The sequence below is a fragment of the Halichoeres trimaculatus genome, unplaced genomic scaffold (genome assembly GCF_033239565.1).
Source record: "Halichoeres trimaculatus isolate MK-OKI-2021-1 unplaced genomic scaffold, fHalTri1.1 fHalTri1_scaffold_13, whole genome shotgun sequence".
Classification (NCBI taxonomy): domain Eukaryota; kingdom Metazoa; phylum Chordata; class Actinopteri; order Labriformes; family Labridae; genus Halichoeres; species Halichoeres trimaculatus.
Window position 1 is genome coordinate 24,111,399 of NW_027437191.1, and position 123,961 is coordinate 24,235,359.

General features: G+C 40.2%; 7 protein-coding genes and 1 pseudogene across 17 annotated transcripts; 3 read left to right on the plus strand and 5 right to left on the minus strand.

The window, feature by feature from the left end:
* The first annotated feature begins 16,158 nt into the window (after nucleotides 1-16,158).
* On the plus strand, nucleotides 16,159-18,440 carry LOC141801931 (kelch repeat and BTB domain-containing protein 11-like). The gene has a single exon (XM_074685272.1). The coding sequence runs from the start codon at nucleotides 16,624-16,626 to the stop codon at nucleotides 17,824-17,826; it is 1,203 nt and encodes a 400-aa protein (XP_074541373.1). The 5' UTR covers nucleotides 16,159-16,623; the 3' UTR covers nucleotides 17,827-18,440.
* Nucleotides 18,441-28,180: 9,740 nt separating this feature from the next.
* On the minus strand, nucleotides 28,181-29,313 carry LOC141802062 (C-C chemokine receptor type 6-like; annotated as a pseudogene).
* Nucleotides 29,314-36,171: 6,858 nt separating this feature from the next.
* On the minus strand, nucleotides 36,172-41,157 carry LOC141801999 (C-C chemokine receptor type 6-like). Its single transcript, XM_074685382.1, has 2 exons — nucleotides 41,082-41,157; nucleotides 36,172-37,334 (listed from the first exon to the last, which is right to left on the minus strand). The coding sequence occupies exon 2, from the start codon at nucleotides 37,332-37,334 to the stop codon at nucleotides 36,180-36,182; it is 1,155 nt and encodes a 384-aa protein (XP_074541483.1). The 5' UTR covers nucleotides 41,082-41,157; the 3' UTR covers nucleotides 36,172-36,179.
* Nucleotides 41,158-44,306: 3,149 nt separating this feature from the next.
* Nucleotides 44,307-58,634, minus strand: cep43 (centrosomal protein 43). Of its 7 annotated transcripts, none has more exons than XM_074685610.1 (21): nucleotides 58,457-58,634; nucleotides 57,660-57,713; nucleotides 57,522-57,576; nucleotides 56,982-57,070; nucleotides 56,412-56,531; nucleotides 55,540-55,566; nucleotides 54,398-54,454; nucleotides 53,849-53,919; nucleotides 53,305-53,366; nucleotides 52,979-53,040; nucleotides 52,787-52,864; nucleotides 52,220-52,273; nucleotides 50,542-50,714; nucleotides 50,229-50,279; nucleotides 48,250-48,324; nucleotides 47,078-47,155; nucleotides 45,741-45,850; nucleotides 45,551-45,625; nucleotides 45,009-45,042; nucleotides 44,552-44,639; nucleotides 44,307-44,469 (listed from the first exon to the last, which is right to left on the minus strand). In XM_074685610.1, the coding sequence occupies exons 1-21, from the start codon at nucleotides 58,631-58,633 to the stop codon at nucleotides 44,389-44,391; spliced, it is 1,671 nt and encodes a 556-aa protein (XP_074541711.1). In that variant the 5' UTR covers nucleotide 58,634; the 3' UTR covers nucleotides 44,307-44,388. The 7 variants fall into 7 exon arrangements, with proteins under 7 accessions (XP_074541711.1, XP_074541710.1, XP_074541713.1 ...); XM_074685609.1 differs by having other exon boundaries at nucleotides 53,849-53,922; XM_074685612.1 differs by lacking the exon at nucleotides 52,220-52,273 and having other exon boundaries at nucleotides 53,849-53,922.
* Nucleotides 58,635-59,440: 806 nt separating this feature from the next.
* On the plus strand, nucleotides 59,441-71,414 carry mboat2b (membrane bound O-acyltransferase domain containing 2b). The gene is made up of 13 exons (XM_074685953.1): nucleotides 59,441-59,709; nucleotides 64,200-64,345; nucleotides 64,450-64,527; nucleotides 66,556-66,651; nucleotides 66,753-66,808; nucleotides 66,890-66,944; nucleotides 67,060-67,240; nucleotides 67,525-67,717; nucleotides 67,812-67,915; nucleotides 68,300-68,364; nucleotides 69,413-69,545; nucleotides 69,703-69,854; nucleotides 70,246-71,414. Exons 1-13 carry the CDS (start codon nucleotides 59,620-59,622, stop codon nucleotides 70,421-70,423), a joined length of 1,527 nt encoding a protein of 508 aa, XP_074542054.1. The 5' UTR covers nucleotides 59,441-59,619; the 3' UTR covers nucleotides 70,424-71,414.
* Nucleotides 71,415-72,519: 1,105 nt separating this feature from the next.
* Nucleotides 72,520-90,349, plus strand: kidins220b (kinase D-interacting substrate 220b). 5 transcript variants are annotated; one of them, XM_074685523.1, is made up of 30 exons: nucleotides 72,520-72,700; nucleotides 74,409-74,567; nucleotides 74,666-74,764; nucleotides 74,890-74,988; nucleotides 75,182-75,280; nucleotides 75,431-75,532; nucleotides 75,900-75,998; nucleotides 76,177-76,374; nucleotides 76,473-76,571; nucleotides 76,814-76,912; nucleotides 77,013-77,111; nucleotides 77,274-77,451; nucleotides 77,565-77,729; nucleotides 77,818-77,997; nucleotides 78,107-78,272; nucleotides 78,358-78,509; nucleotides 78,591-78,880; nucleotides 78,958-79,098; nucleotides 79,196-79,433; nucleotides 79,537-79,625; nucleotides 80,095-80,239; nucleotides 80,722-80,884; nucleotides 80,993-81,171; nucleotides 81,259-81,494; nucleotides 82,170-82,286; nucleotides 84,692-84,721; nucleotides 85,295-85,432; nucleotides 85,515-85,613; nucleotides 85,833-86,063; nucleotides 87,306-90,349. In XM_074685523.1, the coding sequence occupies exons 2-30, from the start codon at nucleotides 74,436-74,438 to the stop codon at nucleotides 88,515-88,517; spliced, it is 5,274 nt and encodes a 1,757-aa protein (XP_074541624.1). In that variant the 5' UTR covers nucleotides 72,520-72,700; nucleotides 74,409-74,435; the 3' UTR covers nucleotides 88,518-90,349. The 5 variants fall into 5 exon arrangements, with proteins under 5 accessions (XP_074541624.1, XP_074541625.1, XP_074541626.1 ...); XM_074685524.1 differs by having other exon boundaries at nucleotides 74,412-74,567; XM_074685525.1 differs by lacking the exon at nucleotides 84,692-84,721.
* Nucleotides 90,350-90,716: 367 nt separating this feature from the next.
* Nucleotides 90,717-93,191, minus strand: id2b (inhibitor of DNA binding 2b). Its single transcript, XM_074685540.1, has 3 exons — nucleotides 92,637-93,191; nucleotides 91,740-91,786; nucleotides 90,717-91,537 (listed from the first exon to the last, which is right to left on the minus strand). Exons 1-2 carry the CDS (start codon nucleotides 93,054-93,056, stop codon nucleotides 91,754-91,756), a joined length of 453 nt encoding a protein of 150 aa, XP_074541641.1. The 5' UTR covers nucleotides 93,057-93,191; the 3' UTR covers nucleotides 90,717-91,537; nucleotides 91,740-91,753.
* Nucleotides 93,192-116,748: 23,557 nt separating this feature from the next.
* Nucleotides 116,749-118,539, minus strand: LOC141802213 (transcription factor Sox-11-A-like). Its single transcript, XM_074685723.1, has one exon. The coding sequence runs from the start codon at nucleotides 118,417-118,419 to the stop codon at nucleotides 117,256-117,258; it is 1,164 nt and encodes a 387-aa protein (XP_074541824.1). The 5' UTR covers nucleotides 118,420-118,539; the 3' UTR covers nucleotides 116,749-117,255.
* Nucleotides 118,540-123,961: the final 5,422 nt, after the last annotated feature.

Here is a 123,961-nt window from a genome sequence, read left to right on the forward strand (position 1 = left end):
GTCGGTAAATGCCAGGCCAGTGGATGCAGAGAAACGAGTGTGTCAGCGGCATTAATCCACTCAGAACAGGCACACACACACACATACACGCACTGAAGATAAAATGTCTCAACAAAAAACGTACAGAGAATCCGTCAGGGGGGAAATAACGCTGGGTATCAGGACCAGAAGGAGACAGCGGTGATGGACAGAGTCTTAACATTTCAAACTATCTAAGGATCATCAGAGTTCACACCAACAGTGGACTTCACTGAAACCAGAGTCTAGCACTGTGTGTGAGCTTCAAATACTCATGTTTAAATATTACCTTTAAGTAACACCAGAAGGAACAAGTTTTCTGAAGTTTTGGCATTTTTTGTCCGTTTTTTTATTTCCACATCAAGTTTTGAGTTTTGTTTGTTCTTTTTCGAGCTGATTCTTTTTTTAAAATGGGTGAACAGCACTGCTACATCATGATACAAAGTATGTCTGAAATGAGATGGTGTGTTACCGCTCAGTAGGATAGGATATAATATGATGTGTCATGCTATGTAACCATGGGATATGACATAACATAATACAGCGTATCATAAGACTAGATAAGATAAGACATTTGTTTTTGTCCCTCAAAGGGGAGATTTACGGGTTCAGAGTATAGCCAAAAATATAATAAGGATTTATCAGATAAAATGATAACCTAGTGTAACCTGGACAAAAATGTGTTTGCTTAAAGGTAGGGTATGCAGGAATTTTCATTCCTTGTTATGGTGCGGCCACACCCAACGTGAATTTGCGGCGCGAATACATACAAAGTCAATGCAAAGACGTGTTTAGCCGCCGATTCGCCTCGGGCGGCGCGATTCGCGCGTTTGGCGCGGCACGTTTGGAGTGTTCACGCGTTTGGGCGGTAGACGCAAATTCGCTCGAGTTCAAAATATTCCCCCACGACGTCATTGTTTTGATGACGTTGGGGGGCAACTGCCGCCTGCTCCGGCTCCAACTCCGCTGGAGGATGGAGGAGAAAACAATCTGTGTGGTGTGTCATCATCCAGGGTTATACGATTCGACGTGTGTACTCTACAGAGACCGGAAAAACAGGAGCAGGCTTGGTTGAAAGTCTCTGAGGAGACAGGTTTTGAATGTAAGTTCTGAAAACATTCGTTCCCAGCTGGATCTGCCTGCAAGGGCTATCACTGAGTCCGACTGTGTTTTCCTCAGCGGAGTTTTGAGCCTGATAGAGAGGAGGAAAGAGTGGGGCAGGGGCAGAGCCAGGGAAAAGATGGAAGTTCTCTGTGCTCCTCTCGTTCCTCCACCCCTTCATTATCCCCAGGGAGAACTCCAGGAACATGGGTCGGGGGTTCGGGTGGTCGGGGGTACGGGGGGTCGGAGGTTCGGGGGATCAGGGATGAGATCGCAGGGAACAGCCAAGGCTGGTGGATTACCAGGGAGAGGCAGCAGGCATTGATTGTGATCTCCAAAGCTTTCACACACTCTCCTGTCATGCTTTGGAAACCACAGTTCATTGTTTTTCAGCTGCTCTTTCGGACTTTCGGTCTTTAAATGAACGAGCTCTCTACTCAGCATGCGCAGTACCGCGCGTTGGCGTGTTTGCGCCTCAGCTTGTCAAAAAAGTCCAGCGGCGAGACTCGGGCGTTCACGCGGCGCGTGACAGGCCATTCGCGCGAGTAAATCCGCGTGTTCGCGTTTGGTGTGGCTGCGGCACTAGGGGCCCTTTGCATGGCAACGGTTTTAGGATGAAAATGCAAAAGCATTGTTGCGTTTCATCCTTGTGTTTACATGGAAAAAGTGTTTTAGCCAACCTCAAAAGCAAACTTTGGAAAAACACCTCCAAAGTGGGATTTTTCTGAAACTCTGCCGACACCGTTGCCGTGTAGACAGTAAGCCGGCATTTTCAGTGGAAACTGAATCTGCTGAATCTGCAGACTATCTTTTAACAAAATGTGCATCTCATGCTCCACTTCTGCACTCAGCATTCGCCAGTACACCAGATTATCGGTTCAACTCTACGTCAGTGGAGATCTACCAAAAGCGGCTTCTGGACAAGACAGTTATAGCACCAACTACAGGCCTGGCCTGCTTATTGCAGTGTTTTCAGTCCATTAGCGTTTCCGTGTAAATGCAGATTTTTTCACTGTGTTTTAGCGTGAAACATCGTGTAAATGGAGCCTAAGTAAACACAACATTCAAACTAAGCTCCTCCTCCTTGGATTAGTGCCAGCAGCAGTGCACACCAATTGCCTCTGACTGTGACTACATGAACACTTTCACTAGCCTAGCAACCCCTGTGTGTATATGTGTGTGTGTGTGTGTGTATATGTGTGTGTGTGTGTGTTTATGTGTGTGTTTATGTGTGTGTGTGTGTTTACATGTGTGTGTGTGTGTGTTTACATGTGTGTGTACTTGCACATGTATATGTGGAAAGTTCAGCACCTCAGTAGCTCAGTTCTGCTGTCAGAGTTTGAGTTCTCCTTATGACCTTTGACCTCCTGTCTTTGACCCACAGAGGGACAACCGTGTGGAACCGACTCGCATCACTGAGGAGGAAGCAGCAGGGGGTCACTATAGTAACTGTTGCTATGAAGGATGAATAAAGACAGAGGAGGATGCTATGGATCAACACACCTGTCAACTCAAGGTCTGTGTGTGTGTGTGTGTGTGTGTGTGTGTGTGTGTGTGTGTGTGTGTGTGTGTGTGTGTGTGTGTGTGTGTGTGTGTGTTGTTAAAAGCCAAATATGTTGACATGTATAAAGATGTTTTCTTGGCAAAATTTCAAAGAAATTGAATTAGTGCAAATTTTATTGTTATATGGAGGATTTAAAAAACAGTCAAAGCATTTTAACCTTTCTCAGAGAGTGTTTTCAGACTCGGGTAAAAGACATTTGAATCACGTCTTGGTGAATAAATGTCTAAAGTTCAAGGAGATGTTGACTCAGAAAACAAACAACCTTCATGTTTCTTTAAATCTCTAATCAGCGTTTTGATGATTAATCGATCTTGACTCTAAGGTCTGTCTTGTCTTCACACAAACGCTAAATGAATCGTTCTGATTTCAGGAGTTTCAGATGAACTGGCTTCACCTCGCCTCATTAGAGAGTCAATTATCTGTCTGTCAGAAGGAGGAGGAGGAACTATCTGTCCTCCTCTTCTTCTCTCTGTTTCTGACAGATAATAATTAGTGTTTGTCAGCCGTCTGCTCTGAACTGTATCTGTCTGTTTCCGTCTGTTTAAGTCTGTTTTGGTCTGTTTCAGTCCGTCAGCACTGGGAGAAACAATCAGACGTCTTAATTTTTCACCCTGAAGTTGTTTTCCTCTCTTTATTTGAAGAGCGGCATGAGAGAGCAGAGAGTTATTCTCAAATCTGTATTTCTTCGAAAGTTTCAGACCCCGGTGGACAATGTTAGAGTAAATCTTTAACCTTCCATCTCAGCTTTAATTCTCTCTCAGTTTCTCTCTTTATATTTCTTTTTTTCATTTGTTCTCTCTCTTACTTTACTTAATCTTTCTTTCTCCATTTATTTTGTGTCTTTTTTTCCCTCTATTTAGTTTTTCTCCTCAGATTTTTCTCCCTCTTTTCTTTTTTCCTTTTCTCTATCACTCTTTTCTTCTCTTTTTCTTTTGTTTTCTTTTCTTCTCTTTTTCTTTTGCTTTCTATTATTTCTTTTTCTTTTTTTCTCTTTCTTTCAGCTATTTCTCTGTCTCTCCCTTGGGAGAGACTCTTGACTCCTTGACTCCCTCTTTTCCCCCCGCTTTCTGTCTTTTTCTCTTCTCCTCCCCTCTTTCTCTCATTTTCATCCTTTTTTCTTGTTTTTCTCTCTTTCTTATTTCTCTTTTTTTCTTTATCTTTTTTCTCCATCTTTCTCTTTCTCTTCCTCAATTCTATTTTTTTCTGTCTTGCTCTCTCTCCCTCTTTATGTTCATAACTCAGCTGCCCGTCTTCTTACCCATTCCGGCTCCCGTGATCACATCACTCCTGTTTTTCACAACCTCCACTGGCTCCCTGTTCCCTACCGCATTGTCCTCCTACTGACATTCAAAGCCCTCCATAACCTTGCCCCATACTATCTTACGAACCTGCTTCACCCCGATAACCCACCCTGCAGTTTTCGCTCTTCTGATTGTAACCTACATTCCCTCCTGCATAGGACCGAGCTCCAACCTGGGGTGACAGAGCTGTCACCATTTCTACCCCTTGTCTCTGGAACTCCTTACCCAAACACATCAATGACTGCTCTGACCTTACTACATTTATATCTCAGCTCAAAACCTATATTTTAGAATTTCTTTTAACTGTTGATGCACAGATAATTGTGATAGTATGTTTTGTTTTTAATGTTTTTTTTTATGTTTGTTTCGCATTCTGTGAAGTGTCTTTGAGTACTTTGAAAAGGGCTGAAAAGGGCTATACAAAATGATTGCTCTCTTTCTATTCCTTTTATCTTATACCTCTTTCCTTCCCTCCATCTCTGACTTTTCAGCTCCCTTTCCCTCTTTATTTCCTTAATGTCATGCTACAAATCTGGTTTATTAAAACATTTGTTTTTGTTTGATTTCAGACAGTTTTTTTTGTCTCAGTGAAAAAGAATCGATTAAACGTCCACAAACTCAGAAAACATCGGGGACAAATGAAAAGAGGGTTTAGCTGGAAGAAGAAGAAGATGAAGGAGTGTGTTCAGCCATGGGGCTGTGGGTGAAACGGTTCAGTGTGAGGTTACAGATCAGTGAACTCTAACTGAACCGAGCCGTCACCTCTTTAAATAAACTTCTGATCAAACACAAAGTGAGCTGCTGTCAGACTCAAACACAGAAACTCCTCCACAGGAAGTGACTCTGATCCCGCTTTGGGGTCGGAGTTTGAGCCTGAGCTGAAAGAAATTACATCCAATGAGGATTAAACACAATCTGAGTTCATGACTCTTTAAAAACACTTTATTATAACATTTTTTTCTGATTTAAACATCTCCAAACATTTCTCTTAAAAATGTAATAAAACCCCCTGAAAAGTGTGTCGTAGTTTATCCCCACAGCCCCCTCACTCTCTGCACAGTGTCTGTGGAGTGTCTGTGGATGTTCGCTCTCTGTCTTATTAATCATTATAAATAATGAATGAAGTGTGTGAAAGTCTCTGCAGGCTTTAAACACAGACGACCTGCAGGGAGCGATCACACAAACAAACATCGATAAAGCTGAATAATTCAGAGAGGCGCAGCTGATCCAGTCTGGACGGGACTTTTCCTGTTCTCACGCTGTGGGAACAATTATTCTCTGTTATCACACAGCAGAGGGGTGAAATCTGAAGACCTGCTGACACAGAGTACATATGAACCTCCTAACATATGAATTAATTACTTATTATAAAAGAAAGAACTTTTTTTCACTGGCAAAAAGGCTGTCATAGGATTATTTCTTAATTTTAGTCATTTGCATGGTCAAACGCAATTATCACAGTTAAAAGTGCAATCCCATTATAATTGCACTTTTATGTTTAAGACTCAGGTTTTTGTGTTCTAAATAGAGAAGTAAAGCAATTCTTATGAAAGTCTTGATTTAATTTCATTCACAGGTGGACATGTGAATTGCCAATGTGTTGCTCTTGTTGCTTTTGTGATGCGGTTGCTGCACCTGCATGCTTAGCTCAAAGCTGGTATCCCAGAGCAAAACTCTTTAAAAATAACAATTATTTTCATCACAAATTTAAATTTAACTATTGATTTTGCTCCTTTTTTTTTTTCCAGTGAAATGCTTGGCTCAAAGGTGCAGTGGTGCTATTTTGCACCATGGCGGACGCAGGAAAACACTGTGGCAGCTCAACTGCAGAAGGCAGAAGTTGTACAAAATAGCTTGCAATTAGAAAAAATGTTATATTTATAATTATGATATCCTTATTTATAACTTGATAATCATGCAAAAAAGTTTGCTATGTGTTTCGGGAAATAATAAACAATTTAAAAAAGGCAGATTAATAAATATCAATGGAGCGAATAATAAAACAAATAATACAATTTTTATCTGTTTTGGGAATGTATGAGCACCAGCCCAATTAAATAAAGGAAATAAGCGTCAGAAAAGAGGTTTGAAGTGTACTAAACATATTTGTTAAAGCTCAGAGGAACACAGGAGGAGATTCAGCGGGAGTGTAAACAAATAAATGTTTGTTTGGAGGAAACATGAATTTATTTATGAGTTTAAACGAGTGGAGAGTCTCAGCAGCAGATTTTCCTCTGATCTGACTGATGGAAACACGACCGTAAATCACCAAGACATCTGAAGACTGATTCAACGCCTCTCCTAATGGGCAGAGACTGTTAACGTCTGATACAGAGTGAATGAATGAACGTGAACCTGAGTGACTCAGGGTTAATAACCTGAGGATGTTTAGCTGCAGCTGCTTTAAAACACACCTGCTCTGCATGTAGGAGGCTTCTTTATGAAGTTATCACCGCAGCTCGGCTGACGGCGGGAAGAAAGCGAGAAAAAACCGCGGCATCTTCATCCTTCTGATGTGAGGCGGTGAAGAGTGAAGAGAAAGCAGAGGAAGTCTACGGGGGACAGTCGAGAGAGATCAGAGAAGAAGAGGAAGAGGAGGATGAGGAGGCTGCCAATCAGCCACCTGCAGAGAGACAAACTCCAGAGATGTTGAAGAGCAAGAAGAAAAGTAGTTTTACACAAACGTGAAGATTTAGAGCTGTTAGCCTACCTGAACTTTGGGATGTGGATTGGTCTGAAAAAACTGCTCCCCCTGGTGACTGGCTGCAGTATAGAGGGATTATCAGTCTACGTCATCATAAAGACGCGCACGCATTTAGCTCCATTCTTTCAGGCGAGTTAGCATTCTTAAAACTCTATATTCAGACTGTTAGAAGCATAGTAATGTACGGTTTTTCTGTGGGCAGCTGTCAAGAACAATACTACACAATAGAGGCAACTTCTGTCAAGTTTCGACCGTTACAGCGCAACTGGTGTTTCGGCGTTAATAGCGACCATGCTAACTGGTGACTTTCAGCCAACGGCAGCCGTGATTAACGGCCGAGATTCACCAGTTAACAGGGTCACACTTTACACTGATACACCAGCAACGTCTGCGTGTGTGTGTAATTAAATGTGTATTCTTTATTCAATCTCAGTTAACCAAGTTTGACTGCAAACAAGCAATAATAACTGCTGATACTCAAAATACAGATTTGACTTTGCTTATTTAATGAAAAAGTTGGTTTGGGGCTGAGGTTCTGACCAAACATGGACTCTATATGGACAGTTAATAATGAGTGAACCTATAAATTATGATTAACAGAAACGGATTAGGTCAAAAGGTCAAATAGGGGAAAAAAATACAATCATCAGACATAAAAGAGATTTGCCTCTCCAAAGAAATAAGATATTACTTACATCACCCGGCTCCATTTTGATTCTCTTCTACGCAGAATCTAGCCGCACAATGGCGGTGCCTGTGGCTGGGGTATTTCGGCCTCAAACATACAGTTATGAATGGCTGCATCATGCTGCCATTCTATATACAATCTATGGTATCCACCAATCAGGTGCATGCATGCAAAACAGTCTATTTGGAGAGCAACAGGAAGAGTTGTAAAACTCTGAAATCAAGGACAGAACTCTGTTCTTGATGTCAATTCTCAGATGAACAAACAATGTAAAGACAAACATAGGAGATCTTAATCACAAGAAAATGAGTTTTTATTTCAGATTCATACATTAAAGAAGACCACGCATACCCTTTTACAACCTTTATCATCGCAAAAATGTGCCTGCATTTGCACACAGAAGTGGCGTTTGGCTCCAATTAGCATTCTTTAACCTCTTAATGCAAACTTTAAGCAACATAAAAATGTCTGGTTGTTCCCTGGTCAGTTCAGTGTTGCCAACTTAGCAACTTAGTGGCTATATTTAGTGACTTCTCAGATCCCTCTAAAAACTAAAAAAAAAAAAAGACCAGCGACAAATCTAGCAACTTTTCTGGAGTTTGGAGACTGATGTGAAAACTTGTATTGATCTTCAGCAACCGCTGCTTCTCAAAGAGCAGCAGGTGCTGCTGGGGGCCACTCCCCTAACTTGAACACTCACAGACGGAGAAGCACTCCTCACTTCCAGATGCAGCCAGAGCAGGTGGCTGCATGCATACAAATTGCAAATGCTTGTCTCTTTAAGTCAACTTTTGCCAGTCCCAAACCAAGGTTGAAACCCAGGTTCCTCCTAAGGGAGTAAGGCTGATATTGTGACATAAAAACAAGAATCCACAGAAGAAAGTTCATTGATAGTTATTAACATATTTACGTTGTTTTACACACTTTCTGTATCTCCCATGACTGTACAGTCTGTGGCCACGATATTATTCCTCTCTCCCACAGCGTCCTTGACAAGTGCATGTATATGGTCTATAATGCAAATTGTCACGTCATTTAGCCCCTTTTGCGACTGCTCGGACAATAGCGACTTTCTTTATTGAGTAGATAGCAACACTGCCAGCACTGATTTCTCATTAAGCTGGGTGTTGTTTATCATCCTTCAAAGAGATGTTATTAAGGTAAAAAGTTTTTTTTTTGTGTGTGTGTGTGTGTGGTTTACCTCCTCGTGTAGCTTGTTTACAAACAATGAAGGAGTTTATTAGACAGCCCCCTGCTGGACATTAGAGAGGCTGCAGGAAATGTTGTACTGAAATGTAGTAAATCATTTAGTTTTCAACCTTTTTCTGCTCTCTGATAGGTGAGTTCTACACACACACACACACACACACACACACACACACACACACACACACACACACACACACACACAAACACACACACACACACACACACACACACACACACACACACACACACACAAACACACACACACACACACACACCTCCTTCAAAGGATAATTGACTGTGGCCTCTCCCTCACTCCCCTTTGTAATATCAGACACCTCCTTCCGCCTGAGGAGCTGAGAGAGGCTGTTTGTGTGTGTATGAGAGGGAGGTGTGTGTGTGTGTGTGTGTGTGTGTGTGTGTGTGTGTGTGTGTGTGTGTGTGTGTGTGTGTGTTTGGTTTGTGTGTGTATAAAAATGATTTCCCAGGTTTGCAGATAAAAAAACAAAGAAACTCAAAGAAAAATGACTCTTTTATGCTGTTAGGGAAAAAAAAACTGAACCTCCTCTTCTTGCTGCATTAAGAGGCGAACTGAGCATGCTCAGTAGGAGTGCTGCTACACTGGGACTGTTTGTGATCATTTCATGCAACAGTCGTTTGTTTATCAGAAAACAAGACAGATGCTTTATTACAGCAGAAAAAGAATTTGTTTAAAGCTGAAGGGAATGAAAATAAACTAGAAATCAAAACTCTAAAAGTCCTCAAAGTTTTTTAATCACAGTTGGGGTTTTTTTGTTTTTCGTTTTTTAATCAGGACCTCTGATGTAAAGCTCTTCACTGGAGAAGGAGAGAGGCTTTGCAGACGTGTGCAGAACAGGAATCGTTGATCACATGCACCCTGGAGGCCTCAAACATACGACAAAGTCACCTTCCTCTGTGTGTGTGTGTGTGTGTGTGTGTGTGTGTGTGTGTGTGTGTGTGTGTGTGTGTGTGTGTGTGTGTGTGTGTTCATTAAAATGAGCCTCTCAGGTGAAACAGGTACCTGGATGCATATTACACTCTCCGTCTGGTGATGTGCAGCCAGATGTGTCACAGATGCAGCCTCTGTGTTGTTTGCAGCTGAGATTCAAAATGTGTGCTTTTGTCATTAAATCTTCTTCAAAGCTTTTTTTATAAATTCTTACATCTTTCTTGTGTTTTAAAGTGATTTTTAAACTGATGTTTCTCTTTGTCATTGCAGAGGCGGCGCTCACCTCCCAGGCTGCATCTCTGTGTTCGAATAAATTAAATGAAGCCATTGCTGATCTCTCATTATGAAATCCAATTTAAAACAGCCTTCGTCTCACTAATGGACTTTAATGGACTCGTCATCATCCATTTAGAGCTCACACACACACACACACACACACACACACACACACACACACACACACACACACACACACACACACATTTAACACAGCACACACCTCCTTCATGTCCACAGCCCTAACAAGCTGCTCTGTATCATTAACGTCATTTTACATGTCGGACGAGCCTCAGTGTGACATACTGATGACCTTTGACCTCTGAGAGCTGCTTTCTCATAACCATCAGACCTCCAACAAGAAAAAATACAGAAAAAGAAGATCACAAAGATAAGAAAAGATCACAGTGGGGTTTCTATTCCTGAAATCTGAAAATATGATAAAATGAAAGTCACATTTCAGAGATGTTTATTAGGACAACAAATCTGTCATAGCATTCACCATGGGTCCACAAAGCCTGTTTCTACTATAGCCTGTATAATACATTAACATAGTTTTGTGACATCACCCATTTGTTTCTGATGCAGAGTTTTAAAGTCGAGCTTGGTGTCATATTGGAAAAGCTGACTCATTTCTACTTTCGCTCGATCTAGAACAATGGGGAGATGAGGTGAGCCTGTGGTCTCTTTGCAGACAGCTTGCATGACTTGCCCTTATATGGGCAAAACTTGTAATTTTACCCTAACCCAACTTTAAAAATAATGAGTTGTGAAGAAAAAATCCCCCATGTGTACTGAGCGCTGATAGAGAAATGACCTATTTAGACTAAAACCATTTTTTGAATCATGCTTTTCTGAATGGGCGTATGTGGCTTCAAGTACTTTACACATAGCCTGAGATGCAGCCCTTTAAAAGTTGTATTTTCTGCAATTTGCAATATCTTCAGGATCACCTGCCAATCAACATTTATTGACAGCAGGAAAGAAAGTGCAAGGACCTAGTTTCCTGTAACCAAACACTGCACAAGTATAAAGCAGATAATGACAACCACTTTGGCCTACAGTGAAAGAATTATAGAATTATAATCTGGGTTATAGATCACAGCTACTGAGGACTGCAAAAAAGAATACACTTAATTGCAAAAGCTCAGTCCTATCTGTTTCACTTTATAGCAGCTGAGAGGAGTGTTTGGTTTGTGTCCTTACGTTTGTTATTAGTATTACTTAAACTGTGAGGAGGATCTGTTCAAGTTAGACTGCAGCGCCACCCTTTGGCCGGGAGTCTCACGCACACTGTCATGAAGATGTGACTCTTACCAAGGCGTGTGTTTGTTTTGGAATTGAACTTTGAACTTTTCTTTGTTCAAGTTTTACCAGATACAACGCCACGAGGTAAGGTATATATCAACAGTTACGTAGAGCTACGGTTTGAAACATGACAACAAGCAAACTTTGTCACTTTGTAGCGTAGTTTAGGAGCCGGCTATATTTAGCTGTACTCACAGCCTGGTGCTCTGAGACGTGACTGTAACATATAACATTAGTGAATCATGGTTATGTCCTACCAGTGCTCTTCTACCAACTCCAACCTCACTGAGCAGAGCTAGCATAATCTGGCTCTTCATTTTATTGATAGACTCTTAAGTTTGAACAGACCACTGCAGAAAAGCTGCTGCATGTGGGTAAGGATGATCATCACAAAGAGTTTAACCTGTGTTTGAGGCTTTAGCTTGTGTTTTAGCCTTTAGCTTATATTTTAGCAATTCGCTCATGTTTTAGCCTTAAGGTTGTGTTTTAGCCTTAAGCTTGTATTTTAGCATTCCGCTCATGTTTAAGTCTTAAGGTTGTATTTAAGCCTTTAGCTTATATTTTAGCATTTTGCCAGTGTTTAAGCCTTAAGGTTGTTATAGCCTTTAGCTTATATTTTAGCATTCTGCCAATGTTTAAGCCTTAAGGTTATGTTTTAGCCTTTAGCTAATATTTTAGCATTCTGCCAATGTTTAAGCCTTAAGGCTATGTTATAGCCTTTAGCTTATATTTGAGCATTTCTCTCATGTTTAAGCCTTAAGGTTATGTTTAAGCTATTAGCTTATATTTAAGCATTTTGCCCATGTTTAAGCCTTGAGGTTGTGTTTTAGCATTTAGCTTATATTTAAGCATTTTGCCCATGTTTAAGCCTTGAGGTTGTGTTTTAGCATTTAGCTTATATTTAAGCATTTTGCCCATGTTTAAGCCTTAAGGTTGTGTTCTAGCCTTTAGCTTATATTTTAGCATTCTGCCAATGTTTAAGCCTTAAGGTTGTGTTTAAGCGTTTTTCTTTTTGACAGTAAGGCTCCAGTCTCCACCATTACAACAAAATTAATCACAGAAATCGTTTTCAGCTGAGAAAAACAGATCTCTCTTCTCACTGCCAAACTTCATCAGCTGGCGTGGTGTTGTCATGGAGACTTCACTGTGCTGAAAATCAATCTGGTCCAACTCGATCTGATCATGAAGCTAAGACGTACCATGTAGGAATAACCTTTATTGTTGCAGATGATCTTATTTTAAAGTATGGATTTCGATCTGGCATATATATCTAGAAGAGAGACATTTTCAAGATCATTTTGAACTTCTTGACAGTCCCCTTAAAAACACCATGTAACAACATTAGATAAAACACCAGTACTTACTCTGTATTGCTGCTCATAGTTGATAAAAACCATTCATCCCTCTGCTCTTTGCTTCCTGCTGATCAGCTGATGATCTGTCTGCTCTGCTTCCTGTTCCTTCGCCCAGATGAGTCACTGACATCAGACCCTCGTTAATATTCATGGCAGAGTTTAATTCATTGAACAATCAGCTGATTTCAACCTACAGGGTCATCACCTGCCTGTCACGATCAGTTAGAGTGGATCACGTTAATGAAGGAGGACGGTATTAAAGAGAGTTCACAGTCAGAGTCAGCCCTGGAATGACTCTTTCATCATCGTTAAATCAGAGGACAGTCTGTTTTACATTCCCACTGAACGTCTTTCTGATGTGAACACATGTTAATCTCTGCTGCTGCTGGATCAGTTTTCACATTATTCTCACATTACAATAAATAAAGCTGTCAGGATAACAGAGCTGTCTGCTGAGGGTTCATCTTTCACCTCCTGACTCTGAACCACAGCAGCTGTTTGTTTTCCTTGTTTGTCAGATCTGACGTGAAGGCCTGATGTGATAAATTCCCTCTCTGTGGTTGAATACAAAGATATTTAACTGTAGTTGTTAATACCAGCTCTTTAGTATGTAGAGTCTCTGAGGCCCTGTCAGATCCTTGAATCTTTTCATTATCTGTTTCTGAAATCAATAAAGAAAAGCTGTTGCAGTAAACCCAGTGTAATGTTGTCATTATCCAGAAATCAATATGTATCACGTTACGTGTTGTACCGTCATGGTGTTTTCTCCTCCTGCTGTCTCAAACAGACGTGTCTCTGTAAACACTGTCTGTTTCTGCTCATTTTATCTGACACTAACCTGACAGCTGCAGATGAAGGCGTTAAAATCACCATCTGTCTAAAAGATGATGGTCTCACTTTTGTAGAGACGTCAGGATTTATTTCTGTTTCATTAAAAACTTCTCACACTATCAGCAGTGTGTCAGCAGCTCTTGATGAATAAAATGAAATGTTTTTCCAGATTAAAGTGAATAAAGTGCTTTACTATCACACTGCAGGTCTCACAGGGTTTGATGGTTTCCACTGCAGCAGCTCTGCATCGCCCTCTGCTGGATACTGAAAGTTATCACAGCTTCAGGAAAGGGCCTTTAATGAAGAGAGTATTTAAAGTACTCACACCTCATCAAAATTTTGAGATCAGTTGAAAATTTCACAGTTTTACATTTTGCACTGTTGGATCTTAAAATGTTTCTACGTAGAGTTTCAAAATGCTGAAAGAAGAAATGGGAGTGTGACAAAAAAAAAATAAAATAAAAAAAATGAGCAAGCAATTTATTGTTGCAGATAAACATTATTCCCCTGAAGGAAGTCCTTTGTCAGGCGGCCGTTGTGATCTGTCATCTGATTGGGCTGCAGTCACATCCTCCGGCTCAGTCCTGGTAAAAAAAAATGTTGGTCTACCATTAAGTTTTTGTTACATAACCCTCCGGATTTTTTAAGCAATTAAAAATGACTCTGTCTTACTGTGTCCAACCTCTGTAGCGATGACACATTGTGAGAGTCCTTGCTTATGCAGCTCAAAAAACTGACAGCGTTCAAAGAAGAAAGCTTTTTAGCCTTTGCCATGAGGAGGTAACGACAGAATGAATACCTGACAGAAAATCACATTGAATTAGCATTATTGTTCAGATTTTATCTTTTGAACGCTGTGCTCTATCACTTTTGATCAGAGGATGAACAGACTGTTTACCTTTTACTGTTTATAGCAATAAACGTTTCTCAGATGACTTTTGTATCACTTCCATTTTTTTTTTTTTTTTGCATTTCACAATAATGTACCCTTCTGTGCTGTTACTTTCTGACAGTTTAAGGCAGCTAAATTCATTCATTCATTTAAAAAAAATCTGCAGTTTGAAGGAAATTTGATGATGTGAACATTGGTTCATTGTTCCCTCTTCTGAATTTGATGAAAGATTTAAGTCGAATTGGGATTTTTCTGGAAAAGGAAAGTTGCACTTTATTGATTCAACCACTAGATGGAGCCTTTTGTCAGGAAATCAGGTTTTCCTTTCTGCTCTTTTCTTTTTTCTTTTTTTTTTTTTTTGATGTCATTATTTTAGTATTTTGTCCCTAAACATCAAAGTATAAAATGTCACGTTTTTACTCGCATATATTCAACACCTCGAGTTTCTTCTGGACCAACTTGATTTTTTTCCCATTGTATTTTCACACTTTTCATTCATTTAATACATTGTGCTTGTTTTCTGCTTTGATTTTGGTAACTTTTTTTTTTAATCAGATTTATAAACATCATGTTTGACGCTGACAGTACCCACAAGTAAAACTTCTAATGATATCCCATGACTCCCCCCTTTTTTATTTTCAACAACTTCTGTGCAAAATTTTCTGAGTTTATGTTGTTGTGGTTATGAATAAATGGAAATGAAACATGAATATTTTGAGTATCTCAAAGTGTTCTTCAGGCTGAGTCATGTGTTCCCTGGATTTCACATTGTTCCATTCAATTAACAGTCTCTAAAGAGGTGATCTAGGATGGTATTTAGCAAGCAAGCTAACTTTGCACCGTGAACAGTGTGTTAAAGCTCAGTCATGACAACAACCTGTGGATCCTCTCATAACATCAAAATAACACAACTTTTTCACGACTGTCAGCTGACTCATGTTCAAAAGTAGGAGTGTAATCAGGGGACAAGTGGATGTCATTGAAGAAGAAATCACATTATAATGCCCTATGAGATGTTTGCCCACCACATAAAGCTTGCCAAGGAGCTCTATTTGTACCACATCCTAAACCAATAAAAAAGTTTGGCCATGTAAGGAGAAAGATACACAGAACACCTAGGTGTTTGTTATATTTGTGATAAATCAATACATTTAATGGCTCAGTTCTACATGATTATGATTATGATAAACAACAATTCCTTTTTCATATTTATGTTTCCACCAAAAAGAAAGTCAAATATTTTTTCCTCAGAATTCAAAGAGTCAAGCTTTGGATTTTCAAAAATTTTCAGGAGGATCTCTTTGTGTACAAGGGGCTTGTTAAAGTATTCCATTTATGTGACCTTCAGGTTTTCTCCTGACAGTTTTACCTACCTAGGCTACATTTTTTATCACCCCACCTGAAACATGATCTGGGTTTGTTGTGCATCTAATTCAAGACAACAAAGAAGTACGGGGACATAAAACTTTGATTAGTCTCCAAGTTGCAGTCAGAGTCAGATAATCTCAACTTTAATTCAACAGCTTGAGAACACTCCTGTTCAAGGAATCCATGAAAAACCACAAAAACGTGATAACACTGTAGGCTCTGTCTGTGTCATGGTGTCACTTGGATCAGGAATGTACTGGAAAACATGACAGGCTAAATTTATACAGACTTAAATAAGCCTGAAAGCTTGAGAGAATGTCTTATAAAATGCTTACAAAGTCTGCCCCACGGCTGATTAAAATATTCTGAATAAAAATTAAACAACTTAAAGCCTTAATGTTTGAGTGATGATGTTTAAACGATCTATCAAGTTATTATGAATTATGTGAAATAAAATCTCTCTGATGGAGTTTTTCCACTCAGCTCAGGGCACTAACACTGTGATATAACTGATTTTCCTGAACTAAAAGAAGTATTTGTGATGTGCAGTGTTGCTGTGAACACAGGGCTCTCTGTGTGTAATGCACGTGCACTTTATTGCATCCTGCAGCAGCACAAAGGGGTTCTGCAGAGAACCATCCCTGTGGTTCTGCACAGACTCATTGTTCCTCAGAGTCTGAGGGGCGTCAACCCGAGAACACAGAGCCCAGTGTGCAGCCAGAGTCCGCCTTTGTGTCCGCAGACAGCTCCGCGCTCTGCTGCGGGGAGACGCACGAAACCTCCCCTGACAGCAGACGAGGGGCACAGGCTTCATCAGCCGCCGCGCCCCGCTGGAGGAGCGGAGGATGGAGGATCAGGAGGACTCGTTTGTCCAAGGAGAACCGGATCTGGTTCACGTGTGAGAAGGAGGAAGAAAACTTGAAGCAACAGAGAGAATAAAGAAGAGGAGGAGTGAGAGGGGCGTTTATTGTGAGGAGCAAAGAGAAGTCTGGACCTCCTGACGCATTCCTCTCTGACAGGACCCGGATCGATCTGATCCACATGAACCCGGAACACATGGAAGCAAGTGAGGGAAAGGAGTCAGAGAAATCCTCCGGGAATGGGGGCTCACACCCCGGCTCAGGAGCTGCAGACATGCCGCCAGAGATCAGCGCGGAAAACTGCTTCGAGCTGCTGACAAAAGCGAAGAGGAGCGGCACGGAGGGCGAACAGGAGCGGATCTACCGCTTCATGAGCGACCACTACCTGACGGTGCTGCGGACCCCCGGGCTGTTTGGCCGGCTCACCGCGGGGGAGAGGGAGCGCATCCTGGCCCGCAGGATGGAGGGGGAGAAGGTGCTGGCGGTGGCGGAGACCTATGAGGTTCTAGACCGCGGGGGGAGCCGGGAGAACAGTCGGCCTCAGAGCCCCCTGCTCGGCCCGGAGGACTCCAGCGTCCGGAGGGTGTTCTGCCTACACCCGGAGAGCCAGAAGTGGGAGGTGCTGACCATGCTCCCAGAGGAGGTCCCGGCTAAAGGCTCCGGGATGTGCACCTTGTACAACTACGTGTTCGTGGCTGGGGGGATGAGGACGCACGCGGACGGTCGCTCCAAAGCGTCAGATAAGGTGTTCTGCTTCAACCCGCTGACCGGTCTCTGGAGCCCGGTCCGGCCCCTTAGACAGCCCCGCTGCCAGCTCAAGCTGGTCTCCATGGACGGCTTCCTGTACGCCATCGGAGGGGAGTGCCTGTTCACGGTGGAGCGCTACGACCCGCGCGCGGACAGGTGGACTCAAGTGGCCCCTCTGCCCAAAGGATCCTTCGCGGTGGCGCACGAGGCCACATCCTGCGGCGGGGAGCTCTTCGTATCCGGGGGCTCTCTCTTCTACCGCCTGCTGCGCTACGACTCCCGCCGGGACGAGTGGGAGGAGTGCCCCTTCAACGAGAGCCGGCGGCGCTCCACGGACATGGTGGCGCACCGCAGCCGCGTGTTCCGCTTTGACGTGGATCGAGAGCGCGCGGGGGTGAGCGTGTACAAGTACAACACGGTGGTGAAGGTGTGGCACGGCGGCGCGTTCTTCCCTCTGCACAACCCGCAGCCGTTCCGGTGCGCGGTGCTCGGGGACCGGGTCTACTGCGTGAACCGGAGCCAGACTCTGCAGTTTGAGGTGCGCGAGGAGGAGGAGGGATACCTTCCGGAAGTGCTGCCCTCACCTGCAGAGGCCAGGGGGGCTCTTGTGCCATTTATCCTCTCTCTGAACAAATGATCCAGCTGGGATTCACCTGAACTCACCTTCCTATTCCTCACCTGTGCCTTCCTCTCTCTGGCTCTCTATCTCTCACCTGTTGCTGTTTTAAACCTCTCCATCTGCAGGGTGAAGGTTGCCGGTTGGATTCTGGACATCAGGATGATGAATGTTTGTGTTTGATGCAGTTTGCAGCTGAAAGTCTGATTCATGTGTCTGTTCTGCACAGTCCTGGACTTTATGATGGGGTGCGTTTGTTTGCAGCCGGGTGGGGTTAACACACACTGAGTCATTGTTGGGCTCACATTTACAGGCTCTTGTCTTCAACCCCACCCACCAAACCTTCATTAACAGGCGAAACAAACACACTCAGAGCATGAGCTCACCCTGCAGAGGGTCAAAGGTCATGCAGTTATCAATATCCTACATATTATTTATTGTATTTATACTAATAATCATAATAAACCCAAACTATAACTCAGTACAATGATATAATCTCTAAAATGTGATGTTTTAAACCAAAGTCAGACTCAGATGTTGGCGTCTTGCTCTTAAAGGGTTAATCCATGTAATGTTTCTGATATTTAACAGCCTGGTTCGTGGTTGTCACGTGACTGTGAATGTTTTTCTACCAATCTGCCTCATTAAAGTCAGAGTGAGTGAATGGTGCTTGTTTCTTTCTTACCAAACTTAAATGTAGAAAAAAAGGGAATTTTCCACTCACAGGATCACATTTCTCCTCTCTGGCTAAGTGTTTCAAAGTTCACACAAACAAACCCTCCACATTGTGTGTGTGCGTGTGTGTGTGTCTCTGCAGAGCCGAGGAGAAAACTGCAACACTTTGTATCAGCTTGCTGAGTCTGCAGCTTCACACGGACACACACTCCCTCATTACAGAGCAGAGAGGGTCCCAAAACACATCACACACACTCACTGAGTCCTGCTGAGTCCATCTGTTCAGTCTGAAGGTCGAACTGTGTCATCTTCATCTCATGTCATTGTCTCCACAAACAGTATTTTTATTATTTTACAGCTAAACTGAAGCACTTTGAGTTTTTTTTTTGTCTTTATGTTTTGTTTGTTTTACATATTTTGACCTTTTTTGCACTCCATACTTAAGCTGCTACAGTGTCTTCCTGCTTCCCGCTGCTTCATGACGTAAAATAACACCAATGGTCTCCAAAATTGCACGTCACTTTAAAAAATGAAGCAGCTCAGTTCACAAATCAGAATTAACACAGACTTTATGTCAAACAGAATTGAAATATCACTGAAGTATTTTGAATTTGAGATACAACCCCTTAGCTAAGGCCTAAACAACAAGTATATGGATATTTTTTTGATCGGATATCTTTGTCCTCGTTTTAAAAAAAATCTCCCTCCACACCACAGAAATATCTCTGTCCATACGAAGAGGCCAAACTGAAAAAGATCGCCTCTGAAGCCTGCAATGCCATGCCTGGCCGATAAGTGGCAGGTTAGCAAAATGTGAAAACCATAGAAGAAGAACGTTAAAAGCATGCCCTGTCAAACAGTGACTTGTTGCTAGGCGCTTGACATCATCGCGTCAACACCAGCTCGGTTTAACACCGCTACACGGATCCACTCAACCGGATATTTTTTCATTTCTTCAATTTTTTATGCGTTTTTAAAAATCCCCGTTTATTTGGGTGAAATCGCCGTGTTCGTGTGGTTGAGAGGCCCAATCGGAGAGAAAAATGTGCGTTTAGGAATATGTCCATATACATGTGGTTCAGGCCTAAGCTAAGCATACAGGTGCAGCTAATCCGATTGATGTTAGTAGCCAATCACTTCTTGAAAGCCAGAGGTTACATGTTACAGACATGTATCAGAGCACCAGGCTGTGAGAGACACTGAGCAGTCTGCTCACCTTCTGGAGATGAACTTACAAACTGAGTTTACAAAGTTTGATTATCACCTTTCAAACTACAGCTCTCTGCAACTACAAAGTAGTACATTACCATTGCTTTGCATCCTGTGTTGCCAAGCTAACCAATGAATTTAGTCAGGGGCGTATTTAGTCATTTGGGGGCCCAAGGCAAACCCAGTCATTGGTGTCCTCCATGTCCTTCCTGGCCTTCCCTGGGTCCACTGTCTCTTTCTGAGAATCAAGACATGCGACAGTGCTAATCTTGTACACGGTAACTTAACGCAACTAAATGCATGTTCTGTACTTTAGTTTGATTAAGAAAAAAAGTGAATACATAATTTAGTCCACTTTGTCCTGGATTTGAAATCTTTCATGGTCAATTGACAGCTTATTTGTCCCACAGTGGGGAATTTTCAGAGTAACAGTAACAAACAAGAAAGTATGTAGTGAAAGCAATAGGTAAATATTGAAAAAAAATAATTTAGTAAAGAAAAAATATGTAAATATCAAGCACAACATAAAGCTGGAAAAAATCTACTGAAAGAGGTGATGTTTACGGTTACCATACTTTTTGGTACTATTATTTTAAAGTTGATGTATTTTTATTTGACCCCCTGTCCAGTGACTTATGTATCCAAAAAAGAGATTTTGTACAATAATGTTGATCACCAACTCAAAAAGTTTGATTTTGAGAAAATTATCCTTTTTCCTGGGCTAGATAAAGTCCTTTAAATCATAAAAGTTGTATATGTTTATCTCAGATCTCGAAGCAACATTGTTTTTATTTACGACTCGGTTGAAAATAAGAAAAAAATAGGAAAAAAAGTGTTTTTTACCACTTTCTTCCTGAATCAAATTTTCAGATGCGTTGTAACATGGAATAGCCATCATTAAAGATTAAGCCTTTTGATGTATTTTGAAGCATGTGAAGTAAGATTTAGAAAGGAGAAATGCTTTAAACTGAAAAGAACTTCATAAATCAGTTTTTAAGAGATGCTTTTGGGAGATGCTGCCTGTGTTTGCCTAATTGTAGCTACGCCCCTGAATTTAGTGACTTTTTGGACCTTTTTAAAAAAAAAAAACAACAAAAAAAAACATTTCTGGTGGCTTCTCTGGTGTTATTGCAGACTTTTGAAGAGTCTTTCGCGGCTTCACAATGACCAATGATACTTGAGTGGGCCCCTCCCCATTCCAGAAGCACTTGCAGGGCCTGATCAACTAAAGCCCTTGACTCAAACAAGTGGTCTGGTATGGACCAGTACATTTTGGTACAGATCGAATCGGTACTTCCTTATACTGTTTGCATTTCCACAGCCAACCATGTCCCTTTTTGGTTGGCTGCGGTGTAATCTAGATGCGTAATACTGTGACGCCATAGCAGTACTGCACAATGTGTACCCCGCAAACAAACCCAATGAGAAGAAAAACCCAACACAGTAAACAAAGAGCAACAATGGAAGACATTTAGCAATTTGCCTTCTTTGTGTTTGGCATGTGGCTCTTTGTTACAAAGCGCAATCAAGCTTTGTTTCAAATAAACAGACTGCAGTGTTTCTAGCGCCACCTTCTGAAGTTGGAGCGGTATGTCTGGCACCCCAACAGAAGGGTACCAAAAAGTGGGACGGTACAGGTCAGTGGTTTGGGGACCTGTCTCAGTTTAAGTCAAACAAAACACCACAAAATGTGTACCGTACCAAGAAGAATTGAGGTGGAAATTAACCTTGGAAAAACAAGGCTTAAGATCCCAAATAATGAGCTGTGCAAACTGAACAAAAAACTTGTGTTATTAGTGGGCCTGCTGCTGGTGACCCACTATGACTGCATGGGTTGTTAATAACAGGTGTAAAAAAGATTTAAATGAGGATTTAATGTGTGATAACGGCTGTCACCATTGAGGGTTTGGGAAAACCAAAAATTGAAGTTTGAAGCCATGGGGTTGGAGGACTTGGTGAAGAAATGTGAATTGGGAGTCCATTGGTGAAAAGGTAACTGCTGTGAGCAAAGCTAGAGGATCTGCATGTCATCCACAATGACAAAAGTTCAGTGTTGTTGTTTCTGTACATGGGGTGCATAATAAAACGAAAAACCCAAACATCAGCCCAGCAATGTCAGAAATATTTCACATTTTCAGAAATCTCTGTCAAACAACTCTCTTTTGGATCCAGATGTATTTTTATGAGGTTAAGGGACAATAGTTCTGGTAAAAACCACTAAGGGATAATCATGACAAAAGAAAGTAATGGTTGTTGGCAGGAAACAGGACGTGAGCCGAGAACTCTGGCGTTGCACTGACCTCCCTCTCTCTGTTACATCACCTGACCTGCTGTTTAGCGCTGAGTCATAACCTCTGATCAAACCCAGATGTTGTGTTTGCTGAAACAGCTGATGGGTTTTATTCCCCGGGGGAGCTCATCAAGAGGAAATATCTGACCATGATTCAGCTGACTTTAAGAGTTCTGGTCTAAAAAGCTCTGTCCTGAAGTGTAACCTCACCCTGCTGCTCAACGCTCAAGCTGCTCCATCCATTTCCAGACGACCATAATGTGTTTCTGTGGTTTAATTCGATTCTGCAGGAACAGGATGTGAGGGAGGACAGACCGCTGAGGCAGAGGGAGAGATTTGTGCTGAAACACTCGCAGGAACAGAGATGGTTTATTGAACTAAAGCTTTGATTTATTAAAAATGTCCCAGGACAGCTCGTGGAGAGGGTGACGTACCTCAGAGAGGAATGAGACCCTGATCTGAGTCAGTAAACACAGCTAAGTAGAGAAAAAAAGAGGGACTTACTGAGATAAAAGTTCAGACAATATCTGGATCAGATTCCTGGTATGAGGTCCAAAAGCTAAAATAAGCTCAGGTGTGTTCAGGATCTGCGTTTGCTGTTGGATAAAAAGGAGGAGTTTGGGGACTCAATATGAGGTGGGGAATCTGGAAACAATAATAAGCTCTGAGTGTAAGGAGTCTTAGAGACAGATCCAGAATAAGAAACGAGGTGTTATGCAAGAAATGTTTTGCTACAGAAATAAATGCTGAAGTTTTGAAACCAAAAGAATGTGACTAAGAAACCAAAAGCAGGCTGGGAAACTTTAGGTAGAGTATAAGATAAGATTTAGGGCCAGAAATGGCTTAAATCAGTTCTTAAACTCAATTTAGTATAATTCACCAACCTCAGTTTATCAATGATGCATTTTAACAAATATTAAAATTATATTTCATTTTTTTCACAAGTGTATACTTAAGAATGGATACTCAAACTGGGCTTATGTTTACTGTGATTGGGGCTGATTCTTCCTAGCAAATTAGGTTGCAAAATTTCAGGAAATTTCAAAGTTTAGAGATTTTCAGAAATGAATGGGAATTTCTATGAGCTGCATTTACCCAATAAGCTACATGTACACATATCAAAATAGATAGTAAACAATTTAGCTTGTTAAAAGCTGACCTGCATGCTAACATGTCTACTGCAATATTTTGAAATCACATCATAAATTGATTTCTAATTGATTTTTCCCAAGGGGCAACATCTGGTTAGTAAAAATGAAGCCTATGCAGAAGTGCTAAAAGTCGCTATTCGTTGAGAAACCGCTTGAGGCTTGCTGCAGAAAAACCTGAAGTTACATACACACCCAGCCATAAAAACAGGCTTTTATGGCATTAAAAAGCATATCTACAGCCTGGTTCAAAAAACTTCTTGGGTCTAAAACGCTGATTTCACTATCAGCACACACGGTGAGTGAATTTTTTTCTATCTCTGTGGTTTAGAAGTTTTTAGGATCGTTTGATTTTCCAATCAGAGGCACAGCTCAAGTCATGTGACCGCTGGGCAACCTGTAGCTGCTAAAACAAAAACTCACAGCCGGCGTCATGGCGAATTTGGCTGCGTCCATGGATTTGTTTCATGTCACGGTTTCAGAAACAAATGCTTCATACATGTTTTTTCATACAGTCTAGGTTTTTTCATTCACTGAGACAAGGAACTTTTGTCACTGGCTGGATCACTTTGCAGCAGGAACATACTGAAGTATTCAGTTCAGTCCTTTGTTCAATCTTCAAATACAAAAGTGGGCTGAGAACGCCCAACATGGCCCCTGAATCAATTGGGCCGTGAAAATTTTTAGGATTTAAAAGTGGGCCCTGAGTTAGAAAAGGTTGGGAACCACTGACTTCCTTTTCCTTCAGCACCTCCTCCAAAAAGTCCCATCAAAATTGCCAAATTTTTAGATTGGCTTCACTTTAGGCAGTACTTTCTACTCATCAAGAACCTGGACTTCATCGTCTACAATGGCTCCCAAAACGGTTTCTTTCACATAACAACGACAAAAGAAAAACATGAATGCCACAAACTTCCTGCAAAATTACAAAAAAAAATGACCCACTCTTTTGCTACCATATCCACAAATAATAAGTGATTCTAACCATACAGATGATCTCCTGGATATTTGAACACTTTAATGTTCACAGAGGAGAAAGAGACTCAATGGGAAGCTGAAAAAGGTGAAGAAACCTGGAGAGATCCCAAGTTACCAGGTGGTGCCAGGAGCCAATGACGTCTTGGTTTTTAAGAGTGAATCTTGGAGAATGATGCCAATGTAAAGCTAAAGTTTTAAATCAAATGAGTACTGAGGTAAGAGTTTCTTAACAAGAGCTGAGTGAAGAGGCAAATGGAAACTGTCAGATGGAGTCTTCAGACATAGTTTTAGTCGCTGTCTGGGTGTGGGCACACAATAAGGTACTTATAAAAAAACAGTCCGATGTCCAATCCGAGGTTCCTTTTGAGTTAATTTTGTTTTCAGGTACATCAAACTGATGTCAAGGGTTGGTATTCCCAGTCCACAGACCCCTGCTTCACTTGCCTGTTCACCTAAAGTTCCCCTTGTGGTGAGTGTACAGGAGACAAAAACAAAAATCAACACCAACATAGCTCCTACACTGTATCTTAGCTTGCGTGCTGTTTCTTACAACAGTTTCTCATTGCAGCTGACTTCAAACACACAGAAATGTCCCTTAAAGTCTGACGGAGCAACAGTTTCAGGGACGCCCAGTATCAGAGAGCTGCTGCAGTGTTTCAGCTCTAATGAGATCTGAGAGATGAATCATGATCTGAAAGCTTTACGCTGAATGAGCTTATTCATATTTTATCTACAATCTGACAGAGTGGAAGTGGGAGCCAACAACCCCCTGCAAACACACACACACACTGACATAATAACCCACAGTTTGAGGGAGCTGTCTCCCTTCAGGCTGGACTCCATATGCGTCTGATTTATTATGTTTGCTCAATCTCTGAAGTAGAGGAGCTCTACTATGAGTTAGCCCGTACTCTGTGAATCAAAGTGGAAAAATTAATCAAATAAAGAAAACAACAGAATCCCTCTGCAGGTTTTATAAATCAACACAGTCTCTTTAGTAGCTGCTGCTGCTGCTGACACGTTGACAAACTGTTTCCTTCCTCTTTGAGTTGCAGTAACAAACCGCCGTAGTATGTTGTACTAAACTCATCTACAGAATCTTTGAACCTCAAACTGTGAAACTCTCTCCTTTAAAGTTTGCTGTTAGTCCCTTTGACACCTACCCTTATGATACACCTCATCCCCGACGGTCTGGTCTGCATAGGTCATGTGGAAGTGTGTATGATAAAGTCAGTCTGTTTTATAAAATGGATAAAAACTTCTGACTGGAGCTCTAAAATGTTAAGAAAGCTGAAACAGGCCATGGTTTTGATGCCTATCAATGCAGTTATTCTACCCAGCTTTAGTAAGGATGAGGTAAATTGGCTGGGCTTTAACTTCTTTGTGGACAGGCACAGTGAGCCCACCAGTCAAATCAGCCATTCACTTATATGGGCAAAACTTGTTTAACAACTTTACATTTTTTTAACCAGACTGTAAATATGTTAATTTTTTTCCTGTAAACTGGTGTGAGGTTTGTAGTGCTTCCATGGCCAGCCTCTAGTGGACACTTTAGGAATTGCATTTTTTTTTTCTTTTTTTGGGGTAATTTTTAAAGTTTATTTCATCCAAAAAAAAAGTCCTTTTGGTAGCACTTTACCCAGCCAGTTTATTGTTATTATAACATAATGACAACAACGCCTTTCAGACTGTCCAACTGGCTGTTTGCTGAAGAGATCAGCTTTTTTGAATGAGTGCGTGTGTGTTTTCTGGTGCTTCTGCAGCTAGCCTCTAGTGGTTACTTGAGGAATTGCAGCTTCTAACACTTCTGCAATGACGTCTAGTTTTAGGTTTCTTGGTTGTAACTTAAACTGTCACTACTTTGGACTTTCATCTGATGTTTATAGTAGACAAATTAAGCAACATTAAAGATACAATCATGAAATTTAAGTTTTTTTTTTTGTTTGTTTGTTTTGCTGTTTCTTCTTTTGTTGCTGAACTCCTCCAACTATAAACTAAGGGTTCACAAAGCTTTCAGCCCATAACTCGTAAAATAGTGATGCCCCAGACGGACAAAGTCCTACTGTGGGAAAACACTCAAGTTTCTTTGTTCTTCAGCTGATTTGTATAAAATTTGACCTCCTTTGTTCACTTATTGCTTTGTTTCCTATATCAGTCTGCTTCCACTAATATCCTAGTCACCTCGGGTGTCTTCAACAAAGGAATGTGGAAAACAGATCAAATCTTTTCTGTTTTCATGGTTTTATATCAAATTCAACCCATTTTGTTTAGAATTTTTTGATTATAGATAAAATATGCCATTGTAAATAGTTTTCAATTTTGGAAGACTTTTCCTGACCATCTTCGTGGCCAAAGATGGTTACCGTCAATCCTGGTTATTGAGCCAGCCCAAGGATTTTATTGAACTGAAGTACCATTTCTTACAAGAAATTCTCAATCAGTGTTTGGATTTACGAGGGTTTTCAGAGGGCTGGCCAATCAGATGAATCAAGACCACCTCTTGATCCGACCCGGATGTTCTTTCAAGCAGATCTGGGGAAATAAAGTCACACCTCAGGAAAACCTGACAGGGACTGACAGGAAATCAAAACTTCAACATCACACTCACACTCAGAGTGTTTTTTCTCACAGAGTTTGGAAACAGCTGAAGAAATCAACGGCATAGAGACCACTCCAAGGTCAAGGGTGTTGGACCTGATGATAGCAAGGAGCTGAAAAGCTGATGACAGCTCTGAGCTTCAGATTGTAGGGAATTATTTGCATAGCCGTTAATTGAAGTATTTTGCTCACCTTTATATGAAAATATGGATGGATGAGAGTGGGGATTAAAATCAGTGAAGATCTGAAGCCCCATCTGGTGTCCAGAGAAAGAAATGCAGTGAAAATGAAGTTAAAGCCAAGGTTAAATTACAGGATTTCATATATGAAGGAGCAGGAGCAGGAAATCTGGTCCTCACAGCCTGAACGTTTCAAAGAGACAGAGTTTAAGTAATGAGAGGAGGTTACAGAGAGTTTAATCTGAGGTTTAAAATATGACTTTAATCCAAAACTGATCCGCACAGACCTTCAGCTCTGAGCACATAGAAGAAACACACTCTCAGCAGGCTTAAAATGTCAGTTATAATCCTTAAAAACCCTCAGATTCAGAAAAACCTACAGAAGCCCATTTGTGCCAGATTTATCAAAACAACTCAGGAGAGAGAACTGGCTTCATAGAGCGGGGAACAAAGAAGAAGAAATCTTAAATCTTGATTCATACTTACATAATTAAAAAAAATGTAAATTAAGACTCACCATCTCATACTTTTCACTTTTTATCTCATGAGTATCCCATCTTTTCTTGTATTTTCAATTTGAATCTTGTAATTTTTACTGTAGCGCTTAAAAATTTGGAATTTTATTGCAAATGTTCAAATTCATCTCATAATTTTTTTTTTCAAAATAATTATGACGGACTTTCTCTGAATAATTTTTTTAACTCACAGTTTTAAAGTCTTATCTCTGAATATTGATTTTTTTTTTTTTTTTTTTTAGAACTTGAATAACAGTTTGATATCTTATTTTGTATATTTGATTTTTTTTTTTTGAAAGTTTCACTTTTTTTTTAAAACCATGACTGACTTTCTCTTAAAATTGGACTTTTTAAATGTAATTTATTCAATATTGACCTTCTGTCTCAATATTTTGATTTTTATCTCAAACTAAAAAAAAATAAAATAAACCGTATCTATTTTAATTATTCAGTTTTAAAACTTTCAACGTCTTCTCACAATTTTAAGATTGTGATAATAATTTGACGTTTTATCTCATTAGTTGAACTTTTAGTTGAACAATTAATACTTTGATTTTATTTAAATCTGCCATCTATTCTCTCATAATGTTGACTTACTTTATCATACAATATCTTTTTCCTCACAATTTTGAACTTTACTCTCATAGTCTCAGCAGTGAATTCTCAATTTTTACCTTTTCTCTCCAGATTTTGAAATTCTTTTCTCTTTAGTAAGAATCACTCTCCATTGTACCAAAAAACAGAATATAGTTGCACAGTTACACTGTTGAACCAGCAGCCATCTCACATGGTGAAAGACGACCTGTTTTGGCAGGACCCCTCCACTGAGCGCCGAGTGGATACAAACATTTCTGTGTTAGTCCTGGAGAAGCGACGCGCAGCAACGTTCCTCCTCTGAGACACCACAGGTCTTGGAAGATCTTCCTGAAATGGTTCCTGAACTTCACCCCCACAAAGGCATAGAGGACCGGGTTCAGGCAGCAGTGCAGGTAGGCGATGGTCTGCGTCACTGTCATGGCTGTCTGCAGGGCCTTGACGCTCTCACAAGACATTTCATCATACATGGTGATGGTGTCGTACAGCAGGGTGATGTTGTACGGCAGGTGGCAGGTGATGAATACCGCCACAACAACAAGCACCACCCGCACTGCTTTGTGCCGCTGGAAGTTTTTGGCTTTGCGGAGGGTGACGATGACAGCGGAGTAGCAGAAGACCATAATGAGCAGCGGCAGGAAGAAGCCCACAGCCAGCTGGGAGCTGGGAATCACAATCCGAGTGCTACGAGCCATTGTGCTGTCTGTAAACTTCAACTCGCAGACGTACTCAGGAGGCTCCTCGTCTGGGATGTAGTCGTCCTCTGTGATGAAGATAGTAAAATTGTTCTGCCCCGGCTCGTACCAGTTGTAGAACATGAAGGTAGGGATGGACAGTAGGACGGCTGCAACCCAGACAGCGGTGCAGATAATGGAGCTGTACTGCAGCGAGCGCAGTCTGAGGCTGCGGCGAGCCTGGACGATGGCAATGTAGCGGTCTGTGCTGATACAGGCGAGCAGCAGCATGCCGCTGTACAGGTTGATGCTGTAGGAGCCACGCAGCAGCTTGCAGGCCACCGGCCCCATGGACCATGACGACATCTCGTTGTACACAATGAGAGGCAGCGACAGAACAAAGAGAAGGTCTGCGATGGCGACGTTCAACAGGTAGACGTCCGTCATGGACTTGGTCCTCTTGTAACAGGCATAGGTGAGGATCACGAGGCTGTTCCCCACAAAACCCAGGATGCAGATAATGATGTGGATGTACGGGCCAACCACCTGCTCAACGCTGTGGTTCTTCATAGGACAGATTTCATTTTCATAGTTGTCATCATAGTAAAGGTCTGATGAGTTATCAAACATTTCCTCTAGGTAGTCCATCATCTAAAAGAAAAACAGAATATGGACAAAAATTAACCAAAAGTAACATCATTTTAATGCCAGGACTTTTCTGTTTTTAGAGAAATCAACCAAGCAGCCAAAAACCCCAGCCTTAAAGAAACCTTAAAATTAATTATTTGTTATCTTTAGTCAATAATTGCTCAGGCTTTTGTTTTGAAGGATTCATTGGAGAAATTATTCTGGCAAACATTTATGTCTTCCTTTTTGCTGTTTAAAATTTTCTTAGAATTGTTTTTTAGGTAAAGGTGCAAAGCATACAAAGGGTCATGTAAACAAATAAAAATTGAGTGAGAAAAGTAAGATTAAAATATTAGGATAATGAAATGTAAAAGACCCATGTAGAAAGGAGCTGTGCAAAAGAGACAAAACTAGGAAACAAAATACAGAAATGAAAAGAAAAAAAACAGTCAAAACAGAAGCATCAGCAGGCTTCTAAGTAAATTGGTGACACTTTTACAAATATAAGAGTTAATGTGGTCTAAGATGTGGTTTTAGAAGACTATTGCACAGTCTGAGGGGACTTAAAGGGGATTTGTTGGATGCTGTCAGCTATTTCTCCAAAGGGGCTTCCAGATTCTCAGGAAGGTGTTTTCTCTGTTAGCTACTTTGAGTCCTAATCTTTCCAAGTGTAAAATATTTTCCAGTTCTTCGAGCCATTGTTGAAATTATGGACTCACTTCTGACTTTCAAATTTTTGAGATAAGGTGTTGAGCTAACAATGAGCATAGGGAGATAGCTGGGCTCAACTACTCATCAAATAGTTTCATTAAATGCTTTTGATATGTAATCTAACACATGGGTCCAGAGGAAGGCTGTAAAACCCAATAACAAATCCATCGGGACCAGCAGTCATTTGGAAATAGGGATTAGGCTGTTGTAGTTTAATTTAAAGTGATCTCAGCATCTCATTCTTTAACTGCGTCAGGTGAACGTTTCTGTTAAATCTTATAAGTTACTTCCTTGTGTCTTCCTATTGTGCGACGTCAGTCACACAACCAGTTTTGGCACTTTCACACGACAAACCTGTGCTTCGGTGCGTTTGTCTTTTTAGGTCATGTGTTTAGTTTTCAAGTTCTGTTGATTTTCAAGATAAATGACACAGAGATTACCTCATCTGCTGTCTTGCAAGAGAGCAAGAGACAAGAGACGGACACAGATTCATCTGATACAACTTTAAAAAGTTGAATCTGTGCATTTTTTAAGTCAATTTCAGTCATTGGTCACTTTAAAATAAGAAATAATAAAAGTGCAGAATAGTTTAGAAAAAATTCTATGTAAAGACAAAAAATTGAAAGTTACATAAGAAAGAGAAAAAAGAAAATTGCATTGATTATTGCACTGACTGTTGCATAAAACAAATTTTTAAACCGTTAGCAATCTGATTGCATAAAACTGTAGTAAAGGTGAAAGTAACACACACAAGACCAAAACGGCCACGGTAATAACAATATTACACCAATTAATGCAACAATTATTACACAACAAGAACAAGTTGTTGATGGGTAAACAAAACCCCAAAAAGTTTGGTGCATAAATCCGACTTTTTATCCAAATTCAACTCTTCATGAATAAAACTCTTAAACTGAAGAATGAGGAAGAAGAACTAAAACAAAAAGTAAGAAGTAGTTCAGCCAGGATAAGAAGATTTTTTTTTGAAAAGGAAAAAGAACTTGAGGGTAAAAGCTGAATAAAAAGATCAAAACTCACAGGTTTGTTTGTGTGTGGTGCTGCTGGTCTCTTGTTCAGGTGAGAGTGTGTTGGCTACCGACATCCAACACATGATAAAAACACTGTGGGAAGAAAGAGGAACAAGTTCTTTCACTTTCTCACCAACTCATCCCTCAAAATTCCATTTGATGATATCTAAAGGATTATTATGTGTAAATTCAATGTTTTGTCCATGTCTACCCATGTCAACTCCATGTTTTTAGTTTTTAAAGCCTTAATGAAAGAAAGAGTTTAGAGTTTTGACACTTAAACAACTTGAAATTGTTGTGTCTTTAAACAGGATCATAAAAAGAAGAATGTATGCACTCTTGGCTAGACTTTGGATCATTAAGTGTTTAAATATGTCATCCAATGTATTTATATCCCCCTATATAAAGGGCTAATATGCTTTTCTAGATGAAACATTAACACTGAGACACGATAAGAATCCCCCCCCCACTCTACCTACCTAACACAACCCAGTATTAGAGACAGAGGCCCTGTTTACATGATAATGTTTCACCCTAAATGCAAATGAAAGTGAAAGTTACACGAAACGCAGAGGAACTAAAAACACTGTAGTAAGCATGCCAGACCTGTACTTGGCACTATGAATGTCTTGTCCAGAAGAGGCTTTTGGTAAATCTCCACCAAAGTACAGTTGGGCCGATCATCTAGCATATTGGGGAAATGCAGAAGAGGAGCAAGAGATGCACATTTGGTTGAAAGACAGTCAGCAGAATTGAGTAGATAAAAAGCTCTAGAGGCTGTTTTCAAAAGTTTCCATTTTAAGTTGGCTAGAATGCTGTTTTTGTTTAAACGAGAGACTGAAACGCAACAATGCGTTTGTGCTTTATCCTAAAACCATTGTCGTGTGAACAGCCATAGAGTGTAGAGAGTCATAGTTCAAGTTGAGCTTTCATCAGTCTGTTGTAGGGTTAGTGGCATCCCTCAGGGCTCATTTCTGGGGACACTTCTGCTTACATTGAAGATCAAAGTTTGCAAACAATACTGTTATTTATACAAATGTGAAACCCAAACAACAGATAGCATGGAAGCTAGCAGCACTACTAGGACCTACTAGGACTAATTTTGTTATATAGATAAAAACAATCACAGTTTTGTTATTGTAGGCAAAGATCATGTTACGACGATGTGATAATAAGGAAGTTAGAGGTTGGTATAGAAGTTAATTTTTCTTGACACTGACTCTCAAACAGCTCTGGTTGTAAACAAGTCTCTTCATGGCTTAGCGCCAAAACAGGTGCCAGTTTTTAGAAAAATAGAGAGGGCAACCGGTTGGCTAAGAGATATCATGGTGGCAGTGGGTTTGTTGTTTGTGTTCAGTCACACAGAGATGTTGTTGATCATACTTGGTTGGTCTGTTGACATTTGGCCAACTGTATTTCATGCACCATTTCCATTATTCCCTTTTCAGGAATGTATGTGAAAGTGTTTCACAAGTTTAAAGTTTACAACAAGTCTGTAAAATTTTTAATTTATTGGCTGAATAGTGCAAATGTTGCCTGCTTGAGATGCAGTTTTGTTCCTTTAACTGAACCTTGCATCTAAAAAGTACCAAATATTGAAAAACAACAACATAGTTTTGTTGTTTAGGCTTACATATATACCTACTTATTTATTCAGTTATCTATCAAAATACATTTCAACTAAAAAAAAGACTTCTTGTGTCAAAAATAGATCTGGAATGTGGTAAATGTGGTGAATTGTGATTAACTGCTCCAAGTAATTAGATTTTTGTTTTTTCAAATTGAGTCCCACTACTTAATTTAACATGGATTTATCCTGGCATAAATTAGGCTGTCAAAGTATTAAACTTCACGAGCTTAGAAAAATAGGAAGGAATGAAAAATACCCCATCACAATATTTCTTGCTGGGGTATAGTGCTTCAATGCTTGACATGTAGCAAACACCATAATTTTTTTGTCTTGAAAAAATAATAATTTTTATTGAACGAGAAACACACACACTTAAAATTATCCCCTAAGTAAGTTAAAAAATCATTAAAAAACAAACAAAAAGAATTCTCCGGAAAGAAGAAACAAAACAAAACAAAACAAAAAAATGTTTTTAGGTTTTTATGCAAATATCTTATAAAAGTTTTGTCTAACCTTCTCATTTCCGACCCAAAACACAAATCAGTTCAAATTTCTTTGAATATTTAGTTTGATGTTCAAGAAAATGAAGAGACAGAGGACAAAAAAAGAGAAGAAGCTCATACTTACTCAAACATACTCATACAGTCGCTGAGCCTACCTGCCAAGCAGTCAGTCAGAGCCAGTGGACTTACCCCTTGTTTTCAACATCCCTGTTAACAGAATTTATCCGTGGCAGCCAGGAGATGAAAGTGGAGCAGTTTTAAAGCCTGCAAGGGTTTGAACTTCCTTGGACTTTAACACAACTACTTTACGCCAGTTTCTCTGTACAGCAGAATTACTTTCATACTGGCCCAGATTGATGACACTAGTGACACTATTAGTGCGTCCCAAATCGCATACTTCCATACTCAAATACTCAAAATTTTGAGTATACTGCGTCGAAATGAAAAACAGTATGCATAGTATGCGAGAAATGAGTATGCAAAAGTACCAGGATGATGTACTCAAATCGTCCCGGATTTTGAGTATGCAGCTGTGGACACTTAACGCACTTATTTCCTCCTCTGGCAGCAATGTATAAATGTAAGTTATTGATATTGTTTTTTACACGTGTTGTTTCCACCAAGCACCATGCTGTTGACGTTGTGTATGTGGTGTAAATTGTTTTTGTTTGTTTTGTTCCGCGAATGATGGGCTATGCCAGTGTTTCTCAAATCTGGTCCTGGGGACCCCCTGCCCTGCATGTTTTAGATGTTACCCCACTCCAGCACACCTGATTCAAATGAATGGCTCGTTATCAGGCTCGAGCAGAGCTTGATGACGAGCTGGTCACAATTAAATGTAGAAGAACAGTTTGACATCATGTCGTCATTCCCGGTAAGTACGGCGCTGGGCAGTATGTGATTTGGGACAGCACTACACCCTCAAAATTTGCGCACTAAGCCAGTGAGTATGTAGTATGCTTAGTACACTCAATTTGAAAATTTTGAGTACACAGTATGGAAGTATGCGATTTGGGACACACTATATGATAATGCAATCCTTCCTTCAGAAGCACAGACCCCATGTTTCTGCATCAGGCCATTTAATTCTGCTGTGAAGTTGCACAGTTTAACATTAAACTAAAGGGAAACTGACTCACTCAAGGGGATAGCCTCTAGTGGATGTTTGAGGAACTGCACTTTTTTAAATTATTATTATTCTTAGTCTTTGTTTTCAACACCAGTTGTTATTTGATTTAAACATTTGATGAACAGCATAAGAATTGATCAATACCAAGGCTCCTTTAATTTGAAAATCTGCAGGAAATGAAGTCTAGTTTGCATATGTGCTGAAAATTACAAAGCAAAAATGTAAATGTATCTTCACATGTTGATGGTGAAAAATGAAAAATGTTCGTTGAGGAAAGTCATTAAGTTTTAATCTGCAGATTAATGCAAACATTTTTAAAAAATTTAAATGCATGGTTTATGGTGTTTACAGCTACATTTAAAGAAGTGAAGTCCTCATTCTGGTTTCCCCTTTTCATGTCATATTGGTATTTGTGAGAGTCTGATCTTCATATATTTGTTACCCAGACTTTTATTCATCTTATGTTACACCCTGAAATGCAACAAAACATCAAAACGTGTCATGAAACCACCTCACAGCTTCTTTAGAGAGATTTTCATAATTTTGATGGTAACTTAGTTCTCAAAATAATGACATGAAAACTCATAATGATAATCATAATAATATGATTTTTTCACAAAAGTTTGACTACTTCATCTCGAAATTATGACTGATTTTCTCCTACATTAACTTTTTAACTTACAGTTTTGACTTATCTTCAAATATTGAAGATTTTCTCTTGTTTCATACTGTAATAGTTAGGTTGATTCAACATTTTCTCTCAAAATTTTGAGTATTTTTCTCAAAATTATTACTTAATTTCTCATAAATGGGCTTCTTGATTTTTAATTTTGACAATTTGTCTTACAAATGGAACTTTTTATCTTGTACTCGAAATTCTTTACACATATTCATGTTCTTTAATCTTATAACTTTTATCATTTATTCAACTTTAATTAATATTTTGTATTCTATTAACTGATCTCACAATTTTAGGGTTGTGTTAATAATTTCACCTTTTATCTCATTACTTTTTTTTTTTTTACATTATAGTTTTATTATAATTATTATTATTTTCCAAAGAAAAACAACAAATAAAAATTCTCTCATGATTTTATATCATACACTAACTTTTTACCTAATACTTTTGACCTTTATCTCAAAATCTCAGCAGTGAAATCTCAATTTTCACTTTTTCTCTCCAAATTTGTAACTGCTGTCTTATAATTTAGATATTTTACAGTCAAATAATTTGACTGTTTGATCATATTTTTTTCCTCCAAATTTCACAATTCCTTTTTCAGTTGTTTTTTATCTTTTTCTTTTGAGAACATGGCAGAGATGGGCTACCGTACAAACCGCTCTCCATTGAACCAATAAATCATGAGAAGCAAAAATTTGCACAGTTACACAGTTAAACCAGCAGGGGGCTCTAAAGTCAGTTTGTTGAACAGCGGGTGTTTGATCTCCAGCCTGGGGCTCAGAGCTATGCAGTGAAGCAAAGTTCGGAGAAGGTTTTTCTAAAACATATATATATATATATATATATATATATATATATATATATATATATATATATATATATAGAGAGAGAGAGAGAGAGAGAGAGAGAGAGAGAGACAGAGAGAGAGAGAGAGAGAGAGAGAGAGAGCTGTGACCCTGTCAGCCACAGACTGCTATTCTCCTCTCAGGTTGTTTCATTTCAACCATTTTTTAAACCATGAACAGGAAGCTCTGCAGTATTTCAAAACAGAAACAGAAAGAACAGATGTAGCAAATTTTTATAATCTCTTCTTTGAGTTTTCAGATTGCCTTAAGGTTCCTGAGATTTATGTTTGGATGTCCTGCAAGTTTCAAGCTCAGCATTGATCTGAAGTCCTGAGCACATGACCTGCTGATTGTGGACCTCACATGGTGAAAGATGAGCCGTTTTCACTGGATCCATCCACCGAGCGCCGAGTGGATACAAACATTTCTGAAGTGGTCCTGGAGAAGCGGCGCGGTGCGATGTACCTCTTCCCGAGACACCACAGGTCTTGGAAGATCTTCCTGAAATGGTTCCTGAACTTCACCCCCACAAAGGCGTAGAGGACCGGGTTCAGGCAGCAGTGCAGGTAGGCGATGGTCTGCGTCACCGTCATGGCTGTCTGCAAGGCGTTGACGCTCTCACAAGACCTTTCATCATACATGGTGATGGTGTCGTACAGCAGGGTGATGTTGTACGGCAGGTGGCAGGTGATGAATACCGCCACAACAACAAGCACCACCCGCACTGCTTTGTGCCGCTGGAAGTTTTTGGCTTTGAGGAGGGTGACAATGACAGCGGAGTAGCAGAAGACCATGATGAGCAGCGGCAGGAAGAAGCCCACAGCCAGCTGGGAGCTGGGAATGACAATCCGAGTCTCATGGACTGTTGTGCTGTCCGTAAACTTCAACTCGCAGACGTACTCAGGAGGCTCCTCTTCTGGGATGTAGTCGTCCTCTGTGATGAAGATAGTAAAATTGTTCTGCCCCGGCTCGTACCAGTTGTAGAACATGAAGGTAGGGATGGACAGTAGGAAGGCTGCAACCCAGACAGCGGTACAGATAATGTAGCTGTACTGCAGCGAGCGCAGTCTGAAGCTGCGGCGAGCCTGGACGATGGCAATGTAGCGGTCTGTGCTGATGCAGGCGAGCAGCAGCATGCCGCTGTACAGGTTGACGCTGTAGGAGCCGCGCAGCAGCTTGCAGGCCACCGGCCCCATGGACCATGACGACATCTCGTTGTACACAATGAGAGGCAGCGACAGAACAAAGAGAAGGTCTGCGATGGCGACATTCAACAGGTAGACGTCCGTCATGGACTTGGTCCTCTTGTAACAGGCATAGGTGAGGATCACGAGGCTGTTCCCCAAGAAACCCAGGACGCAGATAATGGAGTGGATGTACGGGCCAACCACCTGCTCAACGCTGTGGTTCTTCATAGGACAGAGTCCATCGTCAGTGTTGTTATAGTCATAATATGAAAAGCTATCCAGTGTCCCCTCATTGGCGTCAAACGTTTCCTCTGGGAGCTCCATCATCTAAACAATGACAGAAAAGGGACAAAATGAAACGTCAGTTCAATGCCAGGGTTGAATTTTTCAGACATCAACCAAAGAACCAAAAATAATAATAATGACGTCATGATTGTTGTTTTTCCCTTTAACTCCACCAGTCTAACACAATCCAGTATTAGTGACAGAGAGTTAAAGTTCAAGTTGAGCTTTCATCAGCCTAGGTTAAAGACGTCCCTCAGGGCTCATTTATGGAGCCATTTCTGTTTATCCTTTCCACAAATTATATAATTTCATTGCAGACGATGTTATTTATACAAATGCAAAACCCAAAGAACAAACAGCATGTAAGCTATTGGAATTGGCAGGACTTCTTTTGTTTTTCAGTTATAAACAATCACAGTTTGGTTATTTTGGGCAAAAAGCCTGATTTGAGGTATGTGACAATCAAGAAGTTAGAGTTAGAGGAGTAAAAATAAAAAATATTGATACGGCTCATAGTAACTGTATTTTAGTTCATCTTTCAGCAAACTCCATTTTTTGTTTAAGCTATTCTAGATGGCAGAAATGGCACTTAATATTTACAAAATATTTTATCCACTATTTTTACGGTTTTTCAAGTTCAAAGTTCACAAAAAAGTCCTTTAAGACTTGATTTTCTTCGTTGAGCCATGCCAACACTGCCTGTTTGAAATGTTGTAGAAATGTGCTTGAAATGTTCCTTTAACTGAACCTCACATGAAAAATTGCAGAATGTTGAAAAGAAGCATGATTTTGTTGTTCAGCTTAAATGCCGATTGATTGATTCAGTCATTGAATTAAAAAAAAGGCTTCTCATAAAAATACTGATATGTGATTAAAATGCAATTAATTGTGATTAAATCTGATTAATTTATTCCAAAACGTCCAATCACTTAAATTAATTTTTAAATCAAGCTAAATCAAACACATGAATGTAATTTAGTTTTATTTTGTTGTCCATATTTTGTCCCTTTAATCAGAGGACAGAATAGTGGATAGAGCAGGAAACAGGGTGAGAGTGTGGCTGGAAAGTGGCCACAGAATGGATTTAAACCACCTGCTCAAGGGCTAACCTCGTGAGGACGCTCTTAGGGAAGTCATGAGATTTAATCTGCAGATTAACACAAACATTAGATTATTAAAAATATATAAAGGAGCAGGTTTTATGGTTTTTGCAGCTATATTGGAAGATCTAAAGTGAAGTCTTTATTCTCATTTCCTTTTTTTGTGTCATATTGGCGTTTGTGGGAGTCTCATCGTCATCAATTTGAAAACAGGACTGAAAATACTACTCAATTTTACTCATTTTATGCCACAAATTTTCTCTACGTCACACCCTGGATTAAAACAAAACATGCCATGAAACCACATCACACCTTCTTTGTGGAGATTTTACTGGCAATTACACTTTAAAACCGAGAGTCTGCATTCAGAAACCTTGTTGAAAGCCTCCAGAGGAAGACAGGAGTGACTGTTTGTTCCTCAGTGTGATGCTAAAACCATGAAATTAATTTACATGAGGTGATATTCTGATGACATGAAACAAGAGAAGAAGAAATGTCAAAGACTTTGATTAACCATGAGACAAAAGAAGGTACAGAGTTTGTTCTGCTAGTGAGACGGGGTTGAAACTGTTCCACTTGTGGTTGATGAAGGTGGTGAAAATGAGAATGTGTTTGTTCCCAGGTGTGCAAACACTGAGAGGAAGCCTGCAGAAAAAAAGAGGTCAGTTCAGCCTGAAAATACTGAGTGACCCAGATGAGATGTAATGTGCGGTTTCAGAGGTTTGCATTCACATCATCCTCTGCAGATCCACCAGACAGTCGTGCCCTGTTAAGTGGTTCTGCTGGAAGAGATCACGACAATCAATCGAGCTGATCTTTATAGGGTAAAATCATCACAGAAGTTATCTGAGGACACTTTAGAGAAAAACAAAACCTGATGGATTTATGTTTTGAAACAAGATGTGTACGCAAAAAGAGAAGAAGTCAAAAATAATGCAACAGTGGAAATAAATCTGTAAAGAGATATCTGCATTAAGAGATGCACTAATCTTCTACTAGCTCTGTCAGGGTGAGGGGCATGAAAACATGAAGTCACACATTCACCGCTCTGTTGTTGACATTTAAACCTCAGAGAGGAAACAGATCAGTGTTTTTTGCTCACCTGCAGTAAAAAAAATCTGATCTTAAAGAAGAAACAAAAGATTTTTATAAAAGCTGAAAGTTCCTCAAACACGACGAGTTCCTGCTCTGAACTTCTGCTTGTCAGTCGTGATGCAAAAGCAGCTCAATTTGTCCTCTCTGACTTCCCATATTTTGAATGTCACCTGAAGTTAAAGATGGCGGAAGTGCTCAGCTTCATCAATGTTTGTGATGGCGAAAATATTAGACACAAATGGACGAGAAGGATTGAGAGATAATTTTGTCGTGTTTTGGTTGGAATGGATGTTGATTGAGTTTAAAACGCTGTTGAGAGAATTTCACCACCACAGTGATGGGGGAACGTAAAAGACTCTGAACACGAGTCTCCGGATGAGGTGGACTTGTTAAACCTGCTGTGTCACCTCAAAGATGTTAACTCATTTAACAGGACTTCCTTGTTAGAGCCCTTTAATACCAACACGTCGAGTCATGTTTTACAACTGAAAGAGCCTCTACAGGAGCCTGTAAGGGACAACTTATGTTTGTTTTTTCTTTTATTTTTTCTGTTTGTTTCTTTTTGATGCTATTTCACAAGAAACAGATCCATTTGATCCAGAATTTATTTTTTACAACATAAAAAAAAAAAAAAATCCCCCCCCCCGGTACTGACAGATCAGTTCAATTATAGCGAAACAAAAAAGTGTGGCACTTTGATTTAAACATCTGAAAAAGAGTAGGATGATGTGTGAAATGAAGAAATCCCCTCTGAGTCATTTAAAAAAACTTAAGCATTAATACTTTATCTTCATTTAAATGATTATTGATCAGTCTTTTATTTTGGAGGGTTTCACTGAAGATGTGTCAGGAAAACATTTTTAAAATTCTCTTATAACTCTTTTGACTTTTTACCCCATTTTTTTAAACATTTGTTGGGTCTTTTTTTGGCACTTCTACAACACAATTTCATGCTTCAGCGTGCTTATCTTTCTAAGTCATCTGTTTTATCTTTACTTCCTGTTGATTTTTAAGATAACACGACTCAAAACATTACCTCATCTGTCAGCGTGTTACAGTCTGAGAAAAGGTACAGAAACAGATTCATCTAACACGACTTAAAAAAGTTAACTGTGTACACAAATATATTTGACTTTTTATAGAAAATGGAAATAAAAAGTGCAGAATAGTTAAGAACAAGCTTTACAAAAGCACCTAAAAATTGAAAGTTACATATGAAAGAGCAAAAGGTGCGAGGATGTTGCATCAATAATTGCACCAATTGTTGCAGAGTAGGGACAACTTTTTGTCCCATAAACAATCAGATTACACGGTACTGTCATAAAGGTGAATAACATATATACACACAAAGGTGCGATTATAATGAGGGTATTGCACCAATTATTACACAGTAGAACCAAGTTGTTGACGGGTAAACAAAAACTAAACAGTCTGGTGCATAAATCAAACTTTCTATCCAAATTCAACTTGTTACAAATACAACCTCAGAGCGACGATGGAGGAACAAGGAGACATAAAAAGTAACAAATAGCTTAACAAGAAAAAAATGTTTTTGTTGAAAAAGAGAAAGTTGAATGAAAAGATCAAAACTCACAGGTCTGTTTTTGTGTGTCGTGCTGCCGGTCGCTTGTTCAGGTGATGGTGGTGATACAGCTGCCGCCCGACATTCAACAACACTGAAAACACTGAAAGAGGAACGTATGTGTGTGTGTGTGTGTGTGTGTGTGTGTGTGTGTGTGTGTGTGTGTGTGTGTAAGTGTGTGTATGCGTGTGTGTGTGAGCAAGAGGAAGAGAGAGAGGAGGCCCCCTTCAAGACCTTCTTTCACTTTCTCGGTGACTCATCTCCTTGCAATCCCATTTAATGATGTCTAAAGGATCATTACGTGTAAACCCAGTCTACACATTTATTTAGTTTTAACGCCTTAAAGAAAAAGGGGGGTTTGGTGTTTCTGCAATGGAACAACCTGAACTCGATGAGTCTTAAAACAGAATCATAAAAAGAAGACCGTGTGCTCTCTAGTCTGGACTTCAGAGAAACAAGTGTTTACATACGTCACCCTATGATTTATTCCCCTTTGTTAACAGTCAGTTTCAGATTAAATATTAACGCTGAGACACAATAACAAAAGCTGAATTTAGTGAAGCTTTTGTGTGACTTACTGTTTACAGTGAAACTGAGACTCGCCACAAACAGATGAACACGAAAACAAATGAAGGAGAAAGAGCCATCTCTCTCCTCTCCAGACTGAGCAGCATCTCAAGAAGTGAATTCAACTTCTCTTTTTGTTCTGGTTGTAAACTGGACAGTAAACAGAGAATCATGCAAGAAAAGGAAGCCCTGCCTGGAAGCTGTTGGAGGCTAACCGCCGGTCACATGGAAAAGCTTGAGTAACTAGGTTTACATGTCTGGTAGACCACTAAAGAGGGGGGTGTTGGCCAATAGTTGAACTTTTACTCTCCTTTTTGTTGAACTAAATGTAAAGTAAGCCAGACTGAGGCCCCAGTGTAACTTACTATCTGCAATAAAACAGATTTACTACAAACAGATGAACAGGCCCCACTCTGCTCGATATTACAGAAATTTCATTTGTGGGATGAAATTGACTAAAGGTTGACTTCCTTTATGGAGTTTCTGTTTTGTTTCACATTCAATCAGACGTCACACTTTACAACTACTTTCGTCACATGGTCTAAAAGCACACCTGCAATTGCAGCTTTTCACCACAGGGGCCGCCAAAGTCAGTAATGTCTTCATGTTGACAAACCTCTACAGCCACACAATGGTTTGTCAAGCTACAAAAGGAGTTTAACCACCAAAAAATATATTTCTTACCTTAACAACATCACTTTGATGGACGGTAAAAGACTCCCAGGTCAAGAGGAATCAGTGAGAGAATAGAAGACATCAGCAAGTGGACAGATATTCAGAGGATAGACGTTTTTGGAGGATAAATCCAGCAGAGAGGGGTTTGACACTAATTGTTCATGTTTTCAGGAACTTTTCAAAGAAAACATGAATTACAGTGGGAAAATAGGTATTGAACACGTCAACTTTTTTCTCACTCAAATAATCAACACATGAAAAGAAATCACAACGTTCAGGTCTATAAATAATGATTATGTGGAATTAAGTACAATAACACAGGAAAAAAAGTATCGAACACGCTGAGACTCATCTAATAATAGTGGAGAAGCCTTTGTTTGTAATGACAGCTTCCAGATGCTTCTTGTATGTTTTAACTAATCGCCCACACTGCTCAGGTGTGATTTGGGCCCATTCCTCTGCACAAATTGTCTTTAAATCTTGAATATTCTTTGGTGCCCTCTGGTGAACCCTTTTCTTTAGTTCGTTCCACAAATGTTCAATTGGATTTAAGTCAGGTGATTGACAAGGCCATTCTTACAGAATGATTTTCTTTTTTTGAAACCATTTGAGAGTCAACTTTGCTGTGTGCTTTAGATCGTTGTCCTGCTGGAAGGACCAGCCACATCTCATCTTCATCATCCTGGTGGATGGCAGCAGATTCATATCAAGAATTTCCTGATACATGGTTCCATTCATTGCTCCATCAGTTATATGAAGTTTGCCAATACCATGAGATGAGAAACAACCCCATGCCATGATGCTTCCGTCTCCAAACTTCCCTGTTGGTTTAGTGTTTTTGGGTGATGCGCAGTGCCATTTCTTCTCCAAACATGATATGTAGCATGACAGGTGAAAAGTTCAATTTTGGTCTCATCTGACCAGACAACATTCTCCCAGTATTCTACACGCTTGTCATGATGCTGTTTAGAAAACTTTAAACAAGCTTCAACATGCCTTTTCTTGAGGAATGGAGTCTTGCGGGCTGAGCGTCCATAGAGGCCATGGCAGTGGAGTGCATTGCCTATTGTTTTCTCTGTAACAATTGTACCTGCTGCCTCCAAGTCTTTCTGGAGCACTTTCAGGGTGGTCCTTGACTCATTGAGTACTCTTCTGGCTATCTTTCTGCCTCCCTGGTCAGAAATCTTGCAAGGAGTTTCTGTGCGTGGCCTGTTGATGGTAAGGTGATGCTTCTTCCACTTGCAAATAATGGCCCCAACGGTGCTGACTGGAATATTCAGGTGCTTCGATATAAGTCTGTAACCAGTTCCATTCTGATGCTGAGCAACAATCAGGTTGTGAATGTCTTCAGAGAGCTCTTTGCCTTTACCCATCATGAAGTGTGTCGTATTTAACTGCTTGGTGAAAAAAACACTTTTTTTTTATAGGACCATCAATTTGCTCTAGCCCAGCTGATGTTGGTTTGCACCAATTGGAAGTTAAAGTAATAATTACTGACAGATTTTAGGTGGTTTGGTGCATTTCCTTGCCAAAGTATACAGCCTTTCAATGGTGTGTTTAATACTTTTTTCCTGTGTTATAATACTTAATTCCACATAATCATTATTTATGGACTTGAATGTTGTGGTTTCTTTTCATGTGTGGATTATTTGAGTTAATACCAATGTCTGGTATAAATTTTGTTTGAATTGCAGCTTTGGAAATAAATGTAATGAGCAAGAAGTTGATGCGTTCAATACTTATTTTCCCCACTGTTTATCTGGGTATCTCCCACATTTGTCACCTGATCTGCCTTTTTTAGGACCAAAACATTTGATGCTTTGTATGTAGATTTGACCAAAGTATTTCTTCAAATATTACCATGAGGCTTTGTTCAGGTGTTTCGGTGGGACAGATTAAAACTCCACGGAGAGAGAAATCTTACAGAAGACAATACAAATGGTGAAAAAACTCAGCATCAAACGTCTCTTAAAACAAACAGTTTTATTTATTGCTCATTGAAACTGTACAGACTTAAATATCAGCGATACAAAGAGGTGCATGATGGGAAAGAACAGCGTATTGGATGTCGGGAGGGTCAGGCCACCTCCTCCATGTAGTCAGCGCCATGACTCTGACTGAGCTGAGAGACGCTCAGATCCTGTGTGGTTTCATCAAACTGCAGAAGAAAGAGAAAGTGAAAGGGTTAATGTTTGGATTTAAAGGGGCGGTACACGCAGGTGGACCAGGTGGGGGATCACCTTGTCGCTGTTGTCCGGTCCCTCAATGGAAACTTCCTCAATTTCCTCGCCGATACTGAGCTCGCTCTTGGAGAGATCAGAGCGATGACTGAAGAAAACAGAAAAACAGAGAGGGAGTTAAACCAAACTGCTGCTCAAGATTTACAACTCTAAAAATCCCACTTTGGAGCGAATTTTTACTCAATATCTTTGAGGATAATACTTTAAAAATCACACAATTTAGTGAGGGTTGAAAAACATCATTTAGTTTGTTTTAGTTTGATTTTTGTGGGTAAATTTCCAGTTTTTGGGTTGATGGTAAAGATGTTACACACCACCCTCAATATAAGACACACGTATCTTCTCCAGAGTACTTCACCGAAACTTAAAGCAGACTAAGTCAGAGAAACTCTGCATGAAGACATATTTCATACTAAGAACATTTCAAAAAAAAGGTAGAGCATATCTTCAGTCCCACCTGTTAAAGTCATCATCATATTCGACGTCATCATCTGCGAAACAAAAGAGTCAGAGTTTGAGAAATCCTTATGATCACTAGACAAGCTAACAGATGAACACATTACTCCTAAACAGAGATCAGATTATCTACACATTGCAGATGACACTCTTGTATGTCTCAGAAGCAAAAACTTTGAATTTAAAACATTTAACATGGATGTTACCAGCTCCTTCTGCTGCTTTAAGTTCTTTGAAACTAAACCACAAACCTGAGAAAACAACATATTTTTAGGACAATGGTGCAGAAACTAGTGAGTTAGCTGTGGCGACTGTAAGCAATGGTGCCCCCCTTGAGAAAGTAGCAGGGACACAGCTGAATTTTTTATTTATTTTAATTGTGATTTTAATGCAGTGTGTTTTTTATTCTCTGTAAAGTGTCATTGGGTGTTAAAAAGGCGCTTTTAAATAAAATGTATTATTATTATTATTATTATTAATTACTGTAACCCCTCATCCTTTAAGAAAAAAAATCTCAAAAAGTGAACAATGATTAAAAGTTACCTAAATGCAGAGATCCAGTTTTATCGTTCAGGGCCTTCGAGTCTCGGAATCCTCGGTCTCTGGAGTTTGATGCTCCTGCAGGAAAACGAGACACAAATCCTTTGAGTGGAAAAAATGATGAAACTGTAACTCTCGCTGTGAGATGAAGAATGTTTTAGACGTGTATGGCCCCTTCTCTGGTCAAACTCACCATTCTTGCTATGGCTCTGCTCTGACACACTGCTCCCTCCTCCCCCTGGCCTTGAGGCCTCTGACAGGGACCCTACTGGACTCTCTCTGGCCCCGGACGTATCTGGCTTCCTGGAATAGAAACCTCACAGAGTAAGCTGAGGAAGACGACTAAACAGCCATGCACATATTCTCTGTCATGGACATGTATTATCAAATATCTGCAGGTTTGCTGCACGGGGCTGCTAACTAAGATCTGGAGGTACAGTTTTTCATCAGTACACTGCAAAAAACTCGAATTCAAGAAAGTGTTTTGTCTTGTTTTGAGTTGTAGTTGTCATTTAGGACCTGTAGCTTCATTTGGCTCAGCTTCAGGTTTGAAGTGTAAATGTATGAGGCCTTTGTATGTATTTAAAGTATCCATCTGCTGTTGAGAAAATCCAACTAGGCTGGTCAAAAACTAATCGGAACAGTATGAAACTTTTAGAAACTTGACGACAGTTGTACATAGAAACTTGAAGTAGGATAAAAACAATGAGAATGACTAAAATGGCTACAGTGATGGTAGCGATAGTAGCTCAGTTCATAGGGACTTGGCTTTGATTCTGGAGGGATGCTGGTTCAAGACCTGGTGGAATTTTTTTTTTTTTTTTGGGGGGGGTATACAGAGGCACTGTAAACAGACATTCAGTAAACACTGGGAAAAAAAGACATAGTCTGAAGGAACAGTCTGCACCTCCAAAAATGACTGTGAAAGGATGCCCTTTGCTCAGTAGGAACATAAGCCATGTCACCTGAAATTCAAGAAAAATGTTTTATTTCAAGATCAAAAGAAAGAAATGGCGATTGAGTTGCTGGAAAATTGTAAAAAAAGACGTTTTAATTCAACCCTTTTTCTAACGCTTGGATCACTCATTTTGGAGATGTAATATCTCAAATGAAACATTGTTCTGCACTTTTCAGGAAAACGTGGCACTTATTAAGTCTAATAAGATATTTTTAATAGAAATAAGACAGAAAAACCTGCTTAAATTTGAGTTTTTGCAGTGTATGAAAAGAAATCTGCAGGAAGCTCCTGTTTGGAGTCCATCTGTGGATGTTCACTTTGTAAAAGCAGGGTGAAAATGTGTAAATTTGTTCAGAAAATCAAAGCTAAACTTAAGCTGGGTGTTATGTCTCTGTGTCTATGTCTTACAGAGTGATAACTAAAGACAGGAGACTAAATATGGACTGAAATTCTGCTGCATTAGCACCCAATGCACCATAAATATCACCTTCCTGTTTCTAAAAATGTTGTTGACATAGAGACTGATTCAACAGATGAGAGGTGGAGAAGGGAAACGTGCACCTAAGGCTCACCTGAGCTCAGAGGTCTGACTGTGTTCAGAGGGAGGATCGTCTCGCTTGCCCTCTGAGTCAGCAGCCAGGACAGACAGACTGACACCACAGAGGGGAAGAAAGAGAGGACAAGAGAGAGACACAAGAAGGTGAAAGGCGGTCTCCTCAGAACTTTGGCATCCTCACACTCCAACAAACACCCTGACCTCGTTAAGAAGCCCTCACTTTTTCTCTTTCCAGCCTGGAGGTCTGGATCCAGATCGCACAGAGCGAGCGGCCGAGCAGAAAACTAAGCTCAGGGTTCATGTGACATTCAGGACAGCTCAGACGTTTAGTTTCCCTCCCTGAAAGCCGCAGCCGAGAAAGTCCTGGGCCTCTCGCTGACTGCTCGGTTCATCCTCAGAGATCGTTAAAGTTTGATGAAGTGAAATCTGACTCACACATACACACACACACACTCTAACACACACTGACACGGACACTGGTTTTCTCCCACGATTACACACATCTCACTACATCAAACACAGTCTCCATCACACCGGGTCACGTCAGGTGAGGGATAACAACCATAAAACATCAAATACGACTCTAACTCTGCTTCCTCCTGAGCCGTGTCAGTGTGAATGAACCTTAAAGGACATATACACTACTCTACTCAAGCATGCTGGGAAATCAAAAAGCAGCCACAACACACATGTTCAAACATGCTTATCTCTGCTCTGAACTGAAGCAGAAGTCACCGTTATCATGAAAACCAAAAAAACATCCTGATGACTCAAAACGTGCTGCAGGGAAACGTGCATGAACGTGACATTAAACAGAGGACAGAGGAAACTGAAGAGCTAAAAATATAAGTTTGATTAGGACAGCTGTGATTCATCTGTGAAGTTTAATCTAGGTCTGACCTGAGGGGAAACACTGCACTCTTTCCCTCAGGCTGCGTCTGGTCTACTTTTCCCCCTTTAAGAAACCGACTAATTAAAGGAAACTACTCTGGAGCTAAAAATAGAAACTACTCACACCACCACACAGGGATACAGAAGCTTACGGTGGCAAAAAACAGCAGATTCTTCCTTTATTGTCAAACCTGCACTGATATGGTTTAACACAACACTTTAATTTAAAGATCCTTCGTTAAATAACTGCGTTGTGCTCAGATGGGAGGCGGACACATGGAGAGCGTGCACACTCACTCGCTGAGGCTTCTGCCTCGCCTCATGGGGGACACGACGGGCCCAGAGAGACACTCCTCCCTCAGAGGGGCCACACTGCAGGGTGAGGAAGGGGGGAGTCACAGGTGAGGAGGACAGGTGAAGACGGGAGGGCAGGTTGCAGGGAGGCAGGAAAGGACACAATACAGATACAAGGACATCAGAAAGGCAGTGAAATCAGAGGACAGGTAAAGCGTGCTCAGAGGGACTCACAGGATGCACCAAACTTTTATTTAATAACCTCATACTTCCTGTTTCAGCAGGAAGTGGCCATATTTGGTGAGAGCATTACATTCGGTTTGGGACAGATTATTTGTCAGATTTATACTCTGAGTGTGTTCAGTGCATCCTGAGTGTTGCTGCAACTCAATGATAACAGGAGCAGAAAGAAACAAAGAGGAGGGGGAGAAGAGGAAGAATAAAGGAACAAGGATTCATTTCAGCAGAGCTCTAAGCATAAAAATTTGAATCATTTTTGAGGGAAGATGCTTGTTTGGCATCTCTAACTGTAAAACCAGGGAAGGTAGTGCTGCACAGTAAGACTTAAACAGAGAATTTGAGCTTGAAAATGTAATGTTGTGGGGAAAAGTTGCAACATTATGAGAATTAAGTCATCAGGTGACAAGAATAGCGCTGTGAGGTCATTAGGATAATGTAGTTTTTTAATAAAGTTGAAATGTTTTGAGAATAACATTGCAAGGTCACGAGGAAAAAGTCCTAATGTTACAATTACAAAGTTATACATTACAGTTACTGTAATGTAACAATGTTTTCACTGTTGTCATGGGAAAAAAAATTATTTTACAAGGAAGAGCTTTTAAAGTTACGAGAATAAAGTCCTGAGTTGTGAAAAATGAAATTGTTGTTACCACAATGTTACAATGTTTTCAGCGCTAAGTTATTTAAAGTTGCATTGCCACAAAAGTAAGTCGTAATGTTACGAGAAAGTGCTTTTAATAAAGTCATAAGATGTAAGAAAAAAAGTTGTAAAATAAGCTTTAAGTAGAAAAAGTTGCCAAATTTACAGTAATGTTACAATGTTTGTTGTGTTTCATTAATTTAATTTGTATGGTCAAGAAAAAAAAAAGTTGTCATAAAACGAGAAAGAGTTTTTATTGTTACAGGAATAATGTTGCAAGTTTTTAGAAAAGAGTTACAGGAATAAAGTTGTAATGCTATGAGGAAAAGTTGTAATAACTCACACAAAAAAGTTGTGATGCTATGAGTCTAAAGTTTTAAAGCTATAAAAAACAACCCAAAAGAAATTGCAGTAATGTCGAAAAAATCAAAGAAAATTTAAGTTGTATGGCTATGAGAAAGAAGTTATGTTGTTACAGTGAAAAGTCAAAAAAGTACGATAAAAACATGAGGTCAGAAGAAAAGTTGCAATGTTAGAATCATAAAGTCGTAATGCAGAAAGCAAAAGTTTTAGTATTTCAACCACACAGTCACAAAATTTAAATTGAAATGTTGCGTTAATAATGTTACAATAGTTTGGAGAAATAATTGTAATGTTAGAAGAAAAAAATCTGATGTTCGTTGGTCCGTAATTTAACTAACAGAGTCAGCGCTATAGCTGCTCTTGGTTAAGTTTGTCTTTCAATCTTTCCACACGCGTAACTTTAAATATGGAATACCACTGAAGCTACATTTATTTGTCAGTATTTACCACCAACTATATTGTATTTTAGTCAATGCAAGTCTTAAATGCAAGGACAACATTTACAACTCCAGTTTTGATTTGGTGTGTGAATCTGCAAACTGGCTGAGTCTTTCCAGGAACTATAACTTGATCCAGAGCTCAGGGTACATGTGTACCTCATGTTCTGGATGTTTATCACAGACACCTCGGTCTAAGATGAGTCCAACTCTATCAAATATAATCCTAAAGACTTCATTCAAATCTTCTCAGTGTTGACTTTTATCTCTGAATTGTGTGAGCCACACAGTTTGATACTCACTCTCTCTGACTGTTTGTCCTCTCTGATGAATCCTTCTCTCCAAACGGAGAGCTAGGATAGATGAAGCGGCAGAGGGAAATAGAAGAAAGACACGACATCTAAAGCTGCAGTTTGTTTGCATATTCAAAAACACAAAAGGCTGCAGGGGAAAAAAAGTTCTGTACTCATGAGAGCTGATCTTTGGTTTCCTGTTTGCTGAGTCTCTTATCTTTATGAGACACTTTGAAGTCAGCCATCGTTTTTCAGGTAAACAGGCTGAAATGACTGTGACATGAGCAGAGATGGATCAAAAATATGTGAAAGGTGTCCTCACCAGCCGTAGGTCTTCTGTGGTTTAGGCAGCGGGTCGTCGAAGAAGGAATCCCCCTCATCAGGATCGTCCTCCACCTCTAAGTCCAGGTCCAGGTGGTCCCTCTGCCGGCCAAAGGAAGAGGCTTTGTTGTCTGACGTCTCTCGAGGTTTAAAGTCTCCTTTGGCCTCTGAGTCCTGAGCAACGGCACAAAACAGGACAAAAAATGCTTCAGAAATGGGTCAAGCACTGGGTGACTGCAGTGACGTGTTGGGCCAAAGATCAGGAGGCAGAATGTCTGATCCAAGCTGTTTTTTTTAAAAGGCAAGAGTTTGGATTTGAAAAGACACAATGATGTATTTACTTCCATTATGTTCAGATAACTTGAGTAAAAGCAGAGCAGCAACTGAAGCAGCAACTTAAAAGAGGTTCAAAGTTAAAAAGCAGCTTTTTATTTACATTTAACAACTGATTGAAATGGCTTCTTCATTTTAAACACATTTAAAGGTAGGGTCTGCGGGATTTACCAAAAATAAAATGTCAACTTTTTCAGTAATGATCCTACTTAATCACTTCTGAGCCTCTATATGTGTGTCAGTGTCTGTGTCTGCCTCAACCACCTCCAGTGACTGGATGTTGACATTTTGATTGTGGATGTTTCTGGACAGAAAGTAGGCATGGCTACCACAGCCAATTACAGCGCCACTAGTGTGTGAGTGACTTAGCATGTTGATTAGCAAGTGGAAGAAGAAGCGGCTCAGATCGTGAATGTAGTACGCAGCAAAAAAAAAAAACAACTTAAGTGAAACAAAAACCCGGCTCAACTTTCACTCGCTTCCAGGAACTTGGAAAGCAGCCTGGGATGAAGAGTGGCGCAAGTTAGCTTTCTGCCAACTGGGTATGTGTCAAATACTTGTGACTAGCTTATGATAACATGCCAAATCTGGTGCACAGCTCTCAAGTCTCTCCCATATACAAACATGATGCTACAGGAGGTTGCTGGGCTAGTGAGTGCGTTTACATAGTCATGATTAGAGACAGTGGGTGTGTGCTGGCGCTGGCACTGAGCCAAGGAGGAGGAGCCCATTTTGAATGTTGTGCTTACTAACAACTAAAAAAAAATCCTGCATACCCTACCTTTCAAGCTAACTTTGTTATCATAAATCTTGGAATGTAACCTCCACGCTGAAAATCTACAAACATACAGAAATATTTTAAGCAGCGAGGTGAAAAATAATAGATGCCATTTTCAACCAGCAGAGGGCGCTTTCTGTTGTTGAACTCTTTTCTAAATGTGCTTTAAAATCCAAAAGAAGACATTTTAATCAGTTTTAAGCTGCTGTGGAGCTGATGTTGAGGTTTTAAAACTGTGGTCCAACAACAAACAAGTGATATCAGGATGATGACAATAAAAACTACTTACAGTCTAATGTTGATGCTAAAAGTACAGAAACTCGAACATGAAAACACAGTTTGATGGATGTTAGTTTGATGATTTAGAGGATGGGTAAAGTCTCATCACTCAGCAGGTGATGTGTTCCGCTCTTTATTTCATCTTTCTTCAGGAATGATAAATATCATCATGATAGAGCGTGAAAATGAAACATGTGGATGTCAGAGTTAGTAAGCAGGGGTGTTGTTTATTATGACATCAGTGTGTGTTAGCATGAAGCTAAAGTTGAGCTGCTCCTCATGTTGTTACCTTGGCCGCTGTCTGACTCTGGCCTCTGTGAGTCTGGCCTTTAAATCTGGGGATCTGTGCACGACAGGGACACGGATCAGCTGCTGCTCACCCGAGTCTGACATCACCTTCACCTGAATGTAACCACCCAACAACCTCAAACTCACCAACACCTGATGAATTTAATTTAGTTTTAATCTCGTAACAAAATCAAGATTCTGGTTAAAGCTGGGAAAACTGCAGTTCCTTACGTGACCACCAGAGGCTGTCCCCAAAAGTAAGTCAGTACCCATAGAGCCCCATGTTAAAAACTTCACAACAGAATTAACATGTTTACAACCTGGTTTTGACAACACATGATTGGTGTGAATGTGAATAAACAAACAAACAAGATTACTGTCCCAAAAATGTCAATTAAGGATGTTTATCCTGATCAAATTATTCTGTATATATATATTTATGAGCCTGTGTTCTCAAATATTTATTTGATGGTTGAAAAAAAATTTAAAGAGGTCAAAGATGACACCCTTTTATTACAGAAAGCAGCAGCAGCCAACATGAGACACCACCAGGTGAAAGAAGACGTACCTTACTAACAGATGGAGAGCTGATTTTATCCTCAGGTACGAGGTTCTGTGGCTGACTGACATCAGAGGCCTGAACAACCTGGACATAGTCGACAAAGTTAGACATCAAGGATAAACACTGAGAATGCTAACACTTAGATTTATAGATGGTGAGACCAAAGAGGTTAAAAAAACAAGAGCCAGTGGATCTCACCACACTTCTGCACTGAGCGAAGAGACGTCTGTAACAGTCCAGGAAGAACTGGAAGTCTATCACTGTGAGGAAACACATTTAGTTTAGAGTGTGATGTAAAAATGAAGCTGTATAGAAATGTCAGTATGTTTTTGGTTTGTTTCTTTAGGTTTTAGTGGTGGAGACATTTCTTAAAACTTCTAACTTTGAGGTCCAAAGATGTAAAAAATTGTTCCCAGGTTTGAAAACTCCAGAACTAAGCTCCAAGATGCGTCAGAGCCAGATCTGATTAGTCAGCTGTACCCCATTAAAAACACATTTCTCAAGTGTTCGCAGTAAACTCTCACCTCTGGAGAAGCTTTTGTCAGCTGCCTTCAGCTCATCAGTGATAAACCTCTCCAACATGTTCCTGCAAGAAATTCAGTTTCTGTTTCAGCTTCACACTGCTGAAAGAATATGGAGTAATATTTGCTGACACAACAGTAAAAAACAGAAACTGTGAAATATGAGAAGTGTTCCGGTTTCTGTTTGTAAACTGAGTAATATCAACCATTCAGGTACATGCATGACAAAGAGTGTGGAATTCTACAATTTTGAGATTAAGAACGATGTTTGTTTCATCAAACTGAAGAGACGTTAACCAGAAAAAAATTAGTTTGTGTTTGAACTTTATACTGCTGGAGGAATGTCCTGAAATTTAAGTCAAACTACCTCATTTTTGATACTATACTAGAATTCTTGAGTAAATCTATGAGTCTGAATTTCTGTAATGGAAAATGAATGAATGAAATTACAGTACTAAAGGTTGAGAGAGGTCTTCTTCTCACTAAATCTTCTGCCAATGAAATACTTTCTGTTTTTTGGCTGAATAAAATCCTGGTTCAGACATACTTGCTCAAACTGGGGAACAAATCCGTGAAAACATTCTTCAGATCTTCTCTTAAAACCGAGCCACTCGCATCCTGCCGGGAAAAAAAACAACAATTAAACAAGTTAACCTCTAGATTGTAGGCTGTGATTGGCTGCAGAATGATGACATCATACAAAGGTGAAAAAGGGCAGGTTTCATGTTTCTCAGAAGTTGGAGCTGGTAATGACGCCACATATGGAAAACTGCATCCCAAGTATGAATATGAAAGCTATTTACCAAAAAGCTCTTTTTGTTGTTAGCATTGTTGGCTTATATCTGGCCATATCTGGACACACCAGATTTATTTTTTTTAAAAACAATATAAGCAACTCTGTACAGATGAAACCTATCAGTGTGATCAATTTTGACACTAAACAAGACTGAATTCAGAATAAGCATGGTTAAAGTGCAGCTATTTCAATGCTGGTACAGGCAAGAAAAAATGGCTAACAATTTGCAAAACCAATTTGGAGGGACAGCTTCAAATTCCCAACTTCAAGACATCAAACGGAACAAGTCATAACACTCACTTTGTCGTAGGTGTCAAACTTCTTGCGAGCGTGTGCAATCTGTTTCTGAGTTAGTTCCTGTGAGACAGAGAGGAGAGGAAAACTCATGTCAGCAGAAAACCAGTGTTGAATTATTGCTTTATTTATTTCACATGTTGGTTTTGATGGAGGTTAAAAGATAAAAAAAGCAAAAGGAAGAAAGCAAAAGGCACAAGCAGGGTATGAAATCAACACCCACCAGGCAACAAATTGGGACAGATTTTCTGCTTGGCGGGTTGATCTCAGAGAGCTTTGTGCCACATGATGCCATATGGTGGGGAGAGGTTTATTTATTGTGTTTATTTGTATTTGTTTAACCCAAAAAACTTGTCAAGTTTGGGAATCTCTTTTACAAGAGTGTCAGGGTCAAGATCATCAGCAGCACAGCCACGTATAGTTACACAGATACAACATGCACTTTTAAAAACATGTCATCATGTCTTGGATCACACACCAGGTCTCACACTTGATTCAAAAGCAGCGTGTGCGTAGTCTTGTGTGTATTATTTTGTGTATTGTGAAACACTCTTAGTTTTCGCAGAAGAAACCACGACACACAGAGATCAACAGGAAACCAAATCTACATCGAGTCTCTGCTGTCAGACCAGGACGTGGATCACAACGCACGCACACACTCACACACACTCACATATGGTGAGTTTAAGAGGTCACAGCAGGTATTGAATAAGAGACTCACATGTGTTTGCATGTGTGTGTGAGTGGTTTGATTCAAACAGAACACGTAGATGTTGGATAAATCGTCGTTTTAAATATTTTCAAAATGAACTCAGGAGAAATCATCACACAAACATCTGCAGCCACAACATGAGGGGAAAAAATGCAGCTGAATGCACATAAAAACAGAAAAATAATGAGCCAAACCAGACTGACAAACAGCTGCACTCTGCAAAATGTTACACACACACAAACACACACAAACACAAACACCTGGGTCAGGACTGACACATGCACACACACGTGTGTCTGCATGGCTGAGTTTTAGTTAATTACGCAATTGTGCAGAAACTACAATATAATGCAACCAATTACATGAGCGTGTTTACACGTGGCATGGAGCCTGTGACCCTTTGTTACTCAACATACACACACGCATACACACTCACCTTAGCGATGGTCTCACTTCTGTTTTCCTGTAAAAAAAGGCAGAGATCAGAAACCAGAGAACATATTTCTGTGGTCCAATAGATGTGTTGCAATAAAAACCTCTGAATTATCACAACCCCATTCACATTATTCAAAAACAGCAAAACATTGAAGGAGCTGAACCTTTGTTTTTCTTTTCATATTTTACTTAGAGGACAGAATCAGAAACAGGAAGCAGATATTAAAGGATGACTTGCTACAAAGAGTGCAACATTTAACCACTGAGCTGAACCAGCATAACATAAGGTTTTGCAAGAAAGCTGGAAACAAGCATCTATTTTCTGTCAAACCACAACACAGGGCTTGTACATCCTTATTTCTGTTCCTCTGGTGCCCCCATAATATCTTTACATGATTAACAGCTCATAAAAATCTCAATTTTTCTGTCACTGGTGTTTAGAAAATACTTATTTAACAAGCTATTTACATAACAACAGTTATAGGATGAAACACAAAGGTATTGATGTCTCATTTAAATGGAATTGGTGTTTTAGTCAACCTAAATTGGAAACTTTTAAAAACCTCCCCCAAAGTGGAATTTCTGTACAACATCACTGCCACCACTGCTGTGTACACAGAAAGCAAGAGTTTTCAGTGGAAATGCTGACAACACACTCTGCTTTGGGCATTATACTTTCAGTGTAGCAACCTAAATTGCCATGCACCAACCTCACCACGACAACAGTAACAATGGTGGACAACCGTGTTGTAGAAGCAGAATACCCCCTCTTTAAACACTTTTGATCACAGTGCCCCTTGTGGGCCTTCCAGCAGCTCTTCCAGATGATTGGTGGATGTTTGTGAGGTTGCTGATTGGTTGGTATGCTCTCACCTCAGGGGCTTTGTGTCGTCTCTTGACAAGCTCCAGCAGCAAAGGAGAGTTCCTGTTCACCTCGGACTCTGACAGACCTAGATCTCTGCAGACCAGGTCCCGACCGTCTAGACCGTTCAGCTAAAAAAAAAAACAAAAAAAAACAAACAGAAACACAGTCATATCAATCTGCAGAAAGGAAACATTTAAAATTTTAATTTCAAGGGAACATCAAGTCCTCGAACACACCACAAAATACAGTGCATAAAATATTTGGAAAGAACAACTTGGGATTCTGGTCTTACTGCAGTGTGTGAAGCCTGTTTTATCATTAAACAAGCCAAGGCTTCACTTACAATTATCTCTGTGGTCATTAAGTAAAGGTTGCGATTTCTGATCTGAATGCAGACAAAGAGACAGAGGAAACAAGTCTCTGGTCGTGGTTTTCAATGAGTCCGAGGTAGTGTGACACGTGTGAACACAAACCAGGAAACAAGAGGATTACGACATCGTGAGATCTTGTTTTCTCACCCACAGACCACAGAAACGCTGCATCAGACTGTGGTCACACACGCTATCTGATACGCTCACCTGGTTGATCTCCGGTTGGAACACGGCGAGCGTGAAGTCCAGGTTAAAAACCTGCAGAAAGTCCACCATGAGGGCGGCCACAAGGCGACCTGCAGAAAGACACTCATTAAAGTCAAATTCATTCATGTAATGATAAATGTTTCATGTTTCATTATCAAAACTTCTCCCAGGAAGAGCAGCTGAGGTTCAGGCTGTCTGACAACACCACAGCTCCACCCTGTGGATACAAACAGGAACTACAACTACTCCTGACCATGAAAACCTCCCATCCTAGAACAACTCAGCACTGTTAAACACTTTAAGGAACCGTATAACATCTGAAACCAGCATCACAAAAGGAGGAGAGGACTCAGCTGATCATCATGAGGAAGACAAGGGGATTAGCTACAGAAATTTGGGCTCTGGAGGAGTTTAATTCAATAAGATAGAGACATGAAAAATACAGGTTGAAGTGCAAATGTGCCATAAAATAAATTTCAAGTATAGAAGAATATGAAAAATAAAACAAAGAAAGAAATGAAAGATAAATAAAAGCCTCACCGTCTTTGGTGTTAAGGAATTTCTTCAGGTTCTCATTGATCAGAGGAGTTTTATTCTGAAAATCATAAATATTGAATCAAAGTTACTTCAGAAATTCAAACAAAATAGAAAGAAACAGAAAGAGAAATAAAGCGTCACCTCCAGTCTGTCCTGCTCCTCCATTGCCAGGAACACTGCAGCCCTCATCTCTGCCTGCAGGAGACACAGGTGTCAGGCACAGGTGAGACTGACTGGAAAGTTTTTATGGTTAAATATTTGACTGAATTGGAGTCCTTATTTACATTATTTTTCACAGCATCTGCTTCTGTTGGAAAATAACCCTTGCTATTTGTTCGAAAATGTTCTCATTTGTTTCAGAAATTTTTAAGATAATAAAGTATATTCTATTTTATATTCTATGTAAAAGCTTTCTGTTTGACATAGAAGTCCTACTAATCCAATTTTTTATTTGTTTTTTATTTGTTTTTATAGACTTTGTCCAGTTCAGTCACTAAAGCTGTTGGTTCAAGTGTTTTAAGCTATTTTAGAAGAATAAAAGCACCAATATGTTTAAGACATATCACTTAACTTAAGAAAAAGTACCGAAAAAATTGAACCAAGCCAGATAGCTCTGGTAAATCTACCAAAATGAAGTAACCTCTCTGATCAAGGAGGAGGGGATGTTAACCACTGTAGCACGATTAGCATCACCAGAGCTAACTGCTACTAGCGGACAAAATTAAACAAAAAAACTCATTCAAGATTTTCTATCTTCAATTTTAAAAAAATGGTATCAATATTTAAGTCTTAAAAGAACCAGGTTTTATTATCAGTACCGTGAGAGACTTTCACTGAACTTCACCGACTCTCGGGCTAACATTAGCCTAGCCTAGCCCCTCCTCTCCATCGAGTGGTTTAAAGTGAAACTTCTTTAAGTTTAAGTTCTTCCTCCGAACCTTCAGTTTGTTCAGGACTCCGCTGTTCTCCAGGTTCTGGATCAGAAGATCCCTAAGCTCCGTGTCGTCTTCTGTGGCTGACATATTGAAGCTAACTAAGCTAACGGCTGCTGTCAGGACAACAGACCAAAACAAACAGGGCTGTGTTTCTTCTTCTACGATCAAATGCCGGCTCATAAACAGCTTTGAGAAAGAGCAATGCCACCTGCTGGGCAAAGGAAGGCTGTGACCTGTGCGTTTGATACGTAATACAGGAGTAAAACATCATTTCTTTAAATTAAAGAACTTTGAGGGCAGTTCTCAATTTTTTTTTATTTCGTGGCACAGAATACAAAGAAGGTTGGAAGAAAAGTTTTCATTTGAGTCAGGTTATTGGCAATGGGAGTAAAATATGTACAAGAACTTTAACTTTTGGAGAGATGTTTGATACCGAATAGTAATATATGGTAGTCCTACTGTGCAAAGCAATGACCCATTATGCTTGTAAGTGATTCATCGGCCACTCAAAAGTCCTACAGGAACTTTAATAAAATAGGCAATAGATGTTTTTTGACACTTAATTTTTTTAACAAATGAACTGTTTCCCCACAGCTGTGATAAACTTTTAAAGAACTTATTATTCGGAAGTTTATTTCTCCATCTGCTTTCACTGAGTGCTTAAAGAGCACTTGGGCCAAAAAAAAAAAAGAAAAAAGAAAAAGAAAAGAAGAAAAAAGCAAGAGCAGGAGGGATTAAGAAAAGGAAAGCAGAGGATAAAGTAGAGGAGGAGGGGGTGAAGAGGATGACGAGGACTGAAGGAACAAAAAACACCTAAATAGGAAAGGAAAGTAAGAAAAGAAACAAAGAGGAAATACAGAAGAGAGAGGAGGGGGGAGTGGGGGAGGATATAAAAGAAGAGAAAGTGAAAAAGAGGTAAAAGGAGGGGGGATGGGGGGGGGGGGGGGGGTGAGAGATGGATGAGAAGGGGAGAAGAAAGAGGGGGCACAGAGAGAGGAGGGGGGAGTCAGACAGACTGAGGAGGAGGAGCAGGAAGAAGAAGAGGAGGAAGGAGCATCAGGACACACAGACACACAGACCGTCGGCGGATCACGGAGCCTCCGCCGCCGCCTCTGAGCCGCTGCAACCGGACACAGAAGCAGCAGACCCGGCCACAGACGGGAGCTATGGCCGCCGAAGACATCCGCCCCACGGCCTGCACCGGCTCTAGCCTCCTGCAGCCGGTCAGCGAGATCACCAACCTGCCGCTGGACCAGGTAAGATCCTCCGGGGACAGCCGAGCTCTGGGGCGGGCTGTTGGGGCTCACACACACCGCGTTTAATGCGACATGCGCGGCCCGGAGAGGGGCGACAACAACGGCCGCATGAGGGATGCACCGGGCCGGTCAGACAGGCGGTGCTGAGACGGTTCGTGCAAAATGGATGGAGGCCTCACTGAGACAGAAAGGCGGATTTTAGACCACAAACACGGTCCGGGGGTCTGGTTTGCTGCTCTGAGGCCAGTTCAGAATTGATGTGCAGGATAATCACGAGACAACTGATTTATCATATGCTACACAAAGCGGATCTTTGCACCCAAACAGGTCGTTTACGTTTGATTTAAGTCAGTTAAACATGTTTATTCTGTTAATTTCTCCTCACAAACAGGGAGGAGTGGGAAAATCTGGTCCTGTATTCTTACAGGCCCCATAACATTACCAACATCTTTCATTTTACACCACTGAATTCAGTCAATAATCAGACATTACATCATATCTCAAAAAATGACTGAATAATATATAAAATGGGGACAGATGCAACAATTTTGCATTTCTCTCTGTAACTGAAAAACTATTCAGACTATTCAAAGCAGATGTAAACACAAAAAAAATAACACGTCTGCTACAACTACAACATTTTAAATTGAGATTCTTTACAGTTTTTGTTATGTTGAAGAAATCAGATGCTGCAAGTAAGCCCACATGGGGTCCATTATAATACATCAAGATACATTACATCACTATTTTTTCACTCTAGCTACAGTATTTTAAAAGATGTTTTATTGCTATGGAAGTATTCTTTATCCATTCACTCGAATAACATCTTCAATTCACTTTAATTTTACAATATAACACAATCAAAAATCATATTAGCAATGACTGTACATTGTGTTTGCTAATGTCTTGCTGACATTGTCATTTAATAGTCAAAAAACAAAGTTTAGAACCTGTAGGAATCTTCTTTTTATGCAAAATCTAACTGAGCATGTACAGTACCATGCATGTCAGTAGTTTATCAGACAACAATATTAAAATGTAAACATTAAAATACTTTAAGAGAACTCTGGAGTGAATAAATTCAAAATTTCTTCTAGGTTTGAAAACCAGAAGGTAATGCAGACTCTTGCCGAGGGGCCCCTTAAACCACAATGAGCTCCAAACCACAAGGGGGCCCTTCAGTTGCAGGTTTTCAGTGTTTCAATTAGTGACTATCCAAATAAGAGAACTCAGTGGGGCAAGTTAGTTAGATGTAGCACATTTTACACATTTTGTCATTGTCATCTATAAATCATAAACTTAGCTCGACATAGTGAGAATTATAGCTGTGAAATAGTAACATGTCAAACACTAAGACTGAAACTAGAGAGATTAATCAGAAATCAATTAAAACACAACTTATGATTGAAATTTGGTCTATTTTTGACATAATACTTTGGTACATCTAAAAAAGCCTAAATAACAACAGTATTAAAACAATTCTGATTTGTGAATGTGTTTTTCTGTCTTTGTATAAGTGTTTTGCACTTCAGAGACACTTAAATTAATTACACACATTAAGAAATAGAGGTGAGCAGGAAGGACGTATAGGATAAACTGCTTCTCACGTCACTAGATGATGTATCAGGTGGGTTTTCGGGTGTTTTTTATCAGCGGTGTAACAGGTAGACAACCTGTGCTCTGATTGGCTGAGAGCCAGGCCTCAGGTCACCAAGCTAGACTCAGGTGAAGGACGAGGATTCTCCTGGATCAGGTGATGTAGAATACCTGATATCAGCTGTATTTAAGTTGAATTGGAGACAGTCTAAGTCTCCTCCACACCAACTCAGATCAACAGACACCAATCTAAAGATCCACATCACCAGGATTAAACTCTGCATCAACTCTCTCAGCCCAAACACCTGCAGCTCTGACTCACTTAACTCATTTAAAAACAACTCCAACCCTAACTTTAAAAAAAAAGCCTACAACAATTCTGATCCGTCTCTGTTTCTTCCAGCTTTATCTCTTTTGCAATTTTTGCCAATGTATTCCATTATCCAGAAGAGCGCTTCAGAGAGCTGATCAGACATCTCAGCTGGATAAGACTTAAGAAAGTTTAGAATCTGTTGTTTAGATACATCAACACATAGTTTGACAAACTGAAGAAAAGTTATTCCCAAAGTTGGAGAACCAGTGAATCAACAACCCATGTCGGGGTTTTGTTTTTGAGGTTTTGGGCAACAAAACTTGAGATAACGAGACTATTTGGAAATAAAGTTCAAGCTAAGACAATAAGCCTAACAAATGTTGAGTTCTATCATCACGGATAACTTCAGCATTAGCTCTCTTGTTAGCATGTTAAATGCTTTCTTTCTTTCAATCATTAGCTACAAGTTGTAAATAAAGACACTAAAATATTAGCTCAATAACCTGGGATAACTTTGACACGGCACAATGTCAAATAATGCTTTGGGGCCAAAAAAGCTTATGATATTATATGACTAGAATTGGTTTGACTTATGGACGGTGTGCGTAAAAACTTGGTGTTCAAGTGGTAACAAGAAGGGAACATTATTAGCAACAGCAACGTGGACACCACAACTAAGATCGGTGTTGTTTTTGCTTTTCTATGTGGAAACAATAATATTTGTAATTTGTGCTGAAATGCTACGCAGAGGATAAAAAAAAACAAAGATCTGGCGCAAGACAAATCATAACTGCCTCCTGGCTAATGCTAATCAAACTGCGGCACTACTGCTAATGTTAGCTAACTTAGCTCGTCTAACTTCAGACCTTGTCAGTTACATAATGCCGTCATGTTATTATGTGAAACTGGATACCAGGGGCTCCAGCATTTCTGGAAATGTCATCAGACGAGTCACAACTTGTGAACTAGAAGTGCTTGTAAAAGAAAAAAAGAAGAAACTTATGATGTCATGAATCAGGTCACTTCTGGAAAGCGGGATCCCCAAACTCTAGTCTGGAAAGATTATTGATAAAAACTTTATCACTTGATTATTCTATATTAAAATCTAATTAAATTAATGTCTCTGTGAAATCTTGACCCCGACCTCACAGCTGTCGATTCTTCAGGGAGCAGACAGACGGAGGAGAAACATCAGAGGAGCCGGCTCTAAATCGCTCAGTTTACACACTGTTCATTATTAATGAACAACACATCAACAAGCGTTGCCTGTTTCACTTTACCGCAGGATCAGATGTTATGCTGATGATAAAACGCCGTCTGTGGTGTCACCGTCACGGTATGAAATACAACACACTGTCTGCAGAGCCTGAAATGACCCAAACAAGCTCGGACTGAAAAAAAATGAACCACCTGAAACTGCCCTGACTGAATACAGAGCAGACTCTGTACTCTACAGTCAATCTGGGCTCTACCTGACAGGGCAAACTCAGGACAGAACAGACAACTATGGTCAAAATGGAAAGGTTCAATGCCAGTCAGTAAGTTAGTATGTCGGTATATAGTATCAATGTATAAATACATTTTAAAGTATTCATAAAGCAAGATCATGAATAAACAACGTGTGTACCGAATAAATAAAGTGAGTGAGTAAATAAAAATAAATAAAGTTGGAAAGTCAGTGGATATAAATAAATGAAAAGGTAAGTTAGGAAGAAAAGTTAGCAAATATATTAAATACATTAATTAAAGAATTAACAAAAAGGTACATAAGAAATTAAAAAAGGGAAAACATTAGTGAAAATACAATTTAGAAGACAGATATTAATAAAGTTATTTATTGAGAAGGTAAGTAAATATGTGTACAAATGAAGTTAGAAAGGGTATAATTGAATGCATAAATTAACAGATAGATAACAAAAATGAATAATGAAAGACAGCAAATACAGGAATGAACGAATAATAAAAAAAGTAAGTGTATGATATAAATTTAGCATGTAAGAAATGTACATAAATGCATTAAGCATCAGAACTAGCTAAGTAATTAAGTGAGGAAGTTATAAAGTTAGTAATTTAGTACATACTTATTAAAATAAATTGTGAAAATAATCAACTTGTAAACTAGAAAAATAAAAAGATATAAATGAATAAAAACTTGACACAGATATTGTCAGAAGCAGCTGATGAGAGAATAACAAAATTTGCTGTTATGTCTAGACCTGATTTCAACAAAAGATTCAGTTGTGTGGAATTAAAACTTTATTTTGAAGGAAATTTTGCTATTTATTAGTTTGATGGCACTTTAATGTCTTGCTGTCAGGTAAGCTGCAATAAGTAGCTATTGTGAATAAAGATTATTGAACTCAAGATAAAAACTCCAACTTGAGTTTCTGCAGCAGAACAGGAGCAGGGGGAGATATTTCTGACGACATGGGTTTTTTGACTATAAATACCTCCTGAAGGTCTAAATTTATCAGAAGAGACGTCAGAGACACGAAACATCTTTTAAAAAACACCTGAATGAGCAAATCTGGTCATGTGATCACACCTGCAGCTGTGTCTTTCCCCTTTCTGTCTTCTCCAGGTAAACTTTGTGGTGTGTCAGCTCTGCGCTCTGCTGTCAGCCTTCTGGTTTCGTCTCTTTCTCCATCCCAGTAAAACCAGTCCCTTCATCAGACATGTGGTGGCCACTGTGCTGGGGCTCTACTTCGCTATGTTCTGCTTTGGCTGGTAAGAGAAAATCCCACAGATTGGGGTAATTACATCTTTTGAGTCATTTAATTTCTTCGAACAGGAATATTTAAGTTGTTTTTTGATGTTTCATGTGTCTTCAGGTACGCGCTTCACTTCCTGGTTCAGAGTGGACTCACCTATGGCATCATGATCCTGACAGGAGTGGAACACATGCACAAGTAAGCTTAAAAAACCTTGGTCTCATGTTCTCATCCTGTGATTCTGTTATAAACGTTAGATGAGTTCAGAGTGAGAGCTGCCTGATGGTGCGGTCAGTGTTTGGAGGATCAGACTGAGGCTCCCAGAGGAAGAAGAGGAGGAGGAGGAGGAGGAGGAGCATCTGTGGTTATTAATCAGAGCAGAGAAGAAGAGGAACCTCTGAGTGCAGTCAGATCCATTACAGAGAGAGCTCACTGACAGATGATTATCCAGATGAGGATGGTGGACCTTTGTTACAAAGAGTCTTACATTTTAAAACAGGCTGAGATATATATTTTTTTAACCAGTTTTCTTAACTCAGGGTATGTTTTCATCAGATAAATTAAAATTTGTTTTTCTTAGGGAGTCAGAAGTCACCATACTTGGACGAGTCAAAGATGCTGTCAAATCTAAACAGTCTGTTCCTGCAGCTAATTTATGCCCTGCTAATTAAGTTGTTGACACCTAAAGTTAACAAGCTATGTACCTGCTAATTAATGCTAACCTATAAATTAAATCATATCCTGATTTCAACGTTAGAGTACCCACTAATAGATCAATGTAAAGCACACATTTAACAAATTATCACGCCAAAAGGTGCTAACACATTTATAACAATAATATTGACCTAGCATAAGCTCCCACCTGTCAAATGTTGCTGATAAAGTTGTGTTGTTATGTTGAGTATGAGAAAAGTTTAGCGTTTCTGTGATAACATTTTAATTATATAACAACAGTATGGCTTAAGCAGTAGTTGCAGGGTAGCCAACATTTCCACCAGCTTTTTGCGCTCCAAAGAAAATTTACCAAATGTGAACAAATCTTTAATGTGACTTACAGCGTCAGTTAAGGGGAAATGAAGTGAAAGAAGGCAGTTAAATTATATATTTAAATTCAAGTATTAATGTCTTTAAAAAGTTAAGTTTTATGAAAATTCAGACCATGTAAACATATTTCTTTCTGCTGTAAAGTTTGACATTTTAACATGGGGCTTTATGGGCATTGACTTGCTTTTGGGGGCAGCCTCTAGTGGACACTGAATGAACTGCAGCTTAAGTACTTAGCTACACTTCTCTGCTTGTTTAAATGATATCTCTGTTTTGGATCAAAGAGACTCTCAAGAGACAGATTTGAATGTGCTCCTGGTCTGTGACCTTTGACCCCCTCCCTGTGGATGCTATGACTGTATTTTGCCAAATGGCTGATTCAGCTCCTTGTGTGCTGTTCTTACAGATTCACTCATGCTCACTGGGGTTATGTGATGATGTCATGGTGATGTCATCCATGATACTCACTTCTTTGACTTTAAATAGCGTCATACAGCTCTATCCAGAGTAGGGATGCATGATATTGTCAGCACAATATCGGTATCGGCTGAAGCTTAGAAACACGTTTATCGGTATCGGCAGATATGAAAATTTCTGCTGATAGTCACAGCCGATAAGGTGCTATTCAGTTAGGATTATTATTATTTTCCATCTGAAAAATAAGCTCCTTCAATAAAATGTAGCACTTCATTTATTTGCACTGCAGAGCTCTGTGTCCATCACCAGGTTGTTACAGTAGCTCTAAAATAATCAAATGCAACTTGTTTATGTTTAAAAATGCATTGTACATTTAAAGTTCATGTAATCTAGAGAAACTATTTTTCTGTATTTCAATACTGAATGTCTTGAGTTTGAAAAAATAATACATTTCTTATTTATGGTAAAATCAAATGTTTTTTGTCTTGTTTTATGTGTGTTTCTTAAACAAATATGACTGTCACAATAAGAGTAACATATAAATTCCAGTACAGGATAGACTTAGCTTTCTTTACAGTGAAAAAAACAAACAAACTTGTGATTATCGGTATCGGCCAAAAGGTGTTTCGATATATCAGCATATCGAATATCGGCAAAAATCCAATATCGTGCACCCCTAATCCAGAGAGAGATATTTGATATTCACACAGCACACTGCAACCTGTAGAGGGCGCTAACATCTCTAATTGGTTGTTGTTCTTACAGGTACTGCCTCCTAGTGGCTCTAAGCTATCTGAGTCTCTGCCAGATTACTCGAGTGTATGTCTTCGACTACGGCATGTACTCTGCTGACTTCACAGGGTGAGACAACTCAGGTTTATACCTGATCATCTAATTTTTCAACATTTCTTTAAAAATCTTTGAACCACAGTCGGTGAGGCCTGTTTGTTCTCTTTCTGCAGACCCATGATGGTGATAACACAGAAGATCACAAGTCTGGCCTTTGAAATCCATGATGGTAAGAATGGGAATTCATTCAGATCAGTTTTTGTGCTGTTGCAGAGGTTTAATTCCAGTTTTGACTGTTTTTCTGGTGCAGGCATGGCAAGAAAAGAGGAACATCTAACCCCGGGACAGAAGATTTTGGCAATCAGGTTTGTTTCCAGCTGCTTCTGTTCCAGTGTTGCTGACTGACTTATATAAGTTACTTGAAATAAAAATATGTTTCAGTTAAAGTCCAATAGTTAATTCTCATGTTGATCATATCAGGAGGATGCCCAGCCTGCTAGAGTATTTCAGCTATAACTGTAACTTCATGGGGATCCTGGCGGGACCCACCTGCTCCTACAATGACTACATTGCCTTCATTGAGGGAGACCCGCGCCGCCATCGAGACCAGGAGGATAAGAAGTCCTATCCTAAGCTGAGACAGAGCGAGCCCTCACCCAACGTATGACACATAACTACTCAAAACATCCTCACTTATCATGAATTTCCAAGAATATCCAAGAGCATCCCGGCCTGGTCTCAGTTAAAGCTCTATCTCTCTCTGTTATGTTGTGAAACCAGAGCAGGTTTATTCATAATTTACAAAGTCCACTCAGAGACTACTCTCTGTTAAGTCCTTACATGACTCTTAGTGATGTATCAAAATGCTTTCAGGCTCCGTAACCTTGAAGCTGTCAGTTTAATGAAGACCAGATCAACTAAAAATACTCGTCTGTGTTCCTGCAGACCGAGGTTGTCCGGAAAGTGGCCACCTCCTTCTTCTGCCTGCTCGTATTTCTGTCTGTGTGTAAAGTTTTCCCCGTTGAAAGAAACATTGACGACGACTTCATCGCAAACACGCCGTTCTACGCTCAGGTGGTTTACCTGTACCTGTCAATGCTGACAACCAGACCCAAGTACTACTTTGTTTGGACGCTCGGTAAGTGTTGAGATAATTCTGGTTTCTTTATGATATTTTCTCTTTCTATCTTGGAGTTCTTAAAAATTCTCCTTCTCCTTTTGTGTAACCTCAGCGGATGCCATCAACAACGCCGCTGGCTTTGGCTTTAACGGCTACGATGAAAATGGCTCTCCACGCTGGGACATGATTTCCAACCTGAGGATCCTTAACATTGAGGTTTTATTACATTTTTTTTTGTTCACATAAAAATCTGAAACAATAAATTGAAACTAAAGCTATCAGCACTAGACAGCTAATCCAAGCTAATTACTGCTAGCAGTAACTTATGACTCCATTACAGGTGATGAGTTAATAAGGTTACCACCAACCATTAGCAAACAATTTACCGCTAACTAATTGCTTATAAGCATTGTAATGTAATGCAAGACAGCTTGTTACCTTACTGCTAGTGATTGGGTTGATATCTCACTGATCTGTTAGCTTCAGAGCTAACTATAATATGATAGTCTTGTACATGTCATACATGTCATCACTGTAACTAAGTTGTATATATCTGTGAAAACTGATATTAAAACTCATATCTCTTCTGTTTTCTTTCAGTTAGCCACCAGTTTCAAAGTTTTCCTCGACAACTGGAACATCCAGACGGCTCACTGGCTGAAAAGGTGAACACAATTATTCCGCTTTTAATGTGTTTCTGTAAAAAGAAGAGGACTTCCCAGACTTTGAGATTAAAGTGTGTTAAAATGATCCCAGGCTTATATCGAAGCTGCTCTGAACAGCTTGTTCAAAATGTCACACAAGAATTACGCAAGAGGGAAGCAAGATTTGCCCAAATTGTGCCTTAACTTATTTATGAGTCTCTTTGAAAGAGAATTATTTACATACGGCTCATGAAACATCCTGCTCTGTTATTTGAAGCTGGAGATTTTTTTGACCCTTTCCAAACTTGGCCATGTTTCATCGTCATTTCAAACGGATTAACACCCATTCATTTATCAAGGATGGTTAAAGACGGTTAATGAATGCTGAGCAACTGATTTCTGTGGTGCCTTGATGTTTCTTAAGGAGACAGTTGCTGAAATGAGGGTTTTCATAGACACCAGCCAGAGATCAGTAAAGAATGTTTGAGCTATAATTCATGTACAGCTACAGACCTCATAGAGCAAAGATGTAAAACCTGAAAATGAAAATTTGTGTAAAAACGTGTTTAGGTCTTCACTAAAAACCATTCAAACTCATTAAATAAAAATTAACTGAATAATTTCTTCACACAGCAGTATTGGACTCACTGTATACTGCTGCCATCTGCTGGTGCATCTTTAAAGTGGCTGTTGAATGTTAATTTCAAGTTTTAAAATTTAACAGCTTTACACAATTAAAGCTAAAAAAGTCTTTGTTAACTCAGTGCAGTATGTTTAAAAACCTTTGCTCAGCCTCTGACTTACACAGAAGATTTCAGGTACTGTCTCTTTAAGGCTCATCTCCTTATAAACCCACTGTCTTTTTATTGGCCAGCTCTGCAGAGCATAGCAACATGACCACATAAATGTACTTTGTAAAATGTAATGCCACCTTTTTAAAGGAGCAGACACTCCCTTTGATCACTTTAATTGTTCAGTGGCAGGTAGAGCAAATGCAAATGTAACCTGCCATTTCAACCTCAGTTAAGAATAAGAATAACTTGTGTCTGTCTCTGACCTCTGTTGACAGGGTGTGTTACGAGCGATGTCCCTACCACCCAACAGCAGCCACCTTCATCCTGTCAGCCATGTGGCATGGAGCTTATCCAGGCTACTACCTCACCTTTCTCACTGGCATCGTCATCACACTGGCTGCCAGAGCGGTGAGCTGCCTTTGCTAACTTTTAGCCAATCATTATTAGCTGAACAATCCACTGCCTGTCAACCTGTGGGTAAGAATCTAACTGTTATGCTGAATACTGTGATACTGTGGTTTTTCTGCTACCTGCAGCTAACTGAATAAATGTTATGCCCTCACAGGTCCGACACAACGTTCGGCCTTACTTCCTGCAATCATCCTCACACAAAATGGTTTATGACATCATCACGTGGGCAGCTACTCAGATTGCTATCTGCTACACTGTGGTGCCTTTCGTCCTGCTGTCTGTGGGTCCATCCATTAAGTTTTACAGGTCAGTCATCAGTTGATCACGTTTACCTGTTTTTCCGCCCAGTTGAACTCAAGCCTGTTTGTTTTGGGCTGCCTGTAGTTGAATTTCTGGTTTAACATTATGTCAGTAAATTTGTTTACACATAACTACTGGGATGTAATTATGACCAAAACATTAAGTTTCTTAAAGCTACAGAACTGTGGTGATACATTAGCATCAAGGCTGCACACAAATATGGCTGCCTGGTATCAGCTGAAGCATATTTTCGGATATTAATCCTGCTTTGATATCATATTTTTTTAGACAACAAACTATATCTGGAAACTGGATAACTGCTCAAGGAAATTATCAGTATGTACTCTGCTGGTAGCCCTACACTGACATCAGGCTCTCCTCCTTACCCCCTGTTCAGGTCCTGGTGCTTCAGCCTCCACATTGGCTGCATTCTGCTGGCTGTGGCACTGCCAGTCAAACCGAGACATCTCCGCCTCAAGGACCAGCAGAAGAACCTCCTTCAAGAACCAGCCCAAGTCAAAGGCCATCAAGAGGCGACAGACAGCACCTACAGTGGGAAGGAAAAGACCACATGAGGAAAAAGAACTGTGGTGTTTTATTTTCATTAACTTGTATAGAGAGACAAGGAGGTGAACCGGATCTTCCTCCCGAGTACGGACACATGGTTGAGTCAAAATACTGTATTAAAGGGATTCAGAGGACACAAAGGTCTTTTAGTTTGAGGCCCGTGTTGTCCCGTATGAACGAAAAAACTGTCTCACTGAGGACATACGACTGCCAGGATAGTGTTTGGACCCAAACTACCAACAGATGGGGACACTTTTAAGGGTGAGGCTGCAGATTGAGAGGAATCTGTGATAGAGGGGGATATATAAATACTGAGGAACATTTCAAACTGCCCTGAACTGTTGTGGCCATCTTTTCAGTGTTTACCAGACCTATTTTTCTTTGATTGTTGGGAAAGAAAGAAAGAAAGAAAGAAAGAAAGAAAGAAAGAAAGAAAGAAAGAAAGAAAGAAAGAAAGAAAGAAAGAAAGAATGAATGAACAAAAATAGGAATACTTGAAAGGAAGAGTAGAAAAATATCTGTGAATGAATTGGGTGAAAGCATGTTGAAGTAAAGCTATATTTGAAGATGGAGTGAGTGATCAGGCCAATGAATCAGTGCATTAAAGAAGTGAACGAATGATCGAAGAAGAAAGTTCAAATGATTTTTCACCTCCACATTCCTCCAGACTGATTTCACAGCCTGTCATTGTGCTCTAATCTTTAAACCACAACTTCACAGTATTCATAGAAATGAGTTTTAAAAAAGTGCCAATGATTATTCCACTCAGTCGCCTTATTTGTTTTGTTTTACAAGAAATGGGAAGATGCGCCTTTGCAGGATCAGTATTAACTCTTTCTTGATGTGTGACTGCTGAGGAGGGTGTCGTGTTTACATTTGTAGATGTCACTTTTTGTCAACCTGTTATTTATGTGATTCCAAACAGACTTGTGGTTTGATGTAAGAAGTTTGAAAAAGAGGAAAACCTTTCACATTTTAGGAAATAAACTCAAACTCTAAAACTATAATTTTTCTATTTGAACTTTGTTTTGCTCAGATAACCTCCCCTATCTGATTGTTACAAGTTTACTACACCCTGTTTGAAAGTGCACTTGGGCTTCTTGTCCAGCAGGGTTGAGCAGTGACGCAATAGATAAACACCTTTCTCCTGCACTTTACACCCTCATAAACTGATACTGGCCCAAGCTTAACCATTGATAACTAATTACCTTTTTCTCACATGATAAGGTGACTTTGCAACTATTGCACAGATAGTGGTAAACCAAAACAAGACACAAAACCAAATTAAACCCCCATTATTGTACCATGTTCTGTGATATTATGTAAGTGAAGTGTAATGTAACCCTGAAGATAACAGTCATGGTTATTATCACATATTGAGGTATAGTAATACGGTGATCTAGACAAGGACAACTTGATTAAGCTGATTATTGGGCTGTTGACAATGTCCATCTATTTAAGTTATCTCCCTTTTAAATTATTTAGAAATAAATTCATTAAATTATGATTTCAACAGATTTATTTATCTATTTATTTTGAATAATAATAATAATAATAATAATAATAATAATAATAATAATAATAATAATAATAATAATAATAACAATAATAATAAATATTTTATTTATATACTTTTAAGTTATTTAATTCAGGTAGGGGGGAAATTGGTGGGGTGTACTTTTCATATTTTCTGATAACTCGAGCTTCAAATTATATAATTACATATATTTTTTTTCTTTTTTATACTTTTTCAACTCTAGTGTAAATTACAATTAATATTGTTCTTAAAATAAAGCTATTTTCCTTTTTGAAAACAACCTATAAAGTTGACGGTTTTTCGTAACAACTTCTACAAAATAAAATATTACTTGAAGTCCTCTAATTCTGTTGGTGAAAAAGACAAAAAAATGTAGTCAAATAAATTTAAAGAGATTTTGGATTATCACCGCAGAGGTGGAAGTGGAATAGAAAAATCCATGTGAAAGAGCTTTTGTTGGAAAATTGGACGATGTTAATCAAAGTCCGAAGCTCATGCTTTTATTTTGGCAGCGGTGAACGTACGTTCTTTCCCCGTTTTCGCGGGCTTTACACAGTGACGGGCTGGGTGTCTCCTCGGTTGTTATTCTGATCAAGATGGCTGCTGTTGTTGCGGATGGAGAATGAACACTCGTTGTCATCCGAACACAGGCCGACAGAACGCAGACGAAAACGCCGAGTAACAGGCAGTGAAACCCGGCTGGACCCCTGGCTTAACGGCCTAAACTGAAATCAATTCTCTTCTGACGGTAATTTAACGTATTTTTTGTCCGTTTTTACCAGCAGCATCCTTTATGCCAACGACTAGACTCTGATTGACATTTGTGACGTCGCTGAATCGATAAAGAAAAATAAATCAGTGCTATGTAAATATTTTTAATTTAAGCTGAAATAAACAGTGATGTGTGTTTTAAGATGGTTCAGTTTCGCTTATGTGTGCAATCAGTGCCGCCTCGTTGATGATATGAAGGTTATTCAGGTTACTGCAGCGTTTTAACATCAGACATACCGTCACAGCCGGTGGAATAACAGGTGTTATATTTTTTGTTATGGAGCTGCAGATACATGTTATAAACACAATCATCGTTGATAATGTTAAAATTAAGCTTAAAGACATAACGTATCATTTTTTGGGGGGGTGAAATGTCGTTGAACAGTATGATAATGTACTATTATAAATCAGTTCAACAAAAAATAAGGGATAAAACGGGAAAATGTGTTGTTATAGGTGGAAGATGCAACGTTTTCCCCCTCGTTTATCCTTACTGTCCCCTCACACACAATGCATCAAAGGTGATCATCTAGCTCCAATTAGCAGTCAGGAAAAACAAGAAGATGATTACAAATAATTACAAATACTGGTGTCAGGATTTTGTTATTAGTTTCAAACAATTTTCATCTATAGGTTACATGAATTCACATACATTTTATCACATTTTTACAGTAAATGTGTTGCAACATGTCAGCAATAATATATTATATAAATAATTCAGTTTGTAAAATCAAGCTTTACAGCAGTATCACAACACTAATCATAATGGTACATTAAAAATTATTTATAGGCTGATATCAGTGCAGCAGTGTTCATTTGTCTGTTGAACTGTGTCATTTCTGATTGGCTGGTGGCCTCTACAGGTAGTTACTATGGTGACAGTAAATCTGACACCAGTTAGAGAGCTCCTCCATCACTCCACTGAGTTGATATCAGCCGCCAGCAGAGCTCAGAGAAATGCCTGAGAGCTGATCTGAGGTCAGTTTAAAGAGCAAACATCTAAGGAAGCTGCTGAGGATCAAAATTAAATCAGAAAATCTGGAGGATTTAAATGTCATGGACGGTTTTGCATTAAGTTCTCATGATAGGAACATGTTACCCTGCAAGCAGCCACATCCTGCAGTTCCACTGGTGTCCACAAGAGGTTGTATTAAAAGTAGGTTAATCTCCATAGAGCCTCATGCTAAAATGTCCAACTTTACAGCTGGAATGAACATTTTTACAATCTGGTACAAACAGTGCTTTAATCAATTTTAGATATAACTCACTTGTTTACATTATGTTAAAGATAAAAGTTGTATAAGATAGAGGGTGTGGCTTCTTTGAGTAACAGATAAGAGCTGCTAGCAGTCTGGAGACAGGTGTCCCCAGAGTATTTCATGTAAATATCAGACAAATCTGTATAGCTGTGTGCTTAACCAAACTAACAGACTGTAAAAAGACATCTAACACCCAGTTTTCATACTCAGTCACATGCTAACATGGTCCTTTAGAGGGCAAACACACCTGCAGCACCTGATGTTTGCAAAACACCTGTGCACATTGCTTTGTGTTTAAACAAGGACAGGTGAAGATTTGTTTCAAAAACTCTCTCTGGATCAAATGGATGAATAATACAAGGACAAAATTACATGAAGAAGCTGTAAGTGTGACCATACTGATGTTGTCATTCTGTCTTCTGTCAGTAGGGGGCGTAGAAACAGGCAGCAATCATGGACACCACCACATCCATCAAGATGACCACTCTGGCCATCCAGAACCTGTTCAGCTATGTGGAAGAGGAAAACCTGTCTGCCCTTAAAGCTCACCTGGATCGCTTCAAGGAGGTGGATGGGCGCAGCGACGTACGTGGGAAATATTTTATTTTATTTTTTCATCCAGTTTTTCCTCCTGCTGTAACCTGTGCAGTGTTTTTATTATTTCTTTATTTGTTTGCTGACAGAACGGTCAGACACCCCTAATGTTAGCAGCTGAACAGGGCAGTCTGGAGATTGTTCAGGAGCTGATCAGAAGAGGAGCCAATGTCAACCTTGACGACGTGGTGAGCCAATCAAATGTCTTAGTTTTTCATCTGGATCATAAAAACGTCAGATTTCCCCCTCTTACCTGGATAGATGGAGTCAACTCTCTGGTTCTTTTAACAGCCTCTCTCTGTTTCTCCCTCAGGACTGCTGGTCGGCGCTGATCAGTGCAGCTAAAGAGGGTCATCTGGACGTGGTAAAGGAGCTGCTGGAGAACAGCGCTTACATTGAGCACAGAGACATGGTGAGGTCACATGACATGGTGGTATAAAAAGACATCCAAATAATCAAAATAAACATGTGTTTTTCAGAGATGGTTTCTATCACTTTAAAGAGAATTTTAGTTTTAACAAGTTATCTTATGCTTTAGAAAGGTGTCACACACCTGTTAGTGATGCTTAAACCCAGTGAGTGATGCTATAGCTGTTGCTTTGAAGGGCGGCTGGACGGCGCTGATGTGGGCAGCTTACAAAGGACGTGTGGAGGTTGTGGAGCTGCTGCTGGAGCATGGAGCAAATCCCAACACTACAGGACAGGTAAAACACACACACACTCACTCACACACACACACACACACACACACACACACACACACAAACACACCTCAAACCGACACATCCATAGAAGTCAAATCATCTTGATCTTGTCACCCTGACACCTACTATCTCTCTGGTGTGTGTGTACAGCAGTACAGTGTGTATCCCATCATCTGGACTGCTGGACGAGGACACGCAGACATCGTCAAAATTCTGCTGCAGAACGGAGCCAAGGTCAACTGCTCTGACAAGGTGAGGATAAACAACACTAAAATATGAAATATTGAACAAATCCAGGACAAAACACAAGATGAAATAGGGTTACAAACAATAATGATACTTTTAAATAACTTGTTTTTAAGAATTAGACAGACGCTGTGATAATTTAAGGGTTAACGATTAAAAAAGTGATGTAGTCACAAAAAGCTGGCAGAAGCAAAAGAGACAGAGCACTGGTAGTGAAGTTGCATAGAAAACAGTGAGGAGAGTGAGTGCTGCAAATGAAAACAAAGTAGTGAAACAGATACATAAGACTTTTTTTATTGTTTCAAAGCAATAAAATATGTTAATATGTGAAAAGTACATGTTCTGATTATTTTCTGTGTGTAATGTGTTACAGTATGGAACCACTCCTCTGATCTGGGCTGCCAGGAAGGGACATTACGACTGTGTGATGCACCTGCTGGAAAATGGGGCTGATGTTGACCAGGAGGGGGCGGTAAGACATCACTATCTGTTTAAATGGCAATAATCACCATAAACACAATGATTTCAGTTCAGTGCCATGCAGTGCTGCAAAGAAGTGTTAATTTTTTTTTGTCTAAAACAAGATTCATGCACAGATTTTTCTTTTTGAATCCGAACCGTGTCTCCTGTTTCTTCCCATCTCTGTGCAGAATTCGATGACGGCTCTGATCGTGGCAGTGCGTGGCGGCTACACGGAGGTGGTGAAAGAGCTGCTGAAGAGAAACCCAAATGTCAACATGACAGACAAAGATGGAAACACGGCGCTCATGATCGCAGCCAAGGAGGGCTACACTGAGATCGTGCAGGACCTCCTGGATGCTGGGACATACGTCAACATCCCTGACCGGGTGAGACTAAATAAGTACTCAAAAATCAAAAAAATAATTGAAAAGTCTGAGCATGTTGCGGGTTAACACTTGCCTTTATGTGTGTGTGTGTGTTACAGAGTGGAGACACGGTGCTGATCGGAGCAGTGAGGGGAGGTCACGTGGAGATCGTCAGAGCTCTGCTGCATAAATACGCCGACATTGACATCAGAGGACAGGTGAGCAGAGGACAAGGTGTTAAAGTTTCACCTTAAAGTTTCTTAAACAGCTTTTGAATGGAGCTAAGCTAACTATTAGCCAATTTAAGATTAATGAGGGTTAATTTACTGTAGATAAAAAACTGTATCTTGCTTTAATTTTGAATCTATAAGGGATAGATTGTACACCTAGCCATTCTGAACAACGCCAGAAAAAAAGAAGAAAAAAGTTTTAATTTGAATTCTATGTGTGTGTGTCTTAGGAGAATAAAACTGCTCTGTACTGGGCTGTGGAGAAAGGAAATGCCACTATGGTCAGAGACATCCTGCAGTGTAACCCTGACACAGAGACCTGCACCAAGGTGAGCTCTCCTGACACTGGTAACACCCCTTCCTTCCTCTCTTACGGCTTCTGGTCATGTGATGTCAGAGCAATGACACCGTGTCTTTGCTTCCACTCAGGACGGAGAGACACCGCTGATCAAAGCCACCAAGATGAGGAACATTGAGATTGTGGAGCTGCTGCTCGACAAAGGAGCCAAAGTGTCTGCTGTGGACAAGGTGACGACACATACACCTCTCAGAACTGTTTACATGACAGGAAGATAAGGCCTGAGTTTGTCCTTTCAAAATAAATTTAAGCTTGATTTTACAAGTGTTTAAATGCACGAATAAACAGAGATCAGTTTTTCTGTTTCATCTTTTCTTCTTCTGTTGTTCCAGAAAGGAGACACACCCCTCCACATCGCCATCCGTGGAAGGAGCCGCCGCCTGGCTGAGCTCCTCCTCAGAAACCCTAAAGATGGCCGCCTGCTGTACCGTCCCAACAAGGCAGGAGAGACACCATACAACATCGACTGCAGCCATCAGAAGAGCATCCTGACACAGATCTTTGGAGCACGTACGTTCACTCTGAATCCTGCAGAAACATGAAAACACTCAACTCAACTTTATTTCTAGAGCTTCTTTTTACACAAAAGCAGGTGTACTAATACACACCTGTGTGTCTTGCAGGTCACCTGTCCCCCACAGAGACAGACGGGGACATGTTGGGTTATGACCTGTACAGCTCTGCTCTGGCCGACATCCTCAGCGAGCCCACCATGCAGCCGCCGATCTGTGTGGGTCTGTATGCTCAGTGGGGCAGCGGCAAGTCTTTCCTGCTCAAGAAGCTAGAAGGTGAGTCCCACACACACACACACACACACGAACGCACACACACACACAGGTCTAAACACATTGTGTAATGAATGATCCTTGTCCTCAGATGAGATGAAGACGTTCGCAGGACAGCAGATCGAGCCGCTGTTTCAGTTCTCCTGGCTCGTCGTCTTTCTGTCTCTGCTGCTCTGTGGCTCTGTCGCCGTTGTCCTCGGATTCACTGTTGACCCTAAACTGGCCATGGCTGTGTCCCTGAGCCTGCTGGCCCTGCTCTACCTATTCTTTGGTGAGATCACAACCCTGATATCTCCTGTTGCCATGTCCAGTTTTCCTCTGTTTATATGAAGTTTCTGTTCTCTGGAGGTGTTTAAAACTATTTTTTCTCTCTTCCTCAGTGGTGGTTTACTTTGGTGGGCGCCGTGAGGGTGAAAGCTGGAACTGGGCATGGCTTATCAGCACCCGTCTGGCGCGTCACATCGGATACCTCGAGCTGCTGCTGAGGTTGATGTTTGTGAATCCGCCTGAGCTGCCGGAGCAGAGCACCCGAGCGCTGCCTGTCAGGTAATACTCCTGCCTATAAAAGGACGTATGCAGGGCAAAAAGGCAAACACACGCTTAGTGATGATGTCATCTCTTGTTCCTAAAGGTTCCTGTTCACCGACTATAACCGCCTCTCGAGTGTTGGAGGAGAGACATCGATGGCGGAAATGATCGCCACGCTGTCTGATGCCTGCGAGAGAGAGTTCGGTTTCCTCGCCACACGTCTGTTCAGAGTGTTTAAGACGGAGGAAACACAAGGTAACACGCACGCTCACATAAAAACACACTCACACTCCAAACACACACACTCATCTCTGATCTCCTCCTCTCTGTTCTCAGGCAAGAAGAAGTGGAAGAAGACGTGCTGCATCCCGTCCTTCATCCTCTTCGCCCTGGTCCTCACCTGCCTGCTCACTGGCATGGGGCTGCTCGCTGTGTTTAAAGTGGACGGGGACAACCGCACGGTGAACGCCGTGCTCATTGCCATCGGCAGCGTGGTGGGCCTGGCTCTGTTGCTGAACGTCAGGACGTGGTGGCAGGTGACCGACTCGGTTTTGAACTCTCAGAGGAAGAGGCTCCACAGCGCCGCCAACAGGATGCACAAGCTGAAGAGCGAGGGCTTCATGAAGGTGCGATGAGAACTGTTAGGAGGCTTTTATTTTGAAGGCAGGCCGTGTGATTAATCAGTGTGATGATGTCATCTCAGGTGCTGAAGAATGAGGTGGAGCTGATGGCGAAGATGGCGAAAACTATCGATGGCTTCACGCAGCATCAGACGAGGCTGGCAGTGGTTATCGATGGACTGGACTCGTGTGAGCAGGACAAAGTGCTACAGATGCTGGACACGGTGAGTCCAGCCTGAGTGTTCTTTAAAACAATGCTCCTGTGAGGTGTGTTTGTATGTGTGTGTCCTCAGCCCACTCAGGTGTGTGTTTGTCCTCCAGGTGCGGGTGCTGTTCTCAAAAGGCCCCTTCATCTCCATCTTTGCCAGCGACCCTCACATCATCATTAAAGCCATCAACCAGAACCTGAACAGCGTGCTGCGAGACTCTAACATAAATGGACACGACTACATGAGGAACATCGTCCACCTGCCCGTCTTCCTCAACAGCAGAGGGCTCTCCAGCGCCAGGAAGATGTGTGCTGCAGCTCCAGCTAACGGGGAGACGGCCAATGCAGACGGTACTTAATTTGATATATTTCCTAGGTTTATCACTTTCTGACTGATGTCCAGCAGGGGTCGACTACTGTAGTTGTTAAAATTAATCTATGTGTGCGTGCGCAGGTTGGCACGAGGAGTTGGACAGGAAACTGTCTCAGCACAGTTTGGGAGAACTGACCAAGTTTGGCAGCAAGACGACGCTCAACCGCAGGGTGAGTTTGCACCTACAGGAAATCAGTTAAAGAGGGGGTATTGTGTTTTTTTTAGTCTTTATTATATCCTTCTCGTGCCCCTGTTGTATCTTTACATGATTTACAGCTCAAAAATATCCCTGATTTTTTCTCACTTGTGTTTTAGAAAACTTATTTCAGCCCCTTTCTGAAACACTTTGTTTTAGCTGCTGTCTCTTTAAGGCCACATGCTCCACAAACCCCACTTCTTTTTGAATGGTCAGCTCTCTGGAGGCCTTTAGGAGGCAAAGTTACAGCCAGACCTTGGTGTTTGAGGCATGTTCCTCCATAAAACAGTTAGGAGATCCTTATGCGACGATGTCATCATTTCAGCAAGTCTCGTTAGGATCTCGTAAAAAGACCCCTCTTTAAGTGTCACTTTTTAAGAAAGGAGAATTGTTACATGCTGCAGCCCGTTTCAGTCTTTTGATCATGTGGCTTGTACTTTCAGGACACGTACCGGCGTCGTCAGGTGCAGCGTTCTGTGACGCGTCAGATGTCGTTTGACCTGACAAAGCTGATGGTGACAGAGGATTGGTTCAGTGACATCAGCCCACAGACCATGAGGAGGCTGCTCAACATCGTGTCTGTCACAGGTCAGAGGTTCAGTAAGAAACAGGAACAAAGAAGACAAAAAAGATAAACACAACATGTACCAGTAAAATGTTGTTGAAGTCCAGGAAGATAAATTATAAAAGTTTGAAAAGATACAGTTTGATAAAACCTGAGTAAACTCTGGGTTAGAAGCTCATTCCAACTCAGAAACAGACCTGACACATGGAACACAGATTCACTAATCATCAAGATCACAGATACACAGTAGGCTAAAATGTTGTATTGTCACTTGAAGGTGCAAAGATCTCAAAACAACAAAAAATAGAGAACTGTTTTTATAAAAATAAACAGAGGATCTTTTTCTGGAGCCTGACTGAGCCCCTTTTAACTCAACAGAGCCTCTGTGATGAAAAAATCTGTCATGGATTTGGAGAAATCTTCAGACTGAACACTGATGGTGAAATTTTTTTACATCTGTGTTTAAAAAATGTTTTAAAAACTCCACTTTCCTTTGTGCGATCAGGTCGTCTGCTGCGAGCCAATCAGATCAGCTTTAACTGGGACCGCCTGGCGTCTTGGATCAACATGACGGAGCAGTGGCCCTACAGGACATCCTGGCTCATCCTGTACCTGGAAGAGACCGATGGAGTACCAGATCAGGCCACGCTCAAGTCCATCTATGAGAGGTCAGAGTTCATACACAGGGTTTAAAACACATCATACCGTTTGCAGAGCTCTTAGATGTTCTGAAACAGACAGATCAGGGTGTTAAAGGTTTCTGTCGTCTCTCTCAGGGTGTCCAAAAACATCCCAACCACCAAAGACGTGGAGCCACTCTTGGAGATTGATGGAGACATTCGTAGTTTTGAGGTTTTCCTGTCGTCCAGAACGCCCGTCCTCAACGCCAGAGACATCCGCACGTTCCTGCCCTGCACCGTCAACCTGGACCCCAAACTGAGGGAGATCATAGCAGGTAACTATAAGTATCACAGCTGCTATGAATACTGCAGAGAGTATCATGACAAATACTTACATGGATTCTTATACTTCACCAAACCAGATGTCCGAGCTGCCCGCGAGCAGATGAACATGGGCGGAGTTTCCTACCCACCCCTCCCCCTGCAGGAGCCTCAGCCCCGCCCCACCTCCATGTACTCTCAGGTGTCATCGACCTGCTCTCCTTCTGCCTCCTTCACCGGACCCTTCAACCAGCCACCAGGTGGCGTGGTTTCCCCACAGCCTCACAGCAGCTACTACAGCGGAATGGCTGGACCACAGCACCCCTTCTACAACAGAGTGAGTACAGGCCCCGCCCACAGGATGGTGATGTCAGAGTCTGGATGTTAAGCTTTCAAGTGTTTTTAAATCTGAAGTTCAATTTGAGTTCGGAACAGCTTCTCATGGGCTCTTCTGGGTGTTTGAGCAGTAAGTAAACCTGTGATGCCATCACACAACACCTCACCTGGTCCAGTTTCACCTTTTATTTGTGTTTTTGTGCTGTCGGTCTGTGTTTACAGTGAATCTCAGCTGTTAGTCAAACAGCCAATCAGAGGTCATAAATTAAACTTCTGATGTAAAGTTTGATATAAAACATGAAGCTCTATGGGGTTTGACTCGCTTAAGGAGTCTGCCTCCAGTGGTCATCAGAGGAACTGCAGTTTTTGGGACTTTCAGTCCCAAAAGTTTCATCTTGTCTTAGATAAAATCTAACGTTAAACAATATAATAGTCTTGATTTTAACGCTCTTAGAAGAGAGACTTGTCCTAGAATAGCAAAGATTTTTTTTAAGATGTTAAAAACTATTGTTGTTTATTATTTAGAGTCTCTTTTTCTGCCTGTTAGCGAAGATTAATTCCTCCAGCAAGGATTCACTGTCCGATCAGACTGTTTTTAAGTTGCCTCCTCCTCATTGTTTGACTTAATTCATCTCCATGAACATTATTTTGATTTTCTCCCCCTTCGCCCCTTCAGCCATATTTTACCCATCACCTTTACCAGCTGCCACGCCCCCTTGTGGCCACCTACACATCACACCTCCATCCACGCCCACCACGCAAAAATTCCTTCAGCCGGGACGCTGCTGCACCAGTGAGTACACCCCACCTAAACCTGAGCTCATGGAGGGTTCATAACCATTGACTCATGGAAACACTGACCAATGATTTAATCTCACTCAGTTTGATTTCTTTTCATTGTTTTCAACTTTTGGTCTGTGTGAATCATCTCTAAGACTCAAGATTGCATGTAACAACTGAAATTTCCTAACATTTTAAATTAATTATCAGCATTATGCCTCTACTTCTCTAACAAATCAACCTAATTCATGTAAAATTCTGACTTCATTCTGGTAAAATCATGATATTAATCTCCCCAAATTTTGACTGTAAGTTTACAACTTTATTCTTGGAGCAGTTAGCCTTAATTCTTATAACATTTTAACTTAAGTCACCTAGAATTAGAAGTTTATTGTGGTAACATTACAACTCTATTCCTAACATGACAACTTAATTCTTTTAACATTATGACCTTTTTTCTGAAATTGGGAAAACTTGCATTCATAGGGTACATATTTAAAAGAACCAGTCCTAGGTTTTTTCTCAGATCAACTCAAAACTTGGCATATATATACACGACACATTAAAGATTAAGAATCATAATAGGATTGTTATAATTTTGTTGGGTGTGGCTGCAAATGACCGCCAAAGTTGACCATTTTTCCCATTCAAGAAAATCTTAATGGCTCTCTTGTGCAATGTTGGACCAGGACCAAAATGCACACACAATTTCACTGTCACAGCCTGAGTGCATTTCTATCACTGGTTGTGCAAACATTAATGCTCCATAGCGCCACCAAGGGGCTCAAAATTTCTGCTCCTCCGACTACTTTGAGCTACAGGCCTGAAATTTTTTGGGCATAACAAGCATGCCTAGTCCTACAAAAACGTCTATTGTGACCATAGTGAATTCCAAACAGGAAGTTCACTATTTGGATGTAAACATTTGGCCTGTATACTACACACATTAACTATGACAAGTTACAAATGGATTTTTGCTACGTCAATGGGCGTGGCCACTAATGACTGTTAAAGTTTACCATGATGGCCGCTTCATGAAAACCTTAATGGCTGTCTTGTACATTGTAGGATCAAGACCAAAATGCACACACAGGTTCAGTTCCACAGGCTCAGACCATTTCTATCACTGCTAGCCCGAACATTAGTGCTCCATAGCGCCACCCAGGGGCGCAAAACTGCAGCCCATGGGGCTGAAACTTTTTGGGCATAACAATTATGCCTACACCTATGGCTTTTAGCTGAGCTACATTTTGCTGCACATGTGGCGGCTAGGACATGCTCTGATTGGCAAGCGTGGCGGCTGGGCATGCTCTGATTGGGCCTGCTCATCGCTGCTTGCAGCTTTAATTTTACAATTGTTTTCGCCTAAAATGACAACGTCTCTCCACATTAAGACTCTCTTTTGCTCACACTACGACTTTATTCATGTAAAAGACAACTATATTGTCATAACATTAGGGCCTTACTCTTGTATAAAGACTTTATTCTACTAACACAAAATTACGACTTATTTTTTTAACATAAGGATTTTATCCTCATAACTTTATGACTTTCTTCGCCTTATGTAACAACCTCATTCTCATTACACAGGAACTTAATTCTCGTAATATTACAGCAAAGCAGCTTTAAGCATTCCGGAACTCTCCCTCGAGGTTGCGTTTTTCGGTTTCTCAAAAGAGGAAGTTGACCTTTTAAGGAGATTCAGCAACTGGTGACATCATGATTAGAGCAAATCTCATGATAATCTCACTGAAATCCAAAGTAACTTTTTAACAAGCCTTTCAGAGCAACCTAAAGTCTGATTATGGGATCATTAGTCCAACACTCAGTTTCTTGGTTAATGTTAAGAACAATTTTGATCAGATGCTCTTTTTTGATTGAAAAGTGTAGTGATTTTCTATGTATACTGCAATCAAAATCATTTATCAAGAAAGAAATCTCTTGGAGTCTCAATCAAACCTCACTTGTGTCATTATTACACATCTTAAGTATTTCTGTTTTAGCCATTTGCTTTTGCTTTTCCTTGGCACAAATGAGGTTCTGTAATTTTTCATCCTCAGCACCACGTTTTTTCCTCTCAAATAACAATCAGAGCAAAACCTGCCTTTAGCTTCTTATGCTTCCTGTTCTTTCCTTCTGTCGATAAGGTGAGATCACACTCCTTCTCCTGTCTTCTTCTTCTGTGGTTTTTGGATCTTCTGAAGCAGCTTTTTAACCTATAAAACTAAAATTCTTCCTCCTGTTGCTCTGAAGTTGAAACAGGAAGAAACATCGCCTTCTCCTTTCTCTTGCCCGTCAGTCACCTGTGTTTTCCAGATGTTTCTCTCCAGCTGTGTATCATTCCTCACCTGTCTACTTGTCTACCTGTCTGTCTGTTTACCTGTCTGTCTGTCTGTCTGTCTGTCTGTCTGTCTGCAGTATAAGGTTTCATCTTTAAAAAAGAAGCAGGTATTGAACTCTCTCTAACATCACCTCCTTCCCTGTGTCTTTGCTCCTTCCTCATGAAGTGCTCGACAAACTACACATCCCAGCATGCACTTTGCCTGCCCAGACTAGCCTGTAGCTTAAGTAGAGTAGAGCGGACTCCTGTTGGCTTCTTTGTTTTTGAGCTTTTGGTTTGATTTTTGACCTGTTTTCCAACTCGAAAATAAACCCTCTTTTCTTCTGAACTCCCCTCTTCCTCCTCCACCTCCTCACCTGTCGTCCCTCCCCTCACATCACACAGGTGTTTCACAATGTTCCCTCCTATGCACTGTAAAAAAAAACAAAGAGTACTAATCAGTTTTCCTAAATTGAAAAATTTAACTTTTTGAATGTTAAAGCCACAGAATATTTTTTCATTGAATTATCACTAACATTTTTATGATCTGATCAGTCAGTTTGATTCTGCCTGACGTTTCTGTGTGTCCTCACTGAGTTTATGTTTGATTGACTCTTAAAAAGTTAGAGTCTAAAAACTTGAGAAATTAAAATATAAATGTGTTTTGGATTGGGAATCAAACCTGTGACTTCTGTTTTCAGGGTTCAGCCTCTGTGGTGTCGAACACTCCCTCCATCCTCCTCAGCTCCATGACGACAGAGGCCGTCTGCGAGCGTGTGCGGCTGATAGATGGAATCGACCAGAGCATGATGGCACAGTACAGCGCCACCATCAGGAAGGTTGGTGACTGCACAATGGTTAACGTGCATCTTCGTGAGACAGGAAACAAATAGAGTAACGTGCTTTTATTCTTGTTTCCAGGCGAATGTGAATGGACGAGTTTTGTCTCAGTGTAACATCGACGAGCTGAAGAAAGAGATGAGCATGAACTTTGGAGACTGGCAGCTCTTCAGAGCTACGGTCAGTCTATGAAACACCCACCATACTATGGATATATATCAGCATGAGCATGCTACTATCAAACTACAGAAGGAAAAAAAAACACCTAAAATATCATCAAATAAAAAAATGATCTGATAGCAGCAGAAAATCTGAAATATTGAATCCAAACCTCTCCTAACTCTCCAGACACCTATTTCTAGCAATCTCAGGTGTGTATTTTATTTCTTGTCTCATCAGGTTATGGACATGCGTCTCATCGAGAGCCAGGTGCTGCAGGAGGAAACTGCCAGTGAGCAAGGCAGCGTGGTGGGTGGTCACACTGAGACAGGAAGGCGAGCCATGGCCCCACCTCACGCCGGCGCCGCCAACCCTGATGCCTCGCCAATGTACAGCTTCAACCTGAGCTTTGAGGAGCTGAGCAACGTGGGACTGGACGAAACGGCACGACACGGAAACATGCAGTGGATGGTAAACAAACAATAAACCCAGAGGTTTAACATATCAACTGATTCCAAAGAGGGTTTTTATTTTGTATTTAGGGTATTCTTCAGTTTTGTCAAGGTAAATTGCATTTTGCAAAAAGAAGATGACAGCTGCTTAATTTCATAAAGGTAAGGTACAAAATAAAAAAAGCAACAAAGATTTAAGAGAAAATTCATAATGTAAGAAGAAAAAAAGTGGGAATGCACCATGAGTAATGTTTTTGTGTTGAGTGTATAACAAAACTGAAAAGTCTCGTCTTATCACATAACAACTTTTTTCGTAATATTACAACACTATTTTAGTATAATAATTACCTTTCTTTTTTGCAACATTGCAATTTTTATCTTAAAGCACATCTCCATGACAGCATTAGTCTTAAGCACAGTATTTTTTTTCAATCAGCATTACAAACTTTTCTTGCAGCTTTATGAATTTTAAAACTTTATTCTCATAAAATTATGACTCCAGACTTGTAAGCCCCCCCTTTTTTAATAATGTTTCTTTTACTTTTTTACCTTAATTTTGTAGCACGGATGATGACTTTTTTTTCATCGTAACAAAACCTTTTCTTTGTAACATAATGACTTTGATCCTAAAGCACTCCAACTTTTTTGTCATAAGCACCACTTAAATCTTGAAGCACGACAACTATTTTCTTTTAGGCTTTGATCTCAAAGCACAACCACTATTTTTCTAGTAATAGTACAAATCCTTTCTCACCATGTTGCACATTTTAGCTTCCAGCTTTAAAAAAGAAAAAAAACTATATTTTAGAATATAACCAGTGAATCATAAGTGTATGACTGTGTCACAGAACTAGAGTTTTAACTTGGAAATATTCTCACTTTTTATTCTCTCAACATTAAAACTTTTTTCTCGTAACTTAATGATTTTGACCTTGTAACAATACAACTTCTCTCTGGTGGATTACGATTTTTTTCTGGTAGCGTAAGGACTTAACTGTCATAACATCTCACTTTTATTGTCTTTTCTGAAAATCATTTTTTTTCAACCTAGATCCTAGTCCTCCATCATTGCTTATGTTAATTTTGATTTTCAAGTTGGAATTATAACAAAGTATACACCAAAAACTCCTCATGATGTTCATGCAAAATACAGATTTTAACGTACTCTTGAGCAGCATGTATTAAATCTGTCAACTGATTTGACCTGTTCTTAATTCATCAGTCAGTAAAACCTCTGCTGCTGTTCTCTGTGTGTCCACAGGGGGGCCCTCATAGAACCGCCAGCATGACGAGTCTGAACTCTCAGGAGTCGTCCAATGACATTGGCAAGCTAACCGACAAGCAGCAGGCCGAGTACCGCAACGCCTACCAGGAGTACATTGCACAGATGGCTCAGCTGGAGATGGGCGGAGGAAATGGAGAGCGCCCCGTCCAACCGCAGCCCGGACAGTTCATGACATCATCATCAGAGGACAAGAACAAAGATAACGGTGAGCAGGATTCACGCAAGTCTTTCAACAAGAGGAGCAACAGCAAACCGCCAGCTGACAACACCGACTTCGCCTCCAACGGGGACGCTCTGGATCCAATCACTGAGGAGGATGAGAAGGGAGATCATGGGTCCTCTAAGTCTCTGCTGACCCGTAAGACCTCAGCGGAGAGGGGCGGTCTGTTTCAGGGTGCAGCAGACCTGAAGCTGAAGGCAGCGGGCGGGCTGCGCTACCAGAAGCTAACCAGTGATGACGAAGAGTCAGAGGAGTCAGATAATGCGCCATTGCTCAAAGATGGGAAGAAGCCAGTCGACCCCAAACTTCCTGGGGGCTCTCTGGCACTTAAAGGGAAGGATTACCTGTCGGACGCCATGTTGGACAAGAAGGATTCGTCTGACTCAGGGGTCCGCTCTAATGAGAGCTCGCCAAACCACTCGCTGCAGGACGAGGAGGCGGATCTGTCCCAGCTGGAGAGAGCCAACCTGATTGAGCTGGATGAGGAGAGCCTGGCCAGGAAGCGAGGACTTCCCAGCAGCCTCAGCGGCCTGCAGGATCCAACCGTTGCTCGCATGTCCATCTGCTCCGAGGACCAGTGCAGCCTGCTCGCCAGCAGCCCCGAGGAGAGTTGGACCTCCTCCAAGTCCTTCAACCTGAACCGCACACCCAGCAATGTCACGCTCAACAACAACACCAACGCCCAGCAGGGAAACCGCCCCCGCCCACCTGCAGAGGGCTCCACCTCCTCCTCCTGCAACCCCACATCCTCCTCCTCCTCCAGTGATGCCATCATCTCCCCAAACTCTGGGAGCACCACCACCTCCAGCACCACCTCAACCTCCACCGGGACCCGGCCTGGGCCCAACAACGAGAACGTCCGAGTGGTGCACCTGAAGAGGGGCCTGAAACCTGGAGACCCGCCAGAGATCTGCACCGTGTCCTCTGACACCGTCACCTTTGGCGAGGAGCGGGAGAGCATCCTGTGACCTCATCTTGACCTCAACAATCAGGAGAGCACTGAGGGTCCACCTGGAGCCGTCTTCAACCTCAGAGTTTAAAGAATCTTTAAAAGTTTAACAACTTTTTTAACAAGTTTGGCTAAAATTCAAAGACCTCACTGAATTGTTGCTAACGGTGACATTTACAGGTGAGAGGTGGCGAGCAGCTGCAGGTGGACTCGTAGTTTTTCCCGTGCTGTGATCGTCAGTTAATCAGTGTTCAGTTTGCTGCATGCTAACAGAGGTAGTCTGTAGAAAAATACTCATGTAGGAATGTTATTCTAACTTGACGATGCTGCATGTCGTCGTCATGGTTGTTGTTGTGATGTGATTTGTCGCCTCCAGGAGTCAACACTTGAAAACACTCTATTCACTTTATTAGTTCCTGCTGATGCTAACAACTTTCCATCTCTGCTCTGACAGAAATCTGATCAGAATGTGAAGAATTTACAGGAGTTTTAAAATTAGTTTAATGAAAACATTGCTGAAAGATTATTCGTTAAAAGGGAAAAAGTGGGGTAAGAAATTGTATATGAAGAATTCTTGGAGATCGCGCTGCCCTCTGGTGGCTGCTCTATAAGCGATACCTCTGATCTATGTAATTGTATTGTTTAATGCACAGTGCGAGATACAATTTAAAATAAGTAATATGGTTTTATATTAGCACATCATTTACACAACTAATTTATCTCTAAAATGCACTTCAAGTGACAAAACAGTGAAGCATCTTTTGCAACACTACAAGAAGGAAACTGCTAAAAAACTTGAATCTTAAGAAATTAAACAATACAAACATTATACAGTACAGATGCAGTGTAGATTTATGTAACTGCAGACAAAATAAAGTATCAAAACATTTATTATTTATTAACTTAAAGGAACACCAAGTAATTTATTGAAAATATCTTGACTAAAAACTTTTAACTGTCACTATATTTAATTTTAACGCGATAAAAACAGTTTAATCTTGAAATTTGTTGTTCTGGAGGCTGTGATGTGCTGCTGCTGATTCTCACACACTCAACTCTGATTTTTTGACCATTAGTAACTCAACATCAAATCCCCTAGAAGCTGAAAAAATGCTGTTAATGGTAAAAAAAAAAAAAGTTAATAAGAAAGCAGCTGAAAAACATTGTTTGAAAATGCTTAAAATGGATTTTAAATGCAGATTTCTGAGATTGACAAAGACAAACAAAAAGAAATCACAAAACTGTAACCTCAAATTTGCCCTAAATGCAGTTTTGTAAAAACATTTTAGTAAATCAAAAGAAAGAAACAACTCGTTGGTCAAACGTTCAGAGCAACTTCGAAAAATTAAAATGTGAAATCTAAAAACCTGTTGAGTGTGTGAAAACGCTGCTTTTTATCAGTATTAACTTGTATCAGTGTACTGTGCGTGTTTGTAGACACATGAAGTAATTTTATTGGTGAACGAAGAGCCGAACGAACAAACCTGTGATTGTGGTAAAGTGTCATATAGTCCAATCAGAGCTGATGCTGAGAAGTAAAGACTTTTATTTTGAAGGTTTAACTATGAAACCACAAAGTTTTCACCAAAATCAAAATTTCAATTCTTAAACATTTTTGAAAAGTTGATTTAAACATGAAAATTTAAATTCTAACCCATAAGTTAAAAACTGAAGATTTGAGAGAATAAAATTTAGACTGTTGACTTAATATAAAAAATAAAACTAAAGGAAGAATACGTTTTTTGTTTAAATACTTGAATAATAAAACAACCGTGTTACTCTCAGTATCAGATCTGATGTTGTGTTGTGTCGTCTGTAAATCTGCATGTTAATGTTTTAGTGTATAAACCTCAGTGCTCCTGAACTCTTTGAATGTTAAAGGAAAATAATTCAGTGGGTTTAAAAAACTAAAATGAATAAAGACTGGATGTTAAATGTTGATGATCTTTGGCTTTTATTGAATCAGTTTGTCTTTAGTTCCTGTTTTCTGGAATTTCTTTGAGATGTATGACAAAGCTTCACCACCAGGAGGCGACATTTGTCTTTTTCTAACAGAACGTTATCTTAACCAGGCAAACCAAGACAAAAATAAGTCCAGATCTTGGGAGAAAAAAAGTAATGAACTTCATACAGGAGCTTAACATACAGAAATAAAAGACTCAGTTCCTTTCAGTGCTTCTGGAAAAATTAGTTTAGAAATTGTTTCAAAATAAAGAATGAGCACATTTCAGTCTTTCAACTAAATTTAAAAAAATTTCAGCCATACAAAAGTTAACAATATGTAACTTTTTGTAAAACACAGACTCAGCACTTGAACAATGAAAGTCCTGGTCTTAGAAAACAGTCCACTAGCTTTTTGTACTGGTGTTTACAGACTATCTGAGGATGAGTGTTAAAATAATAAATTAAAAGTCAGAATTATTCATCTCAGTAAATGTGATTTCAAAACAATTTCACAGCAAATATTTAAACTTTCTGCAACCTTTTCAAATAAGACAACATGTTTACACTTGTGGCCAAATAAAACATTTTAATGGAAGGGATTTTCTTTTAATTTTACTTATGTCACTCACTGTGCAATAAAAACATTTATTTCTTTTTCCCCCTCTCAACCTTTATCCAAATATTTACTCAAACTTTTACTTTGAAGAGACAAACTTATTATCGTTTCCTGTCAAACCTCAAAGAACAAAAATCTTAAAGTTCAGTTATTTTTTTGAAACACTTGTAAGCCGAACTGTCTGAATGTGACTCAGTATTAAAAACAAAACAAAAAAACATCCACAATAAAGATCTTTTATCCCTATGTTCAGTGAAGATCCTGATTCAAATCCAGATCATCCTCCAATTTTAGATGCAGTAAAATGTTGAAAGAGTCTGAAGTTTCTCTTTGCTTATAAAAAAAAAAAAAAAAAATGCAGTTAGACTCCATCACAGTGAGAAGAAAAAGTCATTTTTAAAAGTCCTTCAGGGGTAAAATTTAAAAAGTCTTCCAGCAGGTAAACTCTGTGTATGCTCATTCACCCACATTCCAAACATCTGCAACAGAAAAAAGTAGGAGAGATCTGTTGACAGGAACAAACTGACAAACAAACAAAGTTTGACATTTTAACATGAGGCTCTATGGGGATTGGCTCACTTTCAGACTCAGCCCACTAGTGGGCAATAGATGAACTTCTGTTTTGGGGACTTGAAGATGTAAGTAGCGCGCTTGGAATCAGGTTTTTAACTGGTGTCTTACCTCTCTGGATCAGTTTAGCAAAGTGAGTCTGTCCTTGGAGTCAGAGTCTGTGATGAAAGACAACAAAGACAAGAGAGGTCAAAGGTCAAATCTTCCTTGAAAAGATGCAGGTAAACATTTAATGTGCAATGATCTGTTTAAATTGGACCCCATTGGACCGGAGTCTCGCACTTACTGTTGAGGAGACGTGATTCTTAACAAGGCGTGTGTTTGTTTTGCACAGGAATGGAGATTAGATCAAAATAAATTTCCTTTTATCAAGATGACTTTTTACCAAGTTTATTACGACAAGGTAAGGTATATCAACAGTTACGTAGCTAGGGTTTCAAACATGACAACAAGCAAACTCAGTCAGTTTGTTCTGTAGTTTAGGAGCCGGCTACATTTAGCTCTACTGACAACCTGGAGCTCTGAGACATGTCAATCAGGCATATCGAGACTTTTTCAAGATCACTTAAACTTAGAAAAAGAAACTTAGAAAGTCCTCAGAGCCCCTTTGAAAAGGGGAGTTCAAAGGAATCCTGTGATGTATGGAAAATTTTCTGATCATGATTCATGATTTTGTATTAAGGATGGTAAATTTAGGATAGAATAAACATTTTTAAGTCTTGCAAAAATGGAATATAAAACTGAGTCAGATTTTGTGACTTTTTTGTAATATGACACAATTACACAGATTTTATCCATCATTTGACACTGCTTCTTATTTGACTGTAAAAAATTAAGAAACGATAAGAACTTCTATAAAATGTTTAGGCTACTAATAGTTTTTTCCATAGCCTACTTGTATAAAAACGTCAAAAAAAAAACATCCACAAAAATTCTGATTCTGATATCTTTTTATTCTTAGTTTCTCTTATTGTTGTGAAAAAAAAAAAAAAAAAAAACCTCTCTCACCTGGAAGGTAGGAGTGTGTCTGCCGGGGATCTGCTCGCTTTGTGCCCGCTGTGTGTGCCGCTGTCTCCGGTCTTTGAGCCTCTCTCCCCCCGGCAGCTCCGGTCTCTCTGCAGTCGGGCAGGTCGCGTCCAGCTCGGTCTGCAGCTCCAGGATGTAGTCGATGACGTGCTGCAGGATCTCCACCCTACTGGCGGCGCGTCCGGGAGGTAGTCCGGGCACGAGTCTCCGCAGCAACCGGTAACACAGGTTCATGTCCTGAAGCAGGAGCACCGGGACCTGAGGAACCAACTCCTCCTCCTCCTCCACTGCTGCTGCCACCGCCGGGCTCTTAATCCGGGAGAAGCCCCGCAGAGAGGAACTCAGAGCCCCGCTGCTCCTCCTCCTCCTGCCCGCTGACAGCACCGGGCTGCAAGCTCTCATTTCTGCTGAGGGACGGAGGAGAACAGGAGCTTCATACGAGGAAGCCTCAGTAGGGAGAAACAGACAATGATGAAGCTAACCCTCACAGATACTTCCAAACAGGTGTCACACCTCACTGAGCTCCCTCACACTCTCCCTGATTGTTAAAGAGCAGCTGAGCGCAGAGCTGGAAGCTGATTGGCTCTCATTGCTGTCTTTGGGAGCTGATTGGCTGCTGAGACTCCGATCAGCGAGCTGCTCACCTGTTGGCTGCAACATAAACATTTGAAGCGCAGTCATGTGTGATCGGAAGTTAAACTACTTTTAATGATCAGATTCTTTATTTTGAACCACCTCTGTATTTGAGTCTATAACTTTTTTTAAAATTTTTTAATTTTTTGATTTACTTATTTATTTTTTTTTACCAAAAAGACTAACGTGTACAGATATACACATAAAATGTTTGTGCAATGTTAGTGTGGAAAAATAAAATGCGAACAAAAAACAGTCGTTGCTGCTACAGTGTTCAGTCTTGTTTTTTTTCTGTTTTGTTAATCTGGTTTTAAAGTCTATAAATGTTTTAAATGATGTTTTTAATGAGGCAGGTTAAGACTCGGTTGTTGTTGAAACAGGAAGTTCCTGTCTGATGGAGAGAAGAAACAGGAGAGGAGGAAAAGAAATAATCTGAAGTGTCAGACAAAGGAAACAGATGAGAGATAAACATGGGACACTTTCGCTGTTAAATAGTTTCAAAGAGAACAGGATCAGGGCTAAACCAGAGCTTGCTGTTAGATGCAAAATATTTCACTTCAGTGAAGAAAAAAAAAGGTTTTAGTTTACACCTCTACTAGTAGCTTAGCTTTACCATTTTTCATTTGTCTAGTTTAATGGTTGCAGCCAGAGCTAGCAGCCTTCTGGTAATGCTATGTTAGCATAGAGCTCTTATGCCTTTGAATCAGCCCTGATAGGAAGGGAAGCCATGTTTACTTACTTTGTTTGTTAAAATTTAATGTACTCTGTCCAAATGAGGCTTTTAGCTCATGTTTTATTATGTTAGCGGAAACTTATCCACACTAATATCCTATAAGCTGCTAATTGCATAAGGTAACAATTACATTAGTGCTATATTAGCTTATATCCTCTTGGTTTTGTGTTTCTCTGAAACGCTACATTACCGTGTTTGCTTATCTTTCTAAATTGTTGCTTAGCTTGGTCAAGATATTTTGATGTTGGCTCATTTGCTAACAGTTTGGCTTCACCTCTGCTATTTTAGCGCCTAGTCTTGTTAGCTTCTTAAAAACTGGTGTTTTGGTAAGCACTGTGAATTTACAACCACCTAATCCAACCATTTGTTGAGCTAATGTAAGCAATAATGTATAATGAACAGTTTGTTACGCAAATTAATGAGTCCTGACAGGGTGAGCTGGGCCCAGACATGGAGTGGAGAGATCTTAGCTCACCCTGAAGAAGTTCTGTCCTTATAATCACCTGCTCACCATATTTTTTCTTGCTCATAATCCAGCTAATATGTAGAGACAGAAACAAGTTGACACAAAATAAAAATGACTTAAGATGATTTTATGTACAGGTACAAAACAGTTCCTCTGATTCCACATGTGGTGATGCTTTCATGGCAACAGATTCTTACCAGCATCCTCGTAAGACAAGTTGAACATTTTTGTGTAAGGAGTGTTTGACAAGGTGAGCAGGACTTCTTTATAAATATTTCTGTTGACATTTCTGTCCTCATCCAGCTGTACTTCATCTCAGGGCTATGACATTTAAACATAAATTTCCTAGCTTTGAGCATTGTTGCTGTAATCACCACCACTCATACTTAAAGTGACTTTGTAGAGATCAGTGTCTGGATTGCAGGACACCACCAGCCTGAGACTTTTATCACAGTGTCAACAGGCAGAAGGGAGATGAGCTGAACTCCCTTTGATATAGATTTATTCAATATGAAGTGTGATCAAGTTGTTGTCAGTGTTGTCCTTGGTACCGAAAAATTAAGTGGCTGGATTTTGACCAATCAGAGGCATTCCATTCTGCTCTTGATGTTCTTTGATGGTTTGATTCCATTCCAGGGTCAAAGGTGAAATGCGCCGGGCTCCTCCCTGTGGATTGTTTTGATATGACGTTGTGACCAGGTTCCTGTCATCACTTTATGATCTTTTTTCCTGTAATTTTGAGGTTTGACCAATTATGTGTTTCGATGTGTCTTCCCATATTTGAAATGGTTATCTTCTGTCCTTGTTTTGATATTCTTAAACTAGCATGGTTCAGAGCCTTTCCATAGTTATTAACCATCAGATGTGTGTGAGTCGTCCTCGTAGCTGTTTGTGGAGAATTTTCTGTTATCAGAGAGATTAAAGGAGGATGTCCAAACCCAGCAGACAGGACGGGATAGGACCAGTTTTCCTCCAAAAGCAAACACACACAGCTTAAAGTAGAGAATCTGTTTTAGAAAGGGTTTACAGAGCAGCTTTTCAAAGATTATTCCATCAATTTTATTAAATCAGGCCTGAGAGGTACAATCTTGAAGTCTGATTGGATGATGAGTGTCTGATTCATCACAGCTGAAGGACTCTCTAGACTCTTTGTGGAGGGTTTTTCGAGTCCAGCTTTTGTTCAGACTGTTCCACATTTAAAGGTCAGATCTTTACACTGCTGCAAGCTTTTATATGAAAATCAGATTTTCCATTCAGGTCCTCAGAGGAACTCATTTACATGGAGAAGTAGGGGATGACCTTTGACCTACACACAAGAAGAGTGTAAACAAAGAGAGATGGAAAAACAAACAGTTTAAAAGAAGAGTTCACAGACAGACGATGATAGATAAATCACAGGTTTACATCAGTGAGAATTATATTGATGATATGTGATTTTCTTCATTTTGTTGGTATGATGATGTGAGGAAGCCGCAGACTCTCAGCATTCCCCTGGGTGTTTATGAGCTGAACTGCAAATGACTGAATGATATGTTTTCATACCGTAATCCGTTTCATACTGTTCATCACTGCACGAATTCTCAAAGTCTACATGCCACCTTTAGGGCGTGAAATATGATCATAATATTGAAACTTGTAAAATGTATTCTCAATGTGTCAGTTTTAATGAAATGTAGCAAACAAACAAACAAGGTGGCTCAGGTGGCAATCTTACACTATGAAAAAAGAAGTCTTTGTGAAAACTGCAGTTTCTCAAGTGTCCACTAGAGGGTGGCTCCAAAAGTTACAAACACTTCATACACACTCATTCAAAATAGGTTAAAAAAAAAAAAAAGGTAAAAAACAACAACAACAACAACAAAAAAAAACTTAATTCTGAATAGCTCATATCTAACCACACAGATTGTACAAGAAGGTTAACTTTCTTATGACTTATGACAAACCTTAAACTTTTACTTTATTATATTAAGATTTATGTATGGAGGGTGGGTTTTTTCTTCTTGCAGAACTCTACAAGCAAATTTATTCATTATTTTGTCTTTTGATACGTAATATGTTAAAGGGACTGTGAGGAGTTTCTAAGTGATCTTGAAAAACTCTTTCTAGATATGATTGTAATCTACAATTGAAAATGAGATTATCAGCACCACCTATGGCACTTCTAAGTCTCTATGACAACACCAAGCCCACAGTGGTGAGAACAGAGATCTAAGTTTTTCTCTGTTGAAAATGATTTCTGTGATTAATTTTGTAGTGATGGTGGACACTGGAGTCCGACTGTCAGAGAGAAAAAGGTTAGAAGAGCAGAGAAAGAGAAACTGGAGATTGACTGAGCACGAGGTAAAGGCTAAAACACAAGCTAAATGCTATAAAACATGCTAATCTGTTTGTGATATTGTTCATTCCAACTCACATGCAGCAGTTATTCTGCAGTGGTCTGTTCAAACTTGAGAGACTGTCAATAAAATGAGAGCCAGGTTATGTTAGCTTGGTGAGGTTGGAGTTGGTAGGTCAGCACTGGTAGGACAAAACCAGGATTCACCGATGTTACAAAGACGGACGTGTCTCAGAGCATCTGGCTGTGAGTAGAGCTAAATATAACCAGCTCCTAAACAACAGTACAAACTGACAAAGTTTGCTTGTTGTCATGTTTCAAACCATAGCTCTACCTAACTGTTGATAAATACCGTACCTGGATGTGTTGTATCCAGTGAAAAGTTGTCTTGAATGAAGGAAATTAGAGTTAAAAAGAAGATCTGATCTCCAATCATTCCAAAACAAACACATAACTTTACCACAGTGTACATGAGACTCCTGGCCAAAAGGTGGCACTACAGTCTAAATAAAACAGATCCTCCTCACAGTCTCTTGAACATACTTGTCATCTTAAAAAGAGCAAATCTTTGTTTTCTCAAGCAACAAATTCTCACTTTAGGAAATGACGCCTTTGTTAAAACAGCAGTTCCTTAAGTTTCCAAAAAACAGTTTCCATCTGAATAGCTTATTTTTCTTGACTTACTCTCAGGGTATGTTTACTTCTGTTTTAAAGTTTTGGAGATAGCCTCTAGAGGACGCACCAGGAACTGCACTTTTGAGTCTTGATAGGTCGACCAAAGCCAGTTTGAGTCAGCATTTACTACATGACATTCTCAGACGTAAAAACCTCAAGGCAGAATCAGGTGTCACAAAGACAACATTGATGTTTTACACAGTGTTTTCATGATGCCACTCTAAGAGTTGATGGACTCTTAGTAATGCTCAAAGAAACAAAAGTGGAGTACAAACAAAAACATACAGCACTAAGAAAATCACAGAGCATGGTAAATCAAAGTCAGACAAAGAAGCTGAGCTGTCTCATGTTTAACCTCCAGTCAGTCGCCTGTCAGGCCGAGTCTTAGTCTGATCATTTGCCTGACAAACAGCAGGAGCAGTTGTGTTCCAGCATGTAGACAGGGCCCTCTGTTAGAACGTCTGTGGCTCTAACAGTCAAAACCTCTGTGGCTTTGTGGATTTGAATATCGGAGCCGGTGGCGGCTGCAGGCCATGTTTTTGCATGTTCCAGCTGCATGTTGGAGGATCAGAGCGACGCTGCGACCTGCAGGCTGATCACAGAGGACGATAAGATGCAAAGTCTGAGGGCATCACAGTTTTTATTCCACTGAACACAGCTGCATGGCCCAGGGCTACAACAGAGAGGATAGAGATCCACCTCAACGTAAGAGAGCAGAGAACGGATTCATCTGTTCAACAGTTACACTTCAAAAGAGACGACATGGAGCAGATCTGTTTCATGTCTTCAGCTTCAGCATCTGTGTGTGTGTGTTACCTGCTGATGTTGTGCTCATTAAACAGCCGTCTGGAGTGTGTGTGTGTGTGTGTGTGTGTGTGTGTTTGTGTGTGATGTGTTCAGGGGCAGCTGCTGCAGCCGGACAGCCGTACTGCTGCAGGGGCCCTCAGGGCCTCAGGGGGGCAACACTCTGCCTCAGCTGGTGGAGCTGGTCTGGAGTCAGTTTTATCGCTGTGAGCGCTCAGTCCTCCATCAGGTGGGAAGCTCCAGGTCGAGGGAGGATGGGGTGAGGAGGGGGATGAAAGGCAGCCGCAGATGCCCCCTTCCCCCCTGCTGGGCTTCTCTTTGCAGCGGCCAGGAAATGTCAGATCCAGCATCTGCTGTGAAGCCAGCAGCCTCCTCTTCATCCCCACCATCATCATCCTCTGCTTCCATCCTCACCTTCATCATACAACTGCTTTTTTAGCTTCTCTCTTTAGTTCACTGAACTTTATCAGTGAATATATCATCTATATCATCTATATCATCTACAAAGCGCAGACTTTGAGTGATGGGAAATTATCACAGAAATATAAGAGAGGATTTAGTGCTGGTCCCAATTCTAGCCCTTAGCCCTTGGTTGTGGTCTCCCAATTCTTCATAATGTGAAGGGGAAGGGCTACACAGCCCTTGAAATGAAGACAAACTAGGACCTCACTTAAAAGGAAGGGGTATGACAAAATTCCCACGATGAAATCGCTCATTAAAACGATCTAGCTAATGCTGCTATACTGACAGCTACAGCTGTAGTGAATAATAGCTAGAATCGGAAATCAGGGTTGATCATGTGGTGACAGACTCCATCTGATTTTTTTTTTAAGTTACTTTTTGGGTGTTTCATGTATTTAATGATAGAGGAGTGGACAGTGGATAGAGCAGGAAAGGGGGCGAGAGTGGGGGAGTGACATGTGGGAAACAGGCCATAGGTTAGACTTGAACTTGCCACCCACTCCAGGGCGAACCTCATGGGTCTCAACCTATGGTCGCAACTTACACCCCTGGGCCATCTGCGCTCCAATCTGAATTTTTAAGATCTGGAATGTAAGTCAGATTTGCCACATTTGATCTTAATGTCAGAATTCTGAAATAACAACTTTAATATTGTAATCTTGAATTCCATTGTAAAAGTATTTATTCTAGAGAACTCAGATTTAAGTCAGAAATCTAGAACTCAGACTTGAATCCCCAACTTCTTGAAATCTGGGATTCATATCAGGATTTTACAATCATGGAATGTATCTTGGAATCTTGAATTCTGGTTTTCAAGAAAAAAAAAATTCTAGAATGCTCAAATTCAGATCAAAATTCAGACTTCTGGTTGTAATGTCAGGATTCTGAAATAACCATGTTAATATTGGAATCTTGAAATCCATTGTTTAAGTATTTATTCTTGAGAACTTATATTTAAATCAGCAATCTAGAACTCTGACTTAAATCCCAAAATTCTAGAAATCTGGGATTCAAATCAGGACACTACAGTTATAGGATTTATCTTAGAACTCTAGAATTCTGTTTTTCAAGAAAAAAAATCTAGAGTACTGAAATTCAGACTGGAATTCTAGTAGTCTGAAATTCATGTTGGCATCATGGACTTCTGGTAATAATGTCAGAAAAATAACTTAATCATCAAATTCTTAAAATCTGATTGTAAAATAACTACTCAAGAGTTACAATATTCTAGGATGGGATTTTGGAACTTTGAAATTCAGTAATTTAAGTCAGGATTCTAGAATTTGGAACTTTATCTTGGAATTCAAGAATCTGCCACTGAAGTGACAATCCTGGAATTCATACATTAAGAATGGAACTCTAGAAGTCTGATTCCAGACATACTTCTAGAATTCTGACATCAAAGTGTTTATTGAAGAGTTCTGAGATTTTTTTCAGTAAAAATGGAATTCTGATATCAAAGTAAAACTTCTGGGGGTTTGAATTTACATAAAAAATTCTGCCTTTTCCCCCAACAAAATTCTGTCTTTAATGACAAAATTCAGAGAAAGGGAGTCCTGATTTTACATTTAAAAACTGATATTTGTCTTTGTTTTTTTTCTGGTGTGTTAGCATGGCCTCTCTTTGTTAATCATTTTAGTACCAGTAGGATTAGTTCAGTTGGGACATTATTTTCCAAAAGGATAGAGGTGATTGATTGTACAGATGTTATCTCTGAGAAGTTTAACACCATTTGAACCTGTATGACATTTACTACAAACCCTGGACTCAGTAAGCAGAGTGAAAGTTACAAAGTTAGACCTGTTTTCATTCATAGGTCACACAGTTCAAATGAAGTTGGTTCATTAAGGATGCTTGCTTCCTGGTAAAGACTCAAACTCAACGCTGGATCCAAATTGGAGTTTGTTAAATCTTGAATCAGTCTTAGAAATACAAATGTTGAAGGTGTTTTTTTTCCTCTCACATTCTCTCACACTCTTCTCCTCTCTCTGCTCTCGGCTCACACAGACAGCAGCTCTGAATTTAAAGCAGAGCTGCAGCTGTCGCATCCAGACTGAGTTTCTGTCTCACCCTCAGGACCAGAGGCTCAACATCTGTCCTCCTCCTGCAGCCAAAACACCAGCAAGGTCACACACACACACACACACACACACACACACACACACACACACACACACACACACACACACACACACACACACACACACACACACACACACACACACACCTGCTCCTACTGCAGCAGTGGCACAAAGAAAAAAAAAATCCTGTCTGTAATGTTTGATTTAAAGACTGAAGTCTGATTGAAAGACATGAAAATCATAAACTTTGGGGTTTAACAACAAAAACTGGATTGAAAATCTGGAATAAGAGAGCAGTGAGGTTTGAAACTCTGGCCTGTAATCTCTTCCTACTCTCTCCTGATCCATGACCCCTCAGCTCTGTGAGCACAGATTGAGTGAATATTAAACACAGGGTTGTGTCTCTGGTTTGGAAATGAGCGTCTTTGATTGAAGTCATTTCCACCAGAGGATGCTGAGTTAGTTACACTGCAAGAGCGCTATCTAGAGGCTGAAAATAGTCTTGACGCGGACAGGAGACACCATGGACTACATCTCATTGTAGTAATGGAACAGGATTTTGGGGACTTTATTAAAGTTATTGTCAAATTATTAATGTACTCTTTTCTTTTTGTTGTCAAGTTGCTTCACCACAAAATTGAAACATATTTACTGTTTATATTAAAAAAATATGCTGTTCTACTGACATATGTGTAAAGACAGATTCAGGCTGGTTAAAGGTGTTTTATACTTGCAGGTCAACTTGAAATGTGAACAATAGCTTCTTCTTCTTCTTCTTCTTCTTTTTTAAACCTTTCATGAAATCTTTGCATATCAGCTTTCATTTATTTTTCTGAGCTTGCATGGTGCTGTGGAAGTCTTGTATTTCAGATCACAATGCTCTCTGAACTCTGGGTTGCACTAAGATATGCTCAGTTTTACAGGAAGAGTTCATAAAGAGCTCAAAAAGCCTAAAAGAAGGGATCTCTCACACACCTGTTTAATATTTATCTCATTAGGTCAGCGCTAAACACTGACTTGACTAAAAGCTGGACTGGGCTCATTAGAAACACTCATGTTGTAGTATTAGTTAGTGACCACACGGTGGTGCCACAGACAATATCATGAGCAGATATAACTGAGAACATTAAAAAAAATTGAAAAAAAAGAAGCCAAAACAAACAAAATAACACAAACAAACAATGAAATATTAATAATAATAAAACATTTGCCCTTTTTGACACATTAACTTTAAAATTACAGTAAATTGCATTTTAAAAAAAACCCTGCTGTATTACTTAGTAACCCATTAAAGGTTAAAATGTTTAAAAGCAAAATGGAGGACATTTAAGCGTTCCCACAAAACAAAGACAGCACTCAGAAAAGGGAAATTTAGCATAAACTATCAAATGTGTTGTTTTTTTATTATAAGGGCCTGAGTACTAAGAGGACCAAACGGTACCTGATGAGATTACCATTTTATCCATTTAAGGGCCCAAACATGTTAAAATAAAAAATAAAAAATAAAAAAAAAAACAACATAAAAATGCACAGGAATACCAAGCAAGAAATTTGAGTTTTTATTTGTTTCAGGGCACTGCAAATTTGCTGCAATTTCGCCCCCTAGTGGTCTTTCAGTGCCAAACTCCTTGAGACATTTTCACTTAGAAAGACAATCTTTGGCACACAAATCCAGGTTCCAAAAGCCTCCAAAAAGTCTCTTTATTTTGTTGTGAAACATCAATAAAAGTAAGTTATTCAGGAGAAAACTGGTGAAAATCACCTTTCTTAAAATGTTTTACCATTTTTTGGGGCCCTTTAAATCGAACCTCTGAAAGGAAACGTCTGATCCACGTGATACAAGGTTTACAGGTAGATAAGACCTGAATGATGAAAAAACATAAACTTCCAGAAGTTTTTATGTCTGCAGATAAAAGCTTTTTACAATGCTCTATGTTCAATCTGTAAACGGATACAGACACAGTGTCTCCACTCATAAACTGTGAGAGAGGTGATTTTTATCACTCATCATGTAAACTTTTCTGGCCGATAAGGAAAAAAAGGATATGCAAAGCAAAGCACTGTGTGTGGATAACCAGAGGACTGAAAGGTTAAATCTACATGGTGAGAGAAACTCTGATGGTAATCTAACAGCAGGTATCAGTGCTGCTCAGTTCTTCCATAAACACAGTCTGATCTGAGAGCATTAAACACAACGACAGAGAGAAAGAGGAGCTGTACTTCTCTTTAATATGTCCAGAGACAGATTTTGAAAGTGTTGAGGTTCATAACAAGTGAGTGAGTGAACTTATCCCCATCAAACTCACGTCTGTACTCTGAGCACATGCAGCCTGTGGCCTTCAGCTAAAAATAAAAGCCTTCCTGTGGTTTTGATAAACTGCTCGACATAAAATTAAGCTCTCAAAATAACCCACTGATGACCTCGGCGTGTTTCTACATCCCAGCCTGCAGATAAGAAAGTTTAAGGTGGACTGAAAATATGCAAATAGCAGCGAGAGGAAGCCAGCTGAGATGGAGGATAAGAGGCTGAAATCAGAGGACTGATTTAAACGCTGCACAGCTGTTCAGATCTGTCGCTAAACACGACCAGAAACTGACATGGCTGATGGATGGATTCATGTTTCTGAAGGTTTTTACCCAGTATGCAGTTTGGATCCTTTAGGAGACATCACAAGGACACTACTGCTTCCTTTGGACAAAGCTAAGTATAGCTAACATCAGAAACATATTCATTATGCTAGCGTTCTTCTTTTAAACTATCTGTACTCATTGAGTTAGCATGCTAAAATCATTCAAACTGACAAAGAAATCTCAGAAACTAGCACTGCTAACAATGCTGCTAACACTGCTGCTAACACAACTCCAAACCAAAACCAATGTAAGCTCTGATTTTAGCATATAGCAGATGCTAACTACCTCACAACTTAAACTTTGATTTAACAATACAATGAAGTCTGAATGTTAGCATATTATTAGCTAAATAAGAGCTAGTGTATAGTCAGCAGGAGGTTATCCAGAACAAAATCTGGAAAGAGCAATGCAACAGCTTATCTTTAGCAGGAACTTTGTGCTGTTTGAGAACAGTAACCAGGGTAAGTTTGGTTCAAGTGTAGCTCTTCCTACCAGAAATGCACCAACTCTGAAGGCTGATACTTTCCAAAGGTTAAGGAACCTTCAGGAGTGGATGTGTATCTCTGTTGTAGGGCCATCATCCCATTCTTACTGCCCTCTACTGGTCTGGTGGTGTAGTGCAGTTACCTTCAGTGCTTTCCATATGTCACTGGACTGCTGTGCATAATCTTTACAAGACTTCGGGCCACTTGTACCCCCTTTTCACCAGTGCTCATTTGTGCTAGTGCTAGTGCTTGGTTGAATTTAATCACGTTCTTCCTGGGAGCAGGTTTGGTTTTCCATCAGCACAGAGCCAGGCTGTAAAATGTCAGTGCCTCACTGTATACCTAGCCATTCCCGAGGGTTTGTTGACTGTAGACACTTGGGGTGGGTGGCAGCAAAGATGGCCCCAGGGGCAGATTTTGTTTTGGTTGTTTTGTTTTGTTGTTATTTGTTTCATGTAGTGGTTGTGACATTATCCTTCCTGACTGTCTGCTGCTGAGTGTACTCGTCTATTTGTGTGTGTGTGTGTGTGTATGTGTCTGTGTGGAGGGGGGACTCTGTAATGACATCCCATCATGTAAATAAGGTAAATAACACAAGACTGTTTAGTCTAAAAAAATATAAACAACAGGTTATAGACCTGATCTATAAGAGACAATGCATTGCAGCTTTGATTTTGCCTCCAGTTAAGTTTTTCATGAGGAAACACCAACATAACAACACACGACTCACTTTGCAGCTTTCTTTTTCAAAAATGACTGTTTTTCCCTGCTGATCGATGGTCACTGTAAGAACCAGCACTTTGTCAGGCATTTGCCAGGAACTAGCACTAACACTGGTTTGGTTGAAAAAGGGCATTTAAAACGCAGAACTGGACCCCGGGAACCACTTAAGCTGAGGAACCTTTGGAACTTTTGTCCTATCTTAAGACAAACTTCTCCGGTTGCTGTCCTGGACACACAGAGGTCAAAGAGAGGGGGTACAGAAACAGATTTTGTGTTTTTGCAGCTGATGCTCTTGGCAGAGTGTTCAGAGACTCCTTCAGGGAGCTGAGAAACCCCATAGGCCTTAAAGTGCTCCCAGAATCCACTCTGCTCTGTAATCATTGACCTCCTCCTCTGTCGGCTCCCTGTGGTCGGCCTTTGTGCTGATAATTTGATGCTCTTGGCGTCATTTCCATATTTTGAAAAGCTGCTTCCTGTTTTACAGTGGGGCGGTAAAATAATCAGCAGAGAGGAGTTAAAGTTTGACAGGAGCGCTCACTCCTCCCTTCTTTTGTGCTTTTACTGTCACTTCAATACCTGCTGCACCTTTTATCTCTCTCCAGTGACCTCTGACCTCATTCAGGGTCCCCTAAAAGGCTCTAAAATTAAAATCAGGACGCCTTTTTTTTGACTCTGCTGGCAAAAACGACATCACTTTGACCTCAATGACTCCTGCGTAACCTTGTGTTCTCATTACCCAGAAGTCTCGGTGTTGGTCTCAATTATCCGGAGCAGAATCCTCAGATTTATCAGACTGGAGAAGATCCAGCAGAGAGCTAACCCGGTCTTTGATCTGCTGCCAAACATCTGATCAGAGAGCAGCGGAGACGGAGAGAGTATTTCCTCCGCTACCGGTCTGATATGTGTGATTACTGCACCGCTTCACCCGGGATGGAAACTCTCCGGATGAAAGATTCAGGAGGAAGATTTAAGAAAACACGTCCAGCTTTGCTTGGACATTCCTCCCGTTCAGCTTCACAAGGTCCAGATGAGAAACAAATACTGTAAACAAGGAAGATCTCTGAGCTTCAACGTCCAGAAACGAGCCCGGAAAGGGAAAAACTGAACGCAGATTCACAGATCAGAGGATGAAGTGTGACGGTTTCATCACTGCAGGGATGATCTGCTGCTCTGAGCTGGAAACGCTCCTCAACAATCACCCGAGGAGACGATCAGAGGGGATTCTATTCAAGTATTTAAGGAGTGGTCTTTATTACATTTCTCTCTAAGTTCGCTTCCCTGACATCAGGTCTAAGTGGACTCAGGCTCTTGGATCAGGTTTATATCTGGTTTCCTGTTTGCATGGAGCAGTTTGAATCTGCATTTGTGGATGCATAAACAAACTGTGTTCAAAAACACGTCATTTTCAGTCTATGCAGTGATTTCCACTACAGAGTCATGTCAGTTTTTGATGGGAAGGTGGGGCTTCCTGAGGATTGGTTTTGGTCCTCATCCCTTTGGTGCACAGATTTCTTCAGAAACCTTCAATGATCTTTTTAGAATATAAGATAATAATCTTCATTTATCAAACACATTAAATCTACTTTGCAGGGCAGCTATGTAAAAAGTTATCAAACATCTCAGTGAATAAAAAGATAAAATCAGGTCAATTAAAAAAACATATTTTAGACTGAATGAGATCTTAAAAGTCAAGTCAAAGTCAATAAACTTTCTAAATGTTGGAACATAAAGATGTAAACATGAGATTTAACAGACTTCTCATAAAGGACTAAAAGTGACCAAACCAACATCATGAGAGAGGCTGCAGTCTCTTAAAGGGCACACACACACACACACACACACACACACACACACGCACACACACACACACACGCACACACACACACACACACACACACACACACACACACACACACCCACACACACACACACACACACACACACACACACACACACACACACACACACACACACACGGTTCTCAGCAGGAGTCCAGCTCTGCTCTCCATCTGCCGTCTGAGCTGAGCTCTGTCAGTGGATGAAAAACACGAACTCCTCCGTCATCATCATCACCATCATCATCATCATCCCTCCTCCTCTTCCTCCTCCTCCTCCTTCTGGTGCTGACTCAATCCTTTTAACCTCCTTTCTTGGTCAAAGCAGCAGTGACTGATGGGAATCAAACTGTTTAGTCATTCAAACTCATGCAGCTCTAAACCTCAGAGGATCTGTACTTTATTAACTTTAATAATTACTTTAATTACTTTATTCAAGAAGACTTTGGGGGATTTTTAGGGCAGTAGATTGAATAGAAAACCATGGAAGACAACATGGAGCGAAGACTGTAAAAAGTTTAACTTTGTAACTTTAAGGCTGTCAAGTTTGAGGACTGACTCTCTTAAGGTAACTGCCCCCAGTGGAAACTCCTGGTACTGAACTTTAGGGACTTTAAAGAGGAGGAATTATGCTTTCACAGATTATGAACATGGACATAAAAGTAACAATGCTAGATATCCAGACTGAGAGTGTGTAGATTTTCAAACTTCTACATTTTCATATGTTGCAGAAATCCCTGAATCTGTCTGTTCACTGATCAAATTACTCTGTTCTAAAAAAAAAATAGCACCAGATCTTGAAAATATCTTCAAGAGATCCCCATGAGACTTGCTGAAACAATGAGGTCATTGAGAATTGCTTACTCATTCATGACACATTGCAGGGGACAGTCTCAATCACCAAGATCTGCCCATAGATCTACCCACAGGCCTCTACAGAGCTGACCAATCAGTGGAAAGGGGGTCTATGTAGCTGGGAGTCTTAAAAAGACAGTTGCTGTGTTTTCTAAAACAGCAGTGTGAGAAAAACTGGATTTTTTTCGCTTGCATGCAAAGATACTAAAGGGTCACTAGATGAACAGAATAAAGACTACGATTAAAGAGAATACCCCCTCTTTATGTACTGATTGTATGTTTCTTATGTTGTGTTCACACCAAACGCTAATGACATCAATCGCCCGAGTATGTTACATTAAAAGTCAAATTTGCCCAAATAAACAAGTCCAACTGACCCCTTATGACTCCAGGAGGATCAGAAAGTGTTGTGAATCTGTTAAACATCAAATATTTGAATAAATAATGAAACAGTTGGAGGAAAGAGCAGCTCAGTGTGACCGTTTCCAGAACGTTCTGTGGTTAAAACAGAGGAAATCATCTGAACAAATGTTCCATAAACACATGAGAGCAGGAAGCTGAAGCAGCGAGGCCTAACTGTAACTCTGTGAATGGTTTCCAGACCAGCTCCCATTAAAACCACCAGAGCCGACCAGAAACACAGAGACCTGGAACTCAGCAGGCTGTAAAACAGATCACAGCTCCAAATCAAACACAACGTCAGATGTTTGTGAAACCTTTGGTGACAGCGAGAAAAGGAATATTTCTGCTTTTAAAAAGGAAAAATCATGTTTCTCCCACATCATCTCCTTCCCCTGCAGTCAGCCAGGTTGTGTGTGTGTGTGAGTGTGTGTGAGAGAGAGTGAGTGTTTGTGTAGGTTAAATCCTCCTCCTCGACAGACCATGAAGGTTTCATTAGCAGCAGCAGCGTTGCATGACGTCAACGCCCACGACTGATTTCGCTGTGACACCCAGGAAGAAAAAAGAAGCCCACCACACTGAACCCTGCGAAAGTTTCACTGATGGAACCAGAGCTGCTGCTGGATGCTTCATCAGATTAAACCCTGAACCTGCTGAAAACTGAACCTCACAAAAACTATCTCACTGTGTCATTCAGCGCCCCATGTTTAATACGTATATGGATTAGCTTCTCTATAGATATGAAATTCAGATTTAAAGTTACACGAAACTTCACAAACTGGACTGAAGTTGACAGTGGTCTTTAATCTCCACTCTCCAAATTAAGGTCTGTCACATCCACAGATACCAGATTACTGTTTTGGGGGATTAACTTTTTTGTGGCAATAATTCCACCGAACAAGTAAAAATAAACACAGAAATTACATTGCTACTTGAATTCTGGGGAATAAAAAATTATTTATTCTCTAATTTAAGCGTAAGCTGGTAAGTAAAAACTAGTGTTGAATGCAAACAATTTAGAAGGGGAGAGCAACAAAGTGAAACAAATAATTTCTACTACAGACCAAAAAAAATAATTAAAAAAATAAAATAAAAAAGGACATCATCCCAAGTGGAAAAGTGGCATTGAAAAGTGAGCCAGAAAAAAAAACATAGACTGTGAAGAAAACAAAAAAATGGACGTCATTTTGCTAGGCTTGAAGTGAGGTTGCCACAAAACCTGGTCTTCCTGGTGACTGGCTACAGTACAGGTCAAAACTCTTCCTCCCTACTCATTCCAGATGGGCTGTGATGAAACTTTAAAGAATAAAAAAGCACCTTGTAGAAACATTTCTCACATCCATATGCAGTGGTGATATGAAGATATTATTGGGATGCACTGTGTTCAAATCATCTCTAAAAAACTGTCATTTGAATAAGTTATTATAGGTGAAGGACAGAGTTTTTTGTCATGTTCAGTGATGATTGACAGCTGCCGTTGTAGTTTTTTTGGAACTAGTAAGATATGTCCAGGAAAGCCAAGAAGGGATTAGACTTTCAAAATAAAAAAATGTATGTATTTTTCACACCTGGCTCCCTTAGTTTCTCTACTGCAGACTCTTGGGCTCATAGAATGTCAACGTTTGTTTGTTTTTGCAGACATAGTTGGAGGGGCTAGTTTCACTCCCCCTTTGATCTGAACATTATTAACTATAAACAATGCAGTGAACAGTAGAGGATGTTTTGGCTGGGGGTTGATTATTGGTAGTTTCTGGCAACACTGGACAGAGGACCAAGAAATCTGCCATCTATCCTGTACAAAGATGTACCACAAATGCAACAGCCCTATCTTTAGCATGTTGTTATTAGCCTTTTCAGTAAACAGGAGCATCCCAGCTAGCTTAGCATGCTAACTGTCAAAAAGAAACATTTGAAGCCACACTCTGATAATCACATGTAAGCGAATCCAGGAAGATGTCAATCAGATGCCGACCACATTTGGTTGTTTACACTCCGATGTTTGTGGATTATTACCTGAACTTATTCAGAAAGATTAACTTTTTAACTTCCATTTTCTCCTCTCACCTCAAACACATTTTTCCTGATAAGATTATAAAGAAGCACAAAAGAAACGGAATAAACTTCAACTTCAACTCTCACCCTGTCAGAATACGTGCTCTGAGCGTGTGTAAGTGAGTGTGTGAGTGTGTGTGAGTGTGTGTGAGTGGGCCTGTTTTAAGTCAGCTTCCTGTCCAGCTCTGCTTCACACTGATGAACTGGTGAACTGGGAGGACTCGATCAAACCAACACACACACACACACACACACACACACACACACACACACACACACACACACACACACACACACACACACACACACACACACACACACACACACAGCCTAGGGTCAGAACAGGAAGGTGGGAAATGAGGGACAGGAAGCAGGCGCTTGGCCCCGTCTGACCTTGTCTGGGTTTTCCACACTGTGTGTGTGTGTGTGTGTGTGTGTGTGTGTGTGTGTGTGTGTGTGTGTGTGTGTGTGTGTGTGTGTGCACGTGTGCATGCCTTCGTCTGTCATTGGTGGAGTAAACCTGCTGACACATAAAAACAGGAAACATGAGGCTGAGTTATTGCGTCTGAATCAAATCTGTGAAACATTTTCTGAGAGTTTGGATCCTCAGAGTGAATCTAAATTTCACAGAAAACCACAAAATAAGCTTACAGCAGAGGAAAATAATCAAGGGTTAATTCAATATGTACAAAGTCTTTGATCTGGAGAAGCCCCTAATGTCCATCTGCTGTCTGTTTAGTTTCAGGAGGTCACCTGGAAAAGAGTGATACCTTACTTTAAAGATATGTTTTACAACTTAAAAATCCTCTGTACAAAACTGTATTTTATAATAAGTTAGCAGTTGTCACAGCTAAGAATTCTAACATAGCTGACTTAAAAAATACTTTATTATCTCACCATTCCTAAAAAAGAAAACAAAATAAAAAACTACCCTCTCTTTTCGTTTACCCTGGGTCGGTTTGGGAGATGGTTTCTGGGAAATGCAGTCTTCATCCTGGAAAAACACTACCTTTTTCATCCACAGGGGGCGCCAGACCCGACAACATAAAATCTCCTCATGTTACACTTCCAACATATCTGTGTCTGGTCTGTCTCCACTTCACCAAGCTGGACCATCTGACAGCTGGGGTCATGTGACTGACAATTTCTGTAGTAATCTTTTTAATCAACAGTTTTCCCGAAGAAAACGACAAGTTTGTCCCCGAAATGTTGGGGTTTTTTTTGCCTTGGAAAACCTCTAAGCTTTTGACTCCAGGCCTGGCTCTGCTTATTACTTTTTTTTTTTAACGTTTTTAAGTGAAAAAATGATCTGGCCTCAAGACTGCACATTATTCTGAAAATCAATCAAATGTTTTTTTCTCATCTACCCTCGTTATTTTGGTTGGAGTCTGACACAATAAATGTCTTCCATATCTGTTGTGGAGGCTTAACTCTACCAGGTCTGACACAGATCTGGTGGAACTGAGCTGTAACATCACCTTCAGAGAAACAGTATGTAATCATATAATGATAAAACCTACTTCCTGTTTTTGTAGATACTTCTCATTTTGGAACTTCATCATCATGTTTAAAAGCTGAGCATGCCCTTGAATTATTGCTCTCTACTCTTCTGAAATGGATGTGAAAACCCTGTTTGAAACCTAAACTTCAAACAGCATTTTCTCTGAACCTGATCATTGGAGGTAGCTGCTGTAATTGTGGTGAGTTGTCTTCACTCAGCTGAATATGGACTTAGTTAAACAGATAAAATACAGAGGTCTGACTCCTCCACAGGTCTGACTCCTCCATAGGTCTGACCCCTTCACGGATCCAGCTCCTCCTCAGGTCTGACTCGTCTGAGTGATGAACTTGGAGGTATTTGATGGCGGCTCATCTGAACACGAAGCGTCGTCTCTCTGACCTATGATCTCACCAAGTCAAACACTGACTCTTTGTCTCCCGCTCGGGGTAAAATTAGCTCCTCTGTCATCGAGGCCTTAGAGACGATGAGGAGGGGTCAGGACCAAGATTTTAAACTGATCCAGACACACAACGGCTGGCTCATATTGGCCTGTCAGTCACAAAGGGTTGTTCCATGTACCAACACCACCAACGCTGCTCTAATGTGGAGGAGAAACCTGGGATGGCCTTTGACCCTGCTGAAACCTGAAAGGTCAGTCTTTGCTGTGGAAGTCCTCCCTCTTCAACTGCCTCACAATGAAACCTAACCTCACAGAAAACAACTGGAAAACCTTCTGAGGGATCAAATTATCCCAGCTGCTCACAGCAAACACTAAAGATTGTTTGGAACGTTTGTAAGTGAAATGTTTTCATGTCTTTGACGACTATCATAAGCTTCACAGCAGTCTGATTTAAATAGTGTGAAATGTTAGCTATTGAGCTAGCACCCTGATATGGTTGCCAACACCTCAAAAGCTAATGCTAACTTAATTCAATGACTAAAATCTAGCTTGTTCCAAAGCTTTCATTTGCGTCAGGCCAACAGTTTGTAACTGACAACTATGCTTAACAGAACATTGACTGCGCCTTGATATTAATGGATTCATTAGCTAAATGTTTCATGCTATGAGTGCTAAACTGTTCTGAACATGCTACCAAATATTTTTAACAGTTAAAAGAAGAATAAGCACAATTTTGGACATAGGAATTTAATATACGTACAGCCAGCTACAATAAGCTAATCATGCAAAGACTACACAATAGTACTACTAAAGAGTTTGGTTTAGGAAAGCTGTTAGTGAGGATGCTAAAGGCTTGCTTCAGCATGTCCAAACGGTTGATCCCCAGTGGTAGGCTTCAAAACTTCAAACCAGGAAGCAATACGTGATGTCACTGAGACTAATATTCTGAACACGTAGAGCTTGATGCTGTTCCTGATTGGCTGAATGAACAAGTTTAAAAGTAATATTTTTAACTGACTAAAACTAATTAAAAATGAATAAAAAAGGCTAGAATGTGTCCCAAGGTTATGGTATCTTGATCTTATTATAACACTAGATTAAAAAGAATAACAGTGGTAATACATCCCTCGTTTTTAAGCTCAGGGAGCTAACCAGAAATGCTAACAGACACTTAATCAGATAAATTCACTGGACTCTTCTTACAGTGCGTGACTTTTTTGTACTGCTGATCAAAGTTAGTTTTTGTAGAAATGTTTGCCAAAAAGCTAGCATGCTCATATTGTTGAAGACACTTCAAATTCTAATGCTAATGAATTGTAACACCAAAAGCTATAATATATCTTTAAGCTGTTCCACTTGATCTGAGTCGAGAGTGGTGAAGATTTGACGAACAGAACCGAGAATGAACAAGGTTAACTTTGATACTTTAACTTCACATGAGCGAACTGTTTTGTGCTATGCTGTTCTTCGCATGCTACCAAGAATTACAGCTTTTTTATACCGTTAAGATAGGATAGCTAGCATACTTTTCGGCACAAGAATTTAATGCTTACACAACGAGCTGCAGCATGCTATTCGGACAAAGATTACACAATGAAGAGTTTGGCTAACTCAACAGAGGCAGGATAGCTGTTAGCGAGGATACTAAAGGCTTACTTCAGCATTTCCAAATTGGGGATCCCAAATGGTAGGTTTCAATATGCTGAACCAGGAACCAACAAGTGACGTCAGTGCGACTTGAGTGGAGCTTGATGCCAGATCCTGTTAAACTAAACCAACAAGTTAAAAAGTACTTTATGACTTTTAAATTGACTACAGCTATAAATAGTGAAAAAGGACTAAAATGTTGCTTAAAGTGAGAGGTATCTTCATCAGAGGATGAAAAACTAAACTGAAAACAAACGATGCTAACACATTCTCTTTTTGCAGCTGAGAAAAGCTAACCAGATATGCCAATAGACACTAATCCAGATAAATTTACTGGACTATTTTTACAGTGTGTGACTTCTTGTACTGCTGATCAAAGCTGGTTTCTGCTGATGAGCACAGACACACACACTCACACAGATACGGTGTGTGAGTATGTGGGTCAAGTGTTTAACGTGTGTGAGTGTGAAGGAGAAAACCTGTGTTAAAGAGACATTCAGCTTTAATTTCATGCACACTGATCCTCTTTATTTATTATACAACACACACACACACACACACACACACACACACACACACACACACACACACACACGAGAGCTCCTTTAATTTTAAGACACTTTCACTTTTACAAACTGGTTCAACTCTTTTCAGTGATAAGAAATAGTTAAATTAAGTTTTATGTACTAGATAACCATCCTGTCCATCTGCTCATTAACGCAAGTATCTAACCAGCCAATCACATGGTAGCAACTCAATTCAGACTGGGCATCAGAATAGAGTAGAAAGGTGTCCTCTTCCTCCTCTTCTTCCTCCTTTGTCCATGTGTCTCCTTAGACGGGACTTGCTCTCCTCTTTAAGCAGCAGCAGATGAGAAAACACACTGAGCTCCTGTTCGTTGACCCAGTCACCTCTGACCCCTCTGACCCCTGAGGCTTCGCTGTGATAGTCTTCAGATCTTGCCCCAGATTTGCATTCTGGGCAACCTAAACAAATGAGGAGTGGAGGCAGAGATCTTCCTCTCAGACCTGCTTCAGACAGTTGGGCAGAAAGACCAGCTAACATGTTCATAGTGAACTGACTCAGTTTTTACTTGTGACTTCAGTTTATCCTTCAGCTAGCACATCATGGACTGTGAGATCATTACTTTATCTTAAAACAATAATTTTATTTATATTCGAAGATTTGTTTTTGGCGTTATTGACTGATGATTACATGTGTTGTGTTTTGTTTTAAGTCCATCTTTGGTTCTGATGAAACTTTGTGTTTTCTCTAAGTTTGGTTTCAACAAAGATTTTGAGCTTTACACACTGATAGTGCAGATCTTCAATGAATGCATAATCCGTTTCAGATCAAGATTTCACAACAACACCAACATGGCTTGATTTTGTCTTAAAATCTGTTAAAACTATTAAACAGCTCATTAACCTCTGCAGACTGTGTAAACAAGATAACTGTAATCTTCCTCGTATCAGCAGTTTACAATCCTCTTCCTCTTCCTGCTGTTCAGAGTCTGTGCATTGTAAATCTTCATCTTCATCAAAATAGACCAAAACATCTTTAATCTGATCTGTTAAACTGTTAAAGCTGCTCCTCTTAATCCACATTTACTCTGCTCACATGTGAAAATCTCAGTGTGTCTCTCTGTGTGTGTATGTGTGTGTTAGTGTGTGTGTGAGTGAGTGAGACAGCAAGCACCCACACTAATCTTATTTATCATCAGACGTCTGGACGACACACAGAGTCGTTACAGACCTGTGAGCGTCGACAGATTAAGGATTGTTTTGACTCATTTCTTTTTAAAGCGCTTTAAACCTGGAATTTAAAAACTTTCAAGGACTGCTGAGAAGAAGTGAAGTGGGTCCCAATAGTCCTACTTTGATGTTAAATTCAGATCAAAATTTAGAAAATTTGAAAACTTTTTTACAAAATAAAACAGATTTTAAACTGGATAACGATTATCGGGCACAAATGAGAGCTCAAGGCCAGGACTGGACACATTTCAGGTGAATGTTAATACTCTAACAGTCCTTTAAATTTCCAGGTGGTCTCCAGGGTTGAAAAAAAATAAAACTTTTTAATAACTTTCAAGGCCTGCCAAAGACTGCACACCTGTTTTCTTGCATTACATGTTAAAACATGTCCTGAAATATCTAGTATAAAGATCTCTAAGGTCTCATTTAACACAATTAAACAATTTTTCACTGTTAATACAGACCACTGAGGTAATATATGGACCTGTGGGCTTCATTTAAAGATACTGTTGAGAATTTTTTAGCCTAAATTGAGAAACTTTTTTAGACTTGTCAGTTTCGATCTTTAAATCCTCAAAGTATAAAAAGGGTATTTTGCTGATTATGGATGTTTTACATCAGTCATACATCACTAAGATTGTGTGATGTGAAAAAAAGCTCCAGAGCTGACACTGAATGGCCCTTGAGGTGAGAAATTGGGGCCTTGAATATTTCTGCAGATTAGATATGAGCACTGATGGATGTTTCCTGTTGTTTTACAATCCTTTGTAAGTCTTTCAAGGTTTTTCTGTTAAAGACTTAAAAGATTTCTCATGAGCCCTTACTGACCAATTGAAATAAACATACATTCACTTGGTTTTGATTGTAAAGCTATGTAGGCCTTTGCGTTAAACAATACATCATTTGTTGGTTCATTTTCACCTGAAATTTTCTCACGAACCTGTAGTGGGATTCCAAGGATGTCTCTGTTTCAGTTCCTGAAATTTAATTTTGAATTTTGTATTGTGGCCTAGCGTGAATAAGAAATTCCTTTAAAGTAGAATAAGTGCATTAGAAACCTGTTATATAGTCAAAAAGGGAGCAGACAGGCCCTTTAATGGACCCCTTGTCAGCAAATCACAGCACAGATCAATAATCAAACAGAGCAGGTCTCAGTTCCAGCTGATTTATTCAGTTGTCACATACAGACTTCATCATGAAGAACGAGTTAATGCAGTCTCCTCTCTGCTACCAAAAACATGGAATGCTCCTTTTGTTAATTTTTTTTCTTTATATTGCACAAAAATAATGAAAAAAATAAAAAATAAAAACAAATATGTGCCGTCGATGATATAAAAACGTAACAGAAAATCCAGTTTGGACTCATTCACACTGATATACATAAACTCCTAAATTTTAACTATTTTACACAACATATACAACCAAACAGTCTCCCTTTCACAATAAAGGCTCCACTTCCTGTCTGTACACGCGTTTAAAACAACAGCAAGGCATTAAAGCAAGGCAGGCTGGCTGGGATTTGAACCCTCACATGCTCAAATAAAAATAATATTTATCAGTCTGAATGAACCGTGGTAGGAGAAGAAGAAGAGAAGAAGTGCCTGAACATTCCCTTTACTGTACAAAAATATGCCTGAAAATACTTTTATTCTGCAGATCTTTAAAAAAACATGAGGTATGTCTGGTTATGTAAATATCAAAATGGTTCCTGTCGCACCTGTGCTCCGTTTGGGCTTTAACTCAACATTTCATGACTGAAGAGTCATAGAAGAGTCCTGAAGTTCCGGTCCTGGTTCTGGAGGAACACAAAGAGTCTCATCCTGATTTAAGAAGGGAATGCATAGTTCGGGTCCTGGTGTAGACCCGAGCGTCTGAAAATAAATCCATAAAACCCTGTAGATGTTAATTTAGATCAGCTTTTTTGCAGAAGTACCGTGGTGAGTCTCCCAGAAATCAGTGATCCTACCCCGGGCAGCAGCAGCCCCATCACCCCGGTCCCTGACGGGCTCTGGAGCTCCACGTCCTCCCCTCCAGAACCAGCTGCGGGGCAGATGAGGTTGCTGGGTCTGGATGGAGATTGATAATCCTCTTACCTGACCCGGTGTGCTGTCGATAAACCCCCATCAGGGGTCAATACGTAAACACCAGGTCCGAGAAGTTGGCCTCCAGCCAGTTCCCGGCGATCATCTCGCTGAGCTCCGGAGTGCAATAATCCGGGAAATCGAAGTGGGACCCGATGCTGCCCTCACTGTCCAGATCCTTATCCACCAAGGACAGGCTCAGGTTTCCCGTGCTGCACGACGTGTTCCACGGCTCGGAGGAGGCGTGGAGGCCGGCCAGGAGGTTCAGGGTGAAGTCTGAGCTCTCCGTGGGGAGGTCATCCAGGTCCTCTCCGCAGCAGGAGGAGGAGGAGGTGGAGCCGGACCGGGACGAGGACGCTGGTGAGAGGGAGGCCGGGTAGGAGGAGGTGCCGGTGCCCTGGCGGGTGATGTTCTTGAAGCTGTAGAAGAGCCGGCCGGAGGACTCGTACATGCTGGTTCCCTCCGGCTCGGCTGCGGGACTGAGGCGGGACGTCTCGTCCTCCTCGTCCGCTTTGAACTCAAGCTCCTCATCGGTGTCATCTTCATCATCGTCGTCATCATCATCATCGTCCTCGTCTTCATCATCGTCCGTAAATTCCCGCTTGACGAGTTTGCTGGCTTTGAAGCTGGTGGTCAGGACGTACCGGTACCGGGGGTCCTGGTGCTGGTGCTGTGGGATATGGCTCCCCGCTCGGACCGGACCGACCACCGGTTTGCTGGGTTTCAACTTGGAGAGTTTTTTGGGGGCGGTGTGGGTCTTAGTAACAGGTCTGGGGGTTGCTTTCTCCGGAGACTGAGAGGTAGACTTCCCCGCAGGAAACGCTCCCCCCTCCGTCTTGGGCTTCTTCTTGGGTCGGTACTTGTAGTCCGGGTAGTCGGCCATGTGCTTCAGTCTCAGCCGCTCCGCCTCCCGGATGAACGGCGTCTTCTCGGTATCTTTTAACATTTTCCACCGCTTCCCGAGCCGCTTGGATATCTCCGCGTTGTGCATGTCCGGGGACTGCTCCATAATCTTCCTCCTCTCGATTTTGGACCACACCATGAAGGCGTTCATGGGCCGTTTGATATGACCGGATGCCGTTTTACACCAGTCCGGCTTCACCGGCACAGGGCTACACGCTGAGGCCGGGAGCAGCTCACGCTCCTCCGGATGGGTCGCCTCGCGGGACCCGCTGTTAATCCCCTGTCCGCCATGTTCCGTGTGCTGAACCATGGTCCAACTTTAAACCGACCCGAACTCAGCGCCGACTCTACGCAACTATAATCCCGTTTGTGATTTGCTTCTTTCCCGCTGCGGCTCTCTCTTCAGCCTGACAGCATCTCATCTGCTTAAACTTCCAAACCGGCGTCTTATTAACTGGCTGACGTTAACGCTCTCTACCAATCATCTCCCTTCTTCACGAAAGCCTTCCCGCCTCCGCCCCGCCTGCAGCCAATTACAGCGTCTCCAAGCCTCCTTCTCCCCCGCGTGCCCTCCCTCAGACGTCTGGCCGTTATTCTAATCATTCCAGGGAAGTAATCGACATTTAACGGATTTTTATTGATGTTTAGTGATACCAAATCACTTAAAATAACACTGAAACATCCTCTAGCTAGGGCTTCACACATTTGATAAGATCTTATTCCATTCATCACTGTTCAGTCTCTGTATTAGTGCAAGTGGGGAAGATTAGACTTGAATATCGTCATTGTTTTTAATTAACCGATTAATTTGATCGGTCATTATGCAAAAATCTGTGCTTCCAAAACATTAGATAGCAAAGTAATGGCAATAAACGTCTGTTAAAATATACTGTGAAATTTCACCCTTACAAATCCATTTTCTTTCTAAAATGCAGTCAAGGCAGGCCTCTCAGAAAAGAATCTTCACCATTTGAGAAACCTTTAAAGAGCTCAGGTGCTCTTAAAGCGGTTCGTGAGTCCACAAGGGTCATTTCATTTGCTGTAAAGTCCTTTAGGAACCCTGCACTGACTTTTCAGGAACCCTTAAAGAGGGTTTGGACATTCCTGGTTAAGAAATAAAGGTCAGTTTAGGTTATTTCCGCCTCCATGTCCTCAGGTGTACTTGTGTGTTTTCTCCTTCTTTTATCAGTAGGCGTATGAATAAGCACTTTACAACCTGTCTGTTTACAGGCGGAGGTCCTGGAAGTCCTGATATGGACTTGCATGGCTTCTGCAAAATCCCTCTGCAGGTGTTAACCAACAGAGGGCCCCAGAGAGAACACGAGAGCTGGTGTCCTACATGTCAATGAGCTCATTATTGTTCAAAAGGGATCACTTTTATCATCTCAAATATGATGAAGTCTTTACTATTCTAAAATAAAATTTCATTCCCTAAGAGAGTGTTACATTTGTAATTTTTGTGTTTTTATTAAATGTTTACACCTTAAATTTAGAAGTGATATAATCCCTGACTCAGACAAAAACATGAGGCAGCGTATGAATAACAAAATGATTTCTTCACAAGTAAGAACAGGCTGCTGTTTATGTGAGAATCAATCAGTGTGTAAGTGAAAAAAGAGTACTACCATCCATTCACATTGATGAGCTGAGCCGTTGCTCAGGAATGTGTCTGTTGTTCTGAGCTGTCAGGGGTCAAAGGTCGAGCTGCTGCTGCAGGTGAAAACTCCTCAGGTGGAAACTGACTCATTAAACACATAAACATGAAAAAATAGACTTATCAATAAAACTTAGATGCTTGAAATAATTTTATGAGAGACTGATGGCTGGAGGAAAACTGTCCTGTTGCCTGAAGAATTCTTTTTGGAACTCATGGACCATGTGTCCTCAGCACCCCTGATGGTCTTGGGGTCAGAAGAATCCATGGCATAGAAAACATGCACAACTGTGAAAGCTCCATAAACGCTGAAGAATATATGTATGGGTTTAGGAGAAACATATGTTGCCATCCAAACCATGCCAAACCAAATTCTTCAAAAATTTCAACAACATGTTCTGTACTTGAAGAACCCGGGTGCCAAACTGGCCTGACAGCAAACACTGGAGCATCATGAAACGCGGACAAAAACGACATTGACCCATTGAGCAGGACTCTCATGGGTTCTCAAACATTTACAGAGTGTTGTTTGAAGATACCACACAATCGTAAACCTGTCTCTGTCCCAACTGTTTCGAAAACAGGTTACTTGAACTGAGTGAAAAAAAGCATTCTTTTTTTTCATTAAGAAAAAGTTCAGTTTCAACATTTGTTTCACTGTGTTGCACTATTTCCACAGAAAAAAATAGCCCTTAATAATTTGAAAACCATTTGACTTAGTTTCCACAACATTTAAGGTGATTAATGAAATTTAATGGGGCAGAAAACATAGCCCTGAGGTACTCCTCAAAGGAAGAAACCATACCAAACTGCATTTATTGGCTGAACCTGCTTTGTTAAAGTCAAAATATGGTTATCATAAATCCAATGTAGTCATTGGAGAAAAAAAAAACAATTCTTTAAAAGCAAAAATTCTTTTTTTAAACATTTGGACACAGTTGAGCTGGCCAACTTTGTTTGTTAAAAAATTATTTGAACTTCCAAAAATCAAAGGTCTAGATCTTTTTAAAACTATGACCAAGCATATTGTGTTAAACTAATTTACAGAAATACAGAAACCCTCATGTTTTAGAGTGGACGCAGATAATTTCAAAATGAAACTAGCTTATTTGGGAAATAAGCAAACAGGTCAAACACAGATCAGTTTTGGTGCACATTCAGGAGTGTTTTTGGTTCAATCACACAAGGGACAATACATTTCTAAAGGTGTTTCCTCTACTACAAGAAATCTATCAAAGAAAATGCTTCTCTATTTCATCCTTTGGGGGCAATTTGTTACAGTTCTGGGGTGCAACTTTGACTTTCTGCTCTATTTATTGCGTCCCATTGTTTCGAAAGATCATTAATTTCTTTTCACTGGATGGTTAAAAAAATCCCCTTTGAAAACATCACACATTAATAAAATGATGGAGTGGAGTTCCTGTGCGTCTTCAGTTTGTTTGTTTTACAGCTCGTTATTCTGACCCTCACATGCAAAGCCAAAGCCCCCACAGAGCCCCTCAACCTGCCCCACCCATCTACATTTACCATGTGTATGGAGGCCAGGATGGTTGGGGGAAGGGGGGGATTTGCATCTGTAAAAAAAAAGCTTCTTGTCATGAGCTGAACCCTCCTTAAACACAGCAGCTGCATGAGAATGAGCTTTTATTTGATGACAGGTCACATTAGCTGTAGGAGAGGCTCAGGTTTGAATCCGTTGGTACCTTTTTCTGAAAATATCAGAAAAAAAGAAAATGTTCATATGTTTTTATCCTCCTCACCTCAGAATTAAGGCAAAAAAAAGCCTGAAAATTAACTTTGGATTGATTTCTGACAAGCAGTGATTTGTAGACTTTCTGTGACTGTTAGGTCAATCAACTTACACATACCCTTATGATGCACAGATAGGAAACATTTATAAATACTCCAGAAAATGGCATTACAATGAGCAAAAACACTGACGTAGATACTGGTAGACCTTTTTTTATTTCAGAGTTCAAATTCAGATTATGACCTGATTCATAAACAGACGAATTGTCGACAGAGTTCACGTCCTCCTGCCGAGCTCAGCCTGAGGTTGTGTCTTCTTCTTCAGTGTGACAGCGGCATCTCACGCTGAGAGAAGAGCTGACTGCTGCAGACCGTAGATAAATAAAATAATAAAATCTCCTTTAAAAAGGCATCGTTCTCTGTTTCTGCTGTTTGAAGTCTGAGTCTGGAGACGATCAATACGAGACAGCCTGGATTCATATTTATATTCTGCACACTGATGCTCCTTCTGCAGACTGAATCAGAGCAGCAGAGGACGGGAACACGACAGAGGTCAGAGGTCAGCAGACAGAAAGGGTTTTAGTCTGAGCTGAGGTGGAAAAAACAGAAAACCTGGAAACAGCTGATGGAATTTATTCATACTGTGACAGAACTGCACCATGACAGGAGGCACAACATAAAGAAGATTTGAATCCAGCTATTTTTATTTTTTTATTAAATATGACTATGTTTGACGGGATGTGCATGGTGTGTTTGGTTTCCAATGCTACTTGCACAACATTACTAAATGATAAAAAACATTTTCATGCAGACACTCTCTATATGGTGAATTGACACTGTATACTTCTCACCAGTTCACACACATTTCAGAGGTCATAAACAGTATAACTTCTACAGTCAAGTCAGAGTGTAATACCTGAGTTTTTAGCTTTTTAGCATCAAAACCTAGCATTGTCCTGAAAAAAAAAAGAAAAAACAAGTGCCCCCCCCCCCCCCCCCCCCCCCCCCCAAAAAAAAAAAAAAAAAAACCCAAAACAAAACAAAACAAAAAAAACAAGCATTTGGGTTTCATCACAAAGCCATTCTGGTTAAATAAACATGACGCTAGAGTATCTTGAACAGTAGATTAAAAAAAAAAGTTTATCTATTTTAGTGTGCGAAATGCTTTACTGATGTCATCGCATAAAAAGATGTCAACTCTGACCCTCTGAATTATGTTAGCTAGAAATGTCAACTAGCTCCATAACTGCTGATGTAGTTGTTCAAAGGAATAAACTTGAATTAACACAAGGTAGCAATGTTTGCCAGCTAGCTGGATGCTTATGTAAGAGTTGCTTAGGTATATAAAATGAGATGTAGGTACAGCAGTAAAATCTACATCATTGTGTACACTATTTTTAAAAGTGAGTTCAGGGAAGGACTCGTCCTTGACTGTAACAGAATAATTTTATATACTACGAGTTAGCATTTAAAGCTACATAATGTCCAGCACATCTATCTGATGTAGTTGGAATACAGTGAGAGTTAAAAGGGAGCAAGGTGGTCTTGAAGTTTCCCAGGTCTTTGGCTGTAAAAGCTTTTGAGTTTTAATTCTTCTTTTTTTGTATTACAATGAGATGAAGCTTCAGTCTTCCTGTTAACAGCTGCTTCATTTACATCTACATCCTCCTTCCACAGATATATGTGTCGCAAACGAGCAGTGAAACGAAGAGAGACGATTTTTCCGGATTGGAGAGCAGGCTCTGTCAAGGAAACAAGGAGATCAGATGGGAAGGAATTGCAACTACTTAAGCCTTATCATTATTATTATTATTTTTTTTTAGCAATCTTTCTTTCAAAATAAAACACAAAGCCCAACTCACAAAATTAGGTTTTGAAAATGTTCAAACAGCAAAAGGGGAAAAAAAAAAAAGTTTCAGAGCTGGGCCTGAAAATTGCAGTCTTGACAGGCACTGGTAGAAGTGATATTTTGTTTGGGAACCCTTGGATAGGCAAATAACTTGACCAAAAGTACTGAAAAATTGAGGGTTTTTGTTGGTCCAGGGTAAATGCAGCAGTGTGTCAGATTTTAGTGTTATCAGATTTTTTTTTTGTTTTGACCTCTTAATGGTTTTTCTCACATGTAAATCCACCCTGGGGGTCTGTTTTCCCATTCATGAAGCTCCTCTGATAAAAAGCTGCTCCTCCTTGGCCTCATTAACACATGCACACACTGACCTCTGATCAGAGCTCCACCACAGGAAACACAAACGTCCAGATTCAAAGCAGGAAACACCAAAACAAGCCTTTGGGGACATCTGAGGACTATAAGATTTTTCATGTGTTATGATAACAACTAACATTCAACTGGCAGGCTGTGAATGTGTTTATAGCTGCAGTAATGTTAAGCATTTTAATACAGGTTTCAATGGGGATTGGCTCACTTTTGGAGACAGCCTCAAGTGGACAC

Excerpts from the sequence above, each read along its gene's own strand:
- LOC141801931 (XM_074685272.1), top strand. The coding sequence starts at position 16,624 with ATGAACCCGGAACACATGGAAGCAAGTGAGGGAAAGGAGTCAGAGAAA.
- LOC141801999 (XM_074685382.1), bottom strand. The coding sequence starts at position 37,334 with ATGATGGAGCTCCCAGAGGAAACGTTTGACGCCAATGAGGGGACACTG.
- cep43 (XM_074685609.1), bottom strand. The coding sequence starts at position 58,633 with ATGAGCCGGCATTTGATCGTAGAAGAAGAAACACAGCCCTGTTTGTTT. Across the intron at positions 57,577-57,659 it reads AGGAGCAGGACAGACTGGAG|AATAAAACTCCTCTGATCAA; the intron begins GTGACGCTTTAT and ends TATGATTTTCAG. Across the intron at positions 57,071-57,521 it reads ATTCCTTAACACCAAAGACG|GTCGCCTTGTGGCCGCCCTC; the intron begins GTGAGGCTTTTA and ends GTCTTTCTGCAG.
- mboat2b (XM_074685953.1), top strand. The coding sequence starts at position 59,620 with ATGGCCGCCGAAGACATCCGCCCCACGGCCTGCACCGGCTCTAGCCTC. Across the intron at positions 64,528-66,555 it reads GGAGTGGAACACATGCACAA|GTACTGCCTCCTAGTGGCTC; the intron begins GTAAGCTTAAAA and ends TTGTTCTTACAG. Across the intron at positions 68,365-69,412 it reads ACGGCTCACTGGCTGAAAAG|GGTGTGTTACGAGCGATGTC; the intron begins GTGAACACAATT and ends CTCTGTTGACAG.
- kidins220b (XM_074685523.1), top strand. The coding sequence starts at position 74,436 with ATGGACACCACCACATCCATCAAGATGACCACTCTGGCCATCCAGAAC. Across the intron at positions 77,998-78,106 it reads CCTGCTCTACCTATTCTTTG|TGGTGGTTTACTTTGGTGGG; the intron begins GTGAGATCACAA and ends TCTCTTCCTCAG. Across the intron at positions 84,722-85,294 it reads CATCTTTAAAAAAGAAGCAG|GGTTCAGCCTCTGTGGTGTC; the intron begins GTATTGAACTCT and ends TTCTGTTTTCAG.
- id2b (XM_074685540.1), bottom strand. The coding sequence starts at position 93,056 with ATGAGAGCTTGCAGCCCGGTGCTGTCAGCGGGCAGGAGGAGGAGGAGC. Across the intron at positions 91,787-92,636 it reads GACACACTCCTACCTTCCAG|ACTCTGACTCCAAGGACAGA; the intron begins GTGAGAGAGGTT and ends CTTTCATCACAG.
- LOC141802213 (XM_074685723.1), bottom strand. The coding sequence starts at position 118,419 with ATGGTTCAGCACACGGAACATGGCGGACAGGGGATTAACAGCGGGTCC.